This window comes from Anopheles ziemanni, chromosome 3 (assembly GCF_943734765.1).
Source record: "Anopheles ziemanni chromosome 3, idAnoZiCoDA_A2_x.2, whole genome shotgun sequence".
NCBI lineage: Eukaryota > Metazoa > Arthropoda > Insecta > Diptera > Culicidae > Anopheles > Anopheles ziemanni.
This window is the reverse complement of record NC_080706.1, coordinates 11,044,602-11,183,522: the sequence shown is the minus strand read 5'-3', so window position 1 is coordinate 11,183,522 and position 138,921 is coordinate 11,044,602. Positions and strand designations below refer to the sequence as shown.

Sequence of the window (138,921 nt, the reverse complement as noted above, 5' to 3'; positions counted from 1 at the left end):
TTAAGGACTGAATTAATTAAACAATCTTCCTTTGATGTGATCGTCCCTTTACTAGCTTTTTGTTCGATGTGAGATCGGTTCCCTTTGAATTAATTGTTGCGTCATTTACGTCGGTCGGCTTCATACTAAGGAAAACTATGACACATTTTCCGTAACTATAACCGTCGACCACGCGAGGCTTACCGGGAAACCTTCCCCAATAATAGTTGATTAATTATTACCATTGTTTTCCACCAGTGCCGTGGTTGGTGAGGCAAACATTACGTTGTGATGAAGCTCAAAACCCCATACCAACAAGGGTTTTTTGACAGCAACCCGAGTATATTGTGGAAGTAGTGTTTCCCCCAACAGCCCAAACTCGACGAAATGGAAGCGCACGCCATGGTGAAATGTTTTGTTTGCTTTGCCACCTCCGAGAGGCAATCGTACGAAGAAGATTAGATGACCGGGGAAGGAGTAAGTGGTAAGTGTGGGAGGCCAGAAAAGTGGGGCGTGATCGGAAAAGCCAAACACGCCGCAACCGTCAAATCACCAACAACAATAGCTATTATCTAGCATTATTTATCATTCCGCAAATAATCCTTGCGCGTATGCTTGCCTCCCTTTCGCGTACCCTAGGGAAGTAAAAGGGAGAGCATGGTGAAAGGAACGAAAGGCAAGCGGGGAGGGGGCAGTTCAATAACGTATTTTATTGTGCGTATTCGGGCAAGCAATGGCTGCGTGCCTCCGGGGCTGATTAGGCTCGTGCTTATGGTGTTGATGGAGGCGCCTGGTGCTGATGGAGGCGCCTGGTGCTGGTCCTGTGTTAATGTCGGGAAACCACCATAGAAAACGTTCAACAACACGTTCATTCACGCCACCAATGAAGCTATCGGTGGTGGCTTGTTATTGTTGACCGGTTTCGGCACGGGGTTTGTGTGCAGCTTCAGGAGATTGCATTAGCGACATTTTCTCCCTCCCGCGTGTTAATCTCATCGCCGTAGTCAGCGATGGAAAACGTGGGACTTCGTGGGTGAATGTTAGATTAACACATCAAAACGGCCGCGGGACTATGTTTCGATTGGCCCCTAATAACCCGCCAGCTGGTACTTAAACGTTCGGCCATTGTTCCTCCACCGTGCGTATGCTTTCGGTGGGTTTTAAGCAGCTTTTCTGCTCGTCGAATGTATTTCAGTCTTTGTTTTCCGTTTTGGAAAATTCAATCCCAATTTTAAGGGTGCTATTGGTAAGGGAAAATTGAATGGAAATATCAATTTCAATATCAACGATGCGAAAACGTTAAGCAACTTCTCAACTCATGTTTATTTTCGGGATTAACATGGAGCGTTATGGAATACAATTTTCCTAATAATGCTCCCTGGCAAGCAGTCAGTCTTTATCGCCCTCATATGTAGTGGATGCTCATCCTCTATTTCCTCATAATTAAATCATCCTCATGCAATAATCGAGCGAATACTCGATCACTGATGTTTCTTTTTCTTTGTATAACGATCATTTCAAACAAAGGAAATCGTAATACCCGCAAGCGTATGCTCCTTCCTCCCTCGCACAAGAGGGCGAAAATGGGCACGTAATGCAATAACTGGCCCATTATCGGATACGAGCGCACGAATTAACTGGTAAATCCTGCCGAGCGGAGATTTTGCGATAAAATTAACTCGCTCCCACTCCGCCTCGACTATTCCGAAGACTCCGCAATGTTGCGATGTTTCCCCGTCGTGCAAAAGAAATGTTAATAAAATCGCAATCAGGGCACACAGAAATCAATTTCCTGTGGAGGAACAATATTGCCTCGGTGGATCAGTGCCAGCCAGTTCCCGACCACCCTCCTGCCATTATCCGCTTGATTCTTACGAAGCGTCCGTATGGAGCGATCGTTAAGACTAGGTTTCCTTAAGACTAGGACGTTCAAGGGGCTAATTTTAACGCTCATTGCAAAACTTCTCTTTGTCTGCCCATCAGCCAAGCGAGGGCGTGCGTTGGGTGGCGACGCAACGACGAGAATCGTTTTCTTTCATCATCATTTTGAAAACATGGTTCCCACCTGTGGCTTCAAGCGTGGTGCGTCATTTAGTGCCCCCCGCATCTGAGGAACATTTTCCACAATCGCTTTATTAAGTTGGATCCTTTAATTGCCCATTGCCGGTCGTGGAGTTCTCCATGCCGATCATTTCCTCAAACGATTTCTGCCAACTTCACTCAACTTCCGGTATGGGCAAAATGTAATGTGACGGCGTGGTACAATTTTCGAACGATTTTCATTCAAGTTTTTTGCCTTTTTGTGGTTGTAGGAACCGGTTCCAATTTGGTGGTTAATTGAGTGGTATTTTTAAAGTTATTTCACACACGTGTTTCGAAACCTCTCAACGTACGTTTATTTGGGAAGGGGGTTGGTGATGCAGCCCAACACATACTGCAAACCAGCAGAGTGAAAGTTCAGCCACCTCATAATTAGACCTCGGTGGCAGCGATTTCTACCAACCATTCCAACCAACCTCCCCCTTCGTTTCGTAAACTTTAGACAGGGAGTTGGAAATTTTAAAAACAAAAATAAAATTACTGCTCCGCAATATTCCCTTCTCCGTTCCGCACACGAAATTCTCAGCCCGGAAAAATCCACCACGACATTGAACATTATCATAACGATTATGATGATCTGTCTGGTATTTGGCATAAAGCAAAACACACTCTCCGGTCGCTTGCGTGCCGTGCCTTATGGAACACCACCACCTTCACCAACACGTGCCATTTCATGCTCCCCACGGCTTCAAAAATGCTGATATTAACTTTTCTCGTCGTTTGGTGATTTTTTGGTTTAATTTTTCCCACGGCGGAATGTTCCACACGTACGTGTGCGTACATTTGTCTTCTCCGGTACGCGGTTTTCCACTTGCGGAAGTGTATTCGTGGGCTTCACCGTATAGTGTTTTTTGTTTGCTTCTTTCTGCCTATGTTCTCTTCTATTTTGAGCTAATATTGAGTGCTCCCCTCGTTAAGTACATCAGCCAACGTTGCTTCTTACAATCCCCCCGTCCTTGCCGTGCCACCTACGGTAGGAATTTGTCTATAAAGATTTTTTATTAGCATGTGCCCGTCCCACTCATGTTTATATATCGCTTTGGGACTTGGGAAGCTACGTGCGTAACGGCACCGTAACGACACTTTCCGGAAAAAAACGCGCGTGAGAAGTTCGATGGCGTCCAACTTGTCGGTAATGTTTTTCCATCGTTTTGGAGGCGAGCATAAGTTATTTTTTTTTTTTCATATTATTTATTTTCCTTTTCCTCCCAGCAATGGAATGTGCAGGCATATGTCTCCCTCCCTTTGCCAATAATAATGCCATCCCAGCGCGCGCGCACACACACACACAACTTTTCATGCGATCCGGACACCAAATGAACTGAACACATCGCTGACAAACGTAAAAATCACGTCTGTCAGTTACGATCCTCGTGCTGTTCGGGGGCTTTTTGAAGGCTTTCTGATTGCGTTACCTCATCCTGCCCCCGGCCCTTGCACCGGATGTTTGCCACCCGATCCGGCGCGCCCGGGAGCATTATGTTGTTGTGCTTGCTACATTATCTACATACTTTTTCACGGCTGCGGTATGCAGAAAAAGATTAAATACGAAATGGAATGTAATTGTGGTTCAAATTCCTCGGTAAAGCAATACCATTCATCGGTGGCTGTGCGGAATGTTAAAATTTCGGCGGGTTTGATCCATCCGACACACATATCGTATTCATGCGGTTGATGACTGAGTGGTGAATATAAAATGAGATGTCACACGCCAAACGTTGGTGATGGCTCCTGATGGTTCCAACGGATGTACCTGTTTGATTGTCCCAAGAATAAAAAAAAAACACATTCTTTTACATTCGTAGACAAATTTCAATAAGCCATCGGTTTCATTGATCCCTTTTCAAATTCCTTTTGTTTTTCCTGTTCAATCGACTGTTTTACATAAGCTATTTCATTTAAAAAAACACATCCAGCTCGAGAAAGCGCTTTGAAGTAAAGAAAACCCACATGAAAGCAACAACGATTGGTATTATGTTATTTATCGTTTGGGCTTACTACCTCAACTGAAAAATACAAATATGTATACAAAGTATGCAGCCAAAGTTTAATGCACTTCACCGTGCGAAACGTTTCCCATAATGTCATTATCAGCAGCGCAATTTTTCATGATATCAGCAAAGCTTTTAAATAAAAGAGAAAACACAAAACACTGTACTAACTGGTAGTAAAGCAGGAAATAGTTTAAAACACAAAACGCCACATAAAAGTCCATAATGGACTAACGCGTGCCTCGGTGGACAATTAACCATCGTTGAAGATGACATTTTCTCCCGTTCAGCAATTTCCCAATGTAAAACGAAAACCACTTCGTCCTGTGTGCGACAACATGTTCAAGCTTCGGGAAGCGCCCGGTTTTGCATAAAACCACCCCACGAGGACGACGAAACAAGTGACACGCGACTCACGCTCGGTGTGCACCAGAAGGATGTGCACCCAACACTTCAAAGGCTTGCACGGGGGATGTAATGCAATTGTTCCGTCACCAACTCCACCACTCCGCTGGCACCATCTCGGTTCCTCCCTCGATCGTGACGACGCGAACACGTGAGCGCATTGAATATGCTGCAGAGAGCAGACATCACGGTGAAACACCGATACAGCTTAAAAAGTGTTTTTCCCAGCGTTTAACGCAGGAAGCGAATGTGATTATTTCCACATCCGGCAAGGGTTTGTACGAGTATTTCGGCGCCCACTTGGATTCTTACCGTTGGCGACGCCATTACGATAAGCGGCGCGTCCCGCCAACTGACGTTAACGACCTGACCGACAGCAGCCAGGAACGAGGACCTGTCGGTCAAATTATGCAAGTAATCAACGGTAATGAATTTCTGGGCTCCGAACGACGTTTCCCGGGATCCTTCAATCGTCGTCCTCGTCGTCGTCGTCGGGCTTCGGTCATGTGTTTCGATCCGCCCTGTGCGGCCCTTATCCGTATTCTTATAACGGGTCGGGTATGGCGCCAGGTTGATGAAGATGAATTCTTCGGCGAAAGCGGAAAAAATGGCTTCATTTTACTCGCACCCATCCCGCGGGAAATCACCCACCAACGGAGCACCGAACGATGGCCGAACGATGACTATCGAGTTCAATTAGGTGTGGAACGTAACGGGCAATCAAACTCTCGTCAACTGCGTTAAACGTCCGGTCAGCGTGTGGTCCGATGAGCCTTCTGCTTCCATTCGCCTGCTGCTGGTGCTGCTGCCGGGAAGGGTCGGGATTTATGCGTTCCTCGTGAAGGAGTGCCCGATTCCGATCCCCAGACCCGAAAACCCACTCGATGCGAGCGTGTTTGTAACGTCTTCATTAAGCGGACGAGTGTTGACTAACAACGCGTGAAAAGCGGGCCAAAGTAGTAAACACGGGAAAGGGTGGTAGCAGTAGTTTGTGCCAGTTGTGGACAAATTGGTCTCTTTCGCGCAGGACGGCGTGCGGATTACGGGAAAGTGGTGCAAACTGCAGCTCGCAAACTTATATCGTTGTCGTAAAAGGGGGTTTAAGTTTTCTTTCTTTGCGCACTCGATGCGAGTGGGGAAATAGCCAACACTTTCCATTGTCTTCAGAAACAGTTTTTTTTTGTATTTATAAAGTATTTTCCTGCTGAAAGCTTCTATCGGAGATTAACGGGAAACTATCGAACGAGGGAGTAACGATCTAGCGAATGACGCGTTGCATTTCATTGACTTTAACGATGGAAGATGTAATATTGCTTACATGGTAACTTAGAAGGCTTCTTTGATGTTTCTGGATTGTAATAAAAACCTATAGATTCCATCATTATGTAATCACACACACAAGAAGCGTAAGGGAGCTTATCATTTGCTTTCGATGAGTGACTCCTGTTTTCAATTAGGTAAATGATACGTTCCGAGTTCCTCATGTTTTAATGTTTTGATTCAATGGTTCATGTTTTCACATAAAAATGTATCTTCTATTAATCATACACATCATACATCATACATTTTATTGATACATAATTTTCCAAAAATGTTCTTATAAACATTTATTTGTAAATCAAAGGAGATATACAAAAACGAATGAACATGTACGCTGTGGTTATTCAAAACTTTGTTCACAAATCGAAAAAGCGAACAAAAACCTGGCGTCATTAGCGCGGCGAACTGTTATCATTAAAAAATTGCAAAACCAATCAGCATGGGAAAATCCAAAAAGGATCGGCGATGGAAATGCTACCTTTTTCAGCGTTGCACAAGCCTGCATCCGGCTCGGGGGAGGAAATCAAAACTTGAATCCGATTAAAATTAGTATTCATCTGCAGGACGTCGTCTTACGTCGTCCCGGCTCCTCCCTTTTGCCCGGGAAACAGTCCAAGGAAAAGTCGCTCTGTCTACTGAACGAAAAAAACAGATAACCAAGAGAGTGAGAAAGGAAGTGAAGAAAAACTGTTGCTTATCAACAGGTTACTCCATGGCATGGGATCGTGGCTTGAAGCTGGTGGACAAAGTTAACCATCATGTTGTCAACCGTCAGCAAGGTCAGCCTGATGCCAGAGTTCACTTCCAACACGGGGTTCCGAGCACGGAGTCGCACGGCGGCATGTGACACGTTTAATTGAATTTTTCCCAACTATCCAGCCCTGTCATTTCAGCGCCAGCTTTGTTGCCATCGGTCGGGTCGGAAATGCAAGAGTGATAATCCTTCCGAATGGTGCCACTGAACCACAAATGGTTTGCCGGTGGTTCGATGAAGGCTCGAGGAGATTCTTCCTTTTTTTTCTTCTTTCGCCTTTTCCCTTATCTGCGTTTCCCATATCGCCTGCGGAGCGCGGAATGGAAAAGTCGTTCGCCTGTTGCCATCTGCATTCGAGGGAACATTCAGCGCCCTTTTTATTGCATTCTCGTGCAGCTTGACGCTTGAATGTGCATAAAGCGAAGAACATGGGAAAACATCTACCGGAATGTAAATCGATCAGGGTGTTCGGGCGACCTCGCGATGCAACGATTGTGTCAATTTGTAAACATTTCTCACATTCTGCACCACAACATCACCATGGAGTTCCGTCAACCGGTTGGGAGGAAAGGTGATGGTCGTTAGGAGATATTCGATACCTTCGTCCTCGGAGCGCGAATTCTTCGATTTCCACTTCCACTGTGGCGATGATTGTGGTAACCGATTGCTGATCACTCTCCAGACAATCCAGCAACAACCAACACCCCTCACAATGGCTTTCAAAGGCGCACAACATATGGACCACGTTGCCAGTTCGCTCGTGCATAATGAGGACGCCATTTTAATGCCCTGAGTGGCTGGTATTCTTGGAAAGCGAGCTTTTTACTCCACTTTCTGTTTTTCCACACTATCTAGATATGGCAGCTTATTTCCTGTTCGAAATGAAATAGTTCTGAGTTTTCTGCGGTAAAAGCGAAGGTGCCAGGATGAGGAAGTCCCGTGTTAATCGTAAGACGGGTGATTTACATTGTTCAACTCAAAGTTGGTTGGGTTTAGCATATAATCAAAACAGAACAGTTTTAAATTAAACATAACAAACAAATATTATATTTATCGTCGTACCCAACATCTGAAAATGATTTTTGAAATCGTTTAAGAAAATAGAACACACAATGCAATAATGTTGCGTAGTATTATTCTTTATAAATTAAATTAATAAACTTTTGTATTGGAAAACATTTTTCCAGTTAGAAGATTAATCGTTGTAGTCACTGATTCTCAATATTACAAGGGAAAATTGGATAAAATTATATGTTAAAATAGAAAAAAATGCGCTCAAAAAAAAAAGTTATGAAACATGCACACATCCTTAGCATAACATCTTCTCCAGGAAGTAATATAAAGTTGAATCAAAATAGAACTGATTAAATGTTTAAGCTTATCCGTTTTCCTTGCATTTTACGATATCCAGTTAGTTGTATTGAATTTGTTGACAAAACACAATGTTTGCAAAACAAGAATCACATTTGTATCGGAAATCTTTGGTGTTCCGATAAAATCCCGAGTAATATCGCCCGTTTCCGACTGTTCCGATCCCACAGGAAGCCCTTCCATTATCGTTTGTTTCTTACGGGCACGTGTACAAGCTGAGCAGCGGTAAAGTTGTACAAGAAGAAACCGTCTGGCGTTGGAGGACCCCATCACCCATGGATTAACGCGGTCCCTATTGCTTTTCGATGTTTCGCTTCAGCGCGTACGATGCACGGCAAACAAAATAGAAAAAAACTGATCGTGTTGCACAACACGCTGCAGATTCTTGAATCGTCACCTAAAGTACACATTCTAAAGACGATGGTCTTTCGTGTGCAGCTTGTACTTTGCGAGACTTCCGCCGACTACGTCCAAGGGGATTCCTTTTAGAATTCCAACGGAGAGAACTCGCCTTGAGGGGTCGTAAGCCTGTTGTGGACCAGTTTTGCGCTTCTTTAGAGTGCCGTACTCCGACCACAATGTAAAAAGGGACTGTCGACAACGATGGGCGATCTGATTAAATGTACAACAACGGTGACCACCATGTTGAAGTGGTCCGCTTGCAACCCGTGATGGCTCTTTAAACATTCTTCAACTCTACTAACTTCATCTGCCGGCCAGGTTAATCCTGGTGTAGAGAGATGTCGTCCACTACTGAAAAGCACACGTTCACTACCGAAGTTTAGATTTTTCCTTCATGCACGTCCTTAAAGACATACCGGTTCTCGTGTTGGTTTTTGTTTCCAGTTTTGCACATACCATAGTTTTCCACATCATAAGCCCATATCTTCGATCTCTCGCTTTCGGAACAAAGAAAAAATCAAACAGCATTCCGGAACCTCACATTCCATCCGTGAACGTTTCGAAGCACTTCGCTGAATTCGTAGGACATCTGCTCGGTTGAACAACACTTTGGCAATGTTGGTCCAAGTGGCGACGTGAGTAAATTGCGTTTCTCTGCTTTGTTTTTTTTTATTCCCTTTCTCGGTATGTTTCAATTTCCTCCTACCAACGTTTGGTCCTTCCGCGTTCGAACTGTTTATCGTCGTCCATCCTCGTCCATCGCTCCCGTTGGTCGACAGCCAGAAGATGGATACTCCTCCCCGCCACTACATTCCAATCCCGTGGGTGGGAAATAAAACATGCCCAAAACGTGACAATTAGGTTATCAATTTTTTCCGCCCAAAAACCCCAACAACGCGATGGAGGCGCATGGTGTCCGGTGGCGAGAAAGGATTCGTCCCGCATCCTAACGATTGACAGCTGCCGGGGTGGCATTCGGTGAGTGACGGTTTCCAACAAACTGTTGGTGTATTTCGGGGCCTTCAATAATCAGCGGTCGTCGGCCCGGTGACCGGTGCGTGACATGGTGTAATAGTCGGTCGTCCATCACACGCACATTCCATTCGATGCAATTCGGGTGAGGTAGAGTGACCATGGACAACGCTGGTGACAATCAGAGCTTAGATTGGATGGCCGTGCGGTTCCCATGGCATGCGGTAGGAATGCGTAAGGTGTGCACGATTGCTTCGACACAAGAGGAAATTGTTTCATTGGCCGAACCAGACGAGTACGGTGACAATGTAATACCGACGCTCATGGATTTCGCCAAATTGACAACCGAACAACCAAGCGTAAAGAAAAAATAAATCTCAACATATTCTGTTGCTTTCCCAGGGTGCTCTATCACGGAAACTTTGGCTAAACTTTTGCTAACACATCTCATTTGCTATATTTATTTAAAACTTGCACATTTTAAAAGAATCTGTTTAAAGAACTTTCCATCTAAAACCCTGCATCCCGGTTTCTAAATACTAAAGTACTTATTTAACAATTAATTCGAGAAAATAACCTTTCGATTGATGTGTAAAATTTTCTCATTTTCCTCAGTGAATTAGTTGCTTTTACAATTTATTATATATTTGCTTTATCATTTTATGAATTAACAGTTAATTTGTGCCACTATTTTAGTAGTTTAACTTGATGTGACGTTCGTCCGCTTTTACTTAGATTAAGGGATTGGTTTCAGTTCAAATATGTTCAGAAATTATATATTGTTTGACCAAAATACTTTGATTTTAAAAGAATGACTACATTCCTGCTTTTTACAAAATAGTACATTTGTTCTGTTATGCTTTCTGTCACTTTCATAGTAACTAAATGGAGCTCATATTTTTTTTATTTATTTCAGAAAGGACGGCCAGGAGGTATTGCTTAATATTAAGTTATTATTCAATTTTTATAACCTATTTCAGAGTTGAATAGATTTTTTGTTAATCTTTTTCAATGTTTCGTAAATTTCTTTTATCCAGTTAGGCATACCGCCTTTGTTTTGTTAGAGCTAAATAAAGTAAAATTTTAAATTCTCTACTAAACAAATTCACACGGTATTTTTTTCAACCAAAAAGACAGCTGCAAAGAATGTGTACCTTATATACAATCGATTCCATTTTTAACCAAAGCCACAAACACAGAACATTCAATATAAAAACCGTAGCTTTCCAATCTCAATATTTTACCGCTGACAAGTTTTCGCACGGCGCAGCACCAAACTTGCATCCATGCCGAATTTACCACAGGGAACCGTTAAGCTAGCCAGTGCCGGGGCAAGTTTTTCCAGGGGATCTTCATAATTTCCAACTTCGAACGCCTTTCCCTGTTTATGAAGCACCAGACAAAAGTTGTGCTCTGTGTACTCATCTGCGACGGCTTTTATTTAATGTACGACGGCTAAAATATGCTATCATACCGGAAGCAATTTATTTTGCCATTTTTTCCCCCGCTCGTTGTCGCTCTCTTTCTCTATCTGTCGCAGATTTTGCTGCGAAACACGTTCGCTGTTAAGATATTCCCTGGGTTCATAAAAAGTCAACCCGTTTGAATAAATACGATTGCTTTAATGCTCATTTGTATAAATATGAAAACGGCAGAACGAAACCGGCGGGATACGGTGGGTCGGTCGCTATAATCACACGCAAACCCGCGTCAAATCTGTTTATATCGCCCGGCGTTGGCTTGCCCCCAGCCAAAACCCACACACGCACACACTTATGGTGGGTTTCGCGTATGAATGGTTGAATATGTTACCGGGTGGGTCATAGAAAGACAAAAAAACACAACTAGAGGGAAAGGCCAAAACCTAGCCAAAGAAGTGTTAGCCCGACGGATGAAACGAAATGGCCCGGCAATCTATTAACATTCCGCTTCCGTGCCCATATTTTATGGCGCTTTCGTTCATCATAATTGCCACCGGAGGAGCGTTGGTGATGGTGTTGGGTGGATGGGGTCACACAGGAGTTCCCACGGCAGTCATGATTTAAGCGAAACAGCCTCCCCAAAGCACAGTTCATCAGCCTCCGGGGAGAGAAACCTCGTGGCCCGACTCGTTTTGCTCGGTTCTTGATAGGAGTCTGCAAATGTTTGTCCGGCTTTTCCGGACGGAGCTCCGGATGCGACCGATTTCTCGCATTCAGCTCGCCTTCCGGACATTCATGGGTGGCCGGTTGACATCGATAGTTTCCCGGAATATGCCGAGCGTATTAACATAGCGGAAAGAAGTTCTACCGTGCGCCGGAAGATTCCCAGAAGGATCCTTTAACACACGAACACACACGGGCATCCTCAAACACACGGGGACGCTTGAACTTCCGGTGGATGTCGTATATGTCGTAAGGACGTTAAAGTGTTTAAAATCCAATGCACACAACACGCTGCACGCGTAGAATCCTGTGTGTATTTAGAGAATGTATCTCTCCAATATGGGTTCAAACCGTTGGGTGCGCTTTCTCTTCAGGCAGAACAACTTCAGCCAAGTGGCAAGGGTAAAATTTATGTTTGGTCATCTTTAAATCACTGCTAGTGACTTGTTTCCAAATACGCCCGGAAGTGGAAAACGATTTCAAATGGTACGTGCAACGTACATAAGTCATCTGCTCCTTAAAGTTCGGCTATTAAATATTCCAGTTCCATGTTGTGAAGGAATTAAAGATTGTCAAATATTGCCATACATTTTAGATGAAATGGCGTTTTGATGTGGTACTTCCCGTTTGCCAAAGTCCATCATACAACATGAGAAACGATAGTTTCGTCAAGCACATCATGCACCCTCCGTATGTGAAAGTGGCGTACAACCAAATAAACTATTATCACACAGGAAACTGACGAATCAGAATCAAAGAACTACAGCAAAAACCACTCTTATCGCTTGGAGACACGCCGTTTCGGAATTCAAAAGACCCCAACGCCTAATGATGCCGCCATTTTCGAATGACTACGAACGTATCTTTCGGCCGCAAAGTCGGCCATCCCGTGATCACGGTACCGATGTCGCATCCTATCTTCTTCCGCTGCGGAAGGTACATTACAATCTTTCATCCATTTTCTGACACGACGAGACAGTTACGTACAAGTCGGCGACGGAACTGGCTGTCCTGTCAGGTTTTCTCTAACCAGTACGGACACGCACGAAACGAAAGTGAATGGTAAAAGTTTCTACCGAAATCAAATGTTGGCAATGCATTCGGTTCATTTCATCTCCGTTATGAGCAAGTGGGGAAAATTGAACGATTTAATTAAATTTTTCCGCTCAAACAGACTGTCAGCAATGCCTACTTTAATTTTGGCGCATTTTTTCCTCCCCCGGGGGTGGGAAAGATGGGAAGCATTGTCGCATTTCGCAGACACCTTTTACAGCTCCGAACGGCGGCATTGACATTCGATACTGCTGTAACGCATTCCACATTTTTCTTTGTTTTTCTCACGTTCCCTCCTGGGTGTCCTTTTCCGAGCGCATCAATCGTCACTTTGCTGGATTGGAAAAATGTTCACCACCTCCAATATTGTGGGAGGGGGAGCCGGGGTCACACGAAGGACCCTCGGGGGCGGCCATAAATTGTGCGCCGTGGTAGAGTTTTTTGGTGTTGGTTTGCGTTTACGATGTTGCCCCAATGACGATGTCTTGTCTCGGTTTTGGAAAATGGTTCGACCTGGTGCACTGACCATGGGTAATACGGGTCGGAACGGATCAGTTGTGGAGGGGAGTGAAGTGAATAGGCGGAGGCAGTCAGTCTGCAACCCAGAAGGCATTATATATTTAGTGATAATTCAATTCCGGCTCGTCAGCAAAATAGAAGTCAAGTAAATTAACGCACATAAATAACATTTAGAATGGCCGAAAAACCGGCTTCTCATATTTCTGATGCGGAGCGTGTTTTGTTGGTTTGATAAGTACAAGTTTTAATAAATTATGACAATTGATAGAAATTTTAAATAGCTACAACAATTTGAATCATTTACAAATGTGTATCATTTTCCATTATTTTGAATGTAATTTATTGAAGACCAAATTGGAATTCTGATCCACTATTCGCAAGTCCATTGGAAGATCAGTTTTCTAAATTGATGGATTGATTTAATACTCAATGAATCGAAGCCTTTGGAGGCTTCGGGATCATCAATATTACCACCAGGATATTACGGGCGTTTGGGTAAAGGAGAAAACTTCATAGTCCGAAAGAAAGATTTGTTTTGTTTCGAATTTCATTTTTCGCCGAATACTCCACCGCCCGCAGGTGAAGGTGAAAGTAAACGCAACTAATTACACTTCAAAAGCCGTTTAATTGCGTCATTTCACCATTCAATTAACACTTGCCGAATCCTTGCCGTGGGGTAAATTGATTAAATTAGCTAACCTTCGAGTTCGAGCCGCTCCTTTGGCCGCTATCCTCCGCTCGAACGGTGAAAGAAGCGGGGCGGGGTGGGTTTTTATTGCATAATTATACACTCGGTGGTTTTACGGGGCGGGCGGTGCCAAATGTTTCTTAATTGAATGACACCATTTCACGGTGCATTGGAAAGAGGGAATGTCGGACAAATTGTACCGTCGAATAAAGCCATTCCAAGAATGTTCGTTTCGGGGAAACGTACGCACGAGATGAGTTTGGATTAAATCAGGGTTTGGGGGTTGAAAAACGGTTAGCTAAGGTTTCTGCTCGGAAGGATGGGGGAGATAAGAGGAAACGTAATGTAGGTGCAAGACCAAATGGAGGTCAACGAGCGGAAGGTTCTCTTCGGGCGAACCTCAGACACTATCTACTAAGCACCGTAGCACCAGAAGCGCTTACCAGAATTTAAATTATCAGCCTTTCGGGCCGTCGCTGCGGAGCCGTGCGTTGGAAGAGTCACTGGTTGGAGAAGTGTTTGGCACACACACACACACAAACACCGAAACACGCCGGTGGCTTCTGATTAACGGTTGACCGAAGCTAGGACGAGGATCCTTGCCGTCGGAAGGGGTTGTTTTTCCGTTACTCGAAAGCTCGAACGGTGTCAACCCGCGAGGCGTTCCGTACTATCGCGCACTTGAGCAAATGGTTGGCTTAAAAAAATCACACACATCCACACAAACACATACACACCCGTGCACGCTCACGCACTGCACCGCCAGATGGGTTGATCTGCGTTTTTGGGGGGGGGCGACCACACAGAACTAGCGCCAGCGAAGAAGTGTTGACTTTATCTCCGTGCGACGGTTGATGAGCATTTACAGCCATCGCTTATCGTCCTGGCGCTTTTATATTAGTCGGATGTGGCACAGTTTTTGCGTCCGCCGTCAGCAAACTGTTGCTTGCGTTTCCGACCCCCGCCCCGTGCCACCCGGTGCCGGTGGGTAAGCGTTTTCCCGCTTTTTCCCCCGAGGGTACGGGAAAATCCCTACCAACTGAACGCGGCGAAAGCGGGATGAACGCGGAATGGGTGTGTTCATCCAATCCTGCGCTTCGATTCGGGTGCTCGCGTGATGTTTTTCCGCACGAACAATCCTCCGGAAAATGCCCACGATGCCTCGGGATGAACGCACAGTGAGCACCCTGTTCGTGAATGAACACGCTTCCGGCGTGAATTCGAACAAGTTTGCGCCAAAAGCCTGCGAAAGGACCACGTGTTGCTGGATATTGGACAAAAATCGAAGCAATCGTCTCGTTAAACGTTTTACTACAACCCACACCCACGTTCATTCGATTTATTTCACCCCTTCAGGCGAAAGTTCATCCGCCGACCGAAACCGATACGAAATGGATGTTTGATTGCAATCGACTACGGTGTCGACCCTTTTCGTCTTGCCGCGTAGATTCAGTTCACCAAAAGTAACCGCGGACGCAGGGTAACCGTTAATATTTCCACCCCGCCAAACCATAAGCCACCCCCGCACACCCGCACCAGTCAATTATTGGCGTACACAATTATGCGTATTCCTCGACGGGAAACGATGGTAGAAAACCACTGCTGGGATCCCTCGCTCCCTTAAGTCTCTAGGGAACAATTTCCTCTGTTTCCTGCAAAAGTGGAAAAACCGGGAATCCGGGGGAGTGAAATGACATCCTTTCAGCGACGAAGCTGTGCCGCGAAGCCACGCGAGAGCTTCCGTCATTCGCTGTCGCAGCTGTGCGAGATTATGGGAGCTGCTTTTTCATCGTCAATGGCAACGGCAGCTTTGATTAATGTGAGGGCTATTAATTTGGTTAATATTTACCACCGCCAACTACGGCGGACGACTTCTGGGAGGACGTCAGTATACGCCGGCATTCCCAAAAGTGCCTAGCGGGGCGATTTCGAGAGCTTCCCGTAGGCCTAGGAGGAGATTTACTTTAATTCAATTTCACACGCTTGTATGCTTAGAGAATATGCTTATTAATTTTGCGAGTGACTTTCAGCTCTTCGCTGTGTCGGGATTGTGTTTCATTGTTTTTTGTACACGTTCGAGTTTGAAGCAAAACATTACTATTTTTATCCAATTAGTAATATACTAGAAGTGGATTTAATTAGCTTTAACTGTCCACCACCAGCTTGAAGCTACTCCCTGGGTACCAGAATCTTTCTTTTGGGTGAACATAATAGTTTCTCATTCTTCAACACCACCCGGTTCGCATACATTCGAGGAACCCGATCCTCGTGGTTCCGTTCCATCCCACCATATGATTCATTGCTGCCTATCTCCGGTGGCCGAGAATCTGATGCTGAGTAGCAAAAGCCCGAATCTGGCTTTCACTATCTCTCTCTTTCCCTCCAAAATCGGCTTATCTTGCAACCCTTGCTTATTGGCATCGGGAAAAAAACCCACCAACCCACCTCCGTCGTTAATAAATCTCAAAAGTTTTACTACCTGGTGCGAATCCTTTAAACAGCTCCACGATCCAGCGTACTGCAACAAATTGTCACTAAAGGGACCGGGCAAAAAACAAATATCTACGGTGCCACATGTTGGAAAGGTGACCGTTGGCGTGCGGTGAAAGTTGAGCTCGGGAAGGTAAGGCGGGTTGATGTCGGTGAAAAACTGGGTACCGAAATTTCCACCGTACCAACGCGGACGGTGTAGGTTCGGGCTCATTAATCTCTTTTCGAACAGTTGAAGCAAGTAGCAAGGACACAAGTAAGCCTCGTTTGACCACGAGGGTTTCTAGATGGGACTCTTTCGTGGAAGAAGATTTGCCGCCATTTAAACTTTCTGGGCAAGATGTATTCCCAGCGTTGAAGCAATAATGAAGGGTTTTTTCATGTAGTGTAATGACACAATTCGACTATAAACATTAAACAGTTTAGTTATCCATTTCTTAAGGGATTATAAATTTACCCGTAGCTTATAGAAGCTTTATATTGATCGTTTTTATTATTGTTTCGCTTTATTTACCTTGAATCTCTGCTACTTCCTCCGCACCAGGAGCATAGTAAATTTATCGATTTCATGGGAATAAACATCTATCCATCTTATCCGCCTGATACATCGATCGATCCGGGGTAAAGCAAGCAATCTGACACTTGTCATAAATACGACCGAACGCGTCGTGGGGCAACAAAACAACAAATCAGTTGTTGCCTTCAGAAACCGGGAGGAGGTGTTCTGAATTCGGCACCATTTTACGTTTAGGCTCGTTCTAGCAAAAGCCGAAGGAGTGTGTGCCCCACGAAAGCAGTTCGAACTCAATCGAGTGGGAAGCAATGTTCTGCTGGGTGGGATCGTTTGTGGCAGATTCGATAACACATCCTTATTTGCTTCGTAGCGAAAGTGCTTAACGAGTACGATGGAGTTGTTTTTCTAAGAATTCAAAAGAAATATGTGTCGTGGGTCATATTACCGAATCTTTAAGCGAGCGTATGGTTTCAGTCAGCACCCATCTTTTCTTCTAAGAGCAATTCGACAAATGTTACCTTCTTTGGTTCCTTAAAGCACACTTTCTTATGTTTTTTTATTTCCGAGATTTTAAACATAACCTTTTCTCTTTCTTTTTCAAAAAAATTTAAAGACCTTTAATTCTCCACAAATAATGTTCGAGTTGAAAAAACAACCAAACCCAATCCCTTCTCCATCCATCATTTCGCGCGTTTGCGGTTTGATGAATGGCACCCCAAATGAACTTCCGGCCCGGTCCCTTTTGCAACCCATCGCCAAATATCACGCATTTTTCAAACTTTCCGTTGGTCAGTTTAGTGCTTCCTTCCGCTGGCGATGGCGATCAACAAAAGGCGAAAGGCTTCACACGCCCTTAAATTGTAACTTCTCGGTAAAATGCTCCACGAAAAGGGAGAAAAAAAGGGAAATACAATGAAGCTGTTCATGAGGGAAAAATTGCACCATTTCCTAGACGAACACCCGCGACGTTCCTCGAGCGACGGTACTACCGAACCCGGGACGATAAAAATCATTTCTTACGCTGATGGACGCCACTTCTGAGGTGGATGGATGAGAATTTACTAGCGAACCCATTCGTTTCTATTCGTGTGCTCTGTAGGGTACAGCATTTTTGTTGTCAGCTTCACTCGAAGGTGATCCCAAAAATTTACGAACCATCTTACGCATCACCCTTAAGAGAATTAAATTAAGCTTTTGATGTTATCAACCGTTTTTGTAGATTAGATTTGGATGTACAAAGGCTCGCATGTTTTGCATGCTTTTGTATATATTGATAAACAAATTTTTATCCCTCGTCTGTCACAAAATAAAAGTGTCAAGGGCAAATTACACAAAATATCTCTTGCGTTGCATATCGTAACGCGGCTTGTAATCGACGATAGATCTTACTTTCGGCACTTAACGTCTCATTTCCGGCTCACCGTCGCCCCACACACAGGTGGTAGGGCTTTGAAACTTCTAAGCCAGTGTTGACCTAAAAAGCGGCTTAAGGATGTGCACTTTTTCGTATGTGCGGAAGGACACATTCGGAAGCGAAAGTTCAATTGCATTCCTCCCATCGTAGAACCAATTTCCCCCGCCATTACAAAGCACATCTTTTCCAGTTCATGGTCGTTGTTATTGTGAGCGCCCATTGTGCGGTTGTGGGTGACAGCGTCGAGCATAAAAGATCCGGCGAGGTGCAAGAAAACTCTCATCCTACCCTACTTTCCAGACCGTTTCTTGTTTTGCACGAAAAACTAGGTGAATGTTATTAAATTAAGCTGACAGCCGAGAGAATGTCCACACCGGTGCGTAGCGAATTGTGGTAAATGGCAAGAAATATGGCACCGGTTGCGTTGGGTTTCGGACCTCTCAGGACGACTTTCGTCCTGGCGTCGCAAAAATTGTCATCCCACAGAAAACATGTAACGATGAGGTGAAATATTAAACTTCAACTCGAAAGGGCGTCTTCATTAATTCAATATTTTCCTCAATGCCGACGATGCCAACGATTATTTGTTTTCGATGTCCTTCGTGCATAAAGTAGAAAAAAACTCACACCCCCAAAGCATGCACATATTGACCGAATTATGCACTAAAGATGCACACAAGTCGGGCAAAAAAACAAAAGAAAACCCCCTTCTCAAGGACCTTTTACAACCCAGCCCGTTCCCTTTCTCCAAAATGCGCTTGGCAACGGTGCGGTTAAGGTTCAAACGAAAAACTCTTTTCGAATCTTCAGCTCGCGGGACACTTTTACTACCTGATAACGGGTTGCAGTAAAATATACATTTCCCATTTCCCACATCCGGACGCGAAGGCACTCCAGCGATGACGTCCCATTCGAAGTGGCCACAAATCTCGTCACCTCGGCAGCGGTGTACTTTCCCAGCACACTCTTCGGTGAGCATATTATTTATGACGCTTTGCATTTGCAGCTGTATAAATGGATATTCCGTGCGCATCGTGACGGGTTCTTATTACACGCCCGGTGTCGACGATATGACGTTGTGTAGAAGGGGTAGAGCACGGGAGCGCATTAAGGGGAAGGTGATCGTTTGGTGATAAAGTGTTGGAATGAAAGAGAAATGGTATTTGATTAACATACGAGCAAACGGGCGTCCATTGCCACCGGCCCAATAAAACCGCGGTGTAATAAGAAATTTAATTTCCGTGGCGTATCGATAAGGGAAAGATTTAGGGCAGGGGGTGGGTGGGTGTTTGCGAAACGGTTTAGGTTCACGAGGACAACAACGGGGTGTTATAACGTACCTGTGTTGTGGACAGGAGTGACGCTCTACTCTCGCAATCAATGCCATAAAGCGCCAATAAAACACCCGAAAATCAGCGCAAAATCCCTTCAGATTCGAGTGAAACCCCCGCGAGATTGATAACAATGAGCCGCACATCGGAGTGTTCCTGTGTTGTTGCCTGCCGAACAATGCACGACATCCGGCAGGGAAGGTTAATCTACGTCGCACGAAAAGAATGACGTCATTGGCGTTTGGGAGCTTTCGGAAAGCTTTTCTCGTGTTTGACCGGCAAGGGGACATCCGAGCGGCAACTGTTGCACACACTTACTTCATGGAAAGAATGGAATGGAATGGAAGTGAAATAAGAGCATCGTAATGCTCCTGCGGGGGCGGCCACGAGCAGAACACGCATATAGGATTTCAGGACGAGCGAGGAGTTGATTGAATTTCGTTTCCACTTTCTTGGAACGGGCACGACAGGGAGAAAAGCTTTCCATGGCGTGGGACGGTAGATGACGACCTGAACATGGATCCTTCAGACGCGCGTGGGTGTCCCACGATCTTCGGAAGGACAAATGTTTTACTTTTTTATCGCAAGCATACTTTTGCGTCTTCCTCGAATTATAAGATGGCTCCGCCTTTCGCGATACTACGCAAAGGAGCGCAAAGGGGCGTTGTGGGCGGAGAGGAATTTTGGCCTGCCGATGTCGACTGAAATCATGATTGGCCAGGCTTCCAAACTCTGGTGTGGATTCTGGGAAACTGGTAATTTCATATTATTATCTACCATATGTTTTCAGATGAATCTTGTCATGTGCGGTAATTCAACAATAGCAACAAGTGGCTTTTCTGTTTGATAATAATAGGTATAAACATTCATTGAAAGACATATCACAACGAAGATGACTCAAATGCATTGTTAAACAATCTTTCAACAATAAAAACACAACTAGTGTAAAATCAACCCTACAGAACTGAACAAATATTTACTATCAATCTATTTTTTTTTTTTTTTTTTTTTTTGTGGCACGACATCCCCTAGTGGGACAAGGTGTGATTCGATCCCACACCTGTGGTGTGGTGTTTCCTCGCGCTTCCGCTGCGCCATGGGCACCCCCCTATCAATCTATAGAACTAAGAAAAACATAAAGAGTGTTAAAAAACAACATAAACATGCAAATGAGCAACCCAAAATAATGAACACCTAATTGAGAAATCCATTGTCAGCAGGTCACAATTATGGTTAGATCTTTCTACCGAACAATACCCTTTAAAACGTATTTTTTTAAGTGAATATGACAGACCTGAGAAAAGTAAGGAGAAGCAGTTAGTTTTTGTGCCAACAGTTGTGTTATCATCAGTAAAACGTATCTTTTTTTTTTCAAATTTTTTCTAATTAAATTGTATTATTTGTATGTAATAAACCAGTTAAGATGGTAAAACCTAATACCGCAACACAAAACTTAAAAAAAGGATTTTGTTGAACAATGTAATTTAATTACATTTAATATACGGTAGTAACGCTTTGGATTTGTTTTGCGTACAACGGTGAAGGGCTTATGAAAAGGTAAAACGTATAAATTTTCGAATAAATTAGAGTATTCGAAATTCAGCTAATGTAAACTGCATTACTCGATTGTCACTTGATTACTTTTCTCTTAAAAGGATAATAAAACTTCGACGTCGCTAATCGTTTGAGCAAGAATAGGAAAACTTCAAATCCGTCCGACATTCAAGCCCTCCGGTGCATCACAAACACACACACTCGAATCGGAAACACTCATTTGCATACCGCAATCAGCCGATCGCATCAGTCAATTTCAGCGAAGCCATTCACCGGGCGTTGCTTGGAAGAAACACTCGGCGACCGCGGGTTTGACGAGCGCTTGCAGCGGGCGCGATTTGCAATGACCCACATTTTCAAGGTGGCACAAATTAAAGGGCAAGGTGGAAAGCGATCGGGCGGGAAAAAGAGAATGTTGACCAGCGCAGCCAACACAACCACCATCGTCGAGCCCAGCCGACCCAAAGTGGCGTCTTGCCCACGCTGCCTGTTCCTCTACCGCTCTCTTTAGTCATCTCGTTCTCGATCGGGGGACCCCAAACGGCGGTCCGCTTAGCTTTCGTACGGCCCAGCATTTCCAACGTGCATTGACCCCACGATCGGTAAGATGAAGCAGAAGCATTGCCTTTTCGCTGGAGACTGTGCTGCGCGACAGTCGTGGATGAACTTTCACACTTGAGGATCTTTTTTGGTCGTCTTAAGGATTTTTAAAAATCCGAAGTACTTACTTAAACTACATCCACAAGAACAAAACAATCAACAATAAACTTCGTTTAGTAAAAGCTCACATTTGAACAGTATTGTTTTATTAAAAAAATAAATAGAAAATATTGAGGCAAAAATTAGTTTTAGTTATGAATTAGACAATAATGCAGAAATAGATGAAAATTTGAAGAACAGCCATTTTCTTAATTTTTACCTACTGATCGTCAAATTTTTCACCCCTTACTGTCACGGATGGAATCGGGTGGACCCCAGAATTCCCGTTCACCCTGCAACACCCCATATTCCCATTCCAAACAACCTTCCCCTCAATGGCTTAAGGCACTAACCACCGCCCAAGGGCATTCAACAGCGGCCCGGCAACAGGCACCGCAATGGCCGCAAGCAGCTTCACGAGCACCGAGCAGAAACGGCAGAAAAATTCCTGCTCGCCGCCTCCCCTCGTAAGGGTCAAGTAGCAGTTTCTCCCGAACACGCGAGCGAAGGTTCGCGCTTGGCGAACAGGTGATTTTTCGATCTCCCGAACGACGCGTGTGTCTCGTGCTGCATGCTGCACCCATCACCAACACAGCCACGCACAACATATGAGTGGGACCTGCGGGAGCCACGTTGCTATAGGTTCGTTGCGAATTTGAATCGAAAGACTTGGCGGGCGCAATGTAAGCGACGAACCCGATCGCAGTGCATTCGCTTGCGGGGTATTTTGCAGGCAAAATGAATATTGTTTGAACATTATCTGCTCAGAATCTATAAACCTGAGGAACTTTTTTTCGCCTTTGCATGCAAAACAAAAGGATACATTTTTGTCAAAATATTCAAAGAGAAATGTCTCCCCAATGTGCAACGGATCTTGAGGCATCTAAAGAACAGTACCATCGTTCTGTGTTTCTTTTTTAAACTCACGAAAGCACACGAGTCCCGTTTCACCTGCAGCATCCGCCTGGCAAGCGGCAGCATCGGATGTACCGCTAGTGTTGGTGCGAGGCCACCCTCTCCCGCCGCGAAGAATGTTTCTCGACCTTCCCGTGAAAGGTTGCGCTGTTGGGCACTGTTGGCAGCGTTCGCTCTTGGTGTTGGTGTCCGCGCAGGCTCGCGTTTATTTATTTATTTTCTAGCTGCTCGATCGCCTCGTTCGTTCTGCTTCATTTTTGCTCGCTCGCATCCACCCCATGCCCGGGGCCCGATTATTCTTTGCTTTCGTGCGCCGCCGTGGCTGCCGATTCGGAAATATTCGTCAACAACGCCGGGGTGGTGGCGAATGGGGCGGCGCACCCTCGACTTTCCAGGCGACTGTGTGGCGATCGGATCGGATCGAATCGAGCGCGGGTTGCATAAGACTTTCCAGCTCCAGCTGGTTCGGCCGCACGTTTCACCCGGAGCGATCGTCGTTTGCGCGAGCAAGTGTTTTCCGGGGGAGGAAAAATCGCATCATGTGCGCTGGGCAACGGTGTGTCCGATCGTGAGTGCAAGTGTCGTGAGCGCAAGTGTTTCAGTGTAAGCGGCCAACAAGCAGAGATGTCGGTGAATCCGTGCAAGCACGGCGACCGGGAGAAGGACCAGAACAACAACTTTGTCAACGCGAGCGCCCACGGTGGGGCGGGCCACGATCGGGAGGGTCGGGCGCGCAGGGCCGCCACCCGTGCGTCCGCGTTCGCCGGCGACGAGCATCCGCAGACGCGTTCGGTCGGTTCCCGGTCGGCCACCAGCTACGGCTATGGGAACGGCCAGCAGGGGGCGCACGGGGGCCAACCGGCGGCACGGGCCGGCGGTGAGGGAACGGGCCCGATGGGTGGTGGCGGTGCGGGTGGTGGGCCGGGCGGGCCGCAGGTGACCGCCAAAGTGATGTGGGGCAATGTCAGTGCCATCAAGGAGCTGCGCGACAAGGAGCAGAGCGAGCGGCAGCTGGGTACTAGGGCCGCTGGAAGGCGGCAGTGAGGGAGTGTTCGCAACAAGTGTTCCCCGCAATCCCCTTCACACTTCCCGAATTCGAACGATTCCGTCGACCACCCTATCCCAACCGTGCGCTGTGAATAGCTAATTTTTAAACGTCAGTGATTCCTTCCGACATCGTTGCCTCGCGAAACCGAGCCGAGGCGAGTGGAAAACAAGATGGCAACCGGACGCCTCCAAGCGTCTCACATGAACTCGCTGTGAACCCCGACTTTCTCGGTGTGATTATTCCTGGTATTTGTGTACTGTACGAAAGCGTGTGTATGTGTACCTATGCCAGGGCATACATATATTAGATAAACGAACCAATTGAATGGATATTCTTTAACCGCTTGGCGCCACGGAAAAGCGCATCAGCCTTCTTCCGGGTCATAGTCGCAAAGCTACATCGGATCTACCATTTAAAAGTGAGGCTGCTCGAGGGTGCGCTGATCTTCGGAACCCTGGAAAAACGCTGCAAATCCCGTCCGATCACGCAGGTGAGTTCGCGCTGTTCCGATCAAAACCGATTCTTCTCCCTTTTTCCATCCGGCAACGAACACATATGCAATGCGGGGAAGAAACCCGCATGGTGTTGGTTCGTTCCATCGTGATGACAAAGGAATTTTCTTTCTTCCCTCTCCGGGGCGGAATGTAGGTCAGCACAAAAGTGAGGAATTCAGTGCATCGCGGTTCTGAGCTCGTAAAACGGAACTCAATTTACAACAGGTCAAACTATTTCATTTTCGAATGGTGTTATGAAAACATTAGAAAGGAAAAACAATATTGACATGCACCGTCAGCTGAGAAGTGCAGTCTAGTTAGGTTAAGCTACTCATTCATCTCTGTTTCTCAAAGTCAAGAAAAATGCATAATTTATTTATTTATATCAGAAAGAACGATCGTATTGAAATGGTTGAAATCATTTCACGAAAGCTTCCACTAAAGAACAAACGCTTGAAGAATGCAGATTCAATAAGCAGACACAAGAAACACCATGAGAGCTTACAAAACCAACGGGAAATAACCGTTTTCAGTTCTTATTCCCCTTCGCTGACATTGACCTACAGTAGGATAAAGTTAGGTTGGGGCCATATTTTTCCTTCCCATAAAGAGATGTACTGTGCATACGGATGGTGTCAAATGCAATTTGCCGTTTTAGTTCGTTTTATCTACATAAATGTTTATAACGTTTCTTTTTGTGAGTATAGGAAGTTTGTGTTTTCATCTAATTTATGTTCTTTATTTCACTATTTGTTATTTCCTTTTTATGATTTAACAAATCAGATTACAGCTGTTGGTAAAAAATATAAAAGGTAGACTTTTAAACTATCACGGTGAAAATAAAATAAATCAGATGAAATAGTCTACATTTATATCATTGCTGAAAACAGTTTGAAACTGTCACACGTTAAAAAAAACCTAAATAAAAATCCCTTCTCCAAGCCGACCAAGAAATTTGGCGAACCTTTCCGACGAAGGTCTTCAAACATGTTACGACCGAAACGCAGATAGAAAGTCCCGATAACTTTCCCGGCGACGGTTTGTCGGTTGTTTTACTGTTGAGTATTTCTTCCCGACCACATCGCACGGCCCGAACATAAGTGGTCCCTTCGTTCAACCAGAACTGGGGAATCTTTCTAGTAAAATCTTCAAACCGACATCGGGCAATATGCATATGAAGTGTAGGGCGTGCGAGAAAGAAAGGGAAGGAGACGAAAAGGACAGACGGACGGAGATGTAGGTTGTGGTAAACGAGCAAATAAACGACGGTGCGAAAAGGAGCAGTGACGAGCCTCGAGTACCGAGCTTCACGGTTTTTTCTTATATCACTTTCTTCTTCGCCACCCCGGAACGATCGCTGAAGACGTTGCTACGCATGCTGCTGCCCGAGATTGAACCCTTCGGTACGGGCGTTGCTGATGATGATGCTTTACAAAGACGATCGCGGAATAATTTGTGACACGATCGCGCGTACGATAATAACGATGACACCCGTGCTCGTCGCTCGGAGCGTACGTACCACATCGAGGGCTTCACATCTCTATGGCGCAGTCGACGCGAAATGAGGTGAAACTCGGATGGAATCCCTCGGCGGTAGATCGGTAGGATCGGTAACCCTGCGTACCGGAACACACCCAGACAGGATTTCTTGCCGCCACCGCCCTGACGAATGCTGCTGCCGATGATGACGGAGAAGACGACGATAATGATGATCACCGAGGATGATCACCGGAGGAAGGGGACATCCGCACCGAGGGCAGATGCTCGATTTATGGGTCAGTCATTCCCGGGACTAAGTCAAGTTCAAACGCAACGCCAGTGCTCGATTCGCGCGGATCGGCTTCGGAGGTGGCTGAGATTCCGAAAAAGGATAAACTCTGATAAATAAATTTTGTTACAGCCGAACATTTTTAAACGAAGGTTGATCGATAAAAATCTGTGCGAAAGTGAAGCGAGAAAAGCGGTTAGTGTTTGTGTTCGTAAATTTGTGAAGCATATGTTTAATATGATCTTTATTGCCAATCTCATTACATTTATTACTATCCAATGTAATTTTTTACTCTTTTACAAATTGTGAAGCTACGAAAGAAGGTTAGCTTTAACTTTTCATTTTTTATAAAAACTCAACTCGTAGTCATAAAAATCATTCCATCGATTTATGACCGGTTGATTCGATTGACATCTCTTAAACGATGGTGTAAAAGCACATTCCTCCCATTTCACGATTTCACTCCACAAGGAAGGAAGGGAACTTATTCATTTTTTGTATTTTCCCCGGACTCATGTTACCCCTCCCGTATCACGTGTCGTTTCAGCCCGCCCCAACCGCAAACATTCCATCGATCATACGAACACTGATTAAACGCATTAAAAAAAAACAACCAACGGCGGACAACCAACTTGACACACATGCAGCAAATCGCCGTTCCTGGACGAAGTCGCAGCCGCTCGAGGTATTGAAGGCGATTAGCGCCAAACGCAACGAAATGACTTCGACATTCGATCGGTAAGTGTAACATTGCACACAAACGGGCAATGGCGGCGAGTGCTACAGTTCATATTTTTATTGCCCTCATCGGAATTGCTTTCTCCAAGTGGGCGGCACGGTGAAGTGGTTCGAATGGGTTCAACTTTTAATGGATTTGTCTTTCTGGTCATTCAAACGGCGCTAGATAATGTGCTTTTCCTGCGTTACAAGTTTTATTTTTAAAAAAGCAGGATGTTGTCTGCAAATAGAAGATAAGTTTATTGATATTGCGATTGTAAAAGTAGAAATTTTGCCATAGCATATGATGCGAACAAGACAAGGAACTGTCAAACATGCTTGAATGGCTTCTATAGACTTACTTTATCAAATTTGCTTTGCACTTACAAGTGCTTCGTGTAAACTAATCTTAAAAGAAAGAATTTGTTATCCAATCGTTAAATCAACACAAAGACAAAAATTTTGTGTCAAAGAAAATTGCAAAATCATCTAATATGTTTATTAATAATTGAACCCTACCAAACCGCCCGATATTTATTTTATTTCCTTAGGAAAAAAAATTAAGGCACACTTTGATTATATTCATGCCTATGCGGTGCGTTACGGTAAAAGTGTTTTAGAGAACCAAAAAAAAAAGATCAAACCCACCCCCGGTCGAGAAACACTAAAACCATGGCCAACATAACACTCTAAAGCTACAATTAAGTCCGCGCCTTTTGTTTTGTTAGATTTTACGACGCCTTTACGTGACTCTTTCGGGGTGCGCTTTTGCGTTACGGAGAGAGAAAGTAAAAGTTTCCTCCGCCTGCCCATTGTGTGCGTGCCTCTTTCGTAACCTTTTCCGCGCACCATTAGTACAATTCTGAGAAGTCAACGAGCACAACGTGAAATAAAAAAATACCGGCCAAACCGACGAAAGCAAAACGGGAAAACAACTCAAAAAGAAAGTCTCTTCCTTATTGGGAGCCAATCGAATAGCTGCATTGTTTAAACTTTATTTTTGGTATAACACTTCTAACCACTAATGCGTTAGATTAATATTTACGTTCGCCTTTCTTTTTCTCAACACCTCTTTTCTGACAGCTGCGTTCGAGTGGTGCTGCTTGCCGTATTGCTGCATCTTTGCTGCGTCGGAAGCAGTGCAACCGAAGAACCATCTTCGACGGCCACAAACCTTACCGAACGAAAGCATCCGCCTGGGAGCAACTCCTCTGCAAACGACGGTCCATTTTCAGAGCTTCCGAAACCAATCTTACGCTTTCCGAACCCCTCCACGCCAATCCCCGACGAAACGGAAGTGTCTCCAAGAAAGCATAAAACGCGCCGCAAGGGTGGTGGTGGTAATGGTGGTGGTAATGGACACCGGAGCAAGCCGAAGAAACGCAAAACGGCCATGCAGACGGCGCTGCACTCTGCCGCCCGGAAGGGACTGGCCGCGATGATCGAGCTGTACGATCGGCAGGAACCGGACATGCTGAAGCGCGGTAAGACGGGTGGAATGGAAGATGTGGAAGTTGAGTTTGATGCTGATGGGACATTTTGCCACTGCTTGTAGGTGCCGTTCTGGCGGCGGACGATCCTGGAGCGCTGCTGGCTCAGTTTAGCGCCTCAAATCAGACGGAAATGGACGCAAAAGCCGCCTACGCGGCGCTGGTGGCGGCGAAAAAGTTCAAAGAAAGGTAAATCACTAGAAGTGAATGCATTTATTTTGTATGTGAGTGTGTACAAAAGATGGTGTGATAACGGAAAAAAAACTTCTCTGGGTTTAATCGCTGGTCTTTGGTCATGTCTCGATCTAAAGGTCGGTCTTTCCAACGCATTCGGCTTCTAATACGACGCCTTATGACTGTTTAATATGCTAAACACAAACGCCCTTGTTGGTCATACATTAAAGGGAGGATTTTTTTTATGTTGCATTAAACAAACCTAGAATTCAGTTTAAAAACTGACATAAACAATTTCCCAATCCGTTTTCTATTTGACGCAATTAGAAATTACTTTGAGAGGCCATACTAACATATTGAAAAGCGTTGCATACACAACTGTACGTGACTGCTTGTGCCTGTTGATGCAATAAACATCCAACATGTTCATCAATGTTGTACTAACAATCAAATCGAATCGATGCTTGCCCAACACATAAAGTTCTACGCTTTGAATACGTAAACTTTTATCCGTTTCGGTGCGTGCTTCTAAATATGTGTCTCCAAAACGAAAAAGGATTTCGACGTCTGTTTCGTCTCGCCCTGCAGACGGTTTCGCATCGAATTCGTGCAACCTCTGGGCAAGTCGCGTACGCGCCCGGGTGACCCAAAAACGTAACAAAAGCATATTAGCACCGTGAGGGCATAACGCCGATGCTCCGCAGAACTCCTCCTCGCTACGCACATAGGCCACAATTGAAGGGCGTTGCATAGACCACCGGCATCCACGTGCGTTTGTGCCGTTGCACTATGGAGCGAAAAGAGTAAATTGCCGGGATAAAATTCGGAATCAAATGTTTTGCAATTTTTTCATTGTAATATCGTGTAATACTATTATATTACACGAAATGATGATGTTTCTGGACAATCCCGTCAGGTGGCGCTGCAAAACCCAAATATTTTTGGAATTTTCTATGGGTGCATTATTTTTTCAATCTTCCTTTTTATATTAACTCAAAGATTTTTTTTAGTTTAATATAAAACAAACTAGATTTACTACTAACTATCATTCAAAACATTGTCATCTAGAAAATAATTGATATTCAAAGCATCTAACGCGAACATAACGTCGCCTAACGAAGAGCTACTATCTGAATATTCTGAACTTGTACCATCATCTTCTTGGTTTTGAATTGGCAAGGGATTGTTACTATTTAAGGAGCTGTAATCTACGAAAAATGTTTTTACTGCGTCTGGGTATGGGATTTTTTTATTTTTCAACGATTTAGCCAGAGATATTGTTGAAATGTATGGATCGCATGATTGTAATGCTCTCATAAAAATGTCTTTAATATTGAATTCTCGTAACATTTTACGGACGTGTTCTCTTCTATCCCTTCTTTATATTTTATTTCTACCTTCTGCTGCTTCCTATCCAAAGGATCCCAATAGTGCTGGGGCATTTACAATGATTTCTCCCACATGCGCAAGAACTTTATGGACAGTAGAAGGCATTTTGTACCAATTGTAATGATGTATGTAAAACATGTATGTGTCATGGCAAAATAGACTCATAGTTTTTGGATTTAAAGGCTGTGAACAGTTGATGGCTATTAAAATATTTCGAAACCTTTCTATAAGTTCTGTTTCTATTTGCAAAATGTCGCTCAATTTTTCTATGTTTAAAAAAACCCGACGACAAACATTTCCCGTCGTACTATTTCTACCCATTTGCTTTGGTTCATCTACTTTAACACCAAATTCCATGTTCATCCTTTCCAATAATTTTTTTTTTTCGATCATTGTACATGTTTTTTTTATAATTTTTAGTAACCTTCCATTTTTTAAATTCAATTCTGAACGAAATTTGAAGCAAGCATTCAAGAAATCTCATCCAACAGTGCAGTGGAGATATTCTATAAGATAAATTCTCAGGATTTCGAATAAATCCATTTCCTAATTGCTCTACACTGTTCATTTCTGTTGGTTTTGCACCATATATACAACATGTTTGCATAGACAGAGTGTCGTTTAAATATGGCAATATTTTTCCATCAATTAAAACCGTGGAAAATGAATAGTTTACCGCCACATAACTTGTTTCATTTAGCTAAATTGTATAAGGAACTAACCTGGTTATTTGGGTTTTGATTTCGTCTACTGTTTGTATAACTTTTTTTTTACTTTTTCGCAAACTCGATCACAATTGGCCTGCAAAACCTAACACTTTGGGGCATCAAGTTTATCCAGATGATATCTGAATCGTCACTGATGAACGAAAGACAGATAGGCGTTACTGCCGATACTAGTACATCACTGTCTGATGCAGTATTTTCTCCGGAACCATGAAGCGGTTGATTGTAAATGCTATGTCCTATAGATCCGTCAATGCACCACGAGCACAATAATACGACGCTTAGTGAATCACACAAAGAAGATGAAAGGTGCCGCAAGATTTCTGCTTTTTGTATTTGAATTTGATTTCTGCATTTGTATATAATTTACACGCAGTGTGATTGATGCTTACGGTTTGATGCTTACTTTACTTTCAATGAACTATAACGCATACCAAATATTTTCCTTGCAAGAAGCATTGTTTTTCAAAACGTTTATGATATCAAAGCGTATATGATATGTAAGGGTACGAACAGAACAAAGTATTAGTGTAGGGTACATTATTCCGAGGAATTTTGGGTTTAAACAGATGGGTTTGTGAGCTGTAGAACAAATAAAAGCGACCTGATACATTCAAAGTAAACCAAACCAAAATTTCATTCTTTGCCAGTGACTTGGCTTGTCTTTCACCTTTTACGTGATGTTCAACCACTACCCTGCTTCACATTTTTCATTGAATGAGAATTTCAAATATTTCTTACCACACATGATGCAGCATATGGCATGATGGAAACGCCTAGTAGGTGATAAACTATAAGCTTCACATATAAAGTACAGAATAACGTAAAGATGCGCGCGTATGCGCAAAGAAAACAATCATTTATTGTTACAAAACATTCTAGACTATAAGTGGATATGCATCATATTACAATCTTTCACAATCCTTATCGATGGCGTAAGGTTAAAAACAGAAAATTGAAAAATTTTCCGGGAGTTTTGCGAAACAATGCTTGATATTTTTTGATAATCAATTTCAATTTACGCAAACAGTCAACAATTATAAAGCATGATAATATACCTTTCCAAAACTGTGCTTGAAATCCGATTCCGGCTATTATTATAGGAGTTACAGACCTTCAAAGTTGATGGATTTTTTTCAATTTTTCACGCAATATTTTCACAAATCTTGACTTTGACGGGCTGTTTCTCAGAACCTGGAAGAACAAAGGCTCTAGTTTTTGGGTTATTTCTTAGTTTCATCTTGTAGCTTAAGAAAACATGTTTCATTTTTCTGAAATCCAAAAATGAATTTTTGATTTTTATCCCGGCTTCGCTCCATCGTGCGTTGGCAAAACCGTTGATGCCACGCTGCATATTGATTGGAAACCCCGCGTCCACGCCTCACGCACGTAATAAAGAGATTGTTACTGCGCTGGAGTACAACCGTCGGTTTGTTTTTGGGGCCGTCGGTTCAATTGGTTTCATAATTAGTTGCCCACACGGTTTGGTTGTAACTCGAGCTCGAAGTGTGTTCGCATATCGATCGCGCGCGCTAAAACAAACAAATATTAGTATTCAAATCTTTTCCAACGATTGTTACCCCTGCACCCTTTCTTGCGCCCTGCGAACGAACCAGAGGTTCGGTTTCAACGGTTTTGGATGGGCACCCAGCGGAACGCGCCGTTTGTTCATTTAATTACCCACGCTGGTTATTCGGATCGCACTAGTTAAACCGGTGGTGGCCACAAACGTTTTGCCAAGCCACCGTGGTCAAGCAGGGGGAGGGTCATCCGAACCGGGCCACTGGGCGTCAATCGGTGGAACAAAGTATGCAAATTTGCACTTTGAAAGCGCCTCGCACATCAGAAGGGAACGTTGATTTGCTGCTCCAGGCGATTAACGGAGAGCATTTTAATAAAAAATGAATACTTGGGCTCTTTTAAAAAAGAATGCGTTTTATAAACGGCTTTCGAAGAAATGCAATCACGACGAAAAAGATTTATGAAATGCTCTGACCTGATTTTTAATTTAAAAAGTTGAACAATTGACTTGCATTCCAACAAATATGATCTGAAATATGACAGGTGGGTTTACAGTCTAACATGGATAATTCATTGTTTTTCTCATAATAATTTCAGTTTTTTTAAGAACCTACAACTTTAACTTTATCAGCCATCGTACTCTGAACAAAGAAACTAAATTAAAATAAAGCATCATCTAGAATGTTACATACATATAACAACATAAATACAAACATTTCAAAAAATATATTTACTTAATTATTTTTCAAGACTTACCTTGTCATGTACGTTTTTTTTATAATACAAGAATTTAAACAAGTTTTAAATAACATAGTTATTTAGTCATGTTACAGATAAAATAAAAAAAAAATAAAAGTTTTACCAGGTATACTAATTGCATTACTCCGTAAAGGTTTTGGTCCTATACATTAAGTTTAAAAGTCGTTAACTGATGGCTGACACTTATTGTTGCCAAACTATATTGATATGAACTTTCACGTTGGTTGTTTTTTCATGCAAACCTTATTACATGATTGATGCACTCAAAAAGCGTCCTATGGTGTCTTCGGGAACGGCTCTTTGACAACTCAAATAATGACTCCACGCGGTATACCGTCCTCCTTCTTCGCACACTTTCACAACGTGTGATAAACATGCTGTCCGCCGAGGAACAATGTTGCCATGTCATGCTCATCTCCACGATGATTACAATGGTGGCACCAGCTCATCCCACTTTGGCAGTGTATTTGCATGCTAGCGCTTTTTAAAAACTCCAGCGACATGAGGCGACGTCTGTTGAGAGATGATTGCATGGGCTGCCTGAACGGACGATGTCAAAGTTCATCTGAACTGCAAAACCCTGGCCTTGTTTCGCGTGCGAAATGAAGTCCCGGTGGTCAATTTCGAATTCCTGCGACTGTACAATTACTTTACCAAATGAAAACCGATTCGATCGGCCGGCGGATGGTTGGAAACTATGGGTTTTCTCCTGTCGAGGCGCCTGTCGACGCAAATGCTGGAACTGGACGGTTGCGGCCGGTAACTGACAACTTTACCCGCATCAAACGCTTCCTCTTGGCCGGCGATCGGCGTGGGTAAGGGAGAGAAACATTTCTTTCCACCGCCCAGCCAAGGGTGTCGAGTTTTTCCGGCTCCCGATTTCGTAACCATGCGCCGCGAGCGGTTGGAAACTGAGAAAAAGCGACGGTGGAAAAACGCCCGTCTTCACCGTTCATCTTCGACGTTATTGAGTAATGGGAGTATGGGAGGGCTGATGTTGATTACGCGATCGTCAGCACCCTGCTGCCTGCAACCCGCGGACCTTCGTGTCCCAGGGCATTTAGTTTTATTCCCGTGTGGTGGGCGCGGGAAAATTGTTTTGTACAATGGCCATCTTCATGCTGCACATAACAGTAAGCAGCAGAGCATCTTGTTGCGTAGCGAACTTTTACGAAAACAATTCGTCAGCCCTTTGAGCCCTTGAGCGTGCGTTTGTGTGTGTGCATGTCAGCAAGGTTGAGGGAAAAGCGACCCATTGTTATTGAATTATATGGACAGTTTTCCGCATCGTGAAACGAAAAACGACGTGCGTGTCGCTCGAGGAAAAGATAAAGCCGTGACTTAACTTAACTAGAGATGAGCGGTCGAAATGTCATGGTGCAGCACAATAAAAAAATATTTTTATCAATTCCATCTGTGCCAGATTAAAATTGTAAAAACATTTCATCGAACTATGAGTTTAATTTTTAAAGGCACAACTTCAAACGTTCAATACAGGTGACTTTTACGTTTAAAAACAACCAAAGAAACCTGTGCCTGTTTTAAATAAACTTTTTCCGTTAAAAATTCGTAAGAACTAGAACTTTTTTATACAATCATCTCCAGATGATTCATGATGCCTTGCACCACCGGCTGTAGTAAAACTTTATTTCATCTCCTTTGCTTTATTTATTGTTTGCACTTTCTTTTGCCAAACCTTTTTTCTCAACCAGTATCAACATCGGGCCGCGTTTACGTTGGGAATATAATTGCTTTTCCAATCGTACCGCAAGATGCCCATTATGTTTGACTCTTCAATCCAATCATAAGACCCCTACCACTACGCTCATCGCACTGATGATTCGATGTGAAAAACGGCATTTGACAAACAAACAAACAAACAAACGAACCTAAAATTATATCTACACATCGCACCCCGCACTCCAGCGTGGGGAGGATATAACTGTGGTTGGAAAAATGTTGATTTGATAAGACAAAAAAAACCGAGGTAACCCGCAGTCAGTACAGCTAATCGCCAAACAATGGCTGCATAAAACCGCGAGCAGCCGAGAGCCTTCACGACGCTATCTTTATTAGTTGGATTTTCTTTTTTAGTTTTAATATATCTCTTCGGCGAGACGAAGCGAATAGCAACGCAACGTGCTCGGGTGTGCAGACGCAAACGTGCGCCACACTTTGTTGCACAATACATACCAACCCCCCAAAAACCAAAACACCCAACTCGAGCAGGGGCAGCATAGACGCATATGGCAAGCGAAAGGAAAACCAAAATAGGAAAAAAAAACCTTCAAGCATAATAACCATGAGAACGTGGTTTTCCATATGGTGGGATCGGGCAATTGTCAAACACCGAAAGCGCACGGGAAAACATCCACAGTTCATCACGCAAATATCGTGAGCTGCTTCATCGTCGCATCGGTGAGGCTTTTCACACCCGGGCTTGCGTCCGAGGGGGGCTTGTGAGGGCGTTTTATCTTTCGATGGTATTAACGACAAAAAAATACACACTCACACAGCAAACAACGCATAAACCAGAGAGAAATTATTAGTCAACCGTACTAAGGGGTGGATGGATTTGGCAAAGATAATGATTGGAAGTTATTGCTTGCGTGGGCCGGTTTGAATAGAAATTCACGATGTCGTGAGAAAACAGACGAATGGCAGGAGGGTTATGATAGTGTGGAGAAGAGTTGTGGGTTGCATATGTATTAATTAAAGTTTCATTTTTTTCTGGCTTTATGAGACACCGCCTGAACCACCTGGGAGGTGAAGTTTTATTTCAAAATTAAACAAATGAACCGAACGAACTCGTGAAACATGGTTGTGCATGTCTGCACAATGATTATTAACCAACTGGTAATAAGATCGTGCAATGAATGTTTGAATAGATGTCATAAGCAATGCTGTTTATAGTTGATTAGCTAAATTTGTAAAGCATTGTATGTTTTATCCTATATGCATGAATTAAATTTATTTTTGTAATATTTTTAATCCAAAAGATGGTTGTTCAAGGTTTTAAAAAACATGTTTCCACATTTTCTAAATATCTGTAATGTTATTTAAAAAACATTTCTTTGATGTTTGCCATGGCTCATTAAAGTTTTAACATTTTTATTTGACACTATTTCTAGTTTGAATGTGAGGTGTGTAGAAAATAATTAGTTATGAATTCGGGATTAATTATTTCGTTATGTGATTTTAAATGATTCCCTGAACCTCTATAATGAACCAGTGTAGACCCTTGGCTCAACAATAATCCCCAACCCATCAAAACATACTTCCGCGCCGTCGTGTTGTGTCATCGATTGACAGTTTTCTTTCTGCCGATCCATTTCCCGCGATTGTAAATGGTGCCGCGACACCCATAATTTTCGATTTCAAATGTGCAAAAAAAAAATAGAAAGAAATGATTTAAACACCTTCGAACGGGCTGAAAAAGTGGGCTGCTAAATTCGCTGACTCCCGATGTCCGCATCGATACATATCGATGATCATCCCGCCAATGATTGGAACCGTGGTCCGCACGGGGGCTACAATTTGCTCTTGATTGGTGTCATTTCAACGTACTCGGATTGCCCGGGGCAAGAGGAGGGAAGGGAACCGGTAGCAACCGAACATACGGACCACAAACCTAGCGCCACCCAGTGCGCCTTCGTCGTCGACATCCGGTGGACTTAGTCGGTCGACCGTAAAACAAATCGAAACCCCGGTCCCCCGATGGAAGCAGGACGATAGCGGGCGAAGGGGTCTGGGACCCGCAGGGAGGAGATTACTTTGCAAACGAACCGCAGGAAACCGTACATTATATGATTTGTGTTATGTTGAAAATGATTAACGGTTACACTGGCGGAGCGCTGGCAGGAAGGCAGTCTTGCAGATGAGATTTGCATTTCCGTGTGCTCGCTTTGTATGGGCTCCCAATTAATTGCGGTTTGCAAAACGAATCAAATGTTCGGTGGAACTGTTTGTTTTGTGAAACCATCTATCGTTGTGACATCCGTGCCCCTCCTAAACGGGGCGCATGTTTTATGTACCATTTCAGAAACATTAATCGTATATCTGTTGGAATCGCATATTTAGGGTTTATGAATTCATCCAAACCAAGCTTATACAATTAAAACATTAGAAACACGCTCTGTTAACTCTGTATTGTGTACACCAGCGTCAAAGACTCTTTAGAGATAGATTGCCAAGCAAGTTTTTCTCTTACATGTTACCGTTCAACAGAAACGATGCTTTTCATTGCATGATAAAATTTAATAATTCATATCAAAAATGTTACGCAAAAAGAAGATGCCATCAATCCGCCCACATCATCATCATCATCATTCCGCGAGCGTGCGTTAAAAATCATTCACCCAATCAAACGTTTTCCCACATCGTCCCGATACGATCATTGAATAACGTGTGCGGAAAAACACTTGATACTTTTTTCTGGTACCACTGAAGGCAGTCGGCATAAAAAAAAACCGTCCAGGTAACACCGTCGACTCTTGAGCAGCAGCCTCCCATCCGCGGGAGTTATGTTCGTCCACTCCAAACGACCAATGCTCTTCTCGAAACCGGCCGTCGATGATTCAACGATGCAAATGACGAACATCTTCCACAGCGCAAGCGATACGCAACGACGCGCTCGAAACGAAACAAATCGATGCTCTTCGATTATCGGACGCCGACTCAGACGCGCCGGTGCGTCTTCGAAAAACCCGACGCCATAAGAGGTCCTCTTCGGACCCGTCGAATGCGTGTTATGAGCGAAAAAGCTGGGCCCAAAACCCGCGCTTCGACCGATCGGTTTGATTCTCGCCTTACGTAAGTGCGATGCGCAAGCACTTTCTCCTTCATGTGAGAGGAGAAGAGGTGGGGGAATGATAGGAGGAGGCTGTTGAAGAAATTTGTTTCCCCACCACCGAATGAGTCTTTCAACCACGATGTCCGTTCCTTGGCCTACGAGCTGATTTTTGATAACCATCTTGGCTGAAGGAAAGAAAATGGAGACATGTTTAATCGGTAGACTTTTTTCCATCCAATCAAAAACAAAAAATCCTCCATCAAATGATACGATCTTTAACCGTACTGCTGCGTAACGTTGCGGAAGTATCGAAGCTCCAACCCGGGCCGGTTTCTTCTTGACCGCACGAAAAGACGATCTCCATGACTTCCCCGACCTGTCTCCGTGTAGGACTTGGCGAAGAGAAATCAAACCGGCCCACAACATATATCCCGCAACACTCCCCTCCTTTTGTGACACGGAGCAGGGATATAATATGTTGGATATGCAAATTACCGGTTCCTGATTACATATCCTTCCTTCACCCCGAGGAAGACTCAGCCTCACTCGAGCAACCTGAGCGAAGCGATACGACATCCCACCGGGTCGGGTTCGGGTAAAAGATTGTTGTGTCATCCGTGAAGAAAGAGGAAGGGAAAGATGAGTTATGGAACCACACCTGGGTGGCGTCTTCTTCGCGAACCCAATCCACCGAATATTATGCACGCTCCGGCAAACAAGAGCCCACTTTATGTTAACTTCCCGTGCGGCTGTGAAATGGAAAACGCAAACACGACTGCTCCAAATAGTGGTGTGAAAATGTGTCACTACAAGCGAAAAGTAAACGGTTCGGCATCCGTCAAACTGTGACCAACTGTTCACGCTTGCTTGACAAAGTTAAATCATCGCCTGTTTTGTTAACGAGTGCACGAAAAATTGGGGCCAATTTAACGAATCTGGGTTTGAAACGCCGTTACTTGTTGGTTTACTTGTGGGAACTTTTCGAAAAGTGATTTCATCCATTTAAAACAACCTACACAATTGGTTTAGGCTATCAACGAAGGAAACACAAACGCCTATTCCTTATTTCGAACCCATAACAAAATTAATTCGATCACAAAGCAATCCATGAGAGAAAAATCGATACATTGCAATTACTGGTCGGTACAAATGGGTGCAAATTTTCGTGAAAATCAACTACCCGTTTGGGGGAGTTGCAAAGGGAAACGAGGCAGGAAAAATTACCCTGAACTGTACCTGAACCGTCATTAAGCATAATTCCGGCCCTGAAATTACGGATGCACCGTGGACGTCAAAATTGCAGTAATCAACCCCCTTTGGAGGAGGAGAAGGAGAAGGCAGAGGTCTCAAGATCGGGCGAAACACGATCCCAACCCAAACTCCGGCTCGACTCCGGCGTAATTGCATTCGGTGCGCTCCGATTGCGCTGGCCCCAAAAACCAATTTTCGGAAAACGGATACGGATCGAACCGATCGGGCCGACGTCGATCGTTCGTTCGCATTTTCCACCGATGGCGGTACGGCACCGACTTTCCACCCATTTCCATTCTTGACATTGCCGGCCATCCCCGAAGGCTCATCTCCTACGCCGTACTTTCTTTTTCCGGCCGATCTTGTATGGAGTTCGCGGGGTGAAAGTGGTTTTTCCTTCGGCCCGACCAAGGCTGCAGCATCCAAGGCTGCGGCACATGTATTTTCTTTCAGCATACACAGACACACACAAACACCCCCATTCGGAGAGGATCCGGTCTTTGCGAAGGGGGACTTACAACTGTTTTGTTGTCGCCCACCGCACTTTTCCTGTTGCCATCTTGTGACGTCGACTGTTTTCACTTTGCGATCCGCTGCTCATCATTTTATCAGACGGTGTGAAATGGCAAAACCGAAACAACCAACCGAGGGCGAATGAAAATAAGAAAAACGCCTTACCTACGGAGAGATTCGTGGCCTCCAGGTGGCAAGGCAAACCCGCGACCCTCGTTCGATCGTACTCGCTAAATGATCGCTTGCCTCTTTCCTTCCTTTCAGCGCTTCTTAGCCGCTTTCTTGCGGCGTTTACTTGCGCAAAGTTCATGATCTCCGGCAATGGAGCCGGCACTGGAAAAAAGGTTTTGGACTTTCTTTTTCGCCCTCCCCTTGCTCACTTGCCTTGCTCGTCTTATGCTGCGCCTTCACTCAATAGAGCCGTCCGGCTTCGTTGCATCTCGGATCGATCTCTGCAAGAGGTAACATCGTCGGATACGCGCGGCCAGTGACCCAAAAAAAAAGTCAACCTGGAAAAAAAGCCCCCGGTGGAAGTTGAGGCCCGAGGCGGGGCGGAGGAATCGGTTTAATTGAATGGTGCTGTGATTTGTTTAACGCTCCAGGCCGGAGCGGATGTTGGGAAGTTTGGGCTGAGGAGCTACTGTCACTATTTGGTGGCAAGCAATTGAAAACAACCACTCCCACGGTAAAGTGAGTGATTGAAAAGTGCTCCAAGCACAGGGTGGGATGAAGATGAATGTTTTCCGATGGATGTTTAGACAATGCAGGCATATGTTGCTCATGTCATGTTTTGGATTTGAATTGGAGAAAGTTTCAAGTGGGGAAAAAATTAATAGAAGCACTTTTCCCTATATTTATAAAACATTTTTATTCTTGTACATTTTTCTTCTCAAAAATTTAAAAACCAAATTATTTGTAATACTTTTAACATTATATAATACAAGCTACATCAATTGAAACATATTTATGAAAGATCGTTTTTTTCGTGGTTGTACGTGAGGTCAATTTATTCGTTTTTTATTTTTCTTCTAAGGTCTAAAACTTTCTCTTATTTTTTGTGTAAGATTTTTATCTGATAAATATTGATGTTACTCTTTCATGTCATACATTAAATCATCCAGATTTCTCCCGTACTTTGAGTCCAGATTTCTCTCGTACATGCGATCTGATCTTGTAATTCGTATTAAAAAAAAAGTCGATTGAAAAAACGATCCATACAAGAGAAACGCATTGCCCAAAGGCATCGACCATCCATAAATCAACACAAGCTCCCAACGTCCGGGTGTGCTTATGAGGAAAGTTTTCAACAAACCAACCGACTGTGTCACCGCGAGCCGCCCAAAGGGAAACCCTCGGACCCTTGGCTGGTTGGTACCGTGGCCTTCCCCAACCCTTCCGCCGGCCTGGACGAATCGACGTAAGAGAAATTAATCTGTCTCCCCGCCTCAGTATGTAGTGCGTGTGCGTGGACACGTACGGCACGTGTGCTAGTTTGCCTGCGGCGAATAGTAAACGAACGAACCTCGAGGTTTGTATGTTGTCTTACTGTGCACGTCGATCGTTTGAATCTTAACCCTGATCTCGGACCGCGTGCTCCGCCGATCCACCAAGACGCGCCACCGAAATGGCGATATTTTTATCGTCGTTTTTCGTGGTTTTTTTTCTCTCTCTCTCTTTTCGCGACGCGAGTGGCGTCAAGTTCAGCCAAGCAGACGAGACCTTTCGCCATGAACGGGCTTTTCGCGTATTTTTCCCACCCCCTCGTACGTGTGTCGGTATCTATTTTTATTTCGGCCACTATCTGTGGCATTTCAATTTCACTTCGCTCTAGTTTGATCGAGCGTCGCAAAACGCCGTGAACGATCCGGCATGCAGTTGCCAACTGGGGTTTGTTTACATCGACCTCGTTGGCCAGGGCAGATGGGTCCACAAAAAAAGAAGAAGAAGAAAAACGACACAGGCGAACGATCCTTCGGTGGGCTACATTGTGGGGCTTAAGGACTGTGCGACAAGGTTTATCTATTCTAAATTAGCCACCAATGACGGGCAGTTTCGTCCTTCTATAAATTAAAGGTTTCGTTTTTGCTGCAAGTACTCGCGAAGATGGTTGAATTTCGACGGATTAATTATTTTGCAGTTTGTTGGCAACATAGTAAAAACCTTACCACAAAAGTCATAAACCGGAGAAAGGCCAGGAGTTCCCCAGGTAGCCGGAATCGGTAATAACACATTTTTTTTCGCAAAGCCCGCAAGCTGGAACACAACCATTACTTTCTACCCGCTGGCCGCGGACGGACGAGAGTCACCCGAGATGCGTCAATGGTTTGCCACCTATGTGGCCACAACCTCGATCCACACTCCGGTCCGCTCGATGCCATAAAATCAATTAACGTGAAATCCCCAATACAGCCACCCGGAGGAGGAAAAAGAAAAAGAAAAGAGGAAACCGGGGCACTGCGTAACGTAAACTGTTCACCCCGGCTTCGGAAGCGATTTCGCGGGAAGGAAGTGGGACGGTGAAGCTAATCAAAGGAAAATCGCAGAAAAAAAGACCAAATTACGCCACGAGCAGAGGAAAAAAGCCAAACCGCTTAATTCCGCCGCAGGGAAGCACTGTGTAGTGGAGTTCGCAAAGCCGAAAAAAGGTGTTCGGATTCACACCAAACGCCAAAAAACAACACGACGTTTGTAGGAAGTACAGCGAAACAAAATGGTAGAAAAACAACAGCAACAAGCAAAAAAAAACCGGGTGAAAAGCAATGCGATAAAAATACAGCACGTAAAGCTCACCAGAAAAGCATCAGCGGATGCGAAGATAAGGGGCAATAAATGGTGCAAGAAAGTGGGAAGACGGGCGAGACGGCGGGGGAAGGGGAAGGGTAGAAGAAAACAAGACGCTCGAAAAGAGAAACTGGCATGGCCCGCGAATAGGTCGGGAATGTCGCGGTTCACGATCACGAAGAAGACGTGATCTTTCACTTTCCCTTACTGAACCGAACGGCGAAGGGCGGCAAAGGGCGGCAAAGGGCGACAGGGGGTTGATAGGGTAGGGTAGGGAGGTTTTAAGGGTGGTTTATCGTGATGCTTTAATTCCGGTTCGCTGATTGCCGTTTCCGTAACGAACTGTATCAGAAAATCGTGCACTCATCTGCAGTGACACTCACGTACGAAAAAGGGTTTGTTTGTGTTTCATTTTTGTGTGCTTTGACTACACCGAGAAGGGAATTGAAACAAAGCTAAAACAATGTCCAAAGTTGAAAAACAGACTAACAACAACTGGAAACTTCGTTGTGTGCAAAAGCTTCATAACCCTCAAACAGGTTTGCAAGAAGCTATGATAGAAAAAATATACTAAAAATGAAAAGAAGTAGATGGCGTCAGGGCTTCAGGCACGTACGGGACTACTTTTCCAATTGTGCCACAAACCATACCGAGGACACACGTGCTCCCGGGGTGAAAATGTCTTTCCCGCCCCTCCCAGTCAATGGCGGCGATCCCGTTTGGCCCGTGGACGGAAAATCACCACGATGATCGCCACTTCCTTTCGGTAACAGACGATTTCCTCCCCACCACCCACCTCCCTTGGGGGAGCGCCAGCCCTTGGGGTTGCGAGCTTTTCACTCCGAAGATCAACGCCTGCCAAGAGCGAAACAGTCGATGAGAAAGGTGAGCCAAGGCGGAGATCGGTAAATGAAAACAGCACCTCGTTACCAAAACAGAAAAAAGAACCTGTACATGGGGATGTAGGGAGGGGGAGACGGAAGCGCGATCGTGCGCTTTCTGGGTGTAGGACGGCGCAACGGTGCACCGGTTGGGGAGGCTTTCGCGGGGGGAAACTTTATAAATACGATCGTCACGATGGCACGGCACGTCAGTCGAGCTCACGATTCGGTGCAGGACGGGCTGAAACGCTGGGCGCCCGTTTTGTTATTTTGTTTTGTAAGCTGAGCGTAAGCAACATGAAGATAACCCAGAAAAGTGCCTCGCGCTCGGGAAAGACCATGACGCAGAGAAAACGTGCCGAAGAGCGAGGCCAACGGCGGGCATCGCTAGTGAAAGTGAAAGCTTATAACCGCATAACCTGAGAAGTGTGGACTTTGTTTTCGTTCGGAAAATGCAATGCCGCAAAAGCACTAACGACGAGTAATCTTACCGCAAATGCAGCACCAACGTCGAGTACGTGGCCATCGGGCGACAGGCGCCACCGAAAATTTCGCTGAAGAGAACGCCGCTGGAGAAGCTGTGCCCGTCGCGGGAGACACCACGGTGCGTTCCGGCCAGTCTGCGCTACCGGACGCACGACGGGACGTGCAACAATGGCCAGCGACCGCGCTGGGGCTCGTCCCAGATGCCGTTCCATCGGTTTCTGGCCCCGGAGTACCAGGACGGCGTCGAGGGCATACGGTAAGTGTGCGAAGTGTTCGATGTTTCCTGCGGTTTGGCGTACCAGAATTAGCCAGTAGTGTACCGAGTGGATGCAAAAGAACAACAAACTCGTTTAATCAGTGCATTTCCTCTCCAGTGTAAATCAGAAATTGACAAAGCATACATTCCGCTTCTTAAAAATTGTAGTATGAAAATTTAATAATAGTGGCCAAAGAAAAATAACAAGCCTACGAAAAGAGTGGCTAAATCTTGAGTGGTTCTGGTGAACTGTAATTGTTCATTTTGGTAGTTGATTCGATAGTGATCAACAGATTGAGCCAAATACATTATTCACTGACTGATTAGTTTTCCTAAGACATTAGAGATCGTAGAATCTATAATATCATTGTGTTATTCTTATAAGATCAAAGAACAAGTGCTCTAGATCAGATAGTACATTTTCCAGTTATGTTTCCACTGTTTCATGTCATCGAGTCTTTTGAAGACACTCCATTCCATAACTTTACAATTTGTTAGACAAAAATCCAATACTTCATTGAGACAACTTTGGTATTCTGATCAACATGACTTTTATAGAATAAATTCAACTTTTAACACACAATTTTCAATAGTTTTTATGTGATTGAAGTGTCTCCTTTGAGTTCAAAGTTTGCTTTAATGTGCTTCAATGTATCGAGAGCCACACTGGTTTACTGCGTTTTCTTCATTTGTCCGTAATAAAATGGGGAAAAAACTTTTTTTTATTGAGACAATTTCAGTAACTATCTTTAATGGAAAAATGGTTTTTGAAAGACCTAATGAAAAAATAGAGCAACTTACCAAAAATTTAACCGTGGGTTTTATTTCTGTAGGCGCTCCGTTACCGGTGCCAACCTTCCCTCGGCACGCTTCGTCAGCCTGGTGGTGCACGGGTCGCGCAACGAAGAAGCCCCCGTGACGATGATGCTCGCCCTCTGGGGTCAGCTGATCGACCACGACGTGACGGCCACGGCTCAACCACGCAGCCTTAACGGCTCGACACCGCGTTGCTGCAGTGGCGGTGAGGAAAGCTCACACCCATCCTGCCTCCCGATCAAGGTGCCCCAGGACGATCCTTGGCTGTCGCATCTGGGCGTGCGGTGTCTAGAGTTTCTCCGGTCGGCACCGGCCCAGCGCCGCGACTGCCTGCTGTCCTGGCGCGAGCAAACCAACCAGGCCACCTCGTTCCTGGACGCGTCCTCGATCTACTCGAGCAATCCGCGCACCTCCGACAACGCGCGTATCTTCCGCAGCGGGTTGCTGCTGTTCGGGCGTGGTCCCCCGCACGAGGACGTGTGCTTCCGGGCGGCGCTGGCCAACCAGTGCATCCGACCGGGTGACAGCCGCAGCGGCGAGCAACCGGGCCTGCTGATGATGCACATGATCTGGGTGAACGAGCACAACCAGATCGCGACGCGCCTGGCCGACCTCAACCCGCACTGGAGCGACGAGAAGGTGTACCAGGAGGGGCGCCGCATTGTCGGGGCCCTCTTCCAGCACATCACCTACCGCGAGTTCCTGCCGCTGGTGCTGGGCCGCGAGGTGTGCCGGCTGTTTGGGCTGGAGCTGGAGACGAGCGGCTACTACCGGGGGTACGATGCCGCCGTCAATCCGACCATCGCGAACGAGTTCTCGGCGGCGGCTTTCCGCTTCGGCCATTCGCTCATCCAGAACACGTACATGCGTGCCGACCGGAACCACCGCTTCATTGCCAACAACGTTAGTCTGCACGAGGACACGGCCGAGGGCGATTTCGGAGGACCCGGCTCGTTACACCGGCTCCTCCGGGGTATGGTCAACCAGCGGGCCCTCAAGCGTGACGAGTTCATCACGGCCGAGCTGACCAACCATCTGTTTCAGACGAAAAGTGAGTTCGGAATGGCCGCGACCTCCGTTCACCTGTCATTTGACTGACGTTTCTGCTTCTTCCCGTAGGCTTCCCCTTCGGACTGGATCTGGCGGCGATCAACATTCAGCGGGGTCGTGATCATGGCCTTCCGGCGTACGTCAACTGGCGCGGACCCTGTGGCCTGTCGACGGTCAAGGATTGGCTCGACCTGGACCGCATCATGGGCCCGGCTTCGATGAACCGGCTCCGGAAGGCGTACCGCACCGTGGACGACATCGACCTGTTTGTCGGAGGGCTGGCTGAGCGGCCAGTACTGGGTGGAATCGTGGGACCAACGTTTTCCTGCATCATCGCGCAGCAGTTCAGCAATCTGCGCAAGGGTGACCGGTTCTGGTACGAAAACGGCGGCTTCGAGTCGTCCTTCACGCCGGCCCAGCTCGAGTCGATCCGTCAGGTGGCGTTCTCGCAGGTGCTCTGCCGGGCGCTCGGCGGTGGCGGTACGCTGCAACCGTTCGTCTTCCTACCGCCAGACTTTGGCCAGAACGAGCGGTTGCCCTGCGAGTCGCGCCTGATGGCTCCGATCGACCTCAATCCGTGGCTCGAGCGGGATCCCTTCAACAACGACAAAGGAGACGACGAGGACGACGACAGCGACGAAGACGAACAGACGGACGAGGAACACGCGACGGACACGGGCAACGACCTCGACTCCGCACAGTCCACCACGAGCACGACCCGACGCCCGGCGACACTCTTGGGCCCATCGAGCAACGTCATCAACAAGGTAGACCTCGTGACGAACGGCAACACGGGGCTCCAGAGCCGACCGCAGCTGACCGTAGGACCGACCGTGATCATAAGCGACAAACTTGACCTCAAACCGACGACCTCCACTGCCACGACGACGGGCGCACAGGTGTCCACCGCGATCGACCACAAACTGGACCTCAGGCCGACCACGAAACCGACCTCCAAACGTAAACCGACGCGCAAGCCGACTACCAAGCGACGTCCGACGCACACGGCATCGTTGGTGAGCAACAATTTGGACTTTTCCGGAACTCGCGCGAACACCAACGGGACCACACGACCGGATGGGCAAGGTGCCAAGAAGAAGAAGGGCAGCAGGACGCGACGGACCGTGGACGAGGAAGAGGGACGTGGGAATGGGTACTATCAGACGCCGGAACCTTCGACCGACTATAGCGACTACGACGATGACTACTACGATGCACAACCGCCTTACCTTGCTTACGGCTATCACCGACCAACGACCACGACTACGACCACGACTACGACATCCTACTATCCGTACTACTATTACAACACGGAACCTCCGACACCTCCAAACCCTTACTTTGACACCCGTAGACCGCAACCACTAAGGACGACGACTCCCCGACGGAGAGTCCCGGACAAACTGACACAGGTCGACAGAGACCCACAGCGACCACGGACGACCACCGCTAGAACTCCGACTCAGAGACCGTCCCACAAACCCCCACCAGCGCACCACCCTTCGCACACTTCCGTCTTTTCGGTGGACTTTAAAAGCCTTTCCCACGACGCAGGACGTAGTTTAGTAGCTCTTGGCGATCCTTCTAACATCCGACCAATGAACGAATCTGCTAACGCACTCTTCACCGGTTCGAACGGGTCTTCCACTATCTCTTCCACTTCTGTCTCTACACGCTCTTCTACTTCCTCGGTCGTTTCTTCTTCCTCTTCTGCTTCTTTTGTCGGTGGTTCTTCACCGTCGGTCACACGCACCTTCCTTCCGACCGGCGATCTACCTATGAAACTATCCGAATCTTTCTCTACCTACGACTACGACAACGCCGACTACGACGAGACGCGACCGGACCGACTCACGCAACGACCGAACACGCACGCCACCGACGGCACAGACTTCGGTCAGCTCGAAGACCACGACGGATACTTAAGACCGGAACAGACACACTTCGAACCACTCGTACGCGACCGTGACGTGACCGGTGCGCACACGTACCGTGACTACTGGACGCCGGACCGGACAAAGACGCGGACCTACGCCGACCAGCTGGACCCGAACGCCAGACCATTGCACGCGGACGACGGACCGAACACTGACGTGTACCGACGTTACGCCCCGGGACATGACGGACAGCTACTGGTGGACGAGTACTCGGACAAATTCGTTGGACTGCTACTGGACGTGGACGGACGGGACGGGACGGCGGGTGACCAACGGGAGACGAAACGAAAGCGAAACCGACCGGAGCCACGCTCCATCCGGGACGGGACGGACCGGGACCGGACCACACTGACCAAGCTGAAAGACAAACGACCAAACAACCACCACCGACCGAAGGTGCCGGTTCCGAAGAAACCGGCCGCCATCTCGCTGGTTCCGTTCGTCCTGCTGACCAGCATAGACAGGTACGTGCAGCTGTGACCTATGGCCTACGGGTATCAATAGGAGCCGCTCTCTATCTCTTGCCCTCTTCCACAGACCGGACAACTGGGTGATGTACAACTCGAAACCCTCCAAGCGGCGCAAGCCACCAAGGGCGGTGCCGCTGCTGAAGAGTGACACGTTTTCGCTGAGCGAGTTCCCGTCACCGATCGCCGACCCGGACTAGCGGGGAAAGCGGAACATCCGCACTATCGTTTAACGTTTAATCATCATATAATTATTTATTTATTCAAAGCACATTCATGAAAAACAGCAAATGAAGTATCTATAAAGCATTTACTATAAAATGGCAGCACTTCGTTTGAGCGTGTATCGTTTATTGCATTTGATGACACGGCCCGCCCATTGCTAGAAAAACAACACACACACACTGTTTTTTAAAACGAGCTGAGAGTAGTAAATAAATCTCAAAATCCAGAGGGACCATTCCGGTTCATTTGTCGGTAATGCAAATTGATATGAATTGATTGAAAATAACTAGTAATAGAAGATAATCCATTTAGATGTTTTGAAAAGATGAAAAGGCCTAAGAACCAAAAAAATATCACACAAAAAGCTGCGATGTCACACGATGCCCTTTTACACGTTGAAACAGTTAACACGTAGCGATTTTTTTCAAAAACCCACCTGTACAAGAAAAAATCGAATACATGAACCTCCTACCAACGTTGAGTTTCCCACATTATCAACAAGTATAACAATCGACACAAAACGATAATTTATCATTCAACACTATATATTTATGTATGTATATATATATAATATATTTCTTTACTTTTTTTGTCTGATAGCCTGTGTGTATACGAGTACGAGTGGAAAGTGAATTCATTTATCATGCATTCGCATACTAGTTTTGCATGTAACAATAGTTGTATATTCTGGAAATGTTTCATTTTTCATCCCTTAACGGCGTTCACCCATTCCTCTACTCGTTTGCAGTTCGATTTCACCCGCCGTGCGCTTCCGAGCTATTTTAAAATTAAATAGTAATAAGTCGTTGCTAAGCTATCAAAAACTATGGAACGTAAAACAAGGTTACACGAGAGTATAGATGTCCATCCAGTTAAAGCGGGGCGGGGGCGGGATTGGGACAAGCCACCGGAGGACACGAGTAGAAATCTTCCAATTTGCACCAACCCGCTGCCCGGGGGTTGGCAGCTCCCACACCCTAATGATTGCTCTATATTTCCATATGCCGTCTGCTTCTTCACCCGACCAACAAGACCTCGCCATAAAGCCAGTTGCCTGATCATGCCTCAATCGTACCAGACTGCTATTGCTTTGCTCTCGATGCCATTCACTAACTTGCATTTCCTCCGATTCGAACCGAAACCCTTGCCTCTCTGATTGCTTTGACTTGTAATAGTCACCATACTACACCTAAAGGCCATACGCAAAATTGAATAACCCCCAGGCGTTAGCGCGAGGACGGCCGATCCTTTCCGCTACGCTAGTACTTGCCATAGGATTGCTCCTGTGTTAATGTGGTAACGCATTGTTGCAAGGTTTCTTCATTGACGCAAAATCATTACACCATAACCCGCACTTGTCGAGCAGGGAGGAGGATTCTGGGAGTACGGTGGTACCATATTTTACATAATCAACCCAAATCATCAATCGCTACGGATCCCACCGGAAGTGGTGATCAGGAACAGGGGGCAAACAATTCGGATTGGATTATGCATCCTTTAAAAATATCAGCGTTTCATCCATCACATCACATCCATCGGGCTTTGCCAGGGTGCCTAAACCCTTTGGCCAACGCGTGCCGCCGCTTCTAAGACGCAGGGTGTTTTTTTAAGACAACAAAAATCACATCTAACATTACTTAGCCCTTACATTGTTCATAACATTTACGGTTTGAAATCAACGCTGCCTTCCATGCGTAGTTAATATGTTATAATCTGGTGGTCTTACCATTCGCCCCACACTTGCGCGTCTACCGATTTCCTACTAGTCTACTTTCCTAGTGCCGTGTACATTTCCACGAGTGTGTCTGTTTGTTCCTTTCTCTCACTATTGGTTTTTAGCAGCACTACATAACATCATCGTTTCATTCCTATCCCAATGTACATATCCTGGCGTACGTATACACATTGCTGTGTATGTGTTGCACACTAGAGTTAGCGTAGAGAATAATTTACGGACTTATTACACCTATTGCATTCAACAATCAACAATGTGGGGCTACAAGCAGGCAGCGCACGCTGCCAATAACCGTTCATTGGGAGTTTTTAATTCTACATGCTCGTTTTATGTGTAGCTTATCTGTTGTTGTTCTACGTTAAAGTTTATATAATATTACTCTTTATTCGTAGAGATATTTTAAGTTGCATTTGTTTTTGTTATACCATGTGAATTATGTTTGAGAACGATTAAAATCCATCGGAACTGAGCTGTCCTAACAAAATAGCATAGACACGATCGGTTTTCCATCTTCTGGGAGTGGGCGTATTTTTAATGTGTTTCCTATGTGTTAATTGATCTGTCGTGATACGTAATGACCACTCGCCATCTTATCTAATGCGACTTGTAACATGTTTAAAATTTGTAACACATCCCAAAACAAACATTTTCTAAAAGGTGGACACACTTAGCTGGTAAAAACCAACTGGAATTTATTATCTTTAAACAAGGAAGGATCAGCCAAAAGTCCGAGTACCATCAGAATGGTAATGCAATGATTGGGAAGATAGAAACCAAAAACCTGGTGGTCCAATTTCCTGAGTTCCTAGTCAGGAAACAAGGAAAGCCTTCCTTAATGCCTGCATATGTTATACACCTTACGAACGGGCGAGTAAGCTTCCTCTTGTAAGGTCAAAATTAAAAGAGCTTTATAGCAACGTTTGAGCAATTGGCATTTGGAAATTACGAATTGCTAGCTAAACTATCGCCTGGTGGATACTAACCAAGGTGTGACACATTTCTGTTTAAAATCCTCGTTAGTCTCAAAACAGAAATTGAACAAAGCTAATAAATAACAGCGAATAAATTCATGGAACTTTGTGATGTATAAAAATGCACTTTCGTTGATAAGAATGGATAGGATTTCATGAATGTGGAATAGGGAAAGCGGGTCAAATTATCACATTCGCTTCGCTTGAATCATTACCGCCCTCAGTCCTTTGCCTTCGTCCCATTTCCAACGACCTTTTCAGCAACGTATTTATCTCAACTATATTCATTTCGCTTACAGCGCGTATCCATTCCATCCAACTGCTTCTGGTTTCACTAACCGTCTTTTTTTAGGGGGATGTGGAGGAAGGTAGCTAAGGTTTGAAGTAAACTGTCTTCGAACGGTTACAATATGCACATCGTAAAACCATTCGTGGATAAAAGTACGTAGCATTTTGTGTGAGTGTATGTGATGTTTCCTCGTGTTTGCACGAGACACCAAAAGAGCGAGCTATTTATCACCTACCCCATCGGTTGCTAGTATTGATAAGTATTGCCGGCGCCTTTCCATGCCCTGGAGGGGAGCATAGCTTTTAGTTAGCGAACAGATTCTGCTGCGTGGCGTCACTTTCGAACTCAGTCCAGGCGTTATTCAGCTCCATAAATATCATCTTCGCCATGCTTTCGTTTTCCGTACCGGTGTGCTGCAAAGAGTACAAGCATTGTTACGATCGAATTTAGCTACGAATTTACAGGCTGTCGAATCCTAATACAGACAAAGCAGCAATTTAAACCCATAGCCATTTTGAGAACTACCCAGTTCAACACAATTCGACGCATTCTTACCTTATCCGGGTGAACAGCCAGACACGCTTTTCGATAGATCTTCTTTACATCGGCTGCCGAGACGAGCTGGTGCATTTCACACTTTGTCCACTTTGCACCGGGCCACAGGACGGTATGCACCGTGCAGAGAAGCGCTCGAATGTTGCTCTTCTTGCCTTCCGTCTGGAAAGAAAAAAAAAATCGGAGAAAAAAGAAGGAATCATTGCATGCGCCACTCACTGGGCGTTGAAAAACGATGAGAGACCCTTACCCATTCCATCAGTTTGACCCGTTCCGGATCCATTTCTCTGACCAGCTCCTCCTTGCGCATGTCGTTCATCGTGCGCGGGCCCTGATTTTTGGTGCTCCCGAACGAGTAGCCCTGCTGGCCAAGAATATCGCCGAATATATCGCCAGACCGTCCACCACCGAGACCTTCCTTCGCGCCGTTTCCATTGCTACCGTTCTTCGGTGGCTCAAAGTGAGACCGGCTGTAATCGGGTCGGTTGCTTTGCGGTTGGCCATCGTTCGGGCTGCGCATCTGATGGTTCGGTGTCGACGGAGCCCTCGGCGATGGGTTTGCCGTGCTAGCTCCACTGTACTGATGCGTTGGGCTGGAGAACTGCGTCGAGCGAGGGCTTGGCGTTGTGCCGGGCCGGTTTCCACCCGCCCATCCCGCCGAACCCGCTCCACCAGCACTGCCAGTAAGACCCGCCGCCAGGTTGCCGATGTCCGCGAACGGATCCTTCGACTGTGAAACGCCGGGAGCGGCGGCGGCGGCGGCGGGCTGTGACGGTTGCGGTTGTGGTGCTGCGGCACTGTTGTAGAACACCTGCGGTCCTACTCCGGCAAATGCGTCGAAACCGAAGCCGTTGTTTGCGTTGCTCGCCCCACCATCCGACTGACCCGCACCGTTTGTGAAAGGGCCACTGGCCGGTTGCGCCACTCCGCCAAAGTGGTCAAAGTTTAAGTTCAGCCCGTTCAAGTCACTGCTGGATTTTGTGGCCGGAAGCGTTCCGCCAGCTCTCGCCGCACCACCGTCGTCAAACGTCCCGAAGATATCGTCCAGGACGGCGGTGGACTTTGCTCTGGAAGCGCTTGCATCGCCGGACGGAGCTTCTACCACCGGTGGGGCCAATCCACCGAGAAGATCAAACGTTTCCTCAACCACCGGCGGCGGGTGCTGACCTCCTCCATCTGCTGCTTGACTAGATTTACTTAGGTTTAAGAGATCCGCCTCTCGCTCGTGTTCGTCACTCACCTCCGGCGCTCCGGCACTCGGAGAGGAAGAGCGGCCCGGTGAACTTTCTCCGAGCACCCGATGGGCTGGCTGCGGGGAAGGCGGTGCCGGGCGTGGTGGAGGTGGCTTCTGCGGAGCCACCGAGGATCCCGATGGTTTCCGATTCGGTTTCGTCACAAAATTGTCAACGTTCTCCTCGTACTCGAGCTGGCTGGCGAACAAGATGCGTGGATCACGTTGTCCCTTGGCCGCACGCCACGGAGGCTGAGAGGACGGTGGACGCTCCGAGTCACCAACGAATACGCTCAGTGCTACGGAAAACTTCTGCGGAACGTGCTCCAGATCGGGCATCTCGTCCAGTTCGCTGCGGTCGTAGTTAATCAACGTCTCCTCCTCGGGAATGTAGCCGGTATGGAACTGTAGCTGACAGATTTTCAAGCCCTGTGGACGTCCCATACCACCGAGAGCGTTACGTGCGTGATAAAGTGTGATCGTTACGTCCCCGCACACGGTCACGTTCATTGCGAGGGCGATCTTGCCTTCCGCCGAGTGATACAATCTCATGCGTTCGTAGTCTTGTAGCGTGCAGAAAACGGTCCGATCGGCAGTGGCTACCTCCACGTACATCCGACATCCGTCACGTGCCTTCGTCATGCGTGGGACGGGCGAGACGGCCAACGAAACCAGCGTCACCGGCTTGTAGTGCGGGAGATGCGGCACCGAACGGACAATGTCACCAAGATAGTAAAGATAACGCAGCTCGGATGGACGCATGTTTGGGGGTGTACGCTTGATGGCAAATATCTGCATGGCGTCCTCCGGTTCCGTTACCAGCGCCGCGTAAATCAGCAGTGCGCAAACCACCGTGGCCGCCAGTGCACGGCCACTATCGGGACTTTGGATGATGACGATCGTTTTGGGATCGGCACTCAGAAAGCCGTAAATATCTTCCACCAGCGAATAGAGCCCATTGAGCAGCGGTGCCTTTCCCGCTTGGGGCGGCACTGGCGCATAGATGAAGCCAGCCTCAACTGTCCGCACTGGCGGGGGCAACCGTGGACTGGTGTTCCTCGGGCCCATATTGTACACGCTTAGCTTTGTCGGCTGGTACCGGCTGTCGAGGAATACTTTCACGTCATCGATGTGATTCGTGCGGTAGGCGGACTCTAACCCCTCCGACGGGCTTGGCATCACAATGATTCGTTGCGTGATGTAACTTATGTCCAGATCCGTCCGGGCGATGCTCTGTTGTACCGTCTGCATCACTTTGGAGGAAGTATCCTTCAAGTTCTTGAGAAAACTACCCGCACCACCTTTAATCGATGAAAACAGACCACCACCTCCACCACCACCCGCTGCCATCTGTGGTGCGACTTGTGGTGGAAAACCTGCATTTCCCGGATGATGTGAGGAAGGCGCATTAACGGTCACTCGTACCGGATCCGGTGGACGCTGGGGATACTTGTTCCTGCTCGCTGCTGCTCCTTCGATTCCCACCGCCACTGGACCACCCGGTGGAATGACGGGACGTGGTGGAGCCGGTCTCTCCGGGACCGCACCAGCACCGTTCGAACGCGTATGTATCGGACTAGGCGCCGGAGTCATTCCCGACGGTGGCGAGTTCAGTGGTTTACCCAACAGACCCAAAGGTGATTTCAAGGGCCACCCTTTCGTTTCCGCGATCGCTGCCAACCGCTCCAGTACCATTGCCGTGTCAAAACGCTTGCTCGGATCGACCTGCAGACAACCACGGATGATTTCGCTGAAGCACGCGTACCGTGAATCGTTCGGAATCGTGTAGTTTGCGTTAATAATGCGCAGCTTTGCCGAGTCCTCAAACGGATGCTTACGGTAGCAGAGGCAGTACAAGACGCAGCCGAGCGCCCACACGTCCATCTTTATGCCGATGGGATAGTTGGCCCACGTGTCCAGCTGCTCCGGTGCCCTGTACATGGGGGTGGTGCATCGCGTTAGTGCATCCTCCAGGGTGTCTCGCTGCGCCGCGTTCCAAGTTACATCGGGTGCAAAGCTGTCTGTAGACGCTGAACCAAAATCGCACAGCTTAAGCAGGCCATCGCTACCGATGAGAAAGTTTTCAATCTGTAAAAAAAGGGTGGGTTTAATTAAAGCAGGCTTTGACAATGTCGGAACCAAATACCTTTATATCCCGATGGTTGATCGGTTTCGGTTGACTGTGCAGGTGGGCGACGGCTTTGGTCGCCTGGTAGAACACCCGCAGTACCGTTTCCGGGGCAAGATCCTGCTCTAGACAGTCGTACAAAGAACCACCCTTGCAGAGCTCCGACACTAGCAGATATTCGGCCCGCCGCTGAGAATTGCTGCTCTGCGTCCGATCGATAAAGCTGGCCGCGACAAACTTTACCACATTTGGATGGCCGGACACCTGCTTGTGAATGTTGATTTCACGGATGATATTATTGCACTCCTCCTTGTCCGTACCGAGCAGACGCTTCAACGCGTACTCGGTGTTGGACTGCACATCCTGGGCCACGAACACGTATGCAAACCCACCTTGGTTACGAAGAAAAGGGAGGAAAGTTCAAGTTAAAAATGATACATTAAAAATGAATTAGAGGGCTGATTGAAATGCGTCCCCGTTGGGACGTGTCCTCTGGATGCGCCTCAATCCTAAGGCCCTTTTTTGTACGGATGAATGCGAATTCCAACTTGGAAGACTCCTACATTGTGTCCTTTAAATGTTCTTTTCGCTTTGACGCTATTATGTTCAGGCGTACTCGTGTCTGTACTCGTATGCTTTATCCCTTGGCTTCGGACAAAGGATAAGCGTGGGCAATACGATATCGAACTTTATCTGCGGACATGTAGCAGCTGGGTAGAGTTTCTCGCCTACCACATCCGCAGTGACGGTAGCGAGATAACGATAAAATCAAGCCCACCCTAGAATCCGCGGGACACTAACCTTCCGCTATAACACGCTTGATACGCAACTTCACGTTGGACACTTCCACCGTCTGGCCGACGAACTCGTTCTCCAACCCATTCGACGGTGTCGCATTGAAATAGTTTATAGCCGATTTGAGGAAATCACTCATTTTGAACACCCGCTCGACGAATGCACTGCGCGACGAAGATGATACTCGTGTCGAACTTCTTTATCAACTGTGTTTCGTCACCGTTGCCTTTTCGGAGTAGGCTGCTTTTTTGCTTCGAGTGTCAACTCAGTGGACCTAATCGCAAAACATCCCCTTTCATAGAGCGTAGGGAATTCTACTTCTTTCTTCCCGACGATGACAACGATTCTTGTCTTGTGTACTCCCACTTCCTTGAGAACTACGAAAAGTCATCTAGGATTTCACTTGCGCTTGTGCTATGGCGAAGAGGGAGACGAAGGAAAAGTGAACAGCACAGCATCATTAGTTCTCCTGACAGCTCAGCAGTCAACAAACCCGGTTGATGGTGCCGAGTTTGATACTTCATATAGGAGACAAATGTAATTTTATTTCTTCATTTTAAATTGCAAAGTTCTAGGATTTTTCAGGCCAGAAAGTAATCTATACATTTGGTTTTATGTTAAATTACATCGTTACCTATAAAAAAACCGGTTAATGGTATCAAAAGCGAGCAATATTATTCCGTAATCATACGAACGCTTTGACAACTTGCTTCGATTTGACATCTGATTTTGATGTAATCAGAACTGCCAGAGAAGTGAAATTCACGATAAAAGAAAATTGTGATCTCTCGCCAGACTTGCCCATTTAGTTTGTTTTGTTTCCGCCGCCTGAAAATCCACCGACACTGCCCAGAATTTTGCTTCCATCCGTTCCCCTAGTGCACAAAATATCGTCTCGCTTGCATCATGTCGCATCAGACTGGTATCAAGGGTAAGTTTTTCCGATTAAAATTACCGAATGAATCATCCTCCCTCCTGGTGCCTCTATCGTCGCCCGAGTGGAAAAGTGTTGACAAAAAAATAAAAGAAATGCAGCTTTCATGACCAGACACATTTTCTCCTGCTTTCTTTCGCAGCGAATGCCGAATTGTTGAAGTTCTTCGGCAAATGCAAGGATGGAAAAACCCGTGTACTGAAGGTCTCCATCGAGAACGGTATGCAATGGACGCTTAATTGGTAATCGAGCGGTATACTTACACATCCTGTGGTTTTATTTCAGAGGAGCTTAGGCTAGTTAGCCACAGTGACGTCAAGCGGGACTGGGAAAAGGACTATGACACACTGGTTAGACCGCTCATCGAAGAAAGTACACCATGCTATATTTTGTACCGGTATGTTTGTGCAACCCGAAACGGAACCGGCCTCATCCAGAGTGCTAACAGCCTCTACTCTTTTCAATAGATTGGACTACAAAATTCCCACCGGGTACGCTTGGCTGCTTATGAGCTGGGTGCCAGAATCGGCCTCAGTGCGACAGAAAATGCTCTACGCTTCGACGAAGGCAACGCTGAAGCTTGAATTCGGCTCTGGCCACATCAAGGAGGAACTGAATGCGACGTCCAGAGAGGAAACGACACTCCAAGGCTACCATAAGCACCGAATTGACTTTAGCACGCCGGCCCCGTTAACTAGTCGCGAGGAGGAACTAGCGGAACTCCGCAAAACGGAAGTTAAGACAGATTTTGGAATCGATACCAAACAGCAGACGCTAGGGGGAATAAACTGCCCAATATCGCCAGCTGCCGAACAAGGGCTGCACGATATGCGTAGAGGAGGCTACAACTATCTTCAGTTCCGTATCGATCTTGAAGAGGAGAAAATTCACTTGGTAAACGGAGCTAACATCCAGTTGAGTGAGCTTCCGGCGCAGATCCCAACGGACCATGCACGCTACCATTTGTACATTTTCAAGCATCACCACGAGGGAACCTACCTCGAGAGTGTCGTGTTCGTGTACTCCATGCCCGGTTACAGCTGCTCTATCCGCGAGCGTATGATGTACTCTAGCTGCAAGGGGCCGTTTTCGGCGACGATCGAAAAACATGGCATCGAGGTGGCAAAGAAGCTGGAAATAGACGATGGGGCGGAGCTGACAGAGGAGTTTCTACATGAAGAACTGCATCCGCGGAAGCTAAATCTTCGTCCGCAGTTCTCCAAGCCAAAAGGGCCCCCGAGCCGTGGCGCTAAAAGACTGACCAAACCTCAGGCCGTTGAGTAGGTCTGATACTACTATGCAATTTGTCAAACACATAGAACATTTACTATGGGAACGCTTTCGGTACGGCTTCCGTCTTATTCGTGACTGTCCGCGGCCCACCCACCTTTCATCGCATTTCGCAGCGCATTGTGGCAATACAGTTTTACATGTTCCCTTTTTGTTTTGTATGTGTGAAAAATAACTTATTTGTCCTTTTTTATGTAGACCGCAAACACAGGAACAACGATTAGTAACTAGAATAATGCCCGACTAGACAACAAACCGTTATCATGCAGAACGAGCGAAATTATATTTCAACATATGCCAACAGTATGCTCATAAATTATGTGTACAGAATCGGAAGTATTATGCAATCAAATGTAGGCAGATACAAAAACAAAACAACCCAATTTGAGTTAAGTAGATAAAGTCAAAAACAATTTTATAGAATACCGGAAGTGTAACAAAATTTATCGGATTCAAAAAACAAAGCATCACGACTATATGGGCAATCGTCGTTAAATGTTTGGCCATCGATTACAGGAGACCCGATTGCCTTGTGTTTCTTTCCGGCTCCTCAGGAGCACCAAAAGTTGTCTGTGTTCGTGTGGGGAGATTATTGAGATTACGAGCGTAGTATGGCTTAATGGAAAATTGCATGATGTGCTTCACCATTGTCCGTCAATAACATTATTTTCTTGTACGAGCTCAAAATAATCAATCAAACATAATACACAATCGAACTGAATAAAGTTATTATTCTATTTTTCAAAACGATTCAACATTCTTCATCAACCCAATTGTTTAGTTAAAATACCAGATCGATCTTCCTAACAAAACATTACAATTTTAATTACACAGATGACCAAGCAAGCCATGCTGCTGTAAGGTTACTATAGCAACCAGTTGGTCATCTGTATTGGAGAAAAACAGAATCAACAACTCCGGTGCAATGTCAGTTGTCAGTTCGGAAAATTGGCACGCGATGAAAGGAGTGTATTTCTTAGCATTATGCCAGAGTTTGAAGGATTTTCTTCTGGTAGGAAATCGAAGGCAAAGTATTCATTTGAGTAATTTAACATTCAACTCTGAAACGATCATTCTTTGCCAGGAAACGAAATAGTAAACAAGCATGCAAGTCGCTGGCGTAAACTAAGCTTCGGCGTACCTGTGCTAGATCGCTTGTCCAGCGGCGGAATTCCTATGAGGGGCATCTTTGAGCTGGCTGGTGATCCCGGCTCCGGCAAGACACAAATCGCTCTAAAGCTGGCATTGGAAGCCCAGCGCCAGATCAAAGGGTCTTCTGTGGTATACATCTGTACCGAGCATATGTTTCCGTCCGGAAGATTATTGCAAATGGAGGCTGAATACAAACGGCAGAATTCTCACGATGAAGCGATACGGTGTCATCAGTTCGTGGACAATGTTCTCGTCGAGCATATACGATGTGTGGTAAGCCTCAATGCGCAGTCCAAAGGCCTTCGAAGTTGATGTTATTAACTGTTTTGATTCCTTTTTAGCCCAAGCTTATGGCGTGTCTGTTTGATCGGTTACCGGCGCTGCTAGAGAAAACACTCGTTAGCCTTCTTATCATCGATTCCATCACAAACCCTTTCCTAGAGGATGAGGACTATGTTTCTAGAGCGCAAACATTTCGTACAATGGTACACCGGTTACAGGTGCTCCAGGAGCGGCATAATTTTGCCATATTCGTCACCAACCAGGTTCGGGCTGTGATCGATTCAGCGACACTCGACGACGAGCGGACGATTCCTGCCCTCGGGCTGGCCTGGAGTACTCTGATCCACACGCGCATGCAGCTATCACGGCTAGCGAACACGAAGCAAAAGTTATGCTCATTTACGTTCGGGTCCACCACTACTCCCGGCCAGGGGTTCTTTCAAATCGATGAAACGGGCCCGGTGGATGTTTCAGACGCAGTTTCCCCTACAAAGTAAGTTTAATTTTACGGGTTACACACCTGCAGAGGTTTACAGATTTATTATTGTTCGTAAAGATAACTTTCCGGTTGCCGATCGACCACTGGCACGTGCCAGAATGAGCGATCGTAATGCGGAACAATAGTAGCGTATGTTTGTGACCGTCCGTACCGTACACATCAATGCACCAGTTTCGACCAAATATGATAAAAACGTATAGAAATATATAGGAAAGTTTAGTTAACAGCACAGTACATAATGTTTTGCTCAGCAATACGTCCTAAACAGTTTCCTAAACAGATCTTTATGAGCGTTAACATACACTTGTGGCTAGTAGTAGTAAGATTTTCTTCAAATATTGTTCAAGTTTTTTTTGGGTACGTTTTTAACCTTCATCCATGCGGGTCGTCTTTTTTGTTTACGATGTTAAAGAGTTTCCTAATCTAAGCACATTTCGATTTTGAGTCTTTTTTAAAATGTTGCTCACATACGCTAACCATAATCAACTAGTCTAGTCTCTGTAATCGTTTTGTTTTAAAACATTTCTCACTATTTTTTGTTTGTCTTTCTTGTTTACGAACGGTGGTGGGTAATGTCGTTTTTAAAACGTCGATATTTAACAACACGTTAGAGTAGAAGCGGTAGTTAGAGATCTAAACGTAATCGTAGCGTAGGATATATATTAATATATATTTTAACTGCATCAGCACGCGGGACAAGAGACCGACATTGATGGGATTACATTTCATCTGCTCCCCGCGAAAAATAAGATTGTCTTAGTAGTAACATTACACAGCTGATAGCCAAGGGGGGTTCGTTTTTTGAAACATCCTAGTTCCTATGTTTCTTTAATATGCTTGTTTCCAATTTGATTTCTTTACGGCTAACACTATGTACACATCACAATCTGAATACCCGATAGACACAGTTTCTTTTGCTAAGATATATAAGAAGAACAATCATTGCCTTGGGACCTCCGGATCTGGAACCAAAAACCCATCCATTGCCGGAACATGTTGTTACTTTAAAGCTAATACGTGAGTTATCTTTTTTAAACTCCAGGTAGTAACTATGAAATCATGTTTTAACGGGCTACACAATCTTCTAATCCCGGGCGTCCATTTTAATACTCTAAAAACGATAACCGTACAGTTCTGCTTTCATTTTCCTATGTAGTGTATATTTTTTGTCTAAACATACCTCCACTGTGACTCTTGCTTGCTACTCATATATATATGTTGTGTAATTTCTGCAATCAAGCATGGCTGGTGGCTTCAAGTGTTGTATGGTATTATTAAACATGGCATTTGTTTTGCTAGCGTTTCAAAACTGCGTACATTTCAGAAATCCGGAAGATTACTTGAAACAAATTAAAATTTGTTCACTAGTTCTTGTTATTTTTTTTTTAACAAAGACGCACTTATTTTCCCTGGAAGTTGTAAATATTATGTCCCTAAAAAATATGTATACATTTTTTCAAAAGAATGAAAATAGCACGTAACGAGGCAAAAGTTAATTTATCACAGGCGTGTCTTTTCTTCCGGAAAATATTCGAAGTCCTTTAACGGAGGTCTGAAAAATGGGTGCGTGGGTTTTATTAGGAATAGAAATCTGATTTGGTTTGGTTTTAATATAGTTTCAACGAGGAAGAAAAACAAAATGGACTACAATCTAAGAAAGTTAACGTGAACACTACTGAGCGCATGCTATTGTTGGTCAACATTTCATCTGTAAGTGTTAACTTATGTTGCCCGAGCTAGGAATGTTGAGAAAAATCTATCACCACATAGTTATGTATTACTAATGAAATACAAAATGAACATTTCCATAAGTATTAGCCATTCTGAGCGTAGTGTGGTATGTATCGTTATGTAGGATGTAGATGAAAATGGAAGTTTCCAATCGCATTCACGTAACCCCCTTTCAAACGAATTAGTTAAATGCATCGTCTTTGTTGTAACAATTTTTGTTAATGTGTCCATTGCCATCCACACGTTCAATGGTCCACAGATTACACCACGTGTTTATCAAAAGTGTAGAAAAGCACCAGGAACAGTTTACAACGTATAAGATGAAAATACATTCAAGGGTTCAGAATGTGTTTGACGATCAATATGTACCAGTTAGTTCTTTTTGTGTACACCCAAAACATCCAAAAACACACTTCGTATTAAGTATGTGTCTTCACCGTTACCATGAGTATGTGCAGCATTTTATTTTTTTTTGTTTATTTTTGGCAAAGAATTTTAGTAAGTAAGGTTCCAACCCAGCCTATCCAGTGAAGTATCAATATTAATACGATTTTTATTCCCTTTTAACAACGTTCCAATCGTTGGAAAACTCGTTTCAACTTTGATAATCCAGTAATCCGTATCAAATGCCGACTATATCCTAAACGATGGTAAAAATTTATACAACCTAAACGAGAACTCTAATGGTAGTCTAATTCGAAGGAACATTCGGTTGAGAACGAAAAACAAAACTGTATGAACAACTGATCATGAGCATTTTCCGAAACATTACAAACTGGCAAGCATAGCGACTAGTCTACCGAAAAAGCAGCATTACAATAACCAATATGGACTACAGATCGAAGCAATAAGTATCGAGATGAAGATAAGATCAACGGAAACAAAACGGACACGTAACGTACTGGCACGCACTCGACGGTAGTATCGACGTGCGACACCGGTAGTGTTCTATTCTAGTGAGTTCTAGTGCGCTGCCAAATGAGGCGGGAAAAAGCCCTCCTCTGGCAACGCTCAACACTCAACGCTCTATGCTATAAAAAAAATAGCCTAGTAGTTTAGCTTGACGCCAAAAAGGTTAGGAATTGACTTTACCTTCTTTTTCGAGCCGTTCAGACATTCTTTATACATGTCGGAACGCAGGAAGCGCGAGTAGGAGTCGCTCTTCATGAGATAAAACACGTGATCGGCGGCAACGTCGAAGCACCAGCGGCTCGGCTGGGCCGCACCCTCCTTCACCACCTCCCGGGCGAGCTCGAGCGACTTCGAGTCGATGTTGACCGGGCATGCGGCGTCCGGCGCGAGGTACTCGTTCCAGATGGCCTGCGCCGCGTCCTTTATCTGTGATTGCGGCAATGCCTTCATGTCCTGTATTGCCTCCCAGAATCTGCGGGGTTCAGAAAAGAAGATGAATGTAGCATGTATGCACCATAATGCTGAGAAACAGCTGGTTGTTTACTTTAAATTTTCTCCGCTAAACTCTTTGTCCAAAAATTTGGTGAACTGTTCCCTTCCGACCGGATCGTTGAGCAGCTCCCGGAGGCTAAAACCCCAACGTTTAACTCGCTTCATCGGTATGTCCTTGCTGTAAACAATGAAATCCTTAGTACTGCCGAGGCAAAACAACCTTTCGACTTCAACATACCCAAGCTTCTCGGCATCCCAAAACTCGGTGTTATCCGTTTGCCACGGGTTAGGATGGTCCGACGTCGAAAGGAAGTAATCGAACTCACTGTACTGTTCGTAGTACGAAATGTACCTGAAAGCGGTAGACAAAAAGGTCATCCATAATGTCCCAACCTTGAGTGGTTTCCTCCCCCGTTAGTACTTACGATTCGGCCACCTTGGACACCTTGATCGTGCGCCGGTCCAGCTTCTGCTTTAGCAGCGTAATCGTCTTGGCCATCGTTTCCGCCGGATTGCTGTGGGCGGCCGTCCCGGCCGAACCGGATCCGAGCGTCGAAGCGCCTTTCCGGTACGCCTTCTTGATGTCCATCTCGGTCGTGTTAACGCAGCCCGGCATCGGCCGGTGCACGTCCCAGAAGGCGCGCTCCTGCGAGTCCAGCACCTTGCGCTCGAGTTTGTCGCGCTTCTTGTCCACCTTGCTCTGTGCTTCAGCCTGCATGAAGATGAACTCCCACTTGCGCGAGAACATCTTCTGCAGCTTGGCCAGGTTCTCAGCCTCGTAGTCGGCCAGCTCTAGGCGCGTCTTATTCTGCATCGTGCGCTTGCACAGATAGATGGCGTAGTCGGTGTTCTCCGGTTCCCAGAAGTTAGACGGCCAGAAGTACGGCGTCTGGAAGCGGTAGAACGTGCCGTCGTTTCGCACCGTCAGCTGGTGGTCGTCGATCGGGAAAAGGTACCCATGGGAAGCGAGCAGATGGGCCAGATGAAGTGCCTCGCTAATATCGTCCACCGTTAGGTTGGCCATGATCCACTGGATCAGATCGGCCCCGGTAAACACCGACGGTACCTTACTCATGAACGCCTTCACCGTGCGCACCGACACGCCTGTCCCCTCCGTTTGCATGCGCTCGACGATGGCCTCCATCTTTTTGTAGACCAGAATGTTCGGTGCATCCTGGCCACCGTGGGGTAGGATCTGCTGCGCCATGTGGCTGCTGCTGTTGGCCATCGTGGTGGCGCTGAAGCTTACGACCGCAGTGCCGGAGCTGCCACTGCCCACTCCCGTGCCGGACGCCTTGGCCGGAATGCCCGTCCCGGCGCTGCTCGAGCTCGAGTACATGTTTTTCGCAAGTTTTTCTTTTTCTATGTCGACACTTTTCTTCGTAACCATCGTTTGCTGACTGAACGGCTGCTGCAGGGAGGCTGGGTATCCTGTGTGTTCGTGTCGGTATGCCTGTTGTTTGTGATTTTGAGGCCCGCAAAAATGATTTGCGTTGGAAGGATGATTTTAGACTTGTTCACTATTTCTTTCTCTTTTTCCCTCCCCCTACAATAATTGGCCACTTCCGCCTGGCGTGATTACATCCGTGATGTCGAACAGAAATCGATGGCCTTGGTTGGTTTTCACACGACTAGACACTCCACACCCAAAAGCGAGTCCTTGGTGTTCCTGCCGAACCCTGGGACCCCGCGCGGCTCTTCGGTGGCCTTCACGGCACGGCCCAGAGTGTCACTGCTGTTAGCAATCTAAGCACCACACCACTTCTCTGCTGCTTCTTGCAAAAAAGGAACCACAAAGTGTGGGGGTCAGTTCCGCACAAGCGATGACCAACCGTGCACTGCATCCGCCTGGCGGTGCATTTTCACTTCCGTGCCCGTGTCGGATTCCTTTTCTCTGCCTGTCGGAAAAGAAAAACCCCCGAAACCCAAACGGTCACAACGACCCTTGCGACGGCTACGAACCTGGACGATGGAGTGCAAAATTTGTAATGGCAATTTTCACACGGACTCCCCAACTCAGTGAGCGCGGGCGAGCAGTGTTGATTTTTCTCGTCCTTGGTGAGCGAAACACAGAAGCTTTTCCGAACTCGAGAGCGATTGCACGGCGTGCAGAACGGACAGTGAGCGTGTGAGATCGGCAGGCGAGAAATTAAGAGGACGTAAGGGAGAGAACGAGAAATACTATGGGAGCAAACATATGATTGGAAAAAAGGATACAGACGGAAACAATCGAATGTCCTCGATATGTTGGCCGGAGGAAACGGTCGCTGCGAGCGTTAGTAACACGTTTTTTCACGCTTCAGTTCGATAGTTCTCTCTTGAAAATGGGAAAGGCTACTACGTTTTCGCATGTTGAATATTTACGAGCGTTTATACTTTGTTTTTTGTTCCTAAAACGTGATCGTAGTACTACCACTACATAATATTACCGTGTTTAGGACGTGTATTTCAAATATATTTCTAGACTACTGCAATTTTTTTAATTGAAACAAGAATTTTGAAGATGAATTATCAGCTTCCCACAGATCTGCAGGAAATCTGCAATAACGTGCCCTCTGTAAATAGTAACTAATGAAGTGAAGAACAAATATTACTGAGTAATCAAAACGTTTATTGTATCTTAGAGCTTCTTATTGCACAAAAGTGTACCAACGCCAACAAAATCAATCATCATTCCATCCAAATAAAAATGTTATATATTCAAAAACTCTAATTAAATGCTGCACCGTCAGAAAGGTGCTCTTCAAACCGTTGATAATACATCACTAATCTGGTACACTCGACGTTGGCCAATAATCTTGTCCGTTCGCAACGAAGTCTTGCGCCAACTGTTGCGTGCATCTACCTTCCAGCTACGTGATGTGATAATGCCAACTAAATTCATTTGTAGATAACAACCCATGTTCCGTTGCCCTGCAGTGGAGATTTTTTATTTTATTGGTTGCTTAATAGCTCATTATCAGCCCCAGGCTGCATCTAATGTGTCTATGCATGTTAATTCAATTGCACAATTCGTTGTACCACCGTTTGCTGGCCGAACACTTTGAGTTCACACATGCCGGACAGCGCAACAGGAATTTTGGTCCCACGGTGACCCCACTGGCTAAATGCTTCTGCACCACATCGGCGAGTGCCTCGATGAACAGCGGGTGATCATTGGGGGCGGCCGCTCGGCCAATTTTTTCCGCCCCGACCTCGTGTGCCAGCTCCTGGCAGTACTCAATGTCAAGCTCGTGTAGTGTCTCGATGTGCTCGTTTACAAATGCAATTGGTACGAGGATGAAATTCTTCTTACCCTGCTTAATGTAGCCTTTGATGGCGTCCTCGGTGAACGGTTCCAGCCAGGGCAGTGGGCCAACCTTCGACTGCCAAACCAGGCAGTACGGTTGCGCCCAACCTAGCTCGGCCATGACGTTCTGCACCGTTGCACCCACCTCCGACGGGTACGCATCGCCCCTGTTGACTGCCCGCAGGGGCAGCGAATGGGCGGAGAAGAGTAGCACAACCTCTTTCCGCTTCTCTTGGGGGAACTTTTCCAGTTCCTTGCGGATGTTGTCGGCAAACGTTTTCGCCAGCAGTGGATGCGTACCCCAGCGATCAATCATGCTCCAGCGTGCATTTGCTAGCCCTTTCGAGGGGTTATCCTTGTAGTGTGTGTAGATAGCATTGAAACTCGAACCGGATGTCGCACAGCTGTACTGCGGATACTGCGAGAACAGCACGACTCGCTCCGGCTGGTCGCGTTCCACCTCTCGGAACGTGTCCTCCGTCAGTGGGTTGACGTACCGGAAGGCTACGTAGTGCTTGTGGGGGGCAGTTTCTGGTGAAAGCTTATCCAGCTGCTTACACATCAGTTCGCCCTGTAGATTGGTCCACTTGAGGATCGGCGACCCGCCGCCGATTTCCGAATACTTCTTCTGTACCTCTGGTGTACGTCGCTTCGCAATCCACGGGCCGAGTTTGCTGCATTAAAAAAGAGAATGGTACACCTCATCGAGAACTTTCTATTGCGAAATTGTGGTGCAATTCCTTCTGGAATTTAAAATCACCGCCCTCACCTTTGAACCGGCAGCTGGATCATGTCGCGGTCAGTCATAATGTTGAGCAAGTAATCGTGTACTTGATCGGTGTTCTGCGGTCCTCCCATGTTCAGCATTACCACCGCCGTACGTGGTTTCGTCGCCACAGTACGGAACTGTTGAAGACCTGCGTAAACAATGCGAGTTAAAGATAAAACCCCAATGTAATTGACAAAACATAACATTTAATTAACTCCAAACACGTACGTACCGTGGTTGGCAGTGGTTGGGGAAATAACTTTTCTCAAAAACGAATGCATTTTTTTTTTAATATCTAGCACGCGGCACTTTCACTCGATAATTACTACCAATTCCCGACAAACAGCGAGACGTAACGTTTGTTGTGCACCCGTCGAATACCAACACTCGTCTGTGCGAGCTTTAAAAAAATACGTCAAATGACAGCCGGTTGCTGTCAAACATGTATTATTTTCGTCGTTTCTGGTGTTTATTTGAGGTTTGATTATGAAACTTCTGTCCGCCAGTGCATGCATTGAGTAGTGCGTTAAATACTAGCTGTTTATTTCTATTTCATATGGTTCTGCATTTTTCTTAAAATCATGTGGAACATTCCTGTTTTAGGCCGGTAAGTAAAACCTTCTGCTGGTAACGATCGAATGCTAAACGATGCAGTTTTACAGATTCTCATCACTGCTGGGGCATGCCAGAACGTTTCATAGCAGCAGCGGTCTGCTTTTCCGGTGCACCCCGGCACTCTGTGCAGAACCATTGAAAAAGAAGAAAAAGCTCGACCCACAAATCATCAAACAACGAGAAGAGCGCAAAAGAAAACGGCTGGAAAAACAAATCAGACGCTTGGAAAAGAATGCCCGTCAGCTGAAGCCAATCGAGGAGCTGGAAACGCCGATGGAACTTATCGATGAGCAAGGGTAAAATCGAAGGTACTGAGTAGCATTTCTACCGGTGTCACTGACATTCGCATACATTATTCCGCAGGAAACGAAGGCGTGCCAAGCCTAGTCTAACGCCAGAGCTTATCGAGGGTCGCGCATTGCTGGAGAAGCAATGGGCCAAGTTCAAGATGCAGGAGAAACTAGCAGACTATCAACTGTTCGACCGGATTATGGCCGCCCAGACGAAGGCATTAAATGAATTGAAGCTAGAGTCCGAAGGGTTGTACCAACAAGCCATCCAACCTGATCCGGCGTTGGTCCCTTTTGGTGCGGAGGGACCAGTGGCAACACCTCCAATCAAAAACTACGAGCAACCGGATGGCGAATACATTGACGTGTCGAAAAAATGGGAGTAACATTGCGATTTTACGAATCGCAACTGAGGACAAAATGCGTGATTGGAAACAGTGTAGCAAGTCCTTTAGTCGGCACGTTTGGTCCGAGTGAAGAAAGCATTATAGCTTTCGCTGGATTATAGTATCGAGTCATATTATTTTGATCATTCATTAATGTGGACTGATCAAGTACACCCCACTAAGGTCTGCATAGTTGGTGGGAGATTGAGTAATAAATAAAATGTAATAAACAACGCTTTTCGAGTATGATTGTGCTTATCGCCAGAAATTAGATCCCTCGGTTTGGCGGACAACAATAGTTTCAGTATTGCAGTTGATTGCATCGAGCAACAGAGAATTTCGGAACCGCAAAACATCGTTTGAACATGTTGTCTTTATTTGCGCATAATATGGCGCAGTTTATTCATAAGTATTGATAAACCGAATACAGTTTCGAAAAAAACGTGTGATACAGGCAGAAATTGTCATGAAACTGAGAATCTGCATCGCACGTTTCTCATTGGATTAAATACATTGGCACTTGTGTTTGGACACAGCATAAAACCGTATGCTGCTAAGTGAGGTTTCGTTTCCATTAAAATTAGTAGAATGTGTCCTTTGCTGTCGCTGTTATTGTTCCTGAGGCAAGGCGCGGGTGCAATAACTGGCGACTCATGAGATTCGGTAGTCTCGGGTGCAGTTATAGGTTTTTAAAATCGACGATAAGCCTTTGTAAATGGTGCAGTAGCGTAAAACGATATTCGATGATAACCGCTTATGCCTTTCCAATGATGGCGCAGAGAGCTTTTTTGTAATCCCCAGAAGTATCGCTCTGCAATGATAGAAAAGAGAGGAAAAATAAGTTAGGCATTTGTTGTGTAATCGCTATAACTACTTATATGGATGAATGACGAATTAACAATTTGTGTAAGGAGGGGCACAGGGAAGAGAGCAAATGTTTAACGGAAGGAAGTGAGGAAGGAACAACCGCTACAATGAGAAAGCTTACCTGAACGGCACTGAGGAGTGTCTTGTTGTACATCTGCTCATATTCATCTTTGATATTCTGCAGATCTATCTCCGAGCGACTAACGATGATGCGAATAAGTGTCTTATCGTCCGTGCCCATGCCGTCCATGGATTTGAACAGCTTCCCGGCAAAAAAGTGTGGCGCCATCTGGACGCATTCAACGATCGCCCTGAGGGCGTTATACAAGTCACCACTCAGCTCGTTCTTCAGTGCCTGTTCGATTGTACGGCCGGTCAACTTTTTGTACTCCTCAAATATGTACTCCAGCTGGTCGAAGGAAGCGTGTGTCAATATTTTGTAGAACGCCGACTCGTCCGTACCGAAGCGACCCTCGCCGGCGTCGTACAACTGTTTCGCTTGCTGCACGGCCAGCTCTGGATTGACGGTTCCGGGCGCCTCACGGCTGCCGGTAATGATCATCGTCAGCAGTCGCCGGAAGTTGCCCGACGTTTCAGTGCAGACGTGCTCGGCAAGGGGCCGGCTGTACAGCTGCTCATAAAGGCGCGCAATCTCATGCATTGTCTCGTTGTTCTGCGAGCACAGTATCTCAATCAGTGCTTTCTCGTCCGTACCGATTCCATCCATCGCCTTGTACAGCTGCTGGCACAGGTAGTTCAACGGGGGCTGCATCAGCCCAATGATCACGTCCTCGAACTTGCCACTGAGCTCCGACTTGAGATCCTTCACCAGATCGCGGCCAAGGTCGCGACTGAACGCGGCCGCAATCTCCTGTCGCTGGGCATTCGATCGTGCGCACAGAATATCGATGATTGCTTGCTCATCGGTGCCGAAACCCTTCATCGCTTTCCTCAGGGCGGCCGCATCTGCCGACGGGTTGAAATCTGCCGCGGGAACCACGGTCGGTACGGGCTGTTTGGGCAAGAGAAAAATTGGAAAAGCAAATAAGAAAGGAGAAAACGGTAGGTGCTACGTCTGGATAGCTAGAAATAACCGATGGTAATTATCACAGCTCGATGCAATAAGGAGGAAAATGTTTACACAGTGAAACGTGATACCGTTTGGCTACAAACGTAGCTTATTTGATATGCACACAGTGCCTCGTTAACATCCGTAAAAACAGAAGCTCACTGCGATCATATTCACTGCAATAAGTTTTCTAGAATTCGCCGATCCACAATATTTTTTTGAACACAGACTTTCTACTGCGATTGTGTTTTAGATCACGTTCTCTAAAAATAGAAACCAAACTCACCGTATAGTACCAAGACATTGCTGATAGCAAAACGAAACTTTCTAACGTCGGTCAGTAAAACGGGCACAAAAGCGGGAACTACTTAATGAATCACTTCTGAATTCTAATGAACTGTGCTAATGTACGTCAGTTGAATACACTGCGGCGCCTGCTAGATGAGTAGTTGACCGTGACGTGTCCTCCAAGCACCACTCGCTACTATTCGCAAACTTGATCTTTCTCGGCTGATGTCTCTGAATCGACTGCCAGCCGTAAACAAAATGTGCACAGTTTATGTCTGTACGATGGTATGGCGGTCGCGCTCCGGATGGTAAGGGTTGTAACGATGACGATAGTGTAGTGTACAACGTCATTACTTCCGTCGGTTTCGAATTTTTCTGCTTGTTTCCTCAACACGATGTTGCGGATTTTCTGTATGTGGCGTTAGGACGATTTATAACTCATCAACAAACAAATATGTTGGTTTTTCCGAAAAATGTACCCACCGGTAACGAGACGGTTTGAAACGATGCTGCGCATTAGATTAGCCAAAATTGTCGCTCAAAAACGGTTTATATGATGGAACCTGTTGTGTTTAAAATATTTTCTTTATTAAAATATTGGCTTGGAAATGTTGGAGTATAGCTTTAAACTTTGCCTTCCGCTTTATGTTGATCCCAATTACTTGTGCCCAACGAGGGAGACATGTGGAGCGGTTGGAAAGATCACATTGCTAATATAGGCACAGAACCAACGGTCATTACTTTTTTTAAGATCATTCACAAGATGAGTCATACGATTGGTGGAGGAAAACTATAATCAATTAGGCTTCAGAACTGAATTGCTTCCAGGATTGGTTGAGGCAAGAAAAAATGGAAAAAAATTTCCTTTTCCAAGAATTTTGTTTGTCCGAACGATGGTATAGCGTACACGTAGTGTACACGTCATTACTTCCGTCGGTTTCGAACATACTCTTCTGTTTGTTTCCTCAACACGATGTTGCGGATTTTCTACGGATTTTCTGTATGTGGCGTTAGGACGATTTATAGCTCATCAACACACAAATAGGTTTGTTTTTCCGAAAAATGTACCCACCGGTAACGAGACGGTTCGAAACGATGCTGAGCATTAGGGTAGCCAAATTTGTCGCCCAAAACCGGTTTATGGGATGGAACCTGTTGTGTTTTAAATATTTTCATTATTAACATATTTGCCTGAGAATGGTGGAGAATAGCTTTAAACTTCGCCTTCCGCTTTATGTTGAACTCGATTACGTGTGTCCAGCGAGGGAAACATGTGGAGCGGTTGGAAACACCACATTGCACAGAGCCAACGGTTATTACGTTTTTTAAGATCATTCACAAGATGAGTCATACGATTGGTGGAGGAAAACTATTTCGTAACTACTACAAATACTGATATAGAACAGAACTGCTGCTTATGCTCAACAAATTTAAAACTACATTCGAGAGTACCAGAATTTTGAAAGGAACACATTTTTCGTCTAACGTAAAGTGCAGGACTCGTTAATAATCAATTAGGTTTCAGAACTGAATTGCTTTCACGATTGGTTTAGGTATAGAAAAAAACGGAGAAATTTCCCTTTCATCATCTATCACCTTCGCATTACAAAACATATTTCTGTTATGATAATAGTCACGCAGTGCGAGTGGAAGCTAGCGATTTACGTTTCTGACCGCACCCATTCGGTCAAAGTAAAATAAAACACGCCCGGTGGTGAAATTTAATGTCTTACTACCAACGCCGACGCATCGATTTTTGCTACAACTTTTTTACTATTTGAAACAGACAACAACAACAAATATCGATTCATTCACGCAGATGTAGGGTGCGACTAAATGGCGCCAAAAGTAGTAGATGAGAGATCATTAATACAGGCAGCAACAAACCACAAATTCGCGTGTAGTCACGAATGTTTATCCCTTCAATTCTATTCAATTTACATTATTCGCGTAGGTATAAGTATATAAGCATTAAACCCCCCTGTATCACCATGGAAGGCGACACACTGGAGAAGGTGGGTTCCTTCCTATAGCTTGGATACCAAGTCACATGTGACTCTGACACATCCTTGGAAATTCGGAGGCGCGTCCTCGCTGGAAATCGCACCTTTTGTAGTATAATAAGCGGCTGCGATCTGGTCGAATTCCAGTCGAACAAAACTGACGCTCTACCGGACTCTTATAAGGCCCGTTGTGCTCTACGGGCGTTTTTGAACGCAAGGTGCTACGTTCGATCTTCGGCGGAGTACGGGACGCGGACGGCGCTTGGAGAAGATGGTGGCATTATGAGCTGTACGAGCTGCTAGGTGATCCCCCGATTGGTGTTCTGGTGAAAATCGGGAGACTGAGAAGGTTTGGGCATATAACGTGGAGGCCTGTTAGCGATCCAGCTAGGGAGGTTATCGAAAAGGACTCAACAGGCACGAGGAGGAGAGGGGCGCAGCGAGTACGATGGCTTGACCAGGTCGAGGCAAACTTGCGGAGGAACGGTGTCTCGAGTTGCAGATCTGCAGCACCGGACCGGTCGTTATGGCGCAACATTCTGTTTACGGCACTAGTCGACCGACGGTTCTAGTCCGTTATATATATTAATAAAACCCCCCGAAGAATATAGTCATCAATAAACTAAGAATCAGCGATGCTTGATGTAAAATATGCTTTAATTTGCTCCATTGAAAAAGTTATAAGAGTCAGAAACACAATACCAGAGATTCAAAAGCATGCTTGGCATGAGCTTATCATGTAGTAATACGCTGTAAAATGCACACTTGTTCTCTTCCGTCATTTCGTTGGCCTGCCATATCCGTTTATGCCTCTCCAATCAAAGCGCAAAGTGCACGTTTGTAGTCGCCGGATGTTTCGCTCTGTGAAAAGATCAAAATAAGATTAAAATACTTCGTAATGTATAATTTTGCATTTTTATGCGCATCATTCCATTCCATTTCAATTCTCTCGGAACTTACCTTTACGGCACTGGTGAGGGTTTTGTCGTACATCTGCTCAAACTCATCCTTAATGTTCTGCAAATCAATCTCCGAGCGCGACACGATGATCCGGATCAGTGTCGCATCGTCGGTGCCAAGGCCGTCCATTGCCTTGTGCAGCCGTTTGGCGAAAAAGTGCGGTGCCATCTGGACACACTCGACGATGGCACTTAGCGCATCGTACAGTTCGCCACTGAGTTCTGCCTTCAGTGCTTGCTCGATAGTGCGTCCCGACAGACTTTTATACTCATCGAACACGATCTCCAGCTGATCGTAGGAGGCATGGGCGAGGATCTTATAAAACACAGCCTCGTCGGTACCGAGTTTACCTTCGCCGGCGTCGTACAGCTGTTTCGCCTGCTCGACGGCCAGATCCGGATCGACCGTGCCTTGTGGGTCACGAGCTCCTACGACGATCATCGTCAGTAGGCGCCGGAAGCTTCCGGACGTTTCACTGCACAAATGTTCGGCCAGCGGCCGACCGTACATCTCCTCATAACAAGCGACAATTTCCTTGACCTCGTCATTGGTTTGTGGAGCAAGGATTTCAATGATAGCCTTCTCGTCCGTACCGATACCGTCCATCGCCTTGTGCAGCTGCTTGGAGAGATAAGCCGGCGGAGGAAGCATCAACGCGAGGATGACATCTTCAAACTTTCCGCCCAACTCCGACTTCAGATCGTCGATCAACTCCTAGAATGGGGAAAGTTAAAAATAAAAATCTCCCGATACTTCAGTTTTCCATGCTCCAGCATCCTCAATTCCAGACGACTCACCCGTCCCAGTTCGCGCTTGAACGTAGCGGCGATCACCTGGCGTTGTTCATTAGATCGCGCACACAGAATATCGATAATTGCTTTTTCGTCGGTGCCGAAGCCCTTCATCGCTTTGCGGAGAGCATTTGCATCCGCGGATGGATCGAAATCTTCCACCGGCTCCACAGTCGGTACAGGCTACGGAAGGGAAATTGTTGAATGAATGAAAAAAGGACTTGATATTCGGCAAAAAGACAACATAAATATATTTCATATAGATATTACTTACTGTGTAATACCACGACATTGTTAAGAGCTCTTTAAGGAAAAGGAGCACCAGCAGAAAAGTAGAGAGCAATTGGATAAATTTACTACGACGCTACCGCTTTGACTGCAACTCGCAAACTGACAACGAAGATTCACAATCTGAATAAGAAGAGGAAAAGTAGAATAAGAAGGAAAGAGAACGACGAATAAGAAGAAACTTGTCGCGACCACCGAAACCGTCGTTCATCCCAACCTACAAATGTTCTCATTCTGTACAACGTGAAAGATCACTATTATACTCTCACTTTGTCTCATCTTGTCACATTGAGACTGGTCAAAGGTCATCTTTGCCCACCCGGTTGACAAAAATTCAAATTTTTTGCAGCTGTCATGTAGTACCAGCAAGTTTTTCCATGGCAGCTTGCTGGGACTCTTGCTGGAACTACATAGTACCAGCAACAATGTCAATTTCTGTCAACCGGGCAGACTTTTACTGTCAAATCGCGTTTGGCTTCGACCTCAAAAACGGAACCTAGCATATCTGACTTCTTTGCAAAAGCTATTTGTTAGAACTTTGCGTTATTGAACGAGCGTGCAGAATTTTTTTGTCACACGACCTACAAGAGCATATTTTGACAATCAAATTCTGAGCAAAGATGACAATAAAAATCCTCTTCTAACAAGGGCATAAGCGTATTATCAATTCTTTAATAACCACGAGGTATTACTAATGGTTGGAAAGTAAGATAAAATAAACTAGAGGTTTGTTTTATGCTCAATTGCTATTATAACTTATTTGTATGAGACATGATTTACTACAAACCGGTCTTGCCCGTTCCGAACTTTCGGTCATGGTCATGAAAAAATGTCTCTTGGGTTTGGAAATGTTTATCGGTTGATCCTGTGTTTGCGTTATGTTATTGATAAGCCGACACGATTGATAGAAGGAGGAGCATGGAAATCGGAATGATAAGAACCATTTACTTTTTGACCAATCACATAGCTGGGGACTATCGTTTCATAATTGGTTGAGATATCGTTGGTTGTTGGTCGCACATAGAAGACACAATTATTTTATCAATTTTTCTCATTCGATGGTTGACATGCTCCGTAAGTCTTGATTTAAGTTTTATCATAGTCCCCGAATGTGTAACAAAAACGATGTGGATATTCATGAGTTTTTTGAAAATTTTAATAGTTAAAATAATAGTTGCAAAAACATTAAACTACCTCAGTAGTGAACATTTAAAAAGAATCATGCCAATTTTTTATTTTTTTACGCGCCACGATTAAATCCATAGTGATCTGGGGAGAGAGACCGAATGAATCAAGCTGCCATTTTTGTTACACGCGGAGCACTGTTCATTAATCGTTCAGACACGGGAAGACGCTAACGTGGTTAGTTTGCGCTCAAACTATTCTGACTTATTCTTTGGATAAAGACCATAATCAACTTTGTTTGTGTAGTGCTATATCCTTCCAAACCTCAAAGATGTCCTGGTATTACACGGTAAGTACGAAAAAGAGCGAAGAAGTTACATTTTTTCCTTTAAACCAGCCAAATACACACGATCTATCTTTATCGATTTTCTCGCATTCCAACGGTATATTGACGAAAGCTCATTTACAATTCCATTCACTAACTAGCCCGTCCCAACGGTTGTTCCGGCGGAGGAATTCGACGCTTCCGCGGACGCCAATGCGTTACGGGCGGCGATGAAAGGCTTTGGAACGGATGAGCAGGCCATCATTGACATTCTTTGCGCTCGCAGCAACGCCCAACGTCAGCAAATTATGGAACAATATACAAGCGAACTTGGTCGGGTGAGTAGGAGCGGCGGCGGCGGCGGTGGCCTTGACGATGCGTTTACATGATGACTCACGCTTGGTTTGTTGTAATCTACTGTTTGCGTCGTAGGATTTAATCGAGGACTTGAAATCCGAGCTCGGCGGTAAGTTTGAAGACGTTATCGTCGGTTTGATGATGCCGCCGGAGAAGTATCTGTGCAAGCAGATGCACAAGGCGATGGACGGCATCGGGACGGATGAGGATACGCTGATCGAAGTGCTTGCGCCGCAAACGAACGAGGAGGTAAAGAAGATCGTCGATTGCTACGAGGATATGTATGGTCGCCCTCTGGCGGAGCATTTGTGCAGTGAAACGTCCGGAAGCTTCCGGCGCCTACTGACGATGATCATCGTTGGGGCTCGCGATCCGCAAGGAACCGTTGACGCGAACCTAGCCGTCGAGCAGGCGAACCAACTGTACAATGCGGGAGAAGGCAAGCTCGGTACAGACGAGGAGGTGTTCTACAAACTCCTGGCGCACTGTAGCTTCGATCAGCTGGAGATCGTGTTTGACGAGTACAAGAAACTTTCCGGTCAAACGATTGAACAAGCGATGAAACACGAATTGAGCGGTGAGCTGTATGAAGCGCTCAGTGCCATCGTAGAGTGCGTCCAGATGGCACCACATTTCTTCGCCAAACGACTCCACAAGGCTATGGATGGCATGGGCACGGACGACGCAAAGCTGATCCGTATCATCATCTCGCGCTCGGAGATCGATCTTCAGAACGTCAAGGACGAGTACGAGCAGATGTACAACAAAACGCTGCTGAGCGCAGTACGGGTAAGTCATTTGGCGGCTTGTGACCATCGTGTCCCATCTCTGTTGTCCTGCTGTAGCAACTGCCTTCCACTGCCCGCCCATTTACCAACCACCTGATAGATTAAAATTGTGTGTACGTTCTGTTCTTTCCCATTATGTTTACCTCACACACGTTTGGTGTCCGGCTCATTGGAAACGGTAACACCCGATGATCCACCGATAGGAGGTAATCATAATCATAAGCATCTGCCAACACGCACGGCACTGCTCAGTGTTTCTGCCTTTTCTACCTGGTTCTTTTTACCCCATAAAAATAATACGTGCAGAAGCATTGAATGCAAGCAACTAGCGCACCATACTAATCCCAAAAAAAAAATGCAATAACAATGTTCGATTCACGCCACAAAATCTCCTTTAATCACGAATATTTACCAACAAAAAAAGTACGACCAATTAAAATGATTCTGTTTTGCTTTCTACCTATTTCTTTTCAGAATGAATGCTCCGGAGATTACAAGCGTGCCCTGTGCGCATTGATCGGTGGTGCCTAATTTATTCGTCAAAAAGAAAGTATTTGATAAGAATTCCTTATATTCACACACAGTATGAGAAGCCAATGATATTAACTGACCCGTAAAACGCTGATACGTTAGACAGAGCATGATTGCATGAAAAAGAAAAATACTTGCTATCGGTCTGACATGAAAACAAAAATTTTCACGAGCGACGATCGGAAGTGGCCTTTTAGCGAACGCGCATTTGATGTTCTAGCCTTCTTCAGTTTGCCTTGGGCTGCGTTTTAAACCAGTATTTTAATGCACAACGATTGGAAATAAAGCATTTAAGTGAACGTAAAAGTGTGTTCAATGCCTATAATATTCTTAAAAAAAACCTTTTTGGTAAAACCTTACATACGCTATGAGTATATATGAGTTAAAGTATATGGAAATGTACCTTTGTCAAAACGGGATTGAGCTATCCCGTGCTCAACTATGAATCCAATTACCGCGACTTCCTACACTGCCGGAACGTTTTTTGTTTCGTTCTAGCACGGCCTCACGTCGCCCGAGCACGGGGCTTCCACCGGATCCTATGTTTCTTATCAGCGACTTCAAACCCCTGGCCTGTCCCTCAGCCGCGTTCCCCATACTGTTCGACTCCTGTGCGATAATGTAGAAATCATCCACGATGTGGGTGGGTGGAGGAATGCCGAACGGTTGCAGATCGTTCAGCGAAAGCATGCTTGACGATGGCCGCGACGAGTACCGAATTCGACCGTCCGCCGTGAGCCGTTGATCTCCGCCCGATGAAGCACTGAGCCGCGAGTGATGACTTCCGGGACCAGCCGTCTGCAGATACTGCTGCTGCAATTGCTGTTGCTGAATGGTGCTCAATTTGCTTCGCAGTAGAGCATTTTCTTCCTGCAGTTTCTTTATTAGACATCCCTCAGATTCGGCCTTTGCGATGATTGGCTGCGGCATACATTGATAGATAGTCGATAGGAAGTTGTGCAGTGAAATGAGCAAAGTGTCCTGCCATTGCTTACTAAAGCAGACGGCAAATGCTGCATGTTCTTCTGGGTTTTTGCAAAACGGGAAAACTGCAACACAAAGAAAGATGGAATGTTATGGAAAAAAAAACCAATCAGAAGCTCCGAATGAATTTGTTGTTAAACACTTACAGAACCACTCTTTCCATTCGCTTTGGTTTACCAACTCCGATGAAAGTTTGGTGAAGAACTCTGTTATTTTATCCGTCTTATTCGAAGTATAGGCGACGATGAGGTAAAACTTCAGTACAGATTGCTCCAGCTTATTAACAGCTGTAAATGGAAATGAAAATAGTTCAATTGCTTCACGCTTCCCGCCCACCACGCGCACGGTACATGTACCGTTTCACCCACCGGTGGCGAAATGGTGCTCCAAATTACGGAACAGGTGATTATTTAAATGGGCCCACAGCTCGCGCAACCCCTGCAGGTCGTGATTGTGTATCAGCAGCAGTATTTGCTCGATAACTTTGTCCACACGAAAACTTTTATCTTTATCACTCTTTAGCTCACTATCGAACGCTTTTAGCGTGTTGGAAAACCCACGGAAAAGGATATATTCTCGAATTAAACCGTCCACGTACTGGATGTGTGCCATTGTTGACGAGGAAAGAAAGTTTTTGCTTTGTTATTGTTATTTTCAGCAAAATTTTGACTCCAATCAGCTGCTCGAGGTGCGACCAAGGTGTATCGATTAGCGCTGAGAAATGAGATAACTTGATTCCGGATCCGATCTCAATTAGGTAAACCAATTCACTTCTTTGCCATTGTTTTTGAAAACTTATAAATAAAGATTCTTGATGAAAATTGCTTAGGAGATTACTAGTCGCATATTTAGTGCATGGAGCGATTCTCGGATGGGGTCGGATTTTTGATCACTACTCTGAACCTCGACGTTTATGCTGTCAGTGCTTATCTTTCTAGCAGCCTTGTTTGCTGTCAGTTGCATGTCATGCTGATCAAAACATTGTGGAGCAGTGGAATACAATTTAATTTGCGGTTCGGTGAGATTTTATTACAGAAATAATGTCGACGACAAGGGTGAAAACTAGGGAAACCAAATCCGGAGAGGTGATCGCTTACAGCGACACTGCGATCAGGAACAATGCATCTGCCGTCGAGTATTGCAGGACGTCGATGGCTGCTCTTTCAGGAAGCACCGCTGGTAGGTGGATCATCTCGTGATAAAAGTACATCCTCCTTTAACTTCGAAATATTGTTTGCAGGCGTTCTCGGACTAACCGGCATTCTGGGATTCCTGTTCTACGTGCTGGCGGTGTTGTGTCTATGGCAAATGCTACTGCTGAAGTCGGGCTCAAATTGGGAAAAGTATTTCATCAGCCGGAAAAGTCTGCTCACACACGGCTTCCTGAGCGGATTGTGCACCTACGTGCTGTTCTGGACGTTCCTGTACGGTATGGTGCACGTGTACTGATATCACAAACGGAGGGCAAAGTGCAACTAGTTTAGCAGAAACGAGACTAGGGTAATAATGCTTTGCTGTATAAATTATTTCTTTCCAAATACATACCAATATTTGTCAAGGTGAAAAGCCTGTGTTTTGATTCATCAATGAGGGGAGTGATGCTGTTCACCTGTGTTTACCCACCGGCTTAATTCCGAAACTGTTTGGGTCTGGTTTGGAAAAAAAACCGCGGGATGTTGATGGATTAACATTTATTTGTTATGTTAAACACACTGTTCAGGTGCAACTGGAAAAAGTTATAAAACTATACTATGGCATCAAAATTTTCATTAGAATTGATTGTAAAAAATAAATGAATAAAGATAATGAAACATACGCAGTTAAAACACATACTACATACAAAAAATTACGTAAATGCATTTTTTTACGCTTAGTATAATCACTGCTATTGTGATATAATTTCCGTTTCCATTTTGCCTTGAAGAAAAAAGAATGCTTTTAGATAAAAATTATCTTTTGTTAAATTTTTAACAAAAATGTGTTACAATGAATGAATAAAACAATTTAGCAGCAAGCCCATCAATGAACGTGGTTTTGAATTTAAGTTGCTTCTTGAAGTTTACTTGCACAAAATATCTAGCTGATTATTACGTATTGAAATTGTTTGGAAAAATTTAATGCTTGATTCAAGGATTAATAATTCATACATTACAATGCAATTTGAAGTATAAAATTCCCATGACAACATTTCCATTTCCGCGTGCGACAGTTATTACACTTTCGAGCTGTGTGTGAATATTAAATAACAGTGATTAGAATCAAATTAACTTATCATCGTTGTCATCACCAGTAGCATCAAACGACGATTATCTCCGGCGTGCCGCTTCTCGACAGTATTATTTACATTTCCCATCCGAACGACACTTGAGTAAGACGCCACAAGACACCATTCGTAGAACGTTACCGTTACCGCTTTATCTCGGAACTCGGTTTGGTGCCGTTTGCCTCATTTTGCTTTCGAGTATCTACTGACTTTACTAGATCTGTATCATTACATCGCCGTGGTCGCATCATCATAGTCATCCTCACGCCGAGCTAATCGCTATTATTTTCATCACAGGAAGCACGTGTTTCCGGTCTAGCAGCCGCATCATGACCACGGGTTACGAGGGAAGATAAGCCGTCCTAACCACCATCCTAGCACAGGTACGTTGCGCAAAACAATGGCATGAACGAGGCAAAAGATGAGGCTTCCACGAGGGGAAACGGGTTGCAGGACTATCTTGTCCTTTTTTCTAAAAACGACCGACCGCAGCGCACCCCACCAGCGCACGTCAACGTTTGGTTTGATTGATTAAATCACTTTTCACTTCCTCACCCCGCCACAATTTTCCAACCCACCGTATATGCTTGCATCACCGGCACCAACAAACCGGGAGGGAAAACCGCAACGCGTTGAGGCTTTTCTCCCAGACCGGAACAATATGTCCCTCGGTGTACACTGGATACCCAATTGGCACTGTGTAAACAAATGATTAAACGGAAGGGAATTAAAGTAACAAATACAATGAACCCTCTTGACGGGTAATGTGCAAAGTAAAAGTTTTTCCGGGTCTTTCAAGGGTGTGTGAAAAGTGGGCGTTATGAATAAAACACATTGGGACTGCAGCAAAATGTGAGGAGTATTTTATCCAATGATCAAAGTACTTTTACTGTGCCGAAGGTCTTTCAACGCCATCCATGCGTTACGGAGGGTTGATGTGATTTTTGGGTGTTTCTTTCCTTTTACAAAAAAGCGGTGGGATGGGATTATTGACTATGAAGTTGTTACAAGGTAGAGAGAGTTTTTTTTTAATGTATCACAAAGTTTTGCAGGAGTTCTATATTATCAATCTATTAACTAAAGCTCTAAAAATTTCATCGGTCAAGCAATTTGTTACCCAGAAGGATGTCCTCATTTTAAATGGTTGGATGATTGGTCTGTTGTCACATACAAAGAAAAATCGGGGGAATAATAAATCCCCACACCTATTGTCCTAGAATAACGTCCACTGCTGGCAGTTGGAAAAACAAAACCAAACCTTCCTGCATCGGAACTGCCGCACCAGTTAAAAGTATCGATATCAGCCGTGTTCCGGCGGCCAGCACAGACGTCACCGGCACGTCAGTCACTTGTTCTGATCGGTCGGCTGATCGCGGATCGGTTTCCGTTTTTCCAACTGCGTCAGACTTTCCCGATGGGGTTCACGCTCCCTGGGAACTCTTCTGGCGATTGGAATGGGTTAGGGTTACAGGAAACGGAATAGAAACGTGTTGTTATTTTAGTGAGATTGTATTTGGTGAAATGAAACATAAGAACTTTTGCCAAGCGGCAGGACGATGAAATTCAACTTCCATGTGGTCGTTAGGTTGATAAGGTTTAATTTACCTACGGTATCCTCTTGGTTGCTAGCGAGTTCATAGTTGAGAACTTCGGAGAATATCGGATATAGGACATATCTGTTTATGTTAAATTTAGTGGAGCCTCAGGGAAAGTGAAATGAGACAGTAATATAATTAGTGTATGTACTCCTTTTGATTAGTATAATCCACATCTTTATGTGAATTTATGGCAAATCCGTCTACACTTACATTGAAAATAACGACAACTAGCTCGTCGTGGTAGTACTTTGTAACTTTTCATTCGTGGTTAGAATAGTATAAAACAAACCAAAACGAACAAACAAAGAAGTAGAAGAAGAAGAAGAACAAACTAAAACTAACCTCCCATGAAATCGTGTGCCCGCTTGTGGGGCTTCAACAATCGATACCGTCCGGTAATTTACCCGGTTCCGGTCGTGTTTTGCTCCCTTCATTCATCACGGATTTCCGATGGAAGGATACGCGTTGTGCGCAGGGTGAGAGGAAAACCCCATGGGGTGGTGCACCATGGAGAAATGGCGGCAAGAAAAAACTCCAACCAACGGCCTGTGTATCCATTTGTCGGCTTTTATGAGTGAGCGAGATTCGAAGAAATAGCGAACAGACGTTCCGAGAGTTGGTAGCACGCTAAAACGGAAGCGCCAACGGTTGGGGATTTGCGTCGAAAGAAATAAAGTATGGCATAACGAAAAAGGGATGCCACGTGTAGCGGGCCGGGTTCACACGGTTTGCCTCTGGTCAAGACAAGTACAGTTAGCTCTAATTTTACCATTTCTTGTTTTATTTTTCTTTGCATTTTTGTTTGCAGAATGGAGTTCGTTCGAAAGTCATTCGTCAGCAAAACTATTGCTAAACAGTTAATAATGAAACTTGTTTATATTGTCAACTAAAAATAGCTTTGTTGACTAAAGCTACGATGTTTATTTTAATCTTTTTACAATCTGTATCTAACATTTGATTCACTCGGAGGATAACATGCTAAGATAAGAGTACATAAAAAGGAAAGTTCTCTCGTTTAATGTCTGTTAACCTTCTTCGCGAATAAATTTTACATACGAGTAATGTTACTGTCGTTTGGCATCCACTGTACCAAAGAATAGCCAGTAACACACAGTACAGCTCACAATTCGCCCAAACAATACATAACTCTATGTCGGGGGCGTCACAGTTGTACGGTTTCATTTTCATTTCAATTTACATCGCAGTCGCCATCATCACCATCGTCACCGTGAGCCCCCTCGTCGTCCTCTTCGTCGGCATCGACAGTGTTAGCGTCTCCATGGGGGATGATGGTGCGCCGTCGCGAAGGAGCAGAAAAACAGGATGGCGTCGGCAGCTTTTCGGGGGAACCCTTGTTAGCAAAACGATAATAATTTTGGATGAATGTTTTTTGCACGTTCCATAGAGTGAAGAAGGAGGGTAGATTGGTCGAGGATATGGTGGCGTGCAGAAAGGTGTTGAGCGAAGTCGCGAAGTAAGAAATGAAATTAGTTCTTTACCGCTGACGCCATCTTGTTAATGCGGTGGAACGGATAATGCTAAATAATATCGTTCTTCGTAATGCACAGGTTGAAAGTTAAGAAAATTAGCATTGAGTACGAAATAGATCGAAGAACATGTTGAGGATAGAAATTTACTGGAAGACGATACAATGCAGCAGGTTTTGGTAGATTGTGTAAAAATTTATCCTATAATGGTTTTAACAAAACGAAATATTTAAACATACTATAAAACGATATACTAGTTAACATACTATAAACAATATAAAGTTAAAACCAATCTAATTAAGTGACATAAATCTAAACCAATGAGACCATGTGTAATCCTAGTTCATAAGCATGGACAGAGAGAAATAGCTAACATACGAAAATTCATACAATTTTTTTTCCTACAAAACCTCGGCATGAGCACTACAATATAGAATTCAATAATTTCTTTTCTATACATTACCATAGAATTTCAGCCATCAGGTTGTTAAAATGTTTAAAAAAACATTTGAAGTTATTTTCCTACGATCGAGCTTAATTGTGCTTGGATTGCCGAAACAGTTTCATCCTTTAAAAAAATCGAATAATTTAAATTTGTATTAATTGGTTTTTTACAAAGCTCTGCTAAATTCAAACTAAAACTACCCGATGAGCATCTACAACTTCTGCTGCAACTATTTCTTCAAAATGGCAAAGCACGGCAGGTTGCTTGCAAATGTCATTGCAAATATGAGCAAAATAAAAAATCGTCTTCATCGAGTCAATGCCCTTGCGAAAGGGTGCCGGGTGTAAAAAAATCTACAACAAGGAAGCGGTTGAAGCAACGGAAGCAAGGATGAAATTTTATTGTTGCAAAAACAAAGAAGAAAAGCAAACGACCGACACATCGCCAGCGAAAGACCAAAGCCGGGTGGAGCAAATTACGTTAGTAGAAAATGGAAATTAGCACACCTCATTGCGCATGAATCGATGTCGGTAGGTGGTGGCACGGGTAGGAGGAAGGTATCCCCGCTTGTGCGCTCCTCGATCGTACACGTCCACGTAGTTTCATCAATGAATTTGTCTGCCTTTTTTTCCTCAACCGTCCCCAAAGAGGGAACAAGGGCAAAAAAGTGGAGTCGAGCGTGAGCAGAAGAGTGGCTTATCCTTGATCCCACAGCACCCAGAGGACTCAGCCTCCCGCCTGGCGAGAGCACACATCTTTCAGGCTGCATGGAGCAGTTTGACGACCGCGACCACCCAGTCCGGTGCGAAACAGAAGGCACCAACGACGGCAAGAACAGCAATTGAGCCAGCAAGCGAACCGGCAAAGCCGATCAATCGAAAGTGACCCAGACCCGGGAGTTTAACCCGTCCACCGGCTGGAACCCCTTGGGATGTTCCTCCTCCGCTCGGACGGACAACTTTTCTCTCGCGTCTCGTCTTACACAACACAACGGGCATGGGACGAACCGGGGCGAATCCTGCTGGGAAAAGGGTGGATTGTTTCATCCGCCTTCGTGACGCTCGATTGAACATTACCTTTTCGGCGATCCTCAATTTCTTCTGCTTGATCTTACAGAGGCAGGAGGCGGATTTTCCGGTGGCGCAGGAACCCGACCGTCTCGCAAGATGTTCTCGGGCAGGATGCAACCGGGCGCTCGGTACCTGTCTGGCGTTCGGGGTCTGAAGGCTTTGGTGGGGCTGGGCAGACGAGTTCTTCCGAACACGCGGGAGTGACGTCGACTGGAAATCGGGCAAGTGTCCGGTTTCGTGCCGGAGTACCGAAAGGAAGGTGCACGCTGTCACCCGATACGGATGAAGCTTTCTGTCACGCACGTAACGAGTCAACGGATAAAACAGGATAAAGATGCTCAAAAAAGGATCTCTTTTAGTCTTGTTGGACTCCTTTGTCAATTCGAAATATTCTACGTATTCTAAAAATAGGTTTGTATTAAAAAGTGGGTGGAAATTTAATTATTGAAATGACAATTGTTATAATTACTTTAACTTTTTCAATTTATGTTGATTTAAATACAATATGTGTACAACTAACATACTAAATCCTCAATATGTATCTTAATCTCTTTTCGGGAATTGATTGACATAAACATATTAACACAAAAATACGATAGCTAAATCCCATGTATAAACATTGTTATATTTGAATGAGAACACGAGCTGGTAATCGATAGTGTCAGATAAAGGGAATGCGTGAAAGCGATGCTGTAACGAGCCTTCCCTGGAAGCTTATCGCCACGGTAATGTCACAGGAAGTTGTCACGGTTTGGAAATTTCCTCCGGATGCCAGCTCAGGTTGTAGTAGGTAGCATCTTCGGTTGAACGTCCTCGTTAAACGTTGTCCTTCTTGGTTTCCTCTTTCCTTTCCTTCACGGTTTGCGCCAGTTTGAAAGGAAGGAAAAAAGTATCGAATTAACGATCATCGAACGCAAGGATCAGGTGCCGGGAGCCCGACAAGAGAAAGAGAGAACGAAACGAGGGAGAAAATTTTCATGCGTCCATCGTGACTACGGCATGATTGACCTCTTTTTAGGGCCAAGCTTCCCCGTTCGGTAAGTGACGCTAAAGTCAATGAGTTTAGCCTGGAGAAGGATACAGTGAGTTTCAAATATTGATATGAAAGATTATAAATATTTCAAACAACGTCTTTGATATTTCCTAATTGAAAATTTGGAGTTGAAATAACAGTAAATATACTTGATAAATAGGTATATTAAAAAAATTATCAAACCAAGTAAGTTAAAGCACCAGTATAACATTTATTTGCTAAACCAAGCAATAAAGAATAGAAATAATGGAGAAAACTTGTTTTGTTTTATAAGTGCCGCTAGAAATCTCATAAAGTTTAGTGAATATGTTAGCCTATTTTGATAACCAACTCTATTTAAATTTAAATTTAAATTTAAAGGCAACCCCGTATAGGCGGGAAAGTGTGACTCGGGCCGAAGGAAAAGACAACCTACCATCTTCTACCACTCGACCCTCACACACTTTCGGATCCTGGCCCATCGTATCGTGTAACATACTCTGTGAACCCCCTTTTGCTTATGGTCTGGCAGAAGTTGCACCAGCCTACACACAAACACACATTTCCCTTCGACGGCCACCGTTGGTTGGATTATGCCCAGCTTGGATGCCTCGTGGGTTTTTTGTTTTCCCTGTTATTTTTTTTATCCTTCTCCTCCTTCGTTGCACGTGTTTCGTTTTTTCTTCTTTCTTCTGATTCACTTCCACCGACGGATCGGTGCGTCATATGTTGCCGTTTGGAAGTCACCCCCGAGGGGAGGTAAAAGCGGTGATGGCGTGTCCCACCACAATGGTTTGGCTGAAAACCGGGGGTACATGCGTCGTTTCCTTCTCCGATCCGCTTGTAGCAGGCTGGTGGAAAAAAGAAGGCGCACCCAGCGCTGCAGAGGGGTGCAAACAGAAGGAAAAGACACCGAAAACAACGAAGGCCGGCCTACCCAATCGCCGAGGAATGGGTGCATTTGGTGCGCGCGGTGGGGTGGAGAGGGTGGCCGGTCAGTTCTTGTGCGATAGTTTTCAGCAAGTTTTCCATCAGTGCGTCGGCTGGGCTGTCCTTCAGTCCTTACCGTGCCGTCCTTCTGTGAGTATCGTTGTCGTAGCGACGTCCGTAGTAAATTTTGTTTTGTTTTGTGGAACGAGCTCTGTTACCTTTCTTCCCAATTTAATACGGAAACCACATCGAAGTCTACATTCTAAGAAACGACAATCGGTTGAGCTGCAAATAAGTTTCAAATTATAAAAAGTCGTGAGCTCTGAAGTGCATTCAAGTGATACCGCAACTGCTTCGGAATACATTTCTTCACGGCCAGTTTTGCACGGGCAGGTGAAAAGCGATGCCCCTCGGAGGAAGCTTCCTGTCGGCAACGAAAAAAGTTCCTCGGCGTGCCCTTTGACGCCATGTGCCAGATTCGGACGCACCACGGCCAGGAATGCCAACCACCCCGTGGCAGCAGTCAGTGCAGGGCGGTGCAATCGGTGCAAGTGCAATTGTTGGTGCCTTTCTTTGTCGGCTCGGAAATAAGTGAGCCCTGCGAGACCCGTGGGCGCAAGTGCGTGACGATCGCGTACCCAAAGGTGGTTGCCGGGTTCGGTGCGAAAGTGCAATCGCATCGGGAAATGCAGCAGGACGTGTCGCTAGTGTTAGTGCGTTTCGCCAAATTATGCTGACAGCGAGAATGGAGTGTCTCGAATGACGGGAAGCGACTGATATTTTCTCGTTTAAGTTGTTAGTGTTCTACGTTTAGTTTTCTATTGCGTCGTCTTGTTTGTGTTTAGTTTGTAAGAAACCTAAATTTGTGCTAAGATCGTGCTAAGGCTACACGCACACACAAACACATTACTGGCAAGGAATTGGTTTTTTGGATAAGACGACCACGGCTCGTCGCTTCAAATTTCGCTCTCATATGCGGTGGAGCTGTATTGATGGTTCTCGCCTCCGGATACAATAATACATTCACTCTGGGTAAGTTGCAGCACAAGAGTCTCGACGAAGAATTATTTACGATTTGCCATAAACTATTGCATGAAGATCGCGGTTACTAACCTTTTTTAGAGCCAATGCCAACATAGAGATGCCCCTAGTTAAGAGGAATAACTTCGATGTGAAAAATGTTCTTCGTTCATTGTAGATGAGATTCACAAACTACCAGTGAACATGCGGCAAATGCTGTTAAACATATAATCTGTTGCCTGCATTGCACCAAAAACATTAAATTAAAAAAAAAGTATGCACGATGTGGATCACCCCAATTGCAAAATTGGGAAATGTACAATACGATTGTTTAAGTTTATTTTAAAAATAGTTGACAAATATCCTTAAACAAAAAAAAATGAATTGAATTGAAAGAGTGATCTACTTGATAAAACAAGTGATTAGATAGAGTGAATGCAATGTAAAGCAACCAGTACAAAAATGACACAGACGTTTTTAAAATCATTGTTGACAAAAGATATCGCGAAATACGATTTTAAAGATTTATTTCTGCTGTGCTTAAAGATTCACTTCTGCTGTGGTTGAACTAAAATTGGAACATTCTAAAACGATGTTCAAAGAATATTGATATTTCAAATTCCTACACCTAATGATAACTGGAAATAGGAAAACGCATTGTACAGAGTCGTAACACAAAAAAATCCCAAACCACCTCTTGGCGATGAAAAGGTTTCTAATAGATTGATACTGCCTTTGAGATAATTTTAAAGCTACTTTGGAACATACTTTCATCCCCAATCAACAGAATTCATTTTGAAATGGTTCTAATAAAATAAATCAAAGCAAATCGGCAGCATGTACTGTAGCATGCGGTGACTTTCGCTTGAGATTGAAAACTTTTAAAAATCGCTCGTTCAACAACCTTCTAGCCATGCTTTCAGTACTTCATCATCCGCGTCCTGATGTGTTGAAATGAATATCCTTAAACTTAAAGCATTTCCATCATTTTTTCCGCACCGCAGAAAATTTAGTAGCAGAGAAAAAATGGGGCGTTTCCCTTTTGTACCAACACTGCTGCTAGGGAAACGCAGCATTGTGATTGGCTGACGAATGCAACACCAATATGGCGTACCTACGGTTCGTTGCAGCTCAGAAGAGGGAGAGCGATAGAGATAGGGAGAGAAAATGCGAATGAAGGGAATGATGTACCCTTCGGTTTGTTGAAAAACAAAATCATGAAGGGCTATCGATAAGCATAAGGATGTGGAGGTTGACCATTGATGTAGAGTAGTTTTTCACTATGAACAAATCATTAACATTGAATTTGAAGGAATGAAGGGAAGTGTTCGCTTATGAACATGCTCGAAGCATCCTTCACTTGTATTATAAATAGCATAATTGTTCTTCCTACATTAGCTGATTTTAACCTCTCATTTGTTTTTCCTTGCAGAGTTCAATCAAATACACGAAGGTGGAGCCATGTACATATCATGCGGGAGTACGGATAGTACTCCCATGGAGCCGGAAACGGGCTATGTCCCGAATAATCCTCTCTTCGGCATGCCCCTCGACAGTCCCCAGGTAAGTTTCGTCACCTTCCGACTCCTTATCCTTTTCCACTGGGGGAAATTGCGATACTCTGCCGAAGCCGACAATGACGTCCGGCGAAAGGACGAACGGTACACCTGCTCGCTTGCTTTCCTTTTCCTACCGGTGTAGTTCCGTTTCGGGAAAAAGCCGACGAAATTGCGGTACTTCTGGATGCTGGAATTGCGATGCCTGGCCCAAGATTCGCCGTCATCTCCGCAATAGTTCATTGGACGTTGTTCGCGGTTACGCATCGTTTTCGGAAGTTCCCGGTGAACATTGGGAGTACGCGTTTTCCAGACAACTCTTGAAACTGTTAATTGTGATCGGCCAGCCGTTCAGTTCTTTATGAAGATCAAAGAAGTGTGTTCTCTATTATTTCCTGAATACTAAGTTAGTAGACCTGTAGCTATTGTATAATGTTTCGAGTTTCGATTCCAAACTTCAGTGTCTGCTAAATTTTTTTGTTCAAAATTGCACAAAGCAATTTATGGTATTATAATGATATTGTCTAGTATATTTTTTGACGGTGTTTATCGACAATTAAAGCATAATTTATTGTTAACTCTTTATCAATCAACATTTTATTAATAATTTCCATTCTTCAGCGTTAGATTTTATAACACCTACAAAATCATGGTTAATATCCAAGAATATTTCGATTAATGAACAAGATATATAATCTGTTACATCGTCTTCAACTCATATACTGAAATATATTTACAGTCAAATTTTTAGTTTTGAATTGGTTGAATGCAGTAAATTAGGTAGTTAAAATTTAAACGGCTTCCCTGCAAGGCGTAGGAGAAACAACAAAAGGATGGAAATGTAGGGCCAATGTCGTTATTATGTTCAATTTATAAAGTTTATGTGGACTAAACGTTTTCGATAAAGCACAGTAAATTCGAGTGACTATGTTCTTAATCCATAAATGTGTAATGCATTTGCGACCTATTGTTTGAAATTTTAGTATTTGAACGTTTTTGGCAAAAATTGTGTAATATCTGGAATAAAAGAACTTTATAACGTGCTGTAACATATGCTAGTAAAAATTGCATAATAAATCGATTAAATTTTGCAATACCCAGAAAAATATAACTAACAGAGAAACACGCAATTCACCCGACTGTTGTGTAAGCAAATATTGTGTAACTTTGCCACGTCGAGAGAATCCGTCATTGCAAATTGTTACACGTCTTACATCATCAAATACATTATTCTGCAACATTGTCGCCAACCTGTAACAGCCTTAGTCTCCAGGTACTCCAAATGCTTACCGGGGTTAGAGATTTGGGCGGACAAGAATTGAGCGTTTTGCAGAGCCGCTATATCCATCGAAGGATCAGGATCAGCGGTAAAAAGAAGGCAACGGACCTGGGTCATGTCGACGTTTACCAAATGCCGATAAAGCTCCCCTTCGATTCGAGGGGTAGATTGAAACGAAACACGGTCCCAATTATCGGTACATAATTTTGTCCCTGCCTGGAGTAACTATTCACGTATTCACGTGCTGGAATTTGCTTTTGCCGCCTAATTGGATTATATTTGCCACCGTATCGACGATCGTTCTTTGCCTACTGGGCACACGTAGGCAACATTTCCCGACGGTTCACTACAGAGACTTTCCAATAACCGCCACTTTGCACCATTTTTAGCCGACGGTTGCTGCTTAATTTTTCCTTTTTTAATATATATTCTCCATTGTTTTGTTTCTCTGTCGTAGTTTCTCGGTGACGATACAAAGATGTAAAGCTTATTTGCTTGGTGCAAAAGGTTTTTCATATCACACGTGCTGTATACTTATGCAACAAGCTAGTGATTGGATCGGCAGCCGTAGTCGGACAAGACCCGTCGGCGTATGGTAGAAACTAGCAAGAAGAGCTGGAACATGAAAAAAGAAAACTCTGAATAATTCTGGCTTATACACGGTGAGCCATGTTGTCAGCAAAAAAATATTCAAGAGGACATAACAAAGAATTTTTCAAAACTTGTCATTCTATCTATATCAAAAGGAGCACAGTAGCAAATAAAAAAATACCGAAGGACTTTTTTGCATTATAAAAAATGCCATGAAATAAAACAAGTATTGGTTAACAGCTTAAATTTGAGCAACGTGTTTAAAAAAATTTAAAAAAACATAATAGTCCCTAATGCCAATGTTTCCGATAGCTTCTATTCGATGGTTCAGCTTAGAAAAGAACATTCAATTGTTTAGTAAACTTTCAATCGAAATTTAGGTAAATTAAGAATATTTAGTAAAAAGTTCTGTAACAAAAATAGGAATAATAGATCCACAATCCATCATTTTTAAAGATTTTAAAATGAAACATTTGAACTAGAAACTAACACAACGTATCCTGATGTAATGATACGCTGATAAAATTTAAACATAAAAAAGGAAACGCCTAGTTGAGATTAAATGTTCTATGTACGACCAAATGTATGGGATATTATGCTCCACAATTTTCTGCACTTCAAACTTGTTTACCAAGTAGATCTTAGGAGTGCATAAACATCAAGTCACAGCGGCCGGTGGGAAAATGGATATGAAAATCCACTTCCTTATCATAATAATGCAGTGGTCTCGGACCCAACGGTCGGCACTTCCTTCACCGCAGACTCCGGTTTGCTCCGTTACAAGCCATTCATTCATGGTTCATTCGATCCGTTCCGTGCCGTTTCGTGCCATTCACACGATCCGCAAGCAGCAAAATACTCCACTTCTAGCTCAAACACCCCTAGTCACCCTGCTTTCCACCCTCCCACCCTGCCATCGTTCCGATATGTTGTGATCGTGCCACTTCTTCTGCTGTCTTCCGCAAACCGCGCTTTCTGATGTTTTTCTTCTCCTCCCAACACCCCTTTCGCCCTTTCTAGGAATGTCCATCGTCCTGCGGTGGTAGTGGTTGTTCCAGCTGTCAGGAGAGCGCAGCATCATTGCCCCTGGCGGGACTGCACGGATCAGATTTCATCGATTGCGGAAACTGTCTGGACCACAGCGGCGGACTAAGGTAAGCGTTTGATGCGAAAAACTCTCGGCACCAAAACCAAAAACCAAACAAGCCCAGTTTGATTGAGAGGAAAAAAACAGGACTTGTATCTTTCATCATCGCTTGAATATGGAGTCATGGGAAAAAATTAAACAATCTGTTCAATCTGTTTAAATTTTGTCATCGATGTATAAAATACGAGATTTTGGGCACATCTAGTAAATGCACGGATAATTTTGATGAAAATTGTCACATTGCAGTATAATTTCGTCTCTTTTTTGAAGTTTTAAATCGCTCCAGCATTATAAAAGTTGTAATAGAGTGCAATTGAAAGCTATACTGTTTTTGAAATAAAGTTTAGTTCCGTCTATTACAAACACTTTGAATCAACTCCTCACCTGCTTCTTGTGTTACTTAGTTTATTTATTTCTTGTTACCATATTCGAGAAATACTGCGTAACACCGATCCATCCAACTATCCAACTTTATACTGAAGTAACATGGATTGATATGTTTTTATGGAGAAAAAATAAAAAAGAATTGTTTTCAAATTTTCTGGCATTCTATTCCATTCTCCAACGAGAAGCAAGAGTGTAAAATCACTTCAAATGAATGAATTGAATCAAACTAACTGTTTGTAAGTTAATTATACAATATTTTCCAATGACCAGTGTTGTACAAAAAGTTTGCCTTTGTTTTTTCGCTGTAAAAAGTTTTCTCTAGTTAAGTTTGTTCAACGAACGATGAAGGACGGGAAAGCATGTCATGTCCCCGGGCAATAGAAACCGCAAGCTTCTTGTGTTGGGTGTTCTCGCCATCTTGTATTTTATCTCTTCACTTTTTTTTTCTGTTCACGAATTCATTGATTTTTTTGTTTTCTACATTTTTTAAAATGTGTTATTTGCTATTCGCTTACGACCGTGCGAACTTTGCGACGGACTCGATTTTCCGTTCCATTCCATCAAGGTGGAGGGGCAGGAGTATCGTTTCATTTTAATTATCTCCTCAACGCCGCAGCACACCTCTCCTCCTTCCTTTCGTGACTCGAGGTGCTTCCAACTCCAAACAAGAAATTGTTGTCGAATGGCTAACAACTAGCAACGCGCCATAGGATGTATGCTTTGTTCCATCGGAAAACCTGCCTATCATCGGACATCATGCGGTGGGCGCTTTCTGATGACTCCTACCCTGTAGGTGGCGAGTTGATGGTTGCGTCTGTGATTAAATTACTCGAATCGTTTTCCTTTTTCCGCTCTCGTGCGAGCATTGAGTGTTCGGGCTGTACTGTAAACCGATCGGCATGTGAAACCGACGGAATGAATGAACTTACAACCGAAGGATTTCCACAGAGACACCGAGCTGGCCAGAGACCAGAGAGGCTGGAGCAAGAGGTTGTTTTTGTTTGGTGTGCTGTTGCGTAAACTTTTGCATTTCATCTTTTTGCGTCTTCATAGGAAGCCGTCGCTGGTGCTGGTTGGAAACTTGTACTGAAATGGTGGAACTTTTTGTCGGTTCTTTTAAAGATTTTTTACGCAATACGAACATGTTTTATTACTCTAGGGTGGAGATGCATTTACGAACTTTTTTAAAAGCCTCGAACAAAGCTTGAATTGTTAAATTTTCCAATTTAATTTTGCTTTGGTCTACTTGGAATTCTTTGAAATACAGTTTTTTCCGAAAACATATACAAATTACGATTTCATTAAAATAAGCATATTTATTGTTCAAAACAAACAATTACGCATTATAAAACCGATGCTTTTCCCAATTGGAAAAGAAATTGCATTCTTTTTTTTATTAATTGCTTATCTATTTGTGTGCCAACTATTAAAACCGCCCAGTTATAGGATAAACATTCTTTACAACATCTTTTTCCACACTTGCTAAATGCTTAGGACCATCTTCACTCATGTTTCTCGGTTTACTTTCACTTGAACATTAAAAAAATAGTAGAATTGAATTGGATATTTATCGACATAGCCCTTCTCCTATTACCTCATCATGTCAGGGAGCTTTCTCATTATGGGTAACTATAGACCTATCAGTTTCTCATTCTTCTATCTCTATTTGGTCTAGTGTATTGGATAAACTTTGTCATGTGATGCTTTTGTCTGTACTGGATATAATAAGCGTCACGGAAGCTAATGAATCAATTAATTGTATTCGAAATGGTTACATTTTATTATGGCTAGGTATTTAAAGAAACGGTATCTAATCTGCATTTTATTTTACTGTGTTGATCTCTCAGCTCGCAAGGTAACCTCGGCAGCTACTGGAACGAGGACATGAGCACGTTTCCCGGTCTTCCTCCGCTGGACATCGATCCGTTACCCAGTCTGTTCCCTTTCTCGCCCTGTGGTGCTTCGTACAAGTAAGTAGTATTCTGGAAGTATGAATGGTTGGAAGAGAAAACTTTACGCTTTTCTTATCGTATGTTTTTCGAAAGTAGACCCGAGCGACCGACGCACGACGTGGCGGACGTGCTGTTGTCCCTGAAGCACGCCGTTCTGAAGCAGAGCCCGGATCCCCAGCCACTAGGCCAGGGCCAGAACTTTGGCACCCCGCAAGCGTCCCTCTCCTACACCGTGCACCCGCAGATGCTGCTCTCCCCTGCCGGCCACCATGGGCACGGGTCCCACTCGCACTACAACCAGATGCCGTCGCAACCGGGCGGCCCGTACGGCGCCAACTACTACGACTCGTCCTGCGCACAACACTCGGCCCCGATGTACCCGAGCATGAGCGTCAACGTCAGCATGAACATGACGATGCACGGGTACGGGGCGGACGCGTCCGTCCCGATGCAGTGCTCCCAGATGCAGTGGGGCGCCCAGAACGCCAGCTCCTCAGTGAACGTGCTCTACCCGCCCCTGCTCAGCCCCGTCCCGTACCCGCCCGGTGCGACGTACTCCTTCACGGCCGACTTCCGACCGCAAAGCCAACCGACGGCGGCATCGACGGTGGCCGGGGGAGCTGGAACCGGTGGCGCCCTTTCGCCGCTCGGGCTCGATTCGTCGGCTTCGGCGCGCAGCTCGGCCTCGTTGACGCCGCTGAAGCAACACCAGCAGCAACATCAGCAGCAACAGCAACAGCAGGTGCACCAGCAACAACAGCAACACCAGCAGCAACAGCATCAGCAGCAGCAGCAGCAGCAACAACAGCAACAGTATTATCACCACGCGCACCATGCACACCAACATTCGCACCAACAGCACCACCATCATCACAGTCACCATCATCAGTCGGCGGCGGCGGCGGCTGCGGCGGCTGTTGCGGCGGCTTCGTCGTTGGACTGTACGCCACCGAAGAGCACTACCCCGCCCGACTTTACCACCGCCGTTGAGGCGACGCCCACGTCGGCGGCTGCGGTGGCTGCTGCGGCGGCTGCCGCCACCGTAAGCTTCGCGGCCGCCCTCAAGATGAAGGCCGAGAGTCGGTCGCTCGGCCTGGGGTACGGGGAGCCGGGCCACGGGGTGGCGGAGGGCCACGGTCAGCGCGGCAGCACGACCACGATCGACGAGGACGAGGAAGAGGATGGCAGTGGCAGCGGGAGCGACGGGACGGCCGGCGGCGACAACAAACCGAACCTGTGTCGGCTGTGCGGCAAAACGTACGCCCGGCCCAGCACGCTCAAGACGCACCTGAGGACGCACTCCGGCGAACGGCCGTACCGCTGTCCGGACTGCAACAAGAGCTTCTCGCAGGCGGCCAACCTGACCGCACACGTCCGCACGCACACGGGCCAGAAGCCGTTCCGGTGCCCGATTTGTGATAGGCGCTTCTCGCAAAGCTCCAGTGTTACTACGCACATGCGAACGCACTCCGGCGAACGCCCGTACCGGTGTCGGGCGTGCAAGAAGGCGTTCTCCGACAGCTCCACGCTGACCAAGCACCTGCGGATACACAGCGGCGAAAAACCCTACCAGTGCAAGCTCTGTCTGCTGCGGTAAGTGTACGCACTAGTGTAATCCAGTGGTTCTCAAACCATCCCACTAGGCGGTTATGCTCACAACTACCATTTCCCGACCACAGAATCATAAACTTAAAAGGAAGTTTAGGCTAGACAAATTGGTGGATTAAAATAGACTTCCATGGAAGTAGTTTAATTATGCATTTCAAAAATATGTGAAGTAATGAACGCGTGGAATTCGTCATCTATGTTATCTTTTGTGATTTTTAATGGGACTTTGATATATTTTTGATAATAGAACATAGAGAATGTTAATAACTAACGATGAAACTTTTGGGTTTTTGTTATGGTTCACAAAATTTTGTTATAGTTAACAGGTGTTCCTCGATTTAGAATTGACTTGGAGAACTATTCACAAGAGATTCCCAAAGCGAAAATGTATACCCCATGTAAATGCCTGTTGCCAGAGGACTAAAGAATGGCCTACTTTGAGAACCAGAGCCTTATCAAAAGTTGATCAGAATTAAATACTATATTTACTATCTTGTAACAGATTTTCCCAGTCCGGCAACCTGAACCGCCACATGCGTGTCCATGGCAACAACGGGCAGGCACTGATCACTTGACACCAAAAAGCAGCGCATCTTCCATCTTCCACTTCCGGTGGCCATGCCGTGATCCTCGCACAGCATCCTCGCCCACCGTCCCAGTACCATCGCCATCATCCGTACGCGTCCTACCAGCAACAACACCAGCAGCAATCGCTATCAGCGTCACAACTACCACAGCATCAGCTGGCCGAGTCTGTCTCCTCCAGTCACCTGGCGGCGCAATCGGCGGCAGCCGCAGCCCAATATTTTTACAATCAAAACGCCAACGGGTTCCATCATCACTACAATCGGGCCTGTGCGAGCTCCTCGGTTGCCGCCATTGCGGCTTCCAGTGGAAGCGCTACTTCCGGAACACCGGTCACACAGGCTGCACATCATGGCTTCAAGTCCCTTCCGGCCGCCACCCAGCTGTCCTACTTCGAGGAGTACCATCACTTTCAACAGCAGCAGCAGCAGCAGCTACAACAGCAGCGCACCAAGTACGAAGACAACTTGGCCCTGTTTGGGAGGAACAATTTTGTCAACATTTTCTAATCCGCCCTGTTCCCATCTGGAGGAACCCGCTGCAGGCCGTAATGATGGTTGCGGGAATGGTAACGCTAGCTGGTATTGCGTATCGGAAAGCATCAAATAGAATTCTTAAGAATACATCTAGTCATCCAGCTCCTGATTGCATGGGACGGAAGAAAATGGCGAGCTCGTTGTGTTTTCAAAGTATCAGAAGCTTTTTCCACCCGCCAGTCAGATTTGTAACGGCACAGACACTTTGTCGATGCTTTACGCAACGGTTTAAAGTGAAATAAAACGAACAAACAACGCATACTTACTATAAATACCTAGGACAACCTTAAGATACGATGAAGATGTAGAAAGAGGAACGTGCAAAGAATACCAATATGCCCTTCCTGGGAACGTTAACGACCGAATTCGATCAACAATGTGAAAATTATAGGTCATCTCAGATTGTATTTTTTCTATCTCATTCTCGAGTCGCTATGGGTTTTGATTGGAAATGAGTTTACCCCTTAAGTCATTTGATTTTAACCTTTTTTTAGAAAGACAATATCGTTTCCCGAAATTTATTAGTTTTTTTGTTGTTAAGGTTTATCACTCAGTGGTTTGCTGGAAGATGCGCATCTTCCAATCATGCAATCATGATTGTGTCCAAATTAACTACGCAAAATTCATCAGAGCAAATCGTTTATGAATCGCTTTTAAAAAATTATGAAATCTTTCGATTCTCAAACCTGATCTCAATCCTTCAAATTGGGTATAATAAAGAGAACTGTTCGAATTTTTGTCCTGGTGAATTATCACATTACCGTTCAATGTTTACTGTTACAAACTACACAATCATGAAGATGAATACAAAAATTACACTACAACCTTGAGAAAAAACAAAGATTACGATTAAAATTAACGAAGATGTAATAAATAATTGTACAAAATTGATTGACTTGTTATTCTGTGTTTTAAATCGGTTGAATCTTCAGCTTCGGGTTCGAAATTTGCATATAAACACATGACTTTGAAAGCTTATCACTTTATTTTATTCAAAATCATATAGCAAACAAATATTCACTCTTAATCTCATAGTTACTTCGTTAATGTTGATGTCGTAATATACATTTATGCAAACCTAGACTTGTTTTAGCGTTGACTCGTGCTTCATTTCTCGGTTCAGGCCGCTAGCATGTTATGGCAACACCAAACTGTATTGTAAACGTTTTCACAATGTGTCGATTGTGTCGTCTCGCCTGAAGAAAACAATCTTTTTCTGCTTTGTCGTTACGGTCACGCGGTGCGGTTCCGGTAGTTTGAACTTTGCGTATCCCTGCGTATTACTCCCTTACACACTACTGTTCCCTCAAACCTGTTCTGAATCGGTAGTCTATGTTAGTGATTACGAAGGGTTTTTTATTTCACTTATATAACCTAACGCATCCTATCATTTCATATTGTTTGTTGCGGGATGTTCCATGCTTGTTCCACAGATGAGGGACTTTCGCATTGTTGATGGCTTGCCACTTCAACCACATGTGGATTGAATATGTTGATTCAATTTAGTTTTATATGTTGAATATGTTGATTCAATGCCAGTAGTGAATCTATCACCTTCCATGTGGCTGATTGATGATCACACAGTATTTGTTTCTTAAAGTAAAAGAAAAATTCTTAAGAAAGCTAACAAGCTTAAGAAGGTATTGTACAATTATTTTCAAACATTCAAATGTGTAAAGAAGATAGAGAAAATTTAAAAATTAATTTCGACAAAGAAAATAGTGAAGCACATAAGTGCTGTTTCCAATGGAAAAGAATTTGAAAGAATAAAATAAAAACATGCAAAATTTTGCATGTCGAACAATTCCGAAGGTAATACAAATTAAAATTCAATATTATTCGATGTTTTAAAAGAAACGAGCTTATAGTAGAATCTTCAAAGCAGGGAATAACCCAATCGTGAGTCTCCGCATCGAAAGATGATCCAAAGAACCCCCCGGGATGCCGGAGGAAAGCACAGTTTAATGGTACGTGCTGGTGGAGTTGTTCCGGTTTTTCGCATGCCAAGCTACTACATAACGAAAACCTTTTCGATCTTTGGCGCACGGAACGTTTCGTTCGTTTTCGGGCAAACGATGATGTCGTTTTCGCGTCGCATCTGCTCGATAGCCTGCTGGCCGAAGATCTGTCCGTTCGGCAGCATCATCGGGAGATTGTGTTCGTTCAGTGGTTTGCCCGTTATTCTGCAATGACGGTAGGAGGAAAAACAAATTAATCTAAATCTTTTTAGTTCGTCGTGGTAAGTGGGCTTACCTGCAAATCAGACGACTCTGGGCACAGTGCGAGAACGGTAGGTTCTCAGCAATTTCGTTCACGTTCTCCTGACAAACCGGGCAGTTCATGTTTTTCGATGTGTACGAGTAGCACTGCGGTGTCTTTAGGGCCGATATGCCAGCCTGTACGGCCACGCTCAGCACCGACTGGGACGGCAACTGGAAGAGGCGATAGTTCTCCAGGCGGAAATGCAGCACCAAATCGTGCCAGCGCTGTGGATCGAACAATGTCTTGTACGGCTCGATCTCGGTGCTCACCGGGAACGCCAACAGGGCCATACACTGGCGAATTTCCTTCAGCTGTTCGTGCTCAAACGCCGGGAAGTACTTCTGGGCGTGGCGCACCGCCAGTACGCGCTTGTCGTCGCGGATCAACTCGACAAACTCCTGCACCCGCAGCTGAAACTCGATGGTGGAGTTGATCTTCTTCAGCTTCGACTTGTTGTCATTACACCAGGCGATGCACTTGAGCGTGCAGCGATTCACCAGGTCGCGCTCGACCTCGCGCGTCACCTGAAAGATGTCCAGGTTGGTCAGGTCGCGAATGCCGCTTCGTTCGGCCAACCGCTCAGCCGTATCGTAGTAGCCGAGACGCAGGAAGTGCTCCACGATCATGCGATCCAGGCGAATCTTTTTCCACTGATTTGTGGCCGCCGTTTGCAGCTCGAGCGTGGACGCGTCGATGGGCGGGTTCACGTTCTGCTTCAGGTGCTCCAGGCGACGTTTGCACACGTAACCGGCCGACAGCTCCTCAGAGATGCTTTCCTCCGCCTTGCGCTTCAGGACCTGCAGTCGCTCGACGACGCCACCGAGCAGTCGGGAGATCTCTGTGCTGTCCGAACCCTCGGTCAAGCCCTTCTCAAGCTCCGAGGCCACGTTCTGGATTTGGCTCAGCTCACGGTCGAGTGTCTTTTGGGCAATTCTGAACCGCTTGTTCAGAATTTCATACGGCACCTGTGGGGAAAGAAGGCAACAATGCGCATTACTGAAGTAATAAATGCAGCCAAGGCCAATGCGAATTTTTATGTTTGCCAGTGCACAACCCCGGACCATGGAGGAGAACTTTTTATTCGAAAGGAAAGGGGAAGGGGTCAGAATGGCTCAAGCTGGTGGAAAAAAAGCAAAAAAAACAGATGTGCGAAATTGCATCTGACAACTATCATCCGAGAGTGCCATTTTGTTTCCGCACCCACCACCAGCGGATGCGATGAAAAATGAGTTCAATTTATTGCTGTCGCGACATCCATTACTATTGCGACGCAAATAGTGTCAGGTTTTACGTTGAAGCAAACTTCTTTTCACGGGTTAAACGGCAGCAACGTCCAAGCTAAGGGCAAGATAGTTACCTTCAATGTCGGATGTTCCATGGCTTTTATTTCGGCCATTGTGGATATCGTTGCACGGGCGAGAGAATACTTCACTGCTTTAACTTCACTATCACTGCGTTAAACGTCACTGTTGGTCGTGCCCCGTAATGGTGGAAAAGAAATATCTAAATACGAACGATGCAACGCGCTGGCCAGAGTTTCAAGTCTTGCGAACAACGAACTCCAGCTACATAGCATTCTAGACGCGAGCGAAAGGAGTGTCGAGTACGATCAGCTGGAATCGAAATTAAACACTACGAAGCTGCTCCGCTACTGAACTGATTATGCGACGATGCAATACTACGAATCTTGTCCTCTGGACCTCATCTCCTCCCCGCCTGCGTGAGGTGCATTCGTGGCGAAGTAAACAAAAACATACCAAGTTTGACAATTGTCAGATGGGAGTCTGTCAACAAAGCTACAAGCACCTTGGTCGCAAGTGTAAATAATGGTAGAACCAGCTGATACAGTTTCAGTTCGGCAGTGAATCAGAGCGGAGGTTAGCAGTGCAGTTCCTGAAAGGGTTAGCGGAAAAGTAAGGTTACGGCACGACCGCGTGGTCACGCCGAGCTGGAGCTCAGGTCAGAAAAATCCTAGCCGCCGCACATCTCGTTCTGTTTGAGTCAATCAAGCGGACCACGAGTTCTTGTGTCCTGACAACGGAAGGAATTATCCCTCCCGTGGCCGGCGGGTGGACATATGGCTATTATTAGCCGGTCCTAAAGGACGAGCCCCTTCATAGGAGTTCGGACAGAGTTGGTACGCCTCTGATTACGTGTAAGGGAACAAATTGTTCGACTTAGCGTAGGAGGATATACCCCGACTCGCATATCGAAAGAAGAAGAAGAACCAGCTGATATGTTGGTAACTTGTCGATCCTACACCCGCTTTACACAATTGACCCTTCAAATGGTAGGTTTATTTGAACAAACAACGTTGTAGAACAAATAAGACGTTGTTTATGAGAGAATAAATTGTATGGCAGAGGTAGTGTGCTGCAGCAACCTTGGTGGGAATTGATACTGAAATAACAAATTTGTTGATAACTTTGCAGCCTCTTGACCGACTTGGACAGTTTCAGTTCGGCAGTGAATCAGAGCGGAGGTTAGCAGTGCAGTTCCTGAAAGGGTTAGCGGAAAAGTAAGGTTACGGCACGACCGCGTGGTCACGCCGAGCTGGAGCTCAGGTCAGAAAAATCCTAGCTGCCGCACATCTCGTTCTGTTTGAGTCAATCAAGCGGACCACGAGTTCTTGTGTCCTGACAACGGAAGGAATTATCCCTCCCGTGGCCGGCGGGTGGACATATGGCTATTATTAGCCGGTCCTAAAGGACGAGCCCCTTCATAGGAGTTCGGACAGAGTCGGTACGCCTCTGATTACGAGTAAGGGAACAAACGTTCGACTTAGCGTAGGAGGATATACCCCGACTCGCATAGCGAAAGAAGAAAGAAGAAGACCGACTTGGACAAATTACCTCTCATATGAATGGTGTTTTCAAGGGAAACTACTTTGTAGACAGCAAGATTAACCCCTCTTTTCTAGTTTTAGTTAAATTTGAATACCTCCTTCACTCTCAAACAAACATTGTATGCAACCGATAATACAAGCTTGTTTACAATACGCTTTCCTGCATGCGATCTTGAACTAAAAGCAGACGATACTACTAAATTAGTACCATATGCTAACCTTTGAATATTCCGTTTGATTACGAAGCTCTTTAGTATATACATAGCTCTAACTAAATTATATTTAATGCATTTTGATAAAAAATATCGAATGAAAAAACACGAAACGAAACGGATGGTTTGAGTTTTTATTCATCTTCTTTATTTCATTATCGAACAAAACAATTAACAGGTCACAAAAACGGAAAACTGTCGACGGTAGAGTTACTTCTGCTCGCGCTATGTTTTGCCCTTTTCATTTTTCGCGTTTGTGCCACATTCGGGTTTCCGTTTTTGTGTCGTTTTTTAATATTATCACCAGATGTAAAGTATAGGCATATTTACAAACATGTGAAACAAGGAAGATAGTTTTGATACCACACCACTTACGGTTAAGGTTAAGAGACGAAATAGAGCACCGAAACGTCCACCGTCCTACTGGTCGATCACATTACGAAGAAGTCCTGGATCAGGGGGGGAAATAGCTGCTTGATCGTACGAGCGCAGCATAAATCGTATGTATGCGTTTTATAATAGAAAATCCTAATCTGCTTGCAGTTCTTACGATCTAGTGAAGGGAATAATGTGAGGAGCGAATGGAGTAGGAAGGAAACCTTGTGGAAAGAATAAATAAATAACGTATTTCTCTTCCACACCAGCCGTGCTGCTGCGTGGTACGCTCATGGTGGACACTGTGATTCATTAACATAGTGATTGGACAAGTCCACGATAGACGATAGAAGAGACAGCACGGCGCGTGAAGAGAAATACGACCGCTTACAAACTAGTGGTTCTGCATTTTCAAAAACTGGTCTTTCATCATACGCACTCACGTTGGTGTGGTCTTTAACTTTTCTTTGATTTTCCTGCCCTTTCCGAGTGCGTATCTCCTCCTGCGCTGAAAGGACATTTTATTTACACAATCCATTCTCGGTAAAATTCTTCAAACGGACTACACAGGAACAAACAGAGGGAAGGAGCGAGTGAAAGTAAGCGATTCGAAGGTGAAGACGAGACTAAAACGAACGGAGGCCGCTTAGAAGCTTCCTCCGGAATGGTGGCGGGGGTTTGGAATGGATTCGGTTGAAATACTTCCCGATAATGTTGCTGACGTAAACGGTATGCCTAGTGCTTTCTTGCTGCTCCGACGGCGTAGAGAACATCCATAATATGTACAGTATAAAATTCAACAATCCGCACCGGCATCCGGTCCACGCGGCCGTTTTGAAATCGGGACATGCACCGCGTGCTTGTTTAGTCGGAACGGTCGGCATGTGGTTGGTGCAGGGATTTGCTGTCGTTGGCACTGAGCACAAAGATGGGCGAACTGTAGTCGACGTACTTGTCGGCGCCGATGGCAAAGATTTTGTCGCCCCCGCCCGTGTAGTGCTTCGCCTTCGTGCTGCGGCCACGTTTGAGCATCACGAACACGACGAACACGGCGACCAGAAAGGCGGACGCGGTCGCCAGCACGAACACGATCGTCTGGAAGGTGTTCTCCGGCACGCCTCCGGAAGATGGTTGCGCGAGCGGTTGGCCGGATGAGACGCGATGCGCGAAACGGGACTGCGTCATGTCGGCGACGAGCTGGCCGCGGTAGAGCGCGAACGTTCCGTCCCGTACCATTTCCTCGATGGCGTACGCATCGTCCACCTTGGACGGCTCGATTAGATCGAACCGGAGCGTCACGCTACCGTCGGCGTTCTCCTGGACACGGTAGTTGTCGTAGATGTTGCCGACGAGGGTAGATAGTTCGGTGCGCAGGGTTTCGTACACGTGCAGCAGTGGTCGCTGGCGCTGCATATTGTTCAGCCGCAGCTCAATCTCGACTACGTCGATCGGCGTGAAGAGACAGGAACGTTGGCCACGTGGGAAGGTGCTCGATAGGGGAAGTTGGTTGCCGGCTGCGTCAACGCACCAACAAGTGTCACCGTTGCACTGCATTGGCTCGAAGGAACCGGCGATATCGCAAGCCACAGGGAACGAGGCGGCCAGCTGGAGTGCCTGGCAGCGGGTAACAGAGGTACGTAGCCGCTTGGCAACCGGACCGTCACTGGTGTCACTGATAAAGTTGCGACTTTCCGCTGTCCTAGCCAGCTCGATCACTCGTTCCGTGACGGACGAAACCGAACCGATGTAGCGCGGTTCCGGGGCGTAGTTGGCACCGCTAGCGACAGACACTGGAGGAACCGGTTCTAGGTCCTCGTCCACCAGATAGTTGTTTTCGTCCACGAGGAACGTAATCTGACGGATCAGTTCTTCCATCACTGAAGAAAAGGAGAGAAAACCATGGTTAGAAACATCTCTGAATACCATCTGGAGAGCATGTATGGCCTCACCTGGATCCTGACTGGAGGCTGACTCGACCGAGTCCCCGCGGCGTCGCGCCTGCCGACTGCTGCACTTTGGTTCGGAACCCTTCGTCAGTGAACCCTTCACCGGTGCACCCTTTTTGTCCGCGCACCAGCACACACCAACGGATGGTGCTTCCACCATTTGCCCTGTGATGCTTTCGTGCGTTCCGTTCGCCGTCGGAGGTGCTCCCATCGATCCCAAACATTGCACCGGACTCCAGAAGCCCGTCTCGGGGTCACAACGCGGCTGGAACCAGGTGTTCGGTTGACCGGCTCTCTTCGCCGCCATCGCGTTCTTGAGCCTCAGCCGTTCACACTGGGACAGTACCGGGCAGACACCGTTGCAGGCTTGCTCGCTGTGGAACAGGTTCTTCGACTGGCAGAAGACACCCCGTGGCAGCGTCACTGGAACACACTTGTTCAACCGTGGGCTAAAGCGCCACCGGACGATGCTCTCTAGTTCATTGCTTCCCGCTGGATCCGTCACCTGTAGGCAGCTCTGGTCAATAGACTCGAAGCAAACGTCCCCTGTGGAAATAAAGGTTATGTAACCATGAATTCCGGATGGGACAAAGCGGGAAGTTGTTGGTAACTTACGTGTCTTTCCACAGCAAACACCTCGGTTGCTGATCGGATTCAGCTGGCAGATGTGTGTCGAGGGGCAGGTATCAGCGTCGGTCTGTGGTCCACAGACAATCTCCCGCCCACTGGACCGCAGTGGCAAACCCTCGGGGCACACGGACTCTCGGATCGGTACGCAGATTGGCATCTTCGGGCAGGGCACGGAAATACATTCCACCTGTATCAGTTGGCACTCTTCACCGCGCGGACATGATATCTCCCCACAGGGATCACGACACTCGCACGTCTTGCATCCATTCGCATCGATCCGGTAACCGTACTCGCACGGTCGACACTTGAGCAGTGGACATTCCGTCTTGGGGTACAGCTCGCAGTTTGGTGGACCACCGTCGGCCGTCCGGGTGCCACTCTTCTCGTTGCCGAACTCATCCACACACCAACATGTGTTTCCGGGACCACACTGAACCGTCCGGAAGCTACCGTCGGTGTCGCACTGGGCGATATACTTTTGCTTCGGTGGAACGCCCAACTCCGACGCTTGGTGCAATTGGATCGTTTGCAGATGCTGGCAGGCGGTCTTCAGCTGTGGATCGACACACTGCGTCCCACAACCGTTCGAACAGCAACGGCGCGTGCCATCACAGTGCGCATCGGTACGGCACTCGTACTCGCACGAATCCGACTCGGAGTTCTCAGCACCCGGCGGTACCAGGAACGGACACTGACCCGGTTTCTTTGGGAAGCAGGCCGGAACCGGTGGGCAGTATTCGCCCTCGCAGGAAACCTCCACCGAGCGGCACTCTTGGCCATCGGGGCAGGTGACGCTATCGCACGGATCGCGGCACTCGCACGATGGACACTGCGTTTCCGGATCCAGCACGAACCCATAGTCGCAGCCCATGCGGCAGGTAAGATCCAGACAACCGAGACTTTCCCGCAGCGCCTCACAGCTCCTGGTGGTTGCGTTGAGTCCACGCGTTTTCGGAATCTCAGTACCAAAACCGTCCGCACACCAGCATTCTTCCACCTCCACCTCCACCAGCTCTTCTTGGGCGGGCGTGGGCAACGTCGGTGTAACCAGAGGACGCTTCAGCAGGGTCGACGGTTTTATCTCCGGTTTGTCCAGGTTCGCGTTGCCATTCTTCGACTCTAGTCGATTGAAATCGATGATTTTCGCCGAACGGGCCTGAACGCCAGCCTGCGGGTACCCCGGCAACAAGCTGACCGGCTGTTCCGGCCCACCAACGGGAATGAGCTTCAGCGTATTGTCCGGGGTTGGGTTGGCTGCTCGTCGTGCCCGTGCCGAGGATCTCGATGACGTTTCGATGGGTGCATCGGAGGGTGTCGCGGGAGTTGAAATTTGGGCACTGGCCACTTCCGCATCTTCCAACATTTTCCTCATCCGACGGATGCTGTTCTGTTCAATGTACTTGCGCTGTTCCCATACCTTGACCTTGATTTTACGCGTCACACACTGCATCGTCTGGTAGCCACCGTCGGGGGTGCAAGCCGGTGGTGGTAGTGCTAGTTCCATGCCCTCCACCGTGCCCTCCATTCGGTCGGAGAAGTCACGCAGGTACTCGCACACTGGAGAACGGAAACAAAATAGGTAACATGCTGGCAAGCTGGAGGTTCCATCTAAAGAACTTACTGGTCTGTTGACGATCCTCGTTGAGTTCCTCATCGTCACCTTCGGTTACCAGAGGGCAGCAGACGCTCCGGGACTCACCATGAAGTTTGCGACATTCGTGCGTCTCGACCGGGCAGATGATCGTATTAGACATCGACCTTTTGCGGCCATTCTCCTCCTCGTCCAGCTCCTCGTCATCGAAGAAGCTACGGCTTTGGTACTCACGGCTCTTGAGGCGCTCTGCACGGGAAAATGGAAGTGGTTATCAGGTTGTAGGTGGGAAATTCAACGCCATTCGGAGAACTTACCCATATGACAGAAAAGCAACTCCCCGGTGGAGTTGTCCGCCAGCGGGGTACCGATTTCGCACGGGTTCGAGTAAACCAGGTCCGGCTTGCAGACCGGCTCGGACGAGCAGAGGCCAGAGTACGCTTCGCACTTCGGATCCTTCGCTACCTCACAGTGCGATCCGGCCGGGCAGAGGTAACCTTCGCACGGGTCGGAGCACTCGCATGTCGGACAACCATTGTGATCGTTCTTGAAGCCATACTCACACACGGCGGCGCAGATGTTGTGATCGCACAGTGTCTGCGAACCGTCCACACTCCGACCACCGGCTCGTCCTGCCGCGAGTAGCTTCTCCACGCCCTCGCAACTCACCGCTCCGGCCGCTCCCATCGTGCCCTTCAGCTTGTTACCACTCTTCGGATCCACGCACCAGCAAACGAGCCCGTTGCGGGAACACTGGCGCATCGAGAAGCTACCACCCGGGCCTTCACACTGCGGAACATATCCACGTCCCTCGCGCTCGTTCACCGAAAGCAGTTCCGAGAGCATACGCGCCTGGTGGCATGCGGTGACGTTCGGCGGTTGCTGACAGTTCCGGCCACATCCATCCGACTGGCAGCACTTCTGCATCTGCGGACACTCGAGATCGTGGCTGCACGGTGTCCCACACAGGAAACCAGTGTTTGCCGTTGACTCGATCTCGTTGGCACGAGGACAGCTGCCTGGCTTCTCGAACTGCAGCGAGGCAGGACAGCACACACCGTAGTCATTGCCACCCTGAACTAGGCAGCGATACAACGGGGGACAGCTCGGTTTGCCCGGGTCGGTACCGCATAGGAAGGGGCGCACAGTGCCCGAGATTGCCAGTGGTTGTCCAGCCGGACAGAGGTCACTCAAACTGCGTGCCTTACGACCTGAAAGGAAAAGGAGCGACTAGAAATAAAGATCCTTCCTACGGGAACACCTGACTGCTCATACTTACACGTTGGAATTGGAGGACAGGGTTCCGTCTTGCACTGCACCTCCTGGGGTTCGCACTGTTGCCCCCGCGGGCACTGCACGTCCTCGCACGGATCCCGACAGCGGCACACTGGACACCCGGACGACGGGTCCTTGGCAAAGCCGGCAGGGCAGAACATCCGGCAGCTCGACGCCTGACAGTGGTTCTCCACCCGCGTACAGTTCACGTCGTCCGCATGGCTGCGCCGGCTGCCCGTGATCTCCACGCCGTACTCATCCACGCACCAGCACTCCGTCCCGTTCAGCTCGTTCGAACACTGGACCGGCTCGAAGTCCCCCAGGGCGGTGCAGCGCGGTATCCGGACCGTTTGCAGCAGACTATCGCCCAGCGATTTCGCACGACGAGCTTCCGCACGTCGCAGGTGCTGGCAGGCGGTCAATTCGGCCGTTTCTGAGATGTGACAAACAAAGGTAGAAGCACAGAGGGACAGAATTAGCATTACAAATAGCTTCACCTTCGAAAAGAGCGAATACAGTAGTCTTCGAAGCGTTTTGAGAAGAAATAAACAACATCATCAGGGAACAGGACCGTGAAGGGACAACGGAGCGTGATTAAAAATGAGGACCTGAACCGATCCAGCGAATTTCCGTGGAAAACGAGCAGCTCAAAGTGTCTGGTTTCAGCGGTCACTGGCCTTCGGGAGGGTAAGTTGATCATTCCCTATAACACTGGGAACCGTATCCCAACTTCATCAGACTTGGTTAGTACTAAATGTATGTTTCCTACGCTTCCTGGTACAAGGGATGTCAAGTAGCTAGGAATTGGATAGATTTTGAGACTAAACATTTCTATGCGCTAAATTGTCGACATTAGAGAAATATTTTGAATTGGAAGGTTTTGATCAACAATAATAAAACAGTGTTTGAGACTTTCCAACATTTGCTTACACAATTCGGAATGAATGTTGTCCAAAAGAGCATACAAATGACTTTTTATATAAATCTTAATGCAAACAAAAATGATCATGTTCGAGTTCAGGCAAGAAAACCGAATTTAACGACATTGAAATCTGAGATAAAGTTAAACAAATCGAGCCAAAAAATGAACACGTAAGAGACAAAAACTGTTGCCTTAAAGACAAAAGTTACGCGACATGTCAAAACATACGCCTTAGAGCTAAAAGGTGGTGTACTTTTTCAATCATCGGTGGGTTAAAAGGCAAAAATTCGTCGGAAACTACTGTAAACATTAATTATAACCCCTCTAGAAAATTTAATAAGAATTCAAAATCTTACAGTGGCTTTAAAATATTTCACCAATACAAGTAACTTGCCAACCAACCCGGTCCACATCGCTGCAACTTAAGAACACATTTTGGCTTCACTTCCAGCTGCGCAGGGCACCAGCATAGCAGACACCCGATTATTATCAGGACTAATTGAACCGGTAGGGCCAGAGGATACATTTCGGTGCGCTCGATGCTGCTTCTGCTGGCTGTTCCGTTGGTACTTTTCGCGCGAAACAGGTTCCAGCTTCAGCGAATACACCCTAAGAACCCTAAGAAGCAGCTGCCACGGGGGAGAAAGAGAGTCTTCGCCATGGCTGAAACTGCAGCGCGTCGGGCAAAAAGGGCTCCAAAACCCGACTACCGACTTGGACCGAACGACGCAGATGAAGGACGGACAAATTTGACACCCCTTCCCTCAGCGTGAAGACTTGAGGTTCCTACCCGGCTGTGTTTGTGCTACCGGTTAGCACACCAGGTAACGTCGCAGCACTCAGCGCATGACTCAAGGTGTCGCCGTCCGCCGTCCGGGAAGCGAGCAGGTATTTCTCGACGTTGTGCGCGTCGTCGCACCTCGGACGCGCTTCGCCGGTTGCCTTGAACGATACGGTCGCTTGTGGGGATGGGAACCCCATCTGCCCGCCTTTGGGGGTGGCGTGGTGGTCGAGTGAGTTGATAATTTGCATAAATCTACGATTGACAAAACCTGCTGCTGCTGCTGCAAAGCTTCACACAGCGCTTCAAGTGTCGTCGCGGATTCGTTCGCGTAAGGAATGTTGAATATATGCGCATTGTTTTCGTGCTTAAAAACTGAGGCTCGTTTTTTGGCAGCTGCCAAAGTTCTCAAGACACAACTTAGAATACCTTTTGGCCGTGCCGTCAGGGATGCGGGCTCGCTAAATGACTCCCATTTGGCTGCGCATTACCGATGTGCGAAACGGTGACAGTTTCGACCGACTTTTTCCGCCACGACAAATCGCATTTCGGCGAACTGCCATCATCCAAATAAAGATCCCAATCGCATCGACCCGAAGAACGTACCGCGTACCGCCATCGGAGTAAACTTTTGCTCCTAGAACTTCCAACCAATTAGTGAGCAAACTTTTGGAATTTGCCGCATTCCTCCGCTGGGCCCGCATTCGCGAGGAATGGAAATAATTGAATCGCAACTTATCTGAGCAAAACCATTTTCTAGCACGTCCTTACAATCTGGACGATAGATTATTATCGCGCATAGTTTTGTGCCAGCTTAATTAGAGGATATGTTAATGATGCTATTAATCATAGATGACAGTCGATTCGTTTTTTTTTTTTGTTGATACGTTGTAGTTACGATACTTGTGACGGAATCCATGTCAGGGTGTAATCAAATTTGTCCATTGACACATCTGATTTATTTCAGATTCTCTTTTTTCACTATGGATCATGAGGGGATGCTGTATTGATATGTGGTCTGTAATTATGTGTTTAATTGCATATTCGTTCCAATTAAAGACCAACATTTAATTATCTCTCATGGTCCTTATTTTTGCGAAGACTTGATTTACTTTTCCCTCTGTTATAGTTATATTTTTACACGTAATGGTGAGTAGCTCACTACTAATTTTTGATGAAGTTAAAGCTTTACAATGCTTCATTTCACCTTACCTAACATGGGTATGCAGTTGTATAAGTAAATGTTTAGTAGTTTTTCTCCACTGACAGCCATGGTTTGGATGAATTTTGACGGTGTGATAACAAAAAACTACATCTTCTTTCTAACACGCGACAACATTTTAGTTTTATTTTAACGACCACCCAAACGGGTCGCAGGCTAGGCAAAAACTGAACAAAAAGGAAAGTCCACTCTGAGTGACGGACAATTTCATCGTGGCGTGGCCGGTCGCAGCGAACAGCATAATGCCGGCGGGTGAAAGTGTGCACCGATTATGTTATTATTACCATTTCCACGCGCAAACGAAGCTGGAACGAGCTACGGTTGAACGTTGTTTCCACCGTTAGCAACGACGAGGTGAACGATAATTTTCGCCGTGAAAAACCCAAAACTGACAAACCGGTGACCGGATCCACCTCTGGCTTGTTGGATGTGCTGGCGGCAAAACGTCCGTTGCAGGTCGGGAAACTGGTGTCAGCTTGTGACGCCAGCTCCGTCACACTACCGGACGTTCCACGCTTTCACACCTTTCTCTTGGCTGGACGTAACCGACGAGGTCATGCTAAAGGTTGCAAGATGGCTCCGAGGGATGCGATAGGAAAAGCTAGGCGCTTCATTTTCCCCCACGATTTTATGGGACGTTGTTTGGTGGAGTCGTGAACCAAAAGAGTTCACAAACCTTATTGCAGAAAACACTGAAGTGGGAAATTAACCCAAAGTGTCTTCAACATTGGCCGGTGTGCAGTTGTAGCAAGTTATAAACTTTTCTCCTTTTCTTTCTCTGCTGAACCCCAGATGATTGAGAAAATTGTTCATGATCCATGGCAAAAGTCTGCCCGAAGAACTCTCGATATAGTTTTAAATTTCCCTCGAGTGTTTGGGGAAAATTGAAATAAAAATGCGCGAAATACTTCCCTTTCGTCCCTTGAAGAGCCTTTCCATCGACTTTATGTGGAGCTTAGTTCAAGTTTTCATTGTGTAAAGCTTATTATTTGGAAGCGGGAAATAAAGTGAATGAGATGGTTTAAGACTCGCAGCCCGGATTGAAACGAATTGAGGGGGGGCAACACAAAGCCCCAAGTATAACGACCCGATTTGTCTGTCACTGGGATGGGCGGCATCAATTCGTCCTCGCTTTTGCCTCACTTTTTACGAGGACACACTCGCCTCATCGTTACACCAAAGGCATTCCCACATTAGAAAAATTGAACCTTTTTTGACACGAATTTGCGATGCTGAAGGAATTGATGGAAATGTTATCACAAGTTTACGATGCACATCCTTAAATTGACCGGGCGTGTTTGCTGCCCGAACGATGGGAATGGGAACGATTTTCTAATGGTGCGTTATGCGCCGTAAAATGGAGTGGACATTTTCGTCGGGGAAAAAACCACAAACGCCCCGGGGCTGGGATATAATGGCTGGTTTATGGTTTTCCCCGTAGGGAAAACGAGTACTTTTGTCGCTTTTTCTTTCCCCGCCTTGAGTTGGTCCGCTGGGTTGCCGTTCGGTGGAAAAGGGGATAAAAGTTTTCCCGCAGAAGTCGAATTCCTCAAAATCACCGCTCAAAAGGTAGCGGGAGGATAATGCCATGCTTACACATACACCCACCAATACACCTTGCTGCCTCCATCCAAACGTTGCTCAAGAATGCTCATTTTGTGCCGATACAACTTTTGTGCCGATTTGTGCCGACACACAATGGAAAACCCCCAAGTGTCCTCCAGTGTTCACCCATTGGTATTTTCCCGCGAGTGTGTCCCTGCCAGAGTGCGAAGGGGAGGCAGGTAAGGTGCTAAGTGAGGAACGCTAGGTGCACCGGAAACTGCAAGTAGAAGTTTTCCATGCCGAACAATGCCCCGCAATCGGGGAGACCAGAACCGGGTAGGGAACCGGAAGTGGAGTCGGTTTGGTGGTAGGTGCGTTTGGTGAAAAGGGTAAACTTTTCCCTTTCCTGGATGAAATTTAATTACAAATTTAACCGTCACCCCCGACGATGGTCGAGTGGCTTGTATTGTGCACTGAGGAAACGTGAATCTACATGTGATGCACGTTGGAGTGATTCGTCGTCGCTTTAAGCTTTGGCAATCTCGGGCTGCGGCGCGAAATGGCCTCACCGTTACGTAACGTCAGCCATTCGATTGACGCGTCGAACGCCATGAAAGAAAGGAAAAAAAGAAAACGCATCCAACCCGCCGTCGATGATTTCATAACCGAGCGTGGAGTCCGCGAGACGTTTTGCGAAGGAATTGTCCGTGTCTCGCGAGCATCGTGGTTGATGTCATCCGTTGCGCACGGCTGCCGGTTTTTCGGTGGTGAGGAGAGGCCGGTGTGCGGCCGACAACGGCTGGGTGGGTTTGAAAATTATTCCAACTTCCACCCCTCCCAGTGCCATGCATCCAGTCGACGCGAACAATCTGACGAATGCGTTCGGGCAGGCAGGTTGAAGACGGTTCGTTTTGTTTCAATTTTGATTACAACTGTTCGTGCTTTTGCTTTCCATTTGAGGTCACGCATGAACTCATTATCGATGCTTCGTTCCGAAACGGCCTCTGCAGAGGTTATCGAAGCAAGCCAAATCATAAAACCGAGGCGAGGTCCGAACGCACCGAACGGAGCCTACTAGCCTTGGAATGCATTCCACGGATGGAACTGCTGCCGCACCTGATAGCCATATTTGTTGTCCTCGAGGCGGATAAGGGGTACCTCGATCGCCGTCGGTACATTGCGAAACACTCCTATCATGCCCAGCTAAACACACTTCCATTTTGTCACTGTCAAGCGGGGAGGATAATTAAAAATATTACCACGCCCTAACCGAGCCCAGGGAATGTCGGTACCCAGTCGGTGTAAACCAATGTAACTATTTTCCAACTGGCAATTCAATTCCGTCGAACCTGACTGTACGCATCAAAAAGTACAGCGAGTTGATTTCTTTTTGTTGCCGTTGTTATCTATAAAGTGAAATCATGTTTGAACAGTCATGTTTAATTTAATATCCCAACAATCAGTTTCATACACAACGACAATTTAACCATTATACAAGATAGCAAAGATAAAAATAAGAACTCATTGTTACTAAAGGTAATGGTATCTTTAAAACATGGAAAAAGCAACAATGTAGTACTTTGTTTCGATTGTACAAGAAAGTATGTAAATACGCTCGATTTTTGTGTGGCATTTTAATGCACATTCCTTCAATACAATGATGAGGGAAAATAATTTTCTTTTTCTATTTGAAGTCGAAGTTTGATGCGACCCAGACAGGCATTCTTTCAGCTGCGAGTGTTCAATAAATACCTGAGTAAATGCCATCTGTCAATGCTGGAGTTATTTAAAAAAAGGAAGTTATTTCTCACTTAAATAAGCAAATGATACAATGTTTGACTGGAATTTCAGTTCATTGTAATGCACCCTTACCCATGAAAAATATATTGTACGCGCTTGTCGTAAAGCTAAATCGAAAATCATTCACCATCGGTGCAATCGCACTTCGGAAACACTTCAACACACAACAGCGAGCCCGAGGGCTCTCAAAACAATAGAAAGCTGTGCTTGTTTGCTTGTTGTAAAAAAATCCAATTCATGTGGAAAATCCCCGCTCGGTAAGCCACGCAAACGTATTCGAGCGAGCTGGGGACGTGCGTGTGTTGCGAACGCAAGTGGTGTGCAATCCTTTTTGCATTTGTGCATTTCGCGTCAACCAGTGCCGCCAGGGGAAAATCCCTCGTGTAGAAAATCCTGCCGCTCGGAGGTGATTTTTAATTTTTGCCCATTAACTTGAGGGCCCTCGAGTTGGTTCGGTTGGGCGGGAAGGGAACTCAAGCAGTGCTCGAGCACTCCCCCGGCATGCATGTCATTCCGCCATAATTTAACTTTTCCTCTGGCATGCGTTTTTCGCATGCGCTCGTGCCGCTTCATGCCGCCACCCGACGGCTTCGGTGTTGCCAATTTCCATCGGAATTAGCGTCAAACATGTGAGCGCCCCCAGGAAGTGGGGTGTTAATTATGGACGCGTACAAACGAAGGGTGAGATGTTCCTCGCAAAACCGAAACAAAAACGAACCACACAACTCCCGCAACTTGACACGCAATTGTTTTGTGCCGCTCGTTTTCTTCGCGCGTAGCACAAAGATCGCCAACTACGGGACACATGCCAAGGTCGTCCGCCGTAACGGCCCCGCAATGGCAGGTGAAACGGTGGAGGGCGACGTTTATGATGGATTTCGCCGCCATTAGTATGCGCCGACGGCGTGGACTGCGGACCTTCGCGCCCGGTCTGTAGTAGGGTGCATTTAGTTTATTAAAATTATGCGCACGCCACCGTCGGCGAAGGAAAGGTGAAGTTGAAACAGCAAAAATAAAATAGAAACCAACCAACCCCACACGCCACCATCCAACATCTATTTTCCCCCTGTTTCCAAATTAATTTCACTGTTACAGTTGAAACTGAAAGTTTATCGAAAGCATGCTTAACTCGTAGCTTGACCGAACCGGAAGATGAACGCACGATAATCGATGAGGAAGATGAAGGTGATAATGGTGGCCGGCAGTTCAATGACTTTCGCCGGTTTTCCATCCCACCAAGCGGTGCTTGTTGTTATTTACGCTTCATTCGGTCCGGAGGAAAATATTTCCGCGTTAGTGATAATGCAACGGTCGTTTTATAACATCTTTCAACTTCAGATTTACTATTCAGTATATCGTCGATTTATGTTGTTTCAAATACATTGTGCTTTTAAATAGTAAAAATAAATTGTTTATATCTATTGGAGTCCCAGCTTGGCTTGGAATCACATAATAAAACGTCATTCGTTTGGTTTTGATAGATCAAACGGACATAAAATGATAAAATGATTATTGTTTCAACTAAATCAACTTTCCAAGCTTCATCTTTCCGCTGATTGCATGATGTCTAACAACCACCATTATTTACCAGCATCTGTCCGAGCGAGCATCATGGTGTTTCGCGGAAAATCGAATTATAAACACCAACTGATATCATTACCGCGCTCGGATGGTAAGGAAAACTGACCAGCAGACAAAAAAGAAGAAAACATTAATTAAAAACCCCAGGCCTAACGATGCCCCTCCGATGAAAGTGGGTCAGATGGGGATATAAAGAGGAAGTGAAAGCTCCCATTGGGGATGGTGAACGTAGGGGGTGGTGGAAGAGGCTTGTTCATACGCCGTATGAACATAATCTAAGCATAACATGTCGCCGGGTGGGAAAAAGTTCTTCGCCGTTCGGTGAATCGATACCGATTATGAACGCCTCATCAAACCGGAAAGCGAACCTGGGTTTGGGGTTAGTGAAACATACTCCCATACGCTTCCCCAGTAGAAGCGGACCGTGTTTCCACGTCCGACAATCAATCAGCGGGTCGTTGAGGTGTGGCCTGGGGGCAAAAAACAGGGCAACAACTAAGTGGTCACAAGCGATCAATTTCGATCGTATCAAATCAACAGCGAAAAACAAGCAAACAATAACGGAAAACACCACCCACGGCCTCCGCCCGTGCGGTGATTAGCGAACTGACCTTCCCGGGACCGATTTGGTGGTTTCTGTGTGTGTGCTCTTCTTTTTCATGGTTACAATTCTGGGCTCGTTGTGTGTTTGATAGCAGACTCCGGGCTTTCCCATCCTCTGACCTCGATGACGATTTGACCGTCAAACGGGACACGCTGAGCGCGTCCGAATGACACAGTTGTGGTTGTTCGGAGGAGAAAACCATCGTCCACCGAACGCAAAGGGGGGAAAAGATAAAACCCACAGTGTTTTCGAAAATAGAAGCATCCAACACAATACCTTCCATACAACAGTGATTGAGGAAAAATTACGACTGAAAAAAAATGGATGTTAAAAACCCTTCAATCATGGACAGATACACATGGGAAGCCAATAATAATCCGGTTGATTGTCGACATTGTAAGACCCGCAGCTGCACTTGCGGAAGGTAGCGATAAACACTTCCTCCGGTTGCGGTTAATTTCCACGTATTTCACAGTCCAGTGACTCGCGCTTGGAAAGCAAAACCGGAGCAAGCGACGAACCCGGCTGGTCATAGATATGGAGAGGAAAAAAAAGAACCGTGGCATACTGTTATTCTCTTTTTTCCCCTTTGCTCAAACCAACATTGGTGGTGGTTTTGCTTTGCCTGTCTCCAGCAGAAGCAGTTACTTTTTTCCGATAGCACCAGGGAAAGAATTCATCCACTCGTTAAAAAGGCGCCATTTAATCGCTGTGTTCAAAGGATTTATACTTCCCGTGTGTGTATTTTGCTTTCTTTCTCGTCGCGTGGCGCCCGCTGACCGAGTTCCATTTCACATTGAGCGCGTGTGTGTGTGTAACTAGATTGTATTAAAAATGTTGCGAAAGTTGCAAAGTTCGCTCGGTGTCGGTCAAGCGAACTGACCCGTTGAAAGATTACGACCAGGCGAACGGTTAAAACGAAAGGATCGGTTGCGGTTCTACAAGGCAGCATGTGGTGTGTTCGGCAAGATTTATGGCAGACCCGGTGGCGCTGGCATTCACTCGTACACACTACAAGAACGTCCAGATGCAGCGATGCACGTCGACGGAAAGGAGGATGTGGCGGCACTACATGGTACCTTCCCACCCGAGCCGCGTACATTAGCATACAATCGATCGAGGTCAAAATGTGTCGGAGAAAGTGTTCCTCCCATTTCGACAAACGTGCCCTTCCTCCCTCCCAGCGTGACTCTTTGCTCTCGAAAGGTGGCGCGCACTCGAAGTCATGTGCTGGAAGTGTAAAATTCCCGGCTCCGGCTTTGTCTTCCGCTGACTCAGCGCTGTCTCGGCGCCGGCCAAGTTCCGGGGCGTTCCCATCTGCCGAGGCGAGAACACGCGGTCCCCTACCGCGTGCGAAGAAGAAACCGAAGAAACGGATCCGACAGCAGGGGGAACTTTCTCCGGGCGTGAGTGTGTTCCGCGGGTTCCGCGTGGTTTCACTTTCACCCTCGGCGGTGGTCGTGAAATCGGCTTCGCACTCTCACGCCTCTTCGCGAACCGGACCTTCGGCCCATCATCATCATCATGAACGTCATCATCGCAGCTGGACCGGTATTTACTGGAGATAGTTACTTCCGGATTTCCGGTGCGGCTGGCTATTCGTTTATCTATTTGTTTTTCGATTGGGCAACATTCGGATCGGCAACGGCGCTTCATTGAACAATGACCCGCGAATTTAACGCGTACGTCTCTTCTTTTCCCCCCTGGCGCTGGGGTTAATGTTAAAGAAGAACAAGTTCGATAAAATCAACTCCCACCACCCCAACGGTCCGACTCGGTTGACTGCCTTCCAACTGCCAGGGGCTTCCTCTTCGAAAGTATCGGGAAAGCATGCCAAGGCGGTCACGGTTGACTGCGTGCATCGACGTGAAGACCCGCCGTTCGGTTTGGCGAGCGAACGTGTGTAAGTTATTTCCAATTCATGGGATGCATTACAAGCATTCGGAAGTAATATTGGCAGTATGTTGTATATTTGGGTTTTCAAAATTCATTGCAAATTGCAAATGATAGTTAACGAAAAATATTCTTCAAAAAATTACAAACTTTTATCGTTAATGTCTTTGAATGTTTCTCAAGCATCTAAAAATTTCTTAAATAGGATAAAACATTGTTTAAAGGAAAGCGATTATCATTTACATAGAAGCTTCTATTTGTACCTTGCCCTCAGATGGTTCAAAATTGGTATCTGTATGAACGATAACTTTTCCAATCGTAAAGATAATCTAGTTTGTTCACCAAATTTTCGCACAAAAGATACCAAAGACAAACGAGACAAAAGTGTTTTCTAAGACAAAAGTTTTGCATCAAAGATAAGAGATGGGCTTGTCGTCAGCAGGAAAATAACGTCCCCAAGATCTAATTCCCAGAGGGTTCCGATAGGGAAAACAATGTGTTTCCGCCAATTACCACAACGCGTCAGTTTGTTTTGCAGTTGGTAAAACCATTAGCTCATGAAAAGAACGGCAACGCACCCAAGAATGGCGTTTTCACTAGCACATTCCAGATACTACGCACAAAAATGTTTACGCCCTTTGTTGGCCAACGAAAGGGAAAAATACAGCTCTTGTATCTAAGCGCACGGATCGCCCTCTTTTTCACAAATTTGTTGGAAAACTTCTGTTGCGCAGTAAAAAGAAGGACTCCAGTTGCGCCCCCATTCCCCCAAGGACTCGGAAAAGTTTGCGTTTATGATCTGATAAATCTTCCGCTCGGTAAAATGGTCCCACAAGGCGCGTGTGCGTGCGTAAACTTTTGCCCGAAGATGTGCCATTAGCGCCTGTCCACCGGCTACTCCGTGTCCCCCCCCGTGGGGTCGCAGCAAATGTGCGTCGTCGGTTTTGGGACGAATTTGTCAGAACTTCTCATTACCGGGTACTTTTCGGGGCACATTTTTGTTTCTATCTATTTCTTTTAAGGATAAAAAAAAACCACCGGAAAAGTTCGACCCGGTCCCGATGAATCCGATGCCCTCCGGGGGGGCAGGGGTTGTTGTTGTCAGCCCCGGTGGCATTTCCGTTTATCGCGACGCAAACGGTGCGTATCGCCAATTAAACTTTACCGCAGAAGCCCCGAAAAACGGTGCCAGAAGAACATACAAAGCAGCGGAAAACAGAAAAAACAAGGTTGTGCCCAGTCCACAGGAAACAGTACAGTACCATCATCCCTTGCACCCCTTCCCTCTCCCCCCCCATTGTGTCAGCCATTTCCCTTGGAACCAATTCGGCAGCAAAGACGTTCCACGCGATGGAACCACCGTCTTATCACGGTGGTTGCTCCTTGACACGGCGCCGGCTGGAGAGCGCTGACGGCATTGGCATTGTTTTTCGCCATTTCGTTCGTACACCGGCGGCGGAACCGGTCGGGGGCAGAAATGGATAAACTTCAATTCAATTTGCTTCCAAGACGTTAACCGTCGCGCTGTGTTTATTGGCGAAGGTTGAATTGGGTTTCAGGCTGATTGTTATTTCTGTTGAGCTAACGCTCACTCATTCTTTCGCTCGTCCGTAGGTTCCGTGCCTTAATGTTTGCATACTCCAATTTTCCGGGGGATGTTTAACAAAAGAAGCACAAGGAAACACCCTGACTTCTGTGCACGTTTGGTAGCGTGCAAGTAATATAATTTAAAAATACGTAGAGCGAGATTTTCATCAACATTGATTGCAAAAAGGGCGAATACTAAACAAGGCACATTCAACGCTCGAAATGAAAAGTATCTTTTATCTGATCTACATTTCACCAGATTGAAATGACTCAACGCAGAAGAAATGGAGAAATAAAACTTGTGAAATCACTTTTCTCGACGTTCTATTTTTGTATTAACAGAAACATCAATATCTTTTTGGAACATACTTGTTCAACGTTGGCCGAATCTCTATTAAATATTACGTTGCTTTGATTATAATAAAATGATCTAAGAAGGCATTTAAAAGTAGTAAACTACAAAGGTATGCTGGAAATATTAAAACCATATCCAATGGAGTCTTCAAACGATTTGTTTAATCCTTTTTCGCCACCCGGATTTGCTTTGAAGATGGTAACAATTTTCCTAACGCTCTTTCCTATCGTTACTAATGAATATGTTTTCTTGTTTCTTGTACTGTGTTTACTTCAAAGCAGGTTTCCCACTACGTATAAATTGTGGTAAGCGATACCTCGCCTCGGAATAGCGAACTTCCAACGAACTTGTCGAGTTTGTTAGAGGACGAAAAGGGGTTTGAGTACTTACCACTACTGCTAATGCTGCCACTACTGGTGCTGGTTTCGTCTAACGGTGTGCTAGCGGTAATCTGGAGACAGAGCAGTCCGGCCACGAGCAGCACCAGGGCTCCGTGGCGTCGGAGGCATTTGTCCAGCAGTCGATCGATCTGCTTCATCCTTGATACATCGAACCTTCGTCCCGCCGGTCTCTGGACTGGGCTCAGCTGTGAGGTGAAAAGAAAAGGGAGACAGTGATTAGAGAATGTCTGTGTGTGTGTCACGGTCGCCGGAAGGAGTCCGACTGTCGGACCTGACTTCGGATGGAAAGCGCAAACAAACCACGACCGAGCGACGAGCTGGTCCGGCTTCATCGCAATGCAACCCACGGAAGGCCTCCACCGGTGTTACGTTGGCCGGGCGAGACGCCGGACGTCGAAACGGCAACAATTGGAAATCGCCTGCCCGTGACGAGGCACGCCCAGTGGCCCCCCAGAAGAGGCTCCCCTTCCCTCCGGACCTTAGCGTCTAACGGGCCACGCTCATTAAACGTTGGCCCCTGTAGTGGCGGCAAGGATTTGGATGCACGTAAGTTGCCATTGTGCTGCAAGCAAGGTGGTTAGCCAAGCGGTTCCATCCCTGCCAGCCCCGGGATGCCGAGAGATGCACCGCCCGTTACGGTTCGGCACATGACGATTTTGTCTTCGGCCAACGACCACCACGCCACAGTCACCGGTGGATGAAGACCGATGGAGCTGTCCATCGGGGCTGTTTCCATTGCGTGAACCAACCAACACACACACGAACGCAGTCTTCGGACCACGGCACGTGCTGCGGTCCGTAATCGGATTATGGAAAATCCAAGCAAAGCGTATCGAACGCCCCAACCGGGCACACCGTAACGGAGCAACAGCAGCAGCAACCAACTGGACACGGTGCCAGTCGGTCAAAATCCATTGGCAACGGCTTTTGAACGGGAAAGCAGAGAAAACTTTCACTTTCGGCAGCATAATGCCGGCAACATAACCACCCAACGCCGCACACGTTGCTCATCATCGCTAGTTGACAGTTGACAAGCGCAACGGCGCACGCCCTGCGGATTGAGTTATGTGCGTCATAGAGCCGGTTTTTCCTCACAATTGACTCGAGCTGCTCGAGCATCTGGCACGCCCAAGGAGCGGAAATACGTGACGACGATTTCGTTTGCGAAACGTACGATTTATGCCCGCCACCGCGGGAAAGCAAACGCAAGGGAGGCGACAACGAGTGATCATATTTTACGCCCAATTGACCGACGTGAATCGGCGATGACGGCAACTTTCGGGCCGTGGTGGAAAATTCATTTTTCATCCGTCAAACCAGGCGACACGTATGGCGGCGAGCATCGATTCAGGTTGTGAGGGAAAAGAGAGCATGGAAAAACAACCTCCCGCACCCTACGTTCTCAATCGAAATCGAATCGCTAAGGCAAAGAAAACCTTTTTTCCCATTTTCCTCATCTTTTCCGTTGTTAGCAGGCCATAAAATTCGAATCATATTAAAAAGATAAAATAAAATGTGCGAGCATTCGAACAATCGTGGGGGACAATCTCTGGGACGGGGGGTAGGTGGATGGATGATTGGGACGGTCTTGATCGGATTGTCGTTATTTTACGACGTCGATAAAAGTTTGCAGACGCCCACGGAGCGGGGGTCGCGCGCGCGGGAACCGCAAATCAAAGAAAAGAAAGTGGAGAAAGAAAAAAAAGTAAACCAGACTCAAAGTAGATTGCGGTTTCCGGTGGCCCGGGTTTACTTGCTGAGCTGGATGAGTGGAAGGAATAGAATGGAAACCGAAACACAACCAGGACGCGGGAAAGGCACGGTGGATGCACGGTGGTGGAGGGGGCAAAAACTGGTGGCGACAGGAGAAATTGGCCTCATAGAAGAGAAACATTATTAAAAACTTTGCTGTCCTTGTGGTCGAGTGGCGAGACGGGCAAACTACTTGAGGAGAAAAATAAAGGCAAGAAATGTGCTCCACCGTAGGGGTTCGCCGGGAGCTGGAAGTAAACGGTGGAGCTGGAAGAGCGTTTTCTCAAAAGACCCGGGAGACGGAAGTTTGTTAGGACGGCTCCCGGAACCCCGGTCGAAGTTGTGCGATGTGGTCTTGGGAATTGATTGTTAGTTCGCTCGAACGGTGAGCTGTGAGAACTCCAATTTAGCTGTCACAATCAGTTTGCTTCCGGTTTTCGCCCGATCGGCACACCGGTCGGCAATATCCGGACGTCGGCCGGACTGTTGCGGTTAATTATTAATCAGAGCGTACTGCGATCTCCTTCGGGTTTCAGGTTACGATTTCCAATAACCTGAAGTTGTATTAAACACACTTTGTTCTTAGATCTTGGAAAGTCAGTTCTTCCGAGGGATATTGAAGAAGAAACGTTATGGTATGGTTCATTACTAATTAATAGAAAATCACTTTGGTTCTATTAAGCGTTCATTGAAAACTGTACCACTATATTATTTTTCCAAATATGCACCTATTAACAAGAACTGAAAACAGTCGGTTTGGGAAATTGGTATCGCTTATACCTGTCGCAAGGAGAAGTTTCACAAACAAATCGACGTTTAAGTACAGCAATAGGGAGAATGTTTCGATGCCAAATATTGTCCCTTTCGGCCGAGCCAACTGATCCTCATACGAGTTTTGAATAACTATTAAGAACCACCCTGTATTAGACGTGTGGAGCTTTTCAAAAGCCTCAACTCAGGGCTCCACCAATGCTTCGTACAACGACTGTTTGCAGTCAACCATATTCTAACGATAGTCAAACATGCTGTAGGGAAAGTTCTACGAGTTTCCAAACAAACACGACCAGGGTCTACACGGCACTACTTGCTAGAAATATCTTCAAATATTGACCCGGGGAAAGTTTCATCCAGGTGTAAACCCCGGCGCTAACTTTGTCTGTCCGGTCCAAACGGTGTTTCCATTTGGTTCCGGGACTATGGAAATCGTCTGGTTTGAAGGAGATATGCAAGGATTCAGTTGAAAAAGGATTCAAGTTGTTATTGTACCTAGCAGGAGAATATAACGGAAGACAAACATTTGAATCCATGCGAGAAGGGGTTTTGCCTTCTAGTGAGGGTTTGTAAAAGCTTTCCTTGTTTTGGAGGTTAGGTGAAAGGTATTTCCAACCGGTCCACAACATTGTAACAAGGCGTTGACTTGCACTGTACGATGTACTAAAAGTGAACATCAAACGCGGATTGAATTCCCGAGCTTGTCGTACCTTTCTACAATGTGAACCCGTGAACCAAATTGAAACACACATTCCACGCCCGGTGCCAACCACGAAATCATCGCATCGTTCGAGAGTTTTCCCATAAAATGGTAGGAAACCCATGGGCCATGGTCCCACGACAATTCCCTTTCCCTTCACCGGCGTCTGGTACATATATTATTATCCTGCAATATCCTTGTGTTGCAAAAGAGGGAGTGCAGAGTTCGGAGCACGTTAGGCGGGACGGAACGGGATCAAAAAACATGAGCCCCACGAGAAATTGCAGCTCATCCATCATCTGCTGACGACGCGCCCTACGTCGAAGATCCGAATAGCTGTTCCGGAAGGAGGGGTGAGTCTCCCGAGAAATCTTAGCACTCTCGAGCCGCCGAGGATTCGAACTGCCCTATTTCGTGCGACGACGGTTGGCAAGTAAACATACCCTTCGAGAGAGGGAGTTCCTGGAGTTCTTTTCAAATTCCTCTGGCTTAGCTCTGGAACCAGCAACATATGAGGTGGTGTGCCTTAATGATGTGGTGGTGAGGCCAAATACCCCAACTGGAAAACCCACAATTCTGGGCCGTCTGTCGTCTGCTTGTGTCACAAATTCCCCCGTGGGAGAAAGGTTGCTGAAGAACATTTTAAGCACCAGGAAGTTTCCTGGGGCCAGCGCACTGGGCGCAAGTTTATGCCTCGCGTAAAGAAGTGCAAAAAGCTGCACCGGGAAAGCAATCTACCCACTTCCTGCATTTAATGTTCCCCGCTGGAAACGACGAAGAAGGAAACTTTTACTTTCCTCGAACCGGCCCGGCGTCTATTTGCATCCTTAAAAACTTGCCCGAGGCCTTAGGGTTTGTGCGGGAACTAAATAGTGCCGGGTTGGGTGGACGGCAACAAATTCCAAACCGCCGAAAGCACGAGAACCGGTTCGGCTGATCGTCGCACTTTCCGCGACGTTGCAAGAAAATTAAAATTTAATTTCAATCTCACACAGCTTCCTCACTTGAAAACAACATTCCGCTGAAGAGTTTCAGTGTGAAGCGCAGGAACTTTCCTTCACGTACACGGCCGGATCACGCGGAATACCCGCCTAATGGCGAGGAATAAGTTTACACACGTGCTACAGCGTTCGAGGCAGCGACTGCAGCCGGGGTTGGTTGTGCAAATAGTGCTCACAGTTGCCTGTTGTTTGACTTTCATTATGTTTACAGGCGAGGGCACAGGCGACGGAAGTGGTGGCTCTGGCATCGGACCGTTTTCGCAAAGTGTACACAGAGGATCTCCGTTCGAATGCCGACACGCCCTGACACAATGCGGATTGGGCGGGATAAAAGAATGAACAAAGAATTTAAATTAATCAATAATTTTCAAGCAAGAGGTGAACCAAAGACTCAATCAGCTTCAGTTTATTAAATGTACTAAAACAGTATCTGTTCTAAATCCCAAATGGAACATCACTAAATATTAAATTTATGATTAAACGATCATAAAATCCCTTGTAGCATTAATCCTTAAAACGGTCATTTCATATCGGTTATGAGATGATAGCGTAACGCCTCGTGATTGAAAACACGTAACTATCATTAGTTGCTGATGTAACGCTATCATCTCATTCATCTCAATGCTCCTATTTTTCAGTTTTCAGTGTTGGTGTGTGATGCAAATGATAATCGGTGTTCATGTATTTTTAACTAACTAACTATAACTATCCCAGACCAACTGCTAGACATTATTTACCAGTTCTAAGGGTGTGGAAAATGCTCCCCTAATAATTGCTAAAGAATCGAGTTTTATCCGAAAACCTTCATAGAAGCTCCCACTGTGCGTGACTTGCTTAAAGTTTCGTCGACCTCACCGCAATGCAGTGTTTTAAAAGTTTTCCCTGTTCGACGAGAGGAAAACACACACACACACACACGGGAGTTCGTTACCGAGTTCGTTGGCTTGGTCCCTTGTCGCTCGTAGCGAACACCGCTCGCAGCCCTCTTCGAGTCAAGTGGATCAACACAATGTAATTTAACGTTGTCTAACAACACATGCCGGAAAGCAAGTTTCGGCTGGATGGCCTTATCCGGTCGTCAAAACCCCTTATCCGCCTTTAACATCTCGTTTCTGCTTCATTAGGAAGCTGATTGTTCCACTCGCCCCGGATAAAGTTTAACGGTATCCTGCACCGGGTGTCCCCCGTAGTTTCCCCTGCGCATAGTGTCATGATCTGTCAACAGCATGCAAATCGAGTTACGAACACAGGGCCGGTGTGGTGTGGGTGAGAATATCCTTGGCCACCCACGACTGTATGGCGAGGAAGAAAAGATATTCGCCGCCATTTCACGCTGGCAGACGCTGGGTCCTTCACACGTCCCATCGTTTGCTCGCTTCCGGTTGCTAGTGGGACAGAGGGGTGTGGTTTTAGGATACGGTTCGCATGCCGGCACGTTTGTGTGCGAATGAAGAGATTTATGTCCCTCTTGATTAGCCTTCCGGCGAGATGGCTGCTTTATCGTTGACAGCTTGATTGGCAGTCCACATTGGCGTGTTCGTCGGGAGAAGATTTATTTGGGTGTTTGTGCTTTATTAACAACTGCCCTAGGTTCCGAGGAAATTGAAAAGATAACACAGGAGTGGCAGCTACCGAACACCGTTGCCTAGAATTAGAAGAAGTCTTCCGGTACGGATTGCTGCTTCTCGAAGCAACTCTTCACCGAGGTGGACACTTGCCGTTCGTTCTGCTGCAGCAATCGGTGCCGCTGGACAACGCACTTGTCGAACTTGTCTACGCGTTGCTCGAGGGCGCCCGACATCCTGCCCATGGTGGTCGCGAACGATCGTAGCGCGTCGGTTGCCAACCGGGCCACATTCGACATGGCACTCCCGGTGCAGGCCAAGAAGCTCCGACCTAGGCCCGCGTCTCGATCGAGACACTTGCCCATCTTCCGGTACGGTCCATCCATCTTTCGCCGTGCCTCGTCCACCTGGTGGCGCTGGTTGGCCAACTCCTCCGCCAGCCGATCGTGGCACTCGTCCACGTTCGCCCGCAACCGGTGCTCGTACTGTTCGATCTGGGCGTGCAGTAGCTTCATGCACTTGCTCTCGTCCGGCAGACAAACGTCTCGGTACTCCACGAACTCGGACTCCCAGTGGGCTCGGATGCGTTCGTTCAGTTGGTCCACCTTCTGGCGGACGGCGGTCATCATGCGGTATCGTAGGTGTTCGAACTTCGTCACGGTGTCGTTAACGTACGCGTGGACACTGTCCCGTATCCCACCGAGCGCCATGCGTACGCTCTCCCCGATCCGGAACGGATTGGCACTGATGAACCCAGTAGACAGTCGCCCAAACATCGCCACCAGGTCCGGGGCGGCCAGATGTCGAACGGACGTCTTCGGTGGTTCCGTTTCCTCCTCGAGCTTCTCGTGCAGCTCCAGCGGATCCGTGGGGAGGACATCCTCCACGCAACTCGTCGGTTGTTCCGTGCGGACGGTCCCTTCCGAGTCGAGCTCCCCGGAATCACCCGAAGCAGGTCGATTCTGCTGTTCGTCGTAGCTGCCATCTTGAAATTGCTGCAACGATGAAACCATCCAATAAAACTGGCTCCAGTGTCCACCTCGCTACTCCACAGTGCGACCTAACGGACCTGAAAGATGTCGACGTGTTTGACACCCGTCACCGATGGCGACATCAGCAGCACTGCCAGGATCAATGGCGCCCCGGCGCGCAAGCGGCTTCCGTATTTCATTTCCACCCCCAATAAAAACACCAAATCACAGTCAATTGATCCCCCGGTTCGAAGGTTCCTTTCAGCCAACTTATCGAGCGACTTTACCGATCGCCGTCCAACATTTGATCTCCCCAGGGGCGGAGAGAGCCGTGCGCTTCCCGAGACACCTTACGGACGACTTCACGCTTCCCGAACGCTCCTGGCTTTGAGTGTTCAGACGATGGCAACTGTGCAAATAGTTACCCATCCGTACGGTTGGGAAAACGTTCCCTTTGCACCCGATTTGTATTGACATTTCAATCGGAAGCCGTCCACCAGCTTCTCTCCTCCCGAGCAACTGGTGTTTGCGACGGTCAGCGTTGTAGTGCGTGGGTGCTAACGACTGCTGGCCACAACGATGACCGAGGGAGGCGAAACAGTTCCGAACGTCACCACTTCCTTCGAATGAAGTCGTCACTAACCGAGACTGGTGGACACCGAAGGGAGGTCGTTTGTTTTCACTACGCGCCCGGAATTGATTTCACCGGATGCACGTTTAACCCCCTATCCGGGTTCCGGGCGGCCACTCGGACGAGAGCACGTTCACCGTTGACCACTGTTGTTTTAACGCCAGCGCCGTTCCTGATTTGTGCCCCCCCCCCCCGTGCCGGACCCTCGCGATGATGATGGACCGGACCGTGTTGCGTCAGAGTGCAAAAATTGCGTGGTTGCGAAAAATCAACACACTTTATTTGCACGAAAATGGTAGCAAACAAAACCGAAATCGAAAGCAATAAAAAGGTGAACCGAAAACGCCCCTCGGAACGAGACGAACAACGTTGAAAACACCATTCCGAAAACGAAACCGAGCGAACCCAACGGCAACTCGACGTCGGTGAAGTGAAGTGAAGAAAGTGACGGCGTCAGAAATCCAATTACCCCGTATCGAACTCGAACAATTCCATTTCCGGCCCGCAGTGGTGAGACCCGGCGGGACCGCCGGTGAAACGCTGGTTTTGGGCGTGAATAATTTATGCAGAAATTTTGTGATTTATGGGCTCACAACCTCCCAAGGGTGGACCGGTACCGTGTGGTGCCGATGGAGCGACGGAACGTTTGGATGCTGAGAATGGAGCGTTTTCCGGAGACAGTGCAAGACACTCGTTTCCAGCACCGTTTTGCATCGGTTTCGATCGATTAGTGTGCTGGGATGCCCGAAGGGAGCGAGAGTGACTGGTAGTGCGGGGAAAGAATGTAGGGGTAGTAAGGTCAAATGTCACCATTCATGGAGGTCGAAATTTATGACACGAACGAATTCCCCAGCGTCCTGGAGAATGTTTTCGCATAGCCGCATTTTGTGAAATTCCCACCAGCGTGTGAAGAAGTGTATTGCGAATTTTAGTAAACACTTTTCATTTTAAAACTATGTCAAAAATAGAAAACAAACTGATAAATGTTGTCGATCGTAGGTGAGTTGGTAACTGTGTTATAAGAGATACTCAAGAATGTTTTCTCCAAAACTATTGTCAGTTTTAATCGATAGTTAGCATAAAAACTTTCTTAAAATTCAAAAGCACATCCTACGACAATTTAAAATTTTGTTTTTGAAGACATCCTTTTAATAAAACTTTTAAATAACAGATTTAATATTGTTAAAATACTCTTGATGTAAACAAAGTGCGCACTATAATTTGTATAATACTATACATATACACCCATCGGGAACATCAGGTCGGTATCGCAAGACCGATGTTCCTTGTTGATTTATCACTCCTTCGATAAGCTTTCAGTGTTCGGAAGCTTCCCGTCCATCCCTTCCTAGCAAACTTTATAATCTAACTAATGCAAACGGAACGCAACAGTGTGTGAAGTCACCATTCATTGCCGTAACTGCTCACTTTCAGGTGCGTCTACTCAGGCTCCATGTGTTTGCGTAGGGATTATGCGGGGGCACCAAAATGGGAAACCGTTTTCTGAGTCAACAAACGGGATGCCGACGATGAGCAGCGAAAGGCGAAAATCGCACACGAAAAAACGCTTACGCCCGCGACCGGATGGAAGCAAGAATCCCACATCATTTAAATTTCATACGCTGCACACGCAGGGTTTCGTACGATTTAATTATAATTCTTGAAGTTGCCGGTGCGCTCGAAGCTCCGAAGTGGCGAATGTAACGAATTTGAGCAAAACTCGGATTCTTGAAACTTTTGTTTTCCACCACGCCGTTTCGAGGAGCACCGGCTTACGGTTTATCTGGCGAGGGCAGAGAAGAGGCACACACACACAAATTACCGCCCATGCAAACACGCTCTTCACACGCTTCATTAAGTTGCGCGGGAGTTTATTTGCCTTCACGCCGGTAAAAAAGAGGAGGCTCAACCAGCCTAGGTACCAGAACCCTTCTGCTGAAGCTTAATAAATAAATGAGAAATGTTTTCCCGAGGCTGAGGTTTCGTTCCCCGGAGCCGGATGATTAAAATTTAAATTTGTTGTGCTTCGTCCCTGGGCGTGCCGTTCGCTCACGCATTGCGAGCGTTGCGTTAGATTCAAACCGGTGTCGCTGGTGATGTCTTTATTTCTAACTGCATTCAAAGGGTTTCGTTCGTTCGTGCACGGAAAAAGAAACAAAAACCGTCGGCGGTTTATGGAAGCCGAAACAAACGAAATTGTTTCCTGCGGAACCGACGGAGAACTACGCGTCTCCGCGTTGAGGCCATTTGGAACCCAGAACACGTACCGGGACCACTATCGCCGTCACATCGCGATCAGGGATCTGTCCGACATGCCACTGCTGTAAGGCCTCACAATGCTCCATGTGGGCCGTAAAAATGATGCTTTACTAACGCACCCTCCCTCCCTCCCCTTGCGCTGCTCCTCGTCGGGATGGCGAGCGAGGAAGACTCGTTTCTGAAAGGCGTCAAGTGGTTTTCCTTCGTGGAAATGATAGTATCCAATGGCGGGGAAATGAAAAAGGCAGCCAAGAGCGCGCCCAATTAGTACCATGGCCAGGCCCTTGGGGTTCGTGGAGTGTCTCGTCTCGGGCCGCTGTTCACTTCGCTGGCAGGAATCACAATGAGAACGCAAGACTTCTGGCACGACCAGAATGGAAGACGGACGCGCCTTCTCCTTCCGTCCGTCGGTTCGTTGTAATTCTTTGGTATCAATTTATTGCTCCCCTATGGACACCGAGGGAACGTGGACCGGGGACCGTGTGCCGCCGCTTTTCTCGTAACTGTCTCACGACCTCTGAACCGGCGCTGAAGTGGGCTTTCGGTGGAGGTCGATGCTACGAAAAGCCTGCGTTAAAAGAACCCTAGGAAGAGGGAGAAGCAGTGAGGCCATTAATTCTTCTCGCTTGCGTGCGCTTTACTCGTCCCGATGTCGACATCCCGACTCGGTTCGGGCGGCCAGGACACGGAGGGAACGGAGGGACATCGTAACCGAACAAGATTAAACCTCTTTGTACCCGAGCTTAACTTCACGCCACCAGCCACGCTCCGCCTCCGCCTACCCTCGGCGCTTTTCCATCGGCACCCGCGGGTGAAAGAAACCGAAAGTAAAACCCCCGGCCGAGCCCTTTAATGCCTCCGCGCCTCCTGCTAACGGGGAAACTCGGCTCAGCTCTAGGTTTCTAGGTATCCGGGCTGATGCATGCTCATTACAGAACATTAACCCGCACGCAAACCCGACGCGAACGTGGAAAGCAAAATGGAACCTGGAAAAGCAGGCGCGAGCGTTCATGAGAGGGGGCCTCGTTGAAAGGAGAAGAAAAGAACGTAGAAAAGCCTACAAGTTCCCGTTCGCCGAGGAGGTGCTTTTGTGCGGCCGGCTTGTAAGGCGATACAGTTGATCGCCCCCCCATTCAGCGGACGACTAGCATCACTTTCTTTGATCGATTGATGGACGTGGTTTTTCTTTCTCGTTTGCTCTTCATCGTGAATGGGCGCACTTGACGAGACGAGAGGAGAATGGTAAACAACTTCACGCAGGAAAAGGACGTTCAGTTTCGTTTTCTTTCCAGCCCAGCATTTCCGACACGATTCTGGTGCGTTTTCCGTTTCATTTTAGGTTGTCTATTCTCTGTTTTCCCGATTATTTCTTTCCCTTCCGCCTGTATCTTATGTTTTGATTGAATTTCTTAGCTGGAAAAGATAGCAATACTACGTAACGAAAATAGATTTAGAAGACAAATATCCAAGCGCAAGCTGTTAGGTAGTCTTATCGTTAAAATTTATGATTAATTGAACAGCTTCCTTTGCTTGAGTGATTGTTTTCTGGAACTCTAATGATGTGTTATAAACGCCGTACCTTGGGAGACAACAGCTCATGTTTTAACGTTTTCTGAATCATCAACAGTGTAATGGCTATGACAATGCATTTGCTAACTGTTTTAAAGAACTTACCCCATATTATTTGTTTTTTCAGTCCTAATCAAATAATTTAAACCACTTTAATATTAACTTCTTTATTAAATTGATGTATGTTGGAAATAACCATTTCCAAATTGAAAAGCTTCTCGACTTCAATTATCAATTATAAAAGTTGTTCGAATTTTCCCTCCAGGGCACTTGGCTTCATTGCGATGCACATGCCAATAACATGGAAATCTAATTGTCCCAAATCGTTCAACCGTGTACGAGCGAACGCGCATTTTGCAAATCGGAATTAATTGTTCTCCTCCCGTACATTTGCCTCCGGCGGGATCGTCCCCAATCGGAGCGCTGATACCGATAAAGCCACTTCCGCTAATACGTTCACTTTCTAATCTGCCTCCCATCGATTCCCGGCGCCGGCTTTCCTCGCGAATGGCATTCAATTAAAACTGACAGCCACTCCCGGGGGGCAATAATACCGATAATACGCATCTGATGACTGCCACAGAAGTGCGAACAATGGCTGACGCTCCATTTTCCCGTTGTGTCCCCCTGCTTCCGGCCGCCAAACGTTTCCATCGGCCATTTTCGTTGACGGAGTGCCACAGGGTGGGGAGACCGTTACGCGAATGAGGACTGCTTTTCCGGGGAGTGCACGGATTACCTCGGTTGGGTTTTTCGGGACGAAGGCGAGATTAACGCCGAAATTAGCTTTTGTCAACACGCTTTCGAACGCCGGCCGTGGGCACGTGGAGCGACCCAAAATGGAACGTGATGGAGGAGGTAGTGTGTATGTGTGTGTGGGTGATTGTGTGGCTTACCGAAGGCGTCGTAAAAGATGATTGCCGTAAGATTTTCCGCAACACTCGTCCGCAACCGGTAATTAACGGTGCACGTTATGGGAGAAGGTGGTTTGTGGTAGGCACCACGCTGGTGTGTGTGTGATTGCGATGAAGAAAGCATAGAACACGGGGTTTCCTTGCACGCCACAGGACAAACCGCAAATGGGCCTACGCACTTCGACCACCGTAGAGAAGAGCAACAGAGGACACACAACGAAATAAAACGGGAAGTCGCACGTGACCTTTGGTAAAACGTGCTCCAAATCGAACGCGCCAAAAAGCGAAGCGTGCACGCTCAAATTTGTCGGTTCGTGACAACCGAACGCGTCTAGTTGGGAGGTGATAACGATCATTACTAATGGCGGCAATGAAAGGGAATTCGTTTCCTAGCACATCGTAAACGAAAACGAACTGTTTATTTGTAGGAATCGTCTGAAATCTGTTTCTTACACAGGAAGCTAAAAGCGAAAAGCGTGTGGTCACACATTGTCTGACAATTTTCGGACAGCATCGAAAAGCCATAAAATATACATAAATAAGCTTGTTCTCTTGCAAATCCTTAGACGAACCTCTGGGACTTTAACTACAGGCAATCTTACAGTACAACTCAACAATGCAACTCAATTGAATTCATTAAAATAATTATTTAGAAGTTGAAACCCAGTTTACCAGTTGACCAGCTTACTATGATTCGTGTATAGATAATAAACTTAATTTTATAGCTCGACCCAGGAAGCAGGGTTAATCTTATTCTTAGAAGAAATTCGGCAGGAATTTAATTGAAGTATCGTTCCCTGCTAACTCATGCACTAAGTAAAGAAGTCTAATCTGTTTCGAGTGTCTTCTGAGCTGGTACTTGGTCTCTGATGAAATGCTGAAACAAAAACGGAAAAGTATTTCCCTAAAAGTACCGGCAATGCAGTTGAAGTACAGCAGGGCATTCCAGGCATGGCCTGCTGCACAGTATCTGTTGAGACATCGGTACATCCCATGGTCAGAAACTGGAATTGGCAACCATGTTGCTGACAGTGAGTCCCGACGACGAACACACCGAAGACGAGCTGAATGTCGGATGCACAAGAGGTTTTCCGACAACCGGAAGCCGCGTTCCTCGTTTACTCCCGGTTTCTACTAGAACACCATAGAAATCCCGTCGTGCCAGCCAACTTTGAAAGCACCGTTGGATGCTTACGCCGGAGATTGCACCGAGCACCATCAACCGTTCTCCCTCTGTCCCCAGCGCCACATCTCGGGCACATGATGCTCGTTAGTTAAGTGCCTGTAAGCAAGCAGATTGAAAATCCATTTCTGTCTCAACCGGCGGCACTTGCGAAATGTATTTAATGCAATGAGTGTAATTAAGTTCCGTAGCGTTCCACCCTCGCCTTCCCCGTATTCCCTGGCGGGAGGAGAAGTTTCGTACAGCTTCCCACGCTTTTCTCACGGTAATTGAACCAACAACCCGGAGCGTACGCCCGACACTGCCTGGACACGGTTCGGGGTTGGAGCTTTCAGAGTACGGTGATTGCATTATTTGCATGCCGCAGAGCATTACATCCACCGAACCGTGCGCCGTGTCCTGTTCCCGAGAAGCGCTGGTTTAAATAAACGACCGCCATGAGTTCTGGCAACCGGTGGAAATCGGCACTTCAACAAGGTTGGTCTCCCGTGACAACTCCTGGACGGATATCGGAGGCGTACGAGAGAGCACACTGGAACAGAGGTTAACTGCCCGCCAAGGATACCGAGTGGTACATACGGTCCATCGTCAGTCAAAACCCAAACAAACACGCTGGAGTATCTTAAACTCAATGGAAGGATACGAGATTCGAAGGCACAGCAGAACCAGAATTATAGCCTCACCCTTTTCATGGAAGATTTACACTCAACGGCAAAGGCAAACATTGGACGGTTTATCAAATTTCCCCATATTTGCTTGCACAGCCGACCATTAAACACGATTTCCCTGGTTCCGGATTTGTAATTCTCCATAGAAGAAAAAACAATGCTTGGTGAATGCTTTGATAGGAAGAGAAGAAGCTTGGAATCATTTGAGGACTTATTCATGGTTGGAAAAAGCTACAAGCTCGACTTCAGCAGGATAGTATAAATTAAAGAACACTCGCTTAAATTGCACATTCTTGTAACACTACCAAAAAACAAAAACACACACGTTATTTATGTTGCCTCACTGTTTAAAAGGAATCCACCCCGAAATCCGGGGCGGTATATCAAATGCGCCCATTTATTTCTTCACTCGGGTGGTGGCTTCAGGGGAGGTGGGTGAGCGAATTGCTTCCTATCCAGCCGAACACCTTTCGCCCGGGTGTGCGTTTAACCGGCTCGCTTTCATCTCAAAACCAAGCGCTTCTTATCCGCGGCACCCGAGCTGGGTTTGGGCGAGTGTTTGAAGAAGATTTTCTTTCAACCAGAAGTCAGGCCGGCGTCAACTGCGTTGGCGTCGTGATGAAACGGAGCGAGTTGAGTACGAATAAGCAAAAAAAAAAGAGTCAAATGAAAAGCACCGTAACCCTTCGGCGAGGAAAAGTTCGTAGCGGTAGAAAAGTTTCCTTAAAAGGATTCACCTTCGTGTGGGCAGGAAAGGTGCCTTCAACAACCTTCGGTAATAAATTGTGTTTCTAGCAGTATGTATTTTTAAAATACAACAAATCAGCATAGGGTCAATTTATTTCGTTTCCCTTACTCACAGTGGAATATTTCAAACATCGTTTTAAGAAGTCCATATTTTTTTGAAACATACGGTTTTCTCTTGAACTCCGCGGGACACGATATATCGCTTCGGATCCCTTCAACGGTAACCTTTTCAAACAGACACACACAGACACGAGCTCACCCTTATCTCAACACAACACGGACCGGTATAAAGGATGAAATGGGATCGTGAAAAGCCCGTGGAAATAGCACGGAAAATTGTATTCTCCACCTCCACCACGGTGATCAGTGGATGGATGTAGCTTTTGCCACAGAAATGAAATGCTTTTGAATCAATCGCGGGCATGAATTAGGGGCTCTCAAATGCTTGCTAAACCAATTACGGCTACAAATTGAGTTGAACCGGCAGTCGTCGTCATCGTCGGCGTCGTCGTTTCGTCTTAAGAACTCGCACCAAAGAGGGCTGATTTATATTTTATGACCGACGCCAGAGAACCGAATTCACTTCGCCGTTATTGCGTTCGGCTTCGGTCGAGTCGCCAGCCACTATTTTGCTGAAGCCTGACGAAAAACCATTGTGCTAGTAACCGCACGGCAAAGAGGTACGACGTCGGGGTGGTGGGTGCATCGAAGAAAGTGGACGGAAAATAATGTGCTAGGTTTCCTTCATTTTATGGATGCTCTCGGTATTATCGTATACCTCGTTTCGTTCGGATTTCCAATAGCAAGGAGCGAATTCAATCCGACTTATGATATTTCTTTATGTTCTATGGTATTCCACGATAATTTGGATTGATAGATGCTGGATTTGATCAACATAAAAATGTAGTAAAACATTTGAACGGAGAGCCGAAACGTAATATTCCATCATTCGGGATGATGGGAGATGCAGAGAAAACTCCGCTCCAGCATTCGTACAGACTGAGTGTTCCAACGGAACAGCGATGTGAAATAGGTTTCAGCTGGTGTATTTTCCCTGCTTGCACCGGGACAAATTCGTGCATCCAAAGATAAGCCGAGAGCGAAAAACAAAGGACATTGTGCCATGTCAGAGAAGGTTCTCGGGTGAAAACCGACGGAACTGCAATCGCGCACAGATCCCTTACAGCTTCCAGTATATCGATAGTGGATGGAAAATTCTAGAGAAAAAACTCGATCCGTGAACCGGAATGCACAATGGGGGAAAGAACATGTAATCCGGATTGCAGAGAACGATTCAGCCTAGCAGATAACCGATGCCGTCTAACGTAGCGAGGAACGATATCGTTCACTTGTTCCGCAAAAATAATGCAAGATGTGCCGGGAATGGGTGATACATATCGTTTGTCTTTTCTTTTTGCATGTTGTCAATCTCATGCATGAGTTAATGCATGCATGAATAGAGAAGCGGAAAAATATGCTCTAAAGACGATGTTACATTGACATTCATTGTGATTTGATGCAAATAAGTAAAAAATAATCCTTTAGCATGAAGCAAAGGCAAAAATGAAATGAATCTGAAACTTTTTAAGGGGTAATAAAATAGAATAGTAAAATACATTGTACGATTGCTTTTCAGATTATTTACACAGAAATTATGTGGGTTTTACTTTGTAGAACAAAAAAAAACTTATTTTCTTTGATATTTACGTTAATTTTACATGGCATAATTAACCTATTAATAATTTTCTAGCTCTGTATGAATTATTCGAATTACGTAATAAAATCATTGAAAATCAATTGAAATGCACTTGGTAACAATCAGAAGTAAGTAGAAATAATTACAAATATAAAATTACAAATATTTTATTAAACTAAAACACGAAAAGTATATTACATAAAAACACTTTTCTGCTTTGTATTTGTTACATGGCTGAAGCTGGGATGAATATTTACAATGTGCTTCAGTTTTATTCATATTTATATCGTACATTTGAAGAGTTTCACATAGGCTCACATTTAAC

The 138,921-nt window shown here is 46.1% G+C and overlaps 17 protein-coding genes across 17 annotated transcripts; 8 read left to right on the top strand and 9 right to left on the bottom strand.

The window, feature by feature from the left end:
- Nucleotides 1–23,239: 23,239 nt before the first annotated feature.
- Nucleotides 23,240–23,659, top strand: LOC131288750 (uncharacterized). The gene has a single exon (XM_058317922.1). The coding sequence runs from the start codon at nt 23,240–23,242 to the stop codon at nt 23,657–23,659; it is 420 nt and encodes a 139-aa protein (XP_058173905.1).
- A 2,984-nt stretch (nt 23,660–26,643) lies between these two features.
- LOC131284054 (uncharacterized) lies at nt 26,644–48,130 on the top strand. The gene is made up of 7 exons (XM_058312908.1): nt 26,644–26,663; nt 27,726–28,126; nt 28,198–28,321; nt 43,421–43,660; nt 44,494–45,527; nt 45,596–47,927; nt 48,001–48,130. Exons 1-7 carry the CDS (start codon nt 26,644–26,646, stop codon nt 48,128–48,130), a joined length of 4,281 nt encoding a protein of 1,426 aa, XP_058168891.1.
- A 3,123-nt stretch (nt 48,131–51,253) lies between these two features.
- On the bottom strand, nt 51,254–55,998 carry LOC131289329 (cyclin-G-associated kinase). The gene is made up of 5 exons (XM_058318562.1): nt 55,866–55,998; nt 55,083–55,456; nt 51,956–55,024; nt 51,706–51,867; nt 51,254–51,563 (listed from the first exon to the last, which is right to left on the bottom strand). The coding sequence occupies exons 1-5, from the start codon at nt 55,996–55,998 to the stop codon at nt 51,453–51,455; spliced, it is 3,849 nt and encodes a 1,282-aa protein (XP_058174545.1). The 3' UTR covers nt 51,254–51,452.
- Nucleotides 55,999–56,625: 627 nt separating this feature from the next.
- LOC131286867 (twinfilin) lies at nt 56,626–58,367 on the top strand. The gene is made up of 4 exons (XM_058315873.1): nt 56,626–56,790; nt 56,936–57,013; nt 57,079–57,190; nt 57,261–58,367. Exons 1-4 carry the CDS (start codon nt 56,766–56,768, stop codon nt 58,075–58,077), a joined length of 1,032 nt encoding a protein of 343 aa, XP_058171856.1. The 5' UTR covers nt 56,626–56,765; the 3' UTR covers nt 58,078–58,367.
- Nucleotides 58,368–59,014: 647 nt separating this feature from the next.
- Nucleotides 59,015–60,384, top strand: LOC131287458 (DNA repair protein XRCC3). Its single transcript, XM_058316505.1, has 3 exons — nt 59,015–59,095; nt 59,168–59,508; nt 59,577–60,384. Exons 1-3 carry the CDS (start codon nt 59,068–59,070, stop codon nt 60,012–60,014), a joined length of 807 nt encoding a protein of 268 aa, XP_058172488.1. The 5' UTR covers nt 59,015–59,067; the 3' UTR covers nt 60,015–60,384.
- A 1,124-nt stretch (nt 60,385–61,508) lies between these two features.
- LOC131288125 (regulator of G-protein signaling 7-like) lies at nt 61,509–64,541 on the bottom strand. The gene is made up of 5 exons (XM_058317237.1): nt 63,577–64,541; nt 63,390–63,503; nt 63,204–63,329; nt 62,840–63,131; nt 61,509–61,568 (listed from the first exon to the last, which is right to left on the bottom strand). The coding sequence occupies exons 1-5, from the start codon at nt 64,539–64,541 to the stop codon at nt 61,509–61,511; spliced, it is 1,557 nt and encodes a 518-aa protein (XP_058173220.1).
- Nucleotides 64,542–65,761: 1,220 nt separating this feature from the next.
- Nucleotides 65,762–67,505, bottom strand: LOC131286508 (ferrochelatase, mitochondrial). Its single transcript, XM_058315469.1, has 3 exons — nt 67,442–67,505; nt 67,210–67,357; nt 65,762–67,114 (listed from the first exon to the last, which is right to left on the bottom strand). The coding sequence occupies exons 1-3, from the start codon at nt 67,488–67,490 to the stop codon at nt 66,151–66,153; spliced, it is 1,161 nt and encodes a 386-aa protein (XP_058171452.1). The 5' UTR covers nt 67,491–67,505; the 3' UTR covers nt 65,762–66,150.
- A 285-nt stretch (nt 67,506–67,790) lies between these two features.
- Nucleotides 67,791–68,544, top strand: LOC131284052 (large ribosomal subunit protein mL40-like). Its single transcript, XM_058312907.1, has 3 exons — nt 67,791–67,816; nt 67,872–68,120; nt 68,188–68,544. The coding sequence occupies exons 1-3, from the start codon at nt 67,791–67,793 to the stop codon at nt 68,498–68,500; spliced, it is 588 nt and encodes a 195-aa protein (XP_058168890.1). The 3' UTR covers nt 68,501–68,544.
- A 415-nt stretch (nt 68,545–68,959) lies between these two features.
- LOC131289820 (annexin B10-like) lies at nt 68,960–70,740 on the bottom strand. The gene is made up of 3 exons (XM_058319153.1): nt 70,723–70,740; nt 69,489–70,379; nt 68,960–69,311 (listed from the first exon to the last, which is right to left on the bottom strand). Exons 1-3 carry the CDS (start codon nt 70,738–70,740, stop codon nt 69,255–69,257), a joined length of 966 nt encoding a protein of 321 aa, XP_058175136.1. The 3' UTR covers nt 68,960–69,254.
- Nucleotides 70,741–73,372: 2,632 nt separating this feature from the next.
- Nucleotides 73,373–74,770, bottom strand: LOC131289926 (annexin B10-like). Its single transcript, XM_058319274.1, has 4 exons — nt 74,753–74,770; nt 74,485–74,661; nt 73,688–74,401; nt 73,373–73,588 (listed from the first exon to the last, which is right to left on the bottom strand). Exons 1-4 carry the CDS (start codon nt 74,768–74,770, stop codon nt 73,532–73,534), a joined length of 966 nt encoding a protein of 321 aa, XP_058175257.1. The 3' UTR covers nt 73,373–73,531.
- Nucleotides 74,771–76,222: 1,452 nt separating this feature from the next.
- LOC131288781 (annexin B10-like) lies at nt 76,223–78,203 on the top strand. The gene is made up of 4 exons (XM_058317956.1): nt 76,223–76,240; nt 76,378–76,554; nt 76,649–77,362; nt 77,836–78,203. The coding sequence occupies exons 1-4, from the start codon at nt 76,223–76,225 to the stop codon at nt 77,890–77,892; spliced, it is 966 nt and encodes a 321-aa protein (XP_058173939.1). The 3' UTR covers nt 77,893–78,203.
- On the bottom strand, nt 77,786–79,501 carry LOC131288780 (WD repeat-containing protein 91). The gene is made up of 3 exons (XM_058317955.1): nt 79,245–79,501; nt 79,023–79,163; nt 77,786–78,941 (listed from the first exon to the last, which is right to left on the bottom strand). Exons 1-3 carry the CDS (start codon nt 79,486–79,488, stop codon nt 78,328–78,330), a joined length of 999 nt encoding a protein of 332 aa, XP_058173938.1. The 5' UTR covers nt 79,489–79,501; the 3' UTR covers nt 77,786–78,327.
- A 415-nt stretch (nt 79,502–79,916) lies between these two features.
- LOC131288268 (ER membrane protein complex subunit 6) lies at nt 79,917–80,432 on the top strand. The gene is made up of 2 exons (XM_058317388.1): nt 79,917–80,055; nt 80,117–80,432. Exons 1-2 carry the CDS (start codon nt 79,917–79,919, stop codon nt 80,323–80,325), a joined length of 348 nt encoding a protein of 115 aa, XP_058173371.1. The 3' UTR covers nt 80,326–80,432.
- An 8,241-nt stretch (nt 80,433–88,673) lies between these two features.
- Nucleotides 88,674–97,796, top strand: LOC131287156 (protein glass-like). The gene is made up of 6 exons (XM_058316179.1): nt 88,674–88,713; nt 90,134–90,264; nt 93,148–93,281; nt 95,509–95,631; nt 95,707–97,206; nt 97,724–97,796. Exons 1-6 carry the CDS (start codon nt 88,674–88,676, stop codon nt 97,794–97,796), a joined length of 2,001 nt encoding a protein of 666 aa, XP_058172162.1.
- A 2,264-nt stretch (nt 97,797–100,060) lies between these two features.
- LOC131286820 (E3 ubiquitin-protein transferase MAEA) lies at nt 100,061–102,255 on the bottom strand. The gene is made up of 3 exons (XM_058315822.1): nt 101,962–102,255; nt 100,596–101,569; nt 100,061–100,525 (listed from the first exon to the last, which is right to left on the bottom strand). Exons 1-3 carry the CDS (start codon nt 101,998–102,000, stop codon nt 100,354–100,356), a joined length of 1,185 nt encoding a protein of 394 aa, XP_058171805.1. The 5' UTR covers nt 102,001–102,255; the 3' UTR covers nt 100,061–100,353.
- Nucleotides 102,256–104,900: 2,645 nt separating this feature from the next.
- Nucleotides 104,901–122,306, bottom strand: LOC131288021 (uncharacterized). Its single transcript, XM_058317117.1, has 7 exons — nt 122,159–122,306; nt 109,483–109,911; nt 108,521–109,414; nt 108,234–108,452; nt 106,598–108,169; nt 105,986–106,528; nt 104,901–105,913 (listed from the first exon to the last, which is right to left on the bottom strand). The coding sequence occupies exons 1-7, from the start codon at nt 122,304–122,306 to the stop codon at nt 104,901–104,903; spliced, it is 4,818 nt and encodes a 1,605-aa protein (XP_058173100.1).
- Nucleotides 122,307–128,044: 5,738 nt separating this feature from the next.
- Nucleotides 128,045–129,129, bottom strand: LOC131288664 (uncharacterized). The gene is made up of 2 exons (XM_058317822.1): nt 129,028–129,129; nt 128,045–128,953 (listed from the first exon to the last, which is right to left on the bottom strand). The coding sequence occupies exons 1-2, from the start codon at nt 129,127–129,129 to the stop codon at nt 128,045–128,047; spliced, it is 1,011 nt and encodes a 336-aa protein (XP_058173805.1).
- Between the last annotated feature and the right edge of the window lie 9,792 nt (nt 129,130–138,921).

Coding starts and splice junctions, on each gene's coding strand:
- LOC131288780 (XM_058317955.1), bottom strand. CDS start 79,488: ATGGCACACATCCAGTACGTGGACGGTTTAATTCGAGAATATATCCTT. Junction 79,164..79,244: donor GGAGCACCATTTCGCCACCG/GTGGGTGAAACG, acceptor TTCCATTTACAG/CTGTTAATAAGCTGGAGCAA. Junction 78,942..79,022: donor CGAATGGAAAGAGTGGTTCT/GTAAGTGTTTAA, acceptor TTTGTGTTGCAG/TTTTCCCGTTTTGCAAAAAC.
- LOC131288664 (XM_058317822.1), bottom strand. CDS start 129,129: ATGAAATACGGAAGCCGCTTGCGCGCCGGGGCGCCATTGATCCTGGCA. Junction 128,954..129,027: donor AACACGTCGACATCTTTCAG/GTCCGTTAGGTC, acceptor TCATCGTTGCAG/CAATTTCAAGATGGCAGCTA.
- LOC131289820 (XM_058319153.1), bottom strand. Junction 69,312..69,488: donor CACTCCTCAGTGCCGTTCAG/GTAAGCTTTCTC, acceptor CTATCATTGCAG/AGCGATACTTCTGGGGATTA.
- LOC131288268 (XM_058317388.1), top strand. CDS start 79,917: ATGTCGACGACAAGGGTGAAAACTAGGGAAACCAAATCCGGAGAGGTG. Junction 80,056..80,116: donor TCTTTCAGGAAGCACCGCTG/GTAGGTGGATCA, acceptor TATTGTTTGCAG/GCGTTCTCGGACTAACCGGC.
- LOC131288781 (XM_058317956.1), top strand. Junction 76,555..76,648: donor ATACAAGCGAACTTGGTCGG/GTGAGTAGGAGC, acceptor TTTGCGTCGTAG/GATTTAATCGAGGACTTGAA. Junction 77,363..77,835: donor CGCTGCTGAGCGCAGTACGG/GTAAGTCATTTG, acceptor ATTTCTTTTCAG/AATGAATGCTCCGGAGATTA.
- LOC131288021 (XM_058317117.1), bottom strand. CDS start 122,306: ATGAAGCAGATCGATCGACTGCTGGACAAATGCCTCCGACGCCACGGA. Junction 108,170..108,233: donor CGAGGATCGTCAACAGACCA/GTAAGTTCTTTA, acceptor TCCGTTCTCCAG/TGTGCGAGTACCTGCGTGAC. Junction 105,914..105,985: donor AGCCTCCAGTCAGGATCCAG/GTGAGGCCATAC, acceptor CCTTTTCTTCAG/TGATGGAAGAACTGATCCGT.
- LOC131286820 (XM_058315822.1), bottom strand. CDS start 102,000: ATGGCCGAAATAAAAGCCATGGAACATCCGACATTGAAG. Junction 101,570..101,961: donor TGGAACATCCGACATTGAAG/GTAACTATCTTG, acceptor CTTTCCCCACAG/GTGCCGTATGAAATTCTGAA. Junction 100,526..100,595: donor CAGAGTCGTCTGATTTGCAG/GTAAGCCCACTT, acceptor CCGTCATTGCAG/AATAACGGGCAAACCACTGA.
- LOC131289329 (XM_058318562.1), bottom strand. CDS start 55,998: ATGAGTGATTTCCTCAAATCGGCTATAAACTATTTCAATGCGACACCG. Junction 55,025..55,082: donor TCAACCATCGGGATATAAAG/GTATTTGGTTCC, acceptor CTTTTTTTACAG/ATTGAAAACTTTCTCATCGG. Junction 51,564..51,705: donor TGGCTGTTCACCCGGATAAG/GTAAGAATGCGT, acceptor TACTCTTTGCAG/CACACCGGTACGGAAAACGA.
- LOC131287156 (XM_058316179.1), top strand. CDS start 88,674: ATGGTTCTCGCCTCCGGATACAATAATACATTCACTCTGG. Junction 95,632..95,706: donor CCCTGTGGTGCTTCGTACAA/GTAAGTAGTATT, acceptor GTTTTTCGAAAG/TAGACCCGAGCGACCGACGC. Junction 97,207..97,723: donor TGCAAGCTCTGTCTGCTGCG/GTAAGTGTACGC, acceptor ATCTTGTAACAG/ATTTTCCCAGTCCGGCAACC.
- LOC131288125 (XM_058317237.1), bottom strand. CDS start 64,541: ATGGTTACGAAGAAAAGTGTCGACATAGAAAAAGAAAAACTTGCGAAA. Junction 63,504..63,576: donor GTGTCCAAGGTGGCCGAATC/GTAAGTACTAAC, acceptor TACCGCTTTCAG/GTACATTTCGTACTACGAAC. Junction 63,330..63,389: donor TGGGATGCCGAGAAGCTTGG/GTATGTTGAAGT, acceptor CATTGTTTACAG/CAAGGACATACCGATGAAGC.
- LOC131286508 (XM_058315469.1), bottom strand. CDS start 67,490: ATGCATTCGTTTTTGAGAAAAGTTATTTCCCCAACCACTGCCAACCAC. Junction 67,358..67,441: donor CCCAACCACTGCCAACCACG/GTACGTACGTGT, acceptor TTGTTTACGCAG/GTCTTCAACAGTTCCGTACT. Junction 67,115..67,209: donor ATCCAGCTGCCGGTTCAAAG/GTGAGGGCGGTG, acceptor TTTTTAATGCAG/CAAACTCGGCCCGTGGATTG.
- LOC131288750 (XM_058317922.1), top strand. CDS start 23,240: ATGTCGGTGAATCCGTGCAAGCACGGCGACCGGGAGAAGGACCAGAAC.
- LOC131289926 (XM_058319274.1), bottom strand. Junction 74,402..74,484: donor TCAAGCGCGAACTGGGACGG/GTGAGTCGTCTG, acceptor TCCCCATTCTAG/GAGTTGATCGACGATCTGAA. Junction 73,589..73,687: donor CCCTCACCAGTGCCGTAAAG/GTAAGTTCCGAG, acceptor ATCTTTTCACAG/AGCGAAACATCCGGCGACTA.
- LOC131286867 (XM_058315873.1), top strand. CDS start 56,766: ATGTCGCATCAGACTGGTATCAAGG. Junction 56,791..56,935: donor GCATCAGACTGGTATCAAGG/GTAAGTTTTTCC, acceptor TTTCTTTCGCAG/CGAATGCCGAATTGTTGAAG. Junction 57,191..57,260: donor CCATGCTATATTTTGTACCG/GTATGTTTGTGC, acceptor TCTTTTCAATAG/ATTGGACTACAAAATTCCCA.
- LOC131287458 (XM_058316505.1), top strand. CDS start 59,068: ATGCCAGAGTTTGAAGGATTTTCTTCTG. Junction 59,096..59,167: donor GTTTGAAGGATTTTCTTCTG/GTAGGAAATCGA, acceptor ATTCTTTGCCAG/GAAACGAAATAGTAAACAAG. Junction 59,509..59,576: donor TCGAGCATATACGATGTGTG/GTAAGCCTCAAT, acceptor ATTCCTTTTTAG/CCCAAGCTTATGGCGTGTCT.
- LOC131284054 (XM_058312908.1), top strand. CDS start 26,644: ATGACTTCGACATTCGATCG. Junction 26,664..27,725: donor ATGACTTCGACATTCGATCG/GTAAGTGTAACA, acceptor CTTTTCTGACAG/CTGCGTTCGAGTGGTGCTGC. Junction 45,528..45,595: donor CCATCTGTTTCAGACGAAAA/GTGAGTTCGGAA, acceptor TTCTTCCCGTAG/GCTTCCCCTTCGGACTGGAT.
- LOC131284052 (XM_058312907.1), top strand. CDS start 67,791: ATGTGGAACATTCCTGTTTTAGGCCG. Junction 67,817..67,871: donor AACATTCCTGTTTTAGGCCG/GTAAGTAAAACC, acceptor GCAGTTTTACAG/ATTCTCATCACTGCTGGGGC. Junction 68,121..68,187: donor GAACTTATCGATGAGCAAGG/GTAAAATCGAAG, acceptor ATTATTCCGCAG/GAAACGAAGGCGTGCCAAGC.